The sequence below is a fragment of the Nyctereutes procyonoides genome, unplaced genomic scaffold (assembly GCF_905146905.1).
Source record: "Nyctereutes procyonoides isolate TBG_1078 unplaced genomic scaffold, NYPRO_anot_genome, whole genome shotgun sequence".
NCBI classification, from domain to species: Eukaryota; Metazoa; Chordata; class Mammalia; order Carnivora; family Canidae; genus Nyctereutes; species Nyctereutes procyonoides.
Window position 1 is genome coordinate 43,657,046 of NW_026575139.1, and position 144,179 is coordinate 43,801,224.

The 144,179-nt window shown below is 36.9% G+C and overlaps 5 protein-coding genes across 9 annotated transcripts in view; 3 read left to right on the forward strand and 2 right to left on the reverse strand.

Moving 5' to 3' along the window:
* The first annotated feature begins 1,255 nt into the window (after positions 1–1,255).
* Positions 1,256–14,348, forward strand: GNPNAT1 (glucosamine-phosphate N-acetyltransferase 1). 3 transcript variants are annotated; one of them, XM_055303962.1, is made up of 6 exons: positions 1,256–1,405; positions 6,945–7,112; positions 8,504–8,566; positions 10,198–10,325; positions 11,471–11,532; positions 13,156–14,348. In XM_055303962.1, the coding sequence occupies exons 2-6, from the start codon at positions 6,959–6,961 to the stop codon at positions 13,301–13,303; spliced, it is 555 nt and encodes a 184-aa protein (XP_055159937.1). In that variant the 5' UTR covers positions 1,256–1,405; positions 6,945–6,958; the 3' UTR covers positions 13,304–14,348. The 3 variants fall into 3 exon arrangements, with proteins under 3 accessions (XP_055159937.1, XP_055159938.1, XP_055159936.1); XM_055303963.1 differs by having other exon boundaries at positions 1,275–1,560; XM_055303961.1 differs by having other exon boundaries at positions 1,276–1,460.
* Positions 14,349–15,836: 1,488 nt separating this feature from the next.
* STYX (serine/threonine/tyrosine interacting protein) lies at positions 15,837–55,576 on the reverse strand. 2 transcript variants are annotated; one of them, XM_055303958.1, is made up of 11 exons: positions 55,195–55,576; positions 40,832–40,864; positions 39,276–39,329; positions 35,227–35,324; positions 30,784–30,844; positions 30,525–30,561; positions 30,096–30,135; positions 29,951–30,001; positions 27,988–28,060; positions 21,319–21,412; positions 15,837–19,507 (listed from the first exon to the last, which is right to left on the reverse strand). In XM_055303958.1, exons 1-11 carry the CDS (start codon positions 55,249–55,251, stop codon positions 19,434–19,436), a joined length of 672 nt encoding a protein of 223 aa, XP_055159933.1. In that variant the 5' UTR covers positions 55,252–55,576; the 3' UTR covers positions 15,837–19,433. The 2 variants fall into 2 exon arrangements, with proteins under 2 accessions (XP_055159933.1, XP_055159935.1); XM_055303960.1 differs by lacking the exon at positions 29,951–30,001.
* Positions 55,577–57,456: 1,880 nt separating this feature from the next.
* Positions 57,457–78,017, reverse strand: PSMC6 (proteasome 26S subunit, ATPase 6). Its single transcript, XM_055304204.1, has 14 exons — positions 77,882–78,017; positions 76,793–76,872; positions 76,657–76,696; positions 76,338–76,390; positions 74,322–74,389; positions 73,972–74,086; positions 71,826–71,913; positions 69,524–69,585; positions 69,313–69,436; positions 68,877–68,938; positions 67,198–67,318; positions 66,978–67,058; positions 62,846–62,917; positions 57,457–57,958 (listed from the first exon to the last, which is right to left on the reverse strand). Exons 1-14 carry the CDS (start codon positions 78,006–78,008, stop codon positions 57,840–57,842), a joined length of 1,212 nt encoding a protein of 403 aa, XP_055160179.1. The 5' UTR covers positions 78,009–78,017; the 3' UTR covers positions 57,457–57,839.
* A 10,781-nt stretch (positions 78,018–88,798) lies between these two features.
* The window catches only part of ERO1A (endoplasmic reticulum oxidoreductase 1 alpha), a 58,963-nt gene continuing 3,582 nt past the window's right edge, over positions 88,799–144,179 (forward strand). Inside the window, exons 1-15 of one of the 2 annotated variants that reach the window (XM_055304288.1) lie at positions 88,799–88,978; positions 98,580–98,699; positions 99,643–99,726; positions 104,366–104,404; positions 114,153–114,229; positions 114,315–114,388; positions 119,693–119,813; positions 121,855–121,901; positions 124,604–124,615; positions 129,077–129,103; positions 129,248–129,340; positions 130,084–130,330; positions 131,006–131,075; positions 136,091–136,177; positions 136,266–136,399. In XM_055304288.1, the coding sequence (XP_055160263.1) occupies positions 88,865–88,978; positions 98,580–98,699; positions 99,643–99,726; positions 104,366–104,404; positions 114,153–114,229; positions 114,315–114,388; positions 119,693–119,813; positions 121,855–121,901; positions 124,604–124,615; positions 129,077–129,103; positions 129,248–129,340; positions 130,084–130,330; positions 131,006–131,075; positions 136,091–136,177; positions 136,266–136,399 (1,346 nt within the window). In that variant the 5' untranslated portion in view covers positions 88,799–88,864. The remainder of the gene's footprint in view (positions 88,979–98,579; positions 98,700–99,642; positions 99,727–104,365; positions 104,405–114,152; positions 114,230–114,314; positions 114,389–119,692; positions 119,814–121,854; positions 121,902–124,603; positions 124,616–129,076; positions 129,104–129,247; positions 129,341–130,083; positions 130,331–131,005; positions 131,076–136,090; positions 136,178–136,265; positions 136,400–144,179) is intronic. The other variant, XM_055304289.1, reaches the window with a different exon arrangement.
* Positions 116,382–116,831, forward strand: LOC129496225 (oligosaccharyltransferase complex subunit OSTC-like). The gene has a single exon (XM_055304290.1). It carries the CDS (start codon positions 116,382–116,384, stop codon positions 116,769–116,771), a length of 390 nt encoding a protein of 129 aa, XP_055160265.1. The 3' UTR covers positions 116,772–116,831.

Sequence of the window (144,179 nt, forward strand, 5' to 3'; positions counted from 1 at the left end):
TTGGCGGTACCTCTTAGAACTGTGCTCTGTGATACATTTTATAACTGCTTCATTTTTTGCCAAATTACAACATTTACAGGATTCTGTTACTCCGAGAAAACTCACTGAAAACGTAGGGCCAGAGTGTGATAAGGAAACAAGGCTATATGTTTCTTAATATTTGTGGCGTTTCTTTCTTTTTTATGTCTTATACATTCTTTCCTATGCAAAAGGCTAAAAAGAAGAACGGACACAGAAAACTGGATGCCATCAGCCTCACTGATGTTTGAAGGTGGTGAGAATGCTTGAACCTGTAAAAGTGTTAACCGGAATTTAAGTTTCACAAAGAAGCAGAAAATAAAACTCCCGGCAAGACTATATATGGTGTTCATTGAACAGTATTGTTTAAGAATAAGACACTTTGCAATTTCAGAAAGTTGAAATTTATGGTATCCCCCAGCGAATGGGAGCTACTAGCTAGCTGTGTGACGTTGGTAAATTACTTTAACATCTCTGAACTCCGGTGTCCTAATCTGTAAAATGAGGACATACGTTTTGGAAACGGGAGCTGGGAGAAAAAGTCTTTTTTTTTTTTTTTTTTCGTGTCCTAACCCCCCACCCCCACCCCCGGTGTTTCTCCGTCTCAGCAGAACTGACATTTCACCCCGGGTTGGAAGGTCGTCGTGGGGCCCTGTCCTGTGTACTTGGAGACGTTGAACAGCATACCTGGTCTCTACCCACCTGCACCCTCTGTCATCTGGAGAGATGCTAGTGACACGTCTCCCACAGACAGGAGGCTGAAAAAGCTCCCGACATTGCCAATGGTCTTCTGGGAGGCAAAACCGCCACAGCTGAGAACCAGTGTCTCAACCCTACGGTTCATCCAAAAAGGATCTGAAAGGAGCGTAACGGCCCCACTTCATGAGGTGACTCAGCTGCCAGCCAGTCGCCGAAGTCCTAATTAAATGGACTATTAAAGGAAGGGGCCCCAAAGAGGGCAAGAAGCCGCACCGCCGGCTTCCGAAAATGAAAGAGGCCCACGCGGTGACCACTTACAGAGCGTGGCTGACGGCTGGGCAGAGCGCCTTCCCCCGAGGCCGAGAGCCGCACGCCGCCCCGAGGGCCGCGCGCGGGGAGCCAGCCGGGGCGCGACCCCCGCGCCGCCGGGAGGCGGAGCCCCGGGAGGCCGTCCTCGCCGCGCCACGTGCCAAGCCGCCGCAGGCCCCGCCCCCCGAGCGCCCCTGCGTCAGCGGCCGGGCGGAGGCGGAGGCGGAGGCTGAGGCGGAGGCGGAGGCGTTGGCGCTGCCACGTCCCGGTCGCGGCTCGCGCAGCGGCGGCCGCACGGCCACCGTGGCTCGGGAGGTGGAGGGAGGAGGAGGTGGGGCTGGCGCTGAAGCCGGATCCGGATCCGGTACCGTGTCGCCGGGTGGGTGAGAGTCCGACGGGCCTGGAGAGGAGCGCGGACCGCGAGGCCCCCACGGGTGAGGGAGGCTGAGGGCCGGGGAGCGAGAGCGGGGCCGCGCCGGGTGACCTGGGGGCCGTGGGGGCCGTGGGGGCCCTGCCTTCACGGTTATCGAACAGGTGTGACTGGGACCGCTGCCCGGGCGGGGCGAGGCGAGGTGGGCCCGGTGGGAGGTGTGCGTTTCGGGAGCCGCGCGTTTAGCTTGGCCAGGTGGGTGCGCTCGTGGTTGTGGAGCGCGGTTGGGAGCAAGTTGAGCGGACGCGCGCCTGGAGCCGAGCGCCGTTAGGGATGAGGGCCGGGGGTCCAGCCGTGCGGGGCTGGCCCTGGCAGGCCGGAGCGGGGCCGGGAGTCGAACTCTCGGCTCGGCAGGCTCTAGCCCGGGGGATCGAGACGCTTGCCCACAGTCTCTCTGCCGCCATCGGTTTTGAACGGGCACGAGTGCCCCGACCCCCCCCACCCCCCTTCACCCGTCCCTTTCCGAGCTGCACCCCACAGCGGTCGGGAGCCGCTTGAGGACACGCTCCTGCTCGGAGGAGCACACCCTGCCCTGACTGATTGGGGCTTTCCGTGCGGGGAGGAGGGCCATCCTTTGTCTCTTTTCCCGGGGCTTGTACCCCTGGACGCACTGGGCGCTAGGATTTCCCCTTACAAGAGGTGCTGATGTTTACGTAAACCGAAGTCTTAACATTTCCTACAACGTTGAAACGGGGGGATTATGGGATTAGTTTTGTTAGGTTATATACAGTGGTGAGCAAATCTTAGAATGGATCTCAAGAAATCATTGAGATCAGTCCTATTTAGGCAGAATTCGCTGACTTTTGTTTTTTTTTTTGTTTGTTTGTTTTTCAAGATGAGACTTCTTAACCTGTCTGGTGCGATGATGTAAAGATTGGCGTGTATTGAGTATGGTATTTTAGGGCTCAGGGTAGGAAAACAAGATAGGATTCTAGGCTCAGTTCACTCATTTGCAGTGTTACCTTGGGGCTCCACATGCTCCAGTTTCCTAATCGGTAGTCTGGGAATAATGCCAGATTATAGGGGGTCAAATTAACGATCAGAAAATACTTTGTAAAATTCTCAAGTGAAGTATAAATTGCACGGTTTCATAAAAAATGGCCAGGCCTGCTAAAATCATCAGCGAATAAAGAGTGTTTGGTCTTCAGATAAAAAATGTAGCCAAATTATTATTGAAGTTGTTATGAAATGCGTATAGACAAGACCTAAAGTCTCAAACAGAGGACCTTTCCCCGTTCACCATGTACTGAAGTAACATAGCGATGGCCTTGAGGTATGTAAAGCAGTTTACATTGGGCCTTGGATTATGCTTTTAAAATTTTTGTATCGACTTTAAAATTTTTCATTCCCAGTGTCCAACTTGTTGCTCCTAGTGAGTTACTTGCTTCCAGCAGCACCTCGTCCCTATTTGTATTTTTGTGTGCTGTAGAAACTGGGAAACCAGATTGTAGAAATTGTGTCCAGAGAGTCGTCAAATGAATGAAAACCTGATGATCCTAGTAAAAATGAGTTTGGTGGATGATTTTTGTCATATCACTTGTGGCAATTTGGGAATCCTTCTTTTGAGTTTTTTTGAAATGTGACCTTCAAGTAAGTCTCTTGCCATTTGCTATTCATTCACCAGGCATTTATTGGGTTGTTAGGCATATATGGGCCTTGTAAATGCACACAAACTTGGCAGTTAAATTGGAAAAGTTCTGGAGAAATATTTAGGGAGGTTAAGGGCTTACTTTTTAAAATCGGTCACCCCAGTGATAATGATGAGATTCCCCCTCAAACCACTGCAGTTCTATTTACTGAAATTTCCTAGTTTTGCAGTACCTTGGGGTATCTTAAGATGCTAAATTATTATTTCTTTTTTTAAAATATTTATTTATTCATGAGAGACAGAGAGAGAGAGAGAGAGAGGCAGAGACACAGGCAGAGGAAGAAGCAGGCTGCACGCAGGGAGCCTGACACGGGACTAGATCCGGGTCTCCAGGATCATGCCCTGGCCTGAAAGCAGGCGCCAAACCGCTGAGCCATCCAGGGATCCCCTAAAATATTTCTTTTGTAAACCAAATTTATCTATTTCATTCCTTTCTAAAATCTTTCAAAATTTGGTGTCAAATCACATCCTATTTTAACTTTCCCAGCATATTAATTGGGCACCAGCAGAATTTTACTAAGTGGGGGTGGAGTAAGATAAAGGAAGGAAACTTTAAGTATAGCTTTGTTTTATAAAATAGCTATACTTAAAATAACATTTTGTTATTTCTGATGACCTGAGTAATGGATTCTTATTTCTATTTAGAATGCTTTATTGTATTTTGACATGTCTGATACTCTTATTTTTCAAATACAGTTTATAAGTGTTGCGTTTGATTAAATTTTTATCTTATACAATGAAGTAGGGAATTCATCTTCACTAGTTCATCTTCAGTACAAAGAGTACAGAATCTGGAGTCCTGCAGGAATGGCAGCATAATCTGTGGTAACCTGTGCAGAATTTCAAGACAGTGGCAACATAGACTAGAACCAAGTGTGGGGCCCTGGGCAGCTGCACAGGTCCAGTGCCCTTGAAGCTGGCTCTGTTGTCTGGTTTTAATCCTAACTTTGTTCCTTATTGGCTCTGTTATCTTGAGCAAGTTACCTTGCCTGCTTCCTGGTCTGTAAAATGGGGGTAATAGTGATATTTCATTTTATTCTTATGAGTTAACAAATACAAAGCACTCCATAAATTTTAGCCAGTATTATTTATTTTTATGATCATTCATGGAATAGGACCATTAGGCTAAAGAAAAGCACAGGAAAACATTAGTATTTACTGTTTTAAAATTCATTCGTTAAATGCTTCGTAATCCTAGTTCTCCTGTCTCCCCTTTCTCTTCAAAATTATTAACTGTATTTTGCGTGTTTTCTAGGCTATATTTTATTGTGAACTCAGGCAGCTTCTTGGAAAAAGTAATCTAGTTAACTTTAAATTATTGTAATGTTCATCTAAATTCCCTTTTCGCTTTCTTTAAACTTCGTGGTTATACCTACATGATAAATAAAATGATCATCAGACTGTTTAAGTAGTGTGCCACCCTGAGGTACCTAAGTTTTTTAAACACTTTCTGGTTTCTGAAATTAATATACGTTTTACCTTGTTAATAAATAAATAGCCTGTTTATTTGTATACCTGAAAAACAATGTTGTTACCCATCTTTCAGATGGGTATACCTAAAAACTTCAGGGATCAGTTATCAGGGACAGATGGCAAAATGCATGCATTAAAGTTAACTTATAAAAAAATGTTTCAAGTGGACTGTAAGCTTGTTAAATTTGATTGCTGATCATCACAATTTATTTCCTTATTAGTCTTAGAACCAGGTATAGAGTTTATAGCATAACATATTTGAGTCCTTTTGGGCGGGGGGGGGGAGGGGGAAGCCCCTTGGATTCTACATAATAAACTATGATTTTTTTTTTTTTATTCTTTCTTTCCTAAGAATGTTTCAGTTTAACATAACATAAACAGGGACGCCTGGGTGGCTCAGGGCGTGATCCTGGGATTGGGGATCTGAGTCCCATATCGGGCTCCTTGCAGGGAACCTGCTTCTCCCTCTGCCTGTGTCTGCCTCTCTCTCTCTGTCTCTCTCATGAATAAACAAATAAAATCCTTTAAAAAAAAAATAGCTAACCTGTCATCCTTTTTGTAGCCCCTGCTACAGTGCCTGATTCTTGAATAATGTAAAGATGAAAAATATCAAAAATTTACAAACATGAATTTGTAATTAGTTGCTAACTAAAATATGTCTTGTTGAGCATTTGCAGTATGCCCGGCACTATTAACTGCTGTATATAATAATTCATTTTGTCCTAATAATTTCATCTTCATTTTACAAATGAAACATTATCAGAGCTGACATTAGTCATAATCAAATTTGACATTTGAACAGTAGTGTGACTCCAGAGCTCATGCTCTTTTCCATCTTAGATTTAAATTCTAGCTCCACTTTGTGATCTTGGGCAGGTTACTTTACATGTCCTGCCTGCATTTCCTCAACTGTTAAAATGGAGAATAATCACCCTCATCCTGTAAGATTGTTAAAGTAAATGAATTAGTAATGTGTAAAGTCCTTTGAACAATGTCTGATTCATCAGAAGTGCTGAACAATGTTAACTTCTAATTCACTTCTTAATTACATCACACTACCTTCCCAAAGCCTCTACTACAGTTGCAGCATTACTTGTATGGTTATGTTGAGTTCCACAGGCAGGAGTTTAATCAACCTTTAAGAAAAAGTTAATAACAATTGCCCTTAAGCATAATGTGACTTAGGAAATAGGGAATATAATGGGAGTAGGGTTATTGGAAAAATCGTTAAATGGACTTTAATTTTTCCTGTTTCCTTGTTTGGTGGTAGTTATAGATAGGTATCTTAAATTCTTTGTTTCTAGAAGCAAGTATCAAATAGTTTCTTTAACTGAGTAAAGGGATAGAAATAAGAGGTTGCTTTACAGTCTCCTAATAGTTGTTAAGAAGACCCCATTCTAGTGGCTCTGTGTTCCACAGACATTCCGCTGCCCTCATTGTTATTCTTTATATAAGTTGTTTTTCCTTCTATTCTTATATCTGTTATTTAGTCTTTCTTATTAGACTACAGGCAGTAAGAATCTTCCCATTTCTAAATGTTCAAAAAAGACAATACTATAATTGATCCTTTTATAATCACATGAAAGACTGGCAATTCTTAAGCTGCCTAAGTGCTGCTGAGAAATTTACATTACAGATTTTTGGAAAATCTGGTGTGAAAACAAAATCCAACAGATACCTTTTATATGAATGTCATAGCTGAAACCAAATATTACAATTAATGTAGAGAGTATTTTAAGCCAGTTCATCAATTATCTTTTCATGGTCCATATAAAAAAACAAGTTAACATGCACAGTAATAAGTCTTAGTGGTAAGACTGCCAACAAATAATTTCTTAGCCAAATAATAAAATCCAATAATGAAAAAATGTAAAAGTTCATGGGAAGTCAGCTATTCACAGAGCTATGCTAGTACCAACCCATAGGAAAAATGTGTTATTTTTTTAAGAATTTTTTATTCTAGAGTGCACATGTGTGAGCTTGGAGAAGGTCAGAGAGAGGAGAGAATCTTCAGCAGACACCATCCATGCTTAGTGCGGAGCCAACACTGGCTGGATCTCACAACCCTGAGATCATGACCTGAGCAGAAACCAAGTCAGCTGCTAAACTACTGAGCCATGTAGGCACCCCAGGAAAAATGTTTTAAAACACTTGGTAGAAAATGGGGTTTTAAAGTTTAAAACTTAGAAATTTAGTCACTTGTTTTCTGATGATCACCATGAGTTTTCTATTTATCTGTGGTTGTGGCATTTATGTTAGATTCAGGATAGAATAAAATATCTTGCATATGTGTTAATTTTTATTAAGTAATCTCATCAATCCTAATTCCCTATTAAAAATGCCTTACCATTTAAAATTGTATTTTAGACCTTACTGCAAAGATGAAACCTGATGAAACTCCTATGTTTGACCCAAGTCTACTCAAAGAAGTGGACTGGAGCCAGAATACAGCTACATTTTCTCCAGCCATTTCCCCAACATACCCTGGAGAAGGCTTGGTTTTGAGGCCCCTTTGTACTGCTGACTTAAATAGAGGTAGGGACTCAGTTTACAAATCCTGGTTAGAATTATACAGTTGGCCCTTGAACAACATGGTGGTTAGGGGCACTGACCCCTGTGCATTTGAAAATCTGTTTATAAATTTTGATTCACCAAACACTTAACTTACTAATAGCCTACTATTGACTGAAAGCCTTATCAATAACAGAAGTGGTTGACTAACACATATCTTATAAGTGTTAAATATTGTATTTTTAAAGTAAGCTAGAGAAAAGAAAATGTCATTAAGGAAATCATAAGGAAGATAAAATTTATGGTACTGTAATGTACTTATTAAAAAAAATCTGTAAGTGGACCTGCACAGTTCAAACCTGTGTTATTCAAGGGTCAGCTGTAATTAGCATTCTATTTTCTCTAGAAACATATGTTGTTTAAAAAATATTTGCATTTTGAATTATTTTTATACTTAATTTTTTTAAAGATTTTATTTTGAAGTTAACTCTCCACACAGTGTGGGGCTCAAATTCACCACCTCAGAATCAAGAGTTGCACGCTCATTTATAAAGCGACTGAGACACTCAACTCCCAATATGTATATATCATGGCTAAGTCCAAGTATTACTCTGAAATATTTCACATGGCTTAAATACAGCACTAATTAAGAATCCCAAAAGACTTTTCTTCATGAAGGTGAAATTATCATCTATAATGACACATAAGGAAGAATCTTCTCTAAGAAGCTGAATAGGGAATGAGAGTGGAGATAATTTGCCTTGGATACATTGCAAAGGTTTTGTTTACATATATTTTTAATGTCTAAGTTCTCCAAAATTATTTTTTAAAATTTTATAATAAAAAAAAATGAACTTTTTCATTTCCTTTTTGGTAGGGAATCTAAAGAAACTAATTTTGGTAAACTAAATATTGAGTGTGTAGAAATTAAGATTCTCAAAGTTTTAAAATGTTCACATTAACAATAATGAAATCGGGAATCTTGTCTCAACAATATTACTTTTATTTTAAAAATAGTATACTTGGGCATAATGACAGTCTTGTTGCACTTTTAAGTAAAATCAAAGCACGTATTTGGGAAAATTTGGCATTTCCTGCACCAAATTTAATGCAAATTACACATTGAAAAATATACCTGCTGGTTTTTAAATATTGAATCATTAAGGTTGGCGCTATTCCAAAAATGTCATACAGGCAAAAACATTGGTAGAACCTATTATTCTTTGTTTTATGTAATGATTATAGAAGGAATAATGGGTTTCAGCTTAATCTTTAATAAAATGATTAATTTTAAAATGATTACAGAAAGTTGTGAAAACACAAATGCCCACAATCCTACCAGCTTCACACATTCATTCCTTCTTTTAATCTTTTATATGGTCTTCTCATAATTTGAAATCTGTTTTTCACACTAGGTTTTTTTAAGGTATTAGGCCAACTGACAGAGACTGGAGTGGTCAACCCTGAACAATTTATGAGTAAGTACTACAGCCCCTTTTCCTGAATGAAAAATAAAGGGAAACAAGATTTTTTCATTTAGGGCTATGTTCAGTGTCTACTTGTGTTTTTCTTCAAATAGCTGGAAATTATTCATATAGCAATTAGCCATTTTCGTATTTAAATGTTTAATGTGGCTAACCTGTTCTAGGATCCAAGAGTAATAATTACCATGTTTTACAAAATACCTGACTTTTAAGATAATTACTGTAGCTAGTGACAGCTCTAGAGATTGTTCTGTACTGTAGTAGATTTCATGTGGTTAGGTTATTCATGGAAATTTCATCACCAAATATAGTGTAAGAGATTATGTTCTAAATTTAGTTTGTTTTTATTAAATTTTAAGATCCATAGGAATCAGAATGTATAGTTCAGCCCCTTTTTTTTAGTCCATACGAGAGAATGGAAACCAGAGAGGTCAAATGACTGAAGATCACAGGTAGTTATTGCTAAGGAAAGGACTAGAACTTTCCTGATTCCATCTAGTGCTCTAACACTGTCCTCCTGTTTGCTATAATATCTTCATTTCCTCCATTAGGTAATTTTGCTTTGTACTCTATTTGAGCCTCCTAAGATGAAGATCATCATTTTCTGATTCTCATTGTTTTTCTTCACTGAATTTATTTATTTAATTTATTTCTTCTTTCCACTCCAGAACCCTATCTAGAACAAGACTATGGAAATAAACTATATATGAGATTAGGCTTTTTTATGCATATCTGATTAGATGAGAAACCTATTATTTGGCAATATAATTGCTAAAAATCAATTTGAGAGTAAAGTATTCCATCTTTGCTATTTGTCATGTGACTTTGGAATGATTACCTAGAAATGAAGACAATTTTCAACCTACTTCACAAGGTGCTTTCAAAACAAGCAAAACTGAGGATTCTGTTTTTAAAAAAGCAAGTCATGGGATCCCTGGGTGGCGCAGCGGTTTGGCGCCTGCCTTTGGCCCAGGGCGCGATCCTGGAGACCCGGGATCGAATCCCATGTCGGGCTCCCGGTGCATGGAGCCTGCTTCTCCCTCTGCCTGTGTCTCTGCCTCTCTCTCTCTGTGTGACTATCATAAATTAAAAAAAAAAAAAAAAAAAGCAAGTCATGTAGTCATGAAACACTTCAGGTCACAAGAAAACTGAAAACTACTTGTCAAAATGTTTTGAAGCCAGAAGACTAAAAGTTACAGAATGGAGCCGTGTAAACATTCTTATTAAAATTTGCATTTTGTTCTACTCAAATACTGAGTGTAAAGGTTAAAGAAAGTAATGACTTAAAGTAATGAAGATATTAAGACAGTCTTCAATTCATTAGTCACAGAAGTGGCAACATCTACAATTTATTTGTATTATAAGTGCCATTCATCTGACATAGCTGTTAATAGTTGTACTTTGCTAACAGGTTTTTCAAAGGTACGGGCCATATTCCAAGTGATAATGATTGCTCATATTTTGGCCACTTGGACATTTCTGACATTTTCTTTAGAAACAAAGTGTAAATTACCACGATGAAGTAGCTTTTAAGTATTCAATAATGGTATTAGTTAATCCTAGCATTTTTATGGCACCTACTAAAGTTTAATGTCTACCACATAACACTTTTCCAATTTCCACAGAATCTTTTGAGCACATGAAGAAATCCGGGGACTATTATGTTACAGTTGTGGAAGATGTGACTTTAGGACAAATTGTTGCTACAGCAACTCTGATAATAGAACATAAATTCATCCATTCCTGTGCTAAGGTATGTGTTCACATTAATGCTTATGACTAAAATGAACAGGTGTTTTCTAGCAAAACTAACTTTGAGTTTCCCTTAGACCAATCTATTTTCTCACTGCATTTCATTATAAAATGAGCTGTACTGTCCTGAAAACTTACTAGAAATCACTTAGTAACATTTTCCCATTGTGTTCTGGAAGTTGGAAGAAAATGTATTAATAATCTGAATTGTTTGCTAAAAATTGTTTTGTAAGGTGTCAGATTTGGTAAAATCCTAGAGAAACCAAGTCAGCATCATGTATTTATTTGGCAGTAATGATTAGAATACCTGATGCTATTTTTCAAAAAACACACTACTGTATATATAGATTAACACAAATTTCCATCAGTTTCCAAGCAGTTAAAGGTTTCAGAATATTATATCATTAACCCTTGACCAACATGAGTTAAGGACACTGATACCTCCCCACCTATCTGCAATCAAAAATCTGCATGTTACTTGACTCCTGAAACTACTAATAGCCTACTGTTACTGGAAGTGTTACCAATAACATAAATAGCTCATTAACACATTTTGTGTGTTAAATATATTATGTATGGCATTTTTATAGTAAAGCCAAAGAAAATGTTACTAAATCATAATGAAAATATTTACAGAGTATTTATCCAAAAAAATCTGCATATAAGTGGCACACCTGTGCTGTTCAAACCCATGTTGTTCAAGGGTCAACTGTATTCTAATTTCTAGTGCCCGTTCACTCCTCATGACTCACATGAGAACCTAGGTAATTCAGTGAAAATAGATAGGAACACTTGGAATGTATTGTGAGGTATGAATTTTGGTGGGGTTTCTTTACTAGAAATTAATCAATTGTATTTAGATGTTTGAAAGAAAACTATTAAGCAAGGAGTTAAGATGTTGTAGTATAACATGACAAGATTACATTTTGGTGATGTGGATTCTGAAATCTTTAAAACAGTGGGGTGGGCAGATTTAAGACATGGACAAAACAAGATTAGGCCACAAGTTGATTCATTATAGTAAGTAAAAAAGGCATTTTGGTTTTTAAAGTTTGTTCATAAAACATCACTGAATTGTCACTTGCTGATTTAGCTAAAAACAAAACTACATGCCTAAGTCTTTTAAACATTGTTAAACATTTTCAGAGAGGAAGAGTAGAAGATGTTGTTGTTAGTGATGAATGCAGAGGAAAGCAGCTTGGCAAACTGTAAGTAGGCAGAAACAAGGTTAGATATTTTTTCTGTTGTAGTTAATATGTTCTTTCGTCAATGTTTTCCTGTTTGAAGTTCTTTTTAGATGTCATCAATTAGGCTCACTCAGCAGCTTAAGCTAAATTTAATGAACAAAGTACTTTTATGTTTTATCATTAAGTTTAGAAATTAGAAGTATACTGTTTCGTAGACCATAAAATTTTTTAAATTAACTTTTTAAAAAGATTTATTCATGAAAGACAGGGGGGGGTGGGGGCAGAGACATAGGCAGAGGGAGTGGGACTTGATCGGGGGGACTCCAGGATCAAGCCCTGAGCTGAAGGCAGATGCTTAATCGCTGAGCCACCCAGTCGTCCCTTTAAATTAACTTTTAATAATAGTATTCTACTAGTAGGAAAAAAACTTGTGGCCAGGTCAAGTGATTCACCCCAGTTCCCCAGTCATGTTTAAAAACAAAGGAGATGTTCTGTCTCCTAAGTTTTATTTATTTTTGTCTCATAAGTTTTAGAAACATACTGAAACAGGCTTTGTTAAAATCTGTGCATTTATCTAAATCTTTTAAAATAAATGTCTCATAGGTTTATTGCCTATCTTATAAGCTAGAACTTGCTTTAGTACCATCTCTTCTGAGTTTTAGGAATTCACTCAGTAAATTATTAGTACTTGCTATGTGCCAGATACTATTCTAGGTATTTGGGATATATCAATGAACAGACCAGACAAGCTTCTAGTATTCTAGTCCACTTAATTTTATTATACCTTTTATAATTTTGTAACTCCAGTCAAAATGTTCTCTCTTCAAAATGATACACAACTTTTCAGTCTATGCAAATATGAGAAACCCTTCTGGATACATTTTTGTAGATCTTTTCTGGTCTTTTTCTCCCTAAGGCAGTTAGAATCATATTCCATTTTTTTAAGATTTTATTTACTTATTTGAGAGCAGGGGGAAGGGCAGGAGGAGGAGACTCCCCACTGAATAGGGAACCCAGGGTGGAATGGAGGGGCACCCATCCCAGGACCCTGGTATCATGACCTGAGGTGAAGACAGACACTTAACCCCAGCCAGGAGGCCCTAAAATCACATTCTATTGGGTTTGGAAAATGTATACTTTTTTGCTGTATTTCATATTAATTAGAGCAATCCAGAGTTAATCTGATACATATTTTCACAAACGTTAGCTTTAAAATGATAACAAAAGCTATTTATTTCACGTGGGAAATGTTGACTGTTCCTGAGTAGTCTGAATAGATTTAGGGAAAAAAAATTAAATTGTGGCCATATTTTTAAAAAGATTGAGTCTTTAGTTGCTAACATTAATCTTAAAACTAGTATTAAGGAGGGTTTAGGGTGAATTTAGTATTGTTCTATTATATAGTGGGCTAGAGATTACTAGATAAAGTATATTTGAAACAGTAAAATGCTTGGGGTGAATTAAATGCTTATCCACTTACAATTTGAATATTTAAATAAATATAGTGAGAAAGGTCATGGTCTAAATCTCTAATATAAATTTGAAGTTATATTTATATAATCTTCATATTAAGTTATTACTCAAATGTACTTTTATTAACAAATGCTCTATGCTTTCCCTCCCTCTCCCATTTTTGAATTTCAGGTTATTATCAACTCTTACTTTGCTAAGCAAGAAACTGAACTGTTATAAGATTACCCTTGAATGTCTACCACAAAATGTTGGTTTCTATAAAAAGTTCGGATATACAGTATCTGAAGAAAACTACATGTGTCGGAGGTTTCTAAAGTAAAAAATCATTTAAGAAAGACATTTGTCAAAGGAGCTAATGCAACAAGGCAATACTCTCCCTAGAGTTAAAATACTTTGTTGCTGCAACTCAGTGACCTCCATAAATACTGGATCGAAAAAAAAAAATTGTAATACAACAAGTATAATGACATTTAGAAGATTACTTTGGGCTGGTGGGACATGCTGTGAGCTTAGATTACAAATGAGTATTATAAAGGGGATGATTTTTAACCAAAGGAATATATTTTTAACTTGAATTTTTTCTTGCATTGTATTTTTCTAAAGTTTGGCTTCATTTCTTTGTAGTTACAGTATAGGTAGTAAGAGTTATGTGTCTGCTATCTGTACTGCTCATTAAAAAAAAAAGCATACCATGAATAAGGCTGTTATCACATTCATAAAATGAGTATTTTTGTTTCAAAGAAATACCAAAAACCACTTGAGTGTATCATTTTTCCATATATTATATGAAATTGGATAAAACTAAATGTAATACAGTCCAGCATTTGTTGATCCTAATACTATATTGGTAAACAACCTGGTCAGCCTTTTAAAGTAGAAATGAAAATGATAAAATGTGACAAGATTCAAAGTAAAACAATTTAAGTGTACATCTAAAAGTTTATCATTCTTATGCAGATAAGGTACTACCTGTCTTATATGTGAAATATAATTATTGTTTAAAATGAGCAAATATAAGGTACTTTTTAACAGTGAATTAACAAATCTTGGCATATTATGTATTTCTAACCTGATTTCTCATCTTTTCATCAATTTCTGAAGCCTTCTGAGTAATGTTTTTATGAAAAATAAATTACAAAATTGAGTGGAATATTTAAATATGTATCACTGCATTTGTTACTCCTTAAAATGCGGATGGAAGCTTTTCTATTTACTGTGAGTGTCATGGTACTATTATTCTGGTCACTATCTTATTTTGATTTTATTTATTTTAATTATTTTTTTTAAGTTGAAGAATTGGATATTTTATTAATGGTTCTAATCTTTTGCATTCCATGTTACATTAAACCTGTTCATATGATGAAGTTTTAAAACTCTATGTGTTTTTCTTGAGTCTTAGGTCACATCCTGGTTCACAAGTGATTTCAGTTTTGTGTGATTTTTGTAAATTAAGTGGGAAGGTAAAGACAACCACTTTTTAATCCCTCTGACTCAAACCTAACTCAGCTGGATTTAAGATTTCTCCCCTTGGAGTACGCTAAAGTTGGCTGTCTAAAACAACAAAAACCCTTCACCAAGAGAGTTTACTACTTACCTGCTAATGACCTATGCATATGAATTGATGTCTCTAGTGAAAGCAACAAACCTGCTAGTTTTGCCTTTTCAGGAGTCCTACAACCTTAGCATGACAGACAGTAGCTTTATTAGGTACATTCTGGTAATTAAGATCCATATTAAAAAAAAAATAATCCCTAACAGAATGCAAAATTGAATGCTTTACCTTACTTCTGAACAATTTGAAGTAAAATTATCTACAAAGTTAGTATTTAAATAAATCACTTTAACCAGTGTCCTTAAGGTCTTAAGTTCTTCCCTATAGGAATAAGTTACAAAGTACATTACATAAAAATTGTGTCATTGAGCAAAATGGTGATCTATATTTAGCTTTAGTTAGCCAGAGTATGTTTAAAATTTTCTAAACCATATTGAGTAAACCTTGAGTACAGAAAACTGCATAAAACATTTCATGTAAACCATATATGCACATTTTAAAGCATTACTTTGCTTTTGAAAAGGTAGAATGAAGTGACAGTTGTGATTTTTATTATGCCTCATATTTTGTATATTTACATTTCCATAATTGTAGGATGCACATTTTTTACACTAGTATTTTGGAAATCTGGATCTCTCATTTCGGAAATCAAGATGCATTTTATTTATTTATTTAAAAGATTTTATTTATTTATTCATGAGAGAGACAGAGAGAGAGGCAGAGACAGGCAGAGGGAGAAGCAGGCTCCATGCAGGGAGCCCCAGTGTGTGAATGTGTGACTCAATCCAGGACCCTGGGAGCACACCCTCGGGGAAAGCAGCCACCCAGGAGTCCCTCAGGATGCATTTTATGATCAATGGCTTGTCCCATTTTATTCAATAATATTTTCCCTTTTAGTCATATCTAAAATTACAGAGATAGCATCTTAGATTTGATGAAGAATAGGTAGGCTAACAGAACGTGGTACTGTGAAAGCAAGTTTTTTTTTTTAATGGGCTAGAAGCTGCTCTGTGGATGACTTACATACCCTTTCCTTCAGACACGAATTCCCTCACTTTTAACTCCAAATCTGCTCAACTAATCCTGAGAAATATTCTTGAGCTAAAATTCAGGCCTTGCCTGGACTACTGACCATAATTTTTTTGTGTGTGACCACCGTGTTTTGGAAGATACTGTTAAGTGCTTCTCAAGGTCCAGTGTTCATTCATCCTTAATCTGAGGTAGTAAAACTGGGTTACTTATACCTAAAAGACAATAATCCAAAATTCTGAGGCATAAGGAGTACAAATGAGCATTTCAATCTTTTTGAGGTATAATGGCACAACAGTTTTAATACAACCACCAGTCTTCACAAAATAATTTTAATACTTTGTGCCTGGGCTAGCAGCATCTTGCACTGTGACATTCCTATACATACATAAGCATTTTATCCAAGTACAAATGTTAAAAGCAGAGTTAACTTAAGCAATTGCCTGTACAAAGGTAAATAGACACTGTAGATTATTTTTCTTGAATCATTTTTGCTGCATAGTAAATTGCAATTACATGTCAGTATAATGTTACTGATCTATAGAATACACTTTGAACTGTGAGGTATGGCAACTCCCTATGAGAGAGCTAACATGTAAACCTGAATATTTTGATTTTTTTTTTTTAGCTGCCATGGATGGGTAAGACAAAAAAATCCAGCATTCAAAGATCCTATAAACCTTCTAATCAATAAAAGTAAAATAAAACCTTTTAGTAATTCTCAGCTATTTCCTATCACTTCCATATGGGAATATTGTTGAATGGACAAAGAAAGTAAATACTGAAATGAAGCTGTTTGTTATGGAATTATGGATTAAACCAGTTATTAAAAAATAAAAATCCGCCAGGTAACTGCTCATTTACTTTACATCAAGTTGAGATCCTTATATATAAGTATATATATATATATATATATATGTGCACCCCAACTTTATAATTCAAGATTGCAGTTAAATATTTCTAATTCACTTGAATTACCATGGTAATAAGACAGAAACCTTATATTTTCTTAAAAAGGACATGCTTAACATTTTCTGACATTACTTCTAAACTCAGATGAAGCACAAAATCCCTCCCCCCCAAAACAAATATTCTGCTCTAAAAGTCAAACAGTTGAGAGTTGGTAGCAGAAGCTATCCCAGTTTAACATTTCCACCTTAGAGTAGATACAAATAAACGTAACTGCTGTTTAAACACCCAATGAGTATGAAATTAACACAAACGAATAAGGTAAGAATACTGCCATTCCAGTTTGAATATTTTCAATATTTGCTTCATACTTTTAAAGTGGACAGTAAAGCAGTTTTCCTGTTTTTGCTGCAATTTGTTTTAAATCCTTGCCCAGATTACATATTTAAAATTGGGTGCTACACTCATACATTATTCAAATATTGTAGAAAATAAATCATGATTGGTTAATTGTATTATAGGTAATTATCACAAAATATCCACAGAAATAACGGAATTCCAGAAATGGAACCAAATAGAAGACTAGAAGAGCTAGAACTAGTTGAACATTAGGTGTAAAAATGGATCCAGGGTAAAACAAACTTGGGGTGCTTACATGAAAGAATAAACTTCATGTTTTGTCCCCATTAGTACTGTACTCAAGAAGATGATAGTCCCTTTTCCTAGTGTTCAAGAGACAGTCTTTAATATACAGTGCTGGGCAGGCACTTTAGTGACAACATAAAAATTACAGTGGTTAGAAAAAGTGGAAAATTACCAGCTTTAAATTAATGACCAAATCTGTATTTTTGGCCCAAGTACTAGAGAGGATATGTCTCTTTAAGAAACTAATTTTAAAAATCTTAACTCCCTCATTTTAAAACCTAAATGTACTATAACGAAGATTCTTTTAAGCAGAGTTGCTGCTGAATAAAGGAGTATCATAGATTATTGGATTGCAAGAGAGATCTTTGCTGACCTATATAGTGATCTACATACAGGAAAGCTGTGTTATCTGGCACTTTGCCAAGTGGAATTTCTGAACACAATGCAAATCTTGACTGTACTAAACTACCACACCAAATGACCTAATCACACAACAGAATACAGGATCACAATGGGATTAATAATAGGCTGTTGTCAGGATAGTAAAATGGGGGAAAGGAAGGGAATCAGAAAAGGAATACCATCTGGGTCAACAGGAATTGACTCCATTTTAATTTCCACTTTCCTGCTATGCTGGATTGAAAAAAGCTCTTATGGTATTATATTACATTGTAGGGAGGAAAGCAAAGCAAGTAACTTGGTGTAATGGGTTACCTTGCATAGTACCTATTGGTACCAAGGGAATGTATGTAAATCATTCCCCTCAAAAAAGCACCTCAAGAGAGGACTGAGAAAAGTGAGATATAAAGGAGTTTTGTTTGTGCTACCCTAAATCAACTATAAAAAGTTAAAAACACTCCTCTCCTCCCTCATGGCATACTTAAAATAGAAAAAATGTTTTTCTTAGAACAATTGTTATATGTATAAATAAAAATATGGAGAATTAAGGATCCATAAAGTGACTTTGTTAATGCAAATTATGGGGGACATTTGGATTAACTCAATGTAAAGAATTAAAACACTAAATACAGTGAAGTTTCCCACAAACCACTTTCCCCAATAAATGCATCTTCAAAGAAAAGCTGCTGCCTGAGCCAGAACAACCTCATAGAATCATTAAAACAACATAAAATGAAGGAGTAAAATGTTCCATATTCCAAATAATTTACTGAGGTTTCTTTAAGCCTCAGACTCTGTCTTAACCAATTTATAGTTAAAAAAAGAAATTACAGAAAAATGTTTAAACTTTGTACTGTTCTACATACTAATTTAAAGGTCATGAAGATTTGTTTTTTTGTTGTTTTTATTTTCTTTATTGATGCAAGGCACTTTTCTTTTTTGGGCTTCATTTAGAAAAAAAAATAGTGCTACATTAGTTAATATATTCTACTTAGAACTATTTTGGACAAAGGAAAAATGGGCTAAACAACTCTAAAAAGGAACAAACAACATTTGGCTTTTAAGGAAAAAAGGAAGTCACTTGAAAGTCTAAAACTCCTTGTTTTTTGAGTATCTGGTATTACCAAGCAAAACATCGTCCTTTGTTCATTAAACTTTTTTTTCTATAGAATAAACAAATTAGGAAGATAAGACGAATGGAAGCAATACTTGGATGTTAAAGTAAGAAGAGTTAGCTAATGTCATGAATCAAAGATTAATAATGGATTAAGTTTAAAAAAATAAAAGGGTAATGAAGCTATTGAGTTATACTAAAACAAAAATGTGGCAGATTCCTGCATGTTAATGTTTCCATAAGAGGTTCCATCATAAAATTCAACTGTAAAATTATTTTTTAAATGTAATATATAGAACACAAAATGAATTTTTAGCAAACTTTAGGAAATTCTTGTTATAAATTACCCAGATTTTATAAACAAATCCCCCCTAAATTGCATTTTGTTTAAAGTAATAACTTTATATCATACAAATAAATTTCAAGTATGAAAAGTGCATTATTGCAATAATACCTCTTTGCAAGTCCAAAATTCTTGTTTATAATAAAACTGTAAAGTGAAAAAAGAAAGAAAGAAAGAAAGAAAGAAAGAAAGAAAGAAAGAAAGAAAGAAAGAAAGAAAGAAAAGAAAAAGGAAAGGAAAAGAAAAAAAGGAGTAAAACCAGTGCCATCTATTGCAGAAGTCCAACATCTTTTTAAAATGTTGCTCAACAAGTTGCAGAGAAACACACCTGGAAGCAACATGAAATTGGAAAAAAAAAAAAAAAAGACTTGTGTTTTTACCACTTTACATTATTATTGACTCTAGTATTTTCTCCTTCCCAAATAGAAATTCACATCCTCTATAATGTTGCTCTTGAGTCAGCCATTCTGTGCAGTCGCTACTTGCATGTTTCCAAAATCCTCTTCTTCTTCATGTGTTCTCTTCAAACTGCCTAAAAATTATTGCATGAATATAACAGGAACTCATTTGTGAGAATGTTAGAGCTAGTAAAATTTCATTTTCATAAAGTGTTACCATGTATATGCACTACGAGAATTCCAAGACTGAATTTTTAGGAAACGTCACCAAATCCTTTTGCTATAAATTACTAAGCAACTTTGTATCTTCATGACAGAATACATTTCCCCTCGTGAGAATTAATTATGTCTTAGGTATTACTATAATTATGTCTTAGTATTACTAATAATCATTTTTAAAATAGTTTGGAAAAATATATATATTTTAAAGATTATATAAAATGACAATATCAAATGACAGAGAGCAAGCAAGCCCACAAAGAGGGAGCGGCAGGGAAAGTGAGAAGCAGACTCCCTACAGAGCAAGGAGCCTAATGTGGGACTCCATCCCAGGACACTGGGATCATGACCTGAGCCAAAGGCAGACATTTAATCAATTGAGTCACCCAGGCACCCCTAAAATAGAATTTTAAAGGAAATAATGGTACTTAAATGTTTGGTTACATTTAAGCACCAGAGCCTATGACTTAGAACATAAAATATAAGAGATTAATTTTACATTGTACAATTTTATTTTGTAGATTATCTTTTTTGCTTTCATAGACAGTGCTGAAAATTTTTCCATTGAAAGCTGTGGTTTTATTACCAACAGGTCTAGAGCTGGGAGAAAGGATGGCTTGCAGCAGATAATACGGCTGCTATAGCTAAATTTCAGATACAGTGCTGTACTTGCATTCTAAAAGAGATAAGAGGCATAAATAATTAATGCAAAGTAGAAAGTGAGGAGGTATAAATAAAGCTCTATAGGAGTTCCGAATAACCAGGGATTGGAGGAAGATGAAGTTAATCATCATTTCTCTTGAGCAGATATAACATGAACTAAGTTTTAAAGGGTAGAAAGACTGAATGTGCATTCTAGGAGGAGAAAAGAGACAAAATGAAACCATCAAGTAGTCTGGCTTTCTGGAGTGCCTATATAAAGAGGAACACTGAGAGATACCAAGATCCAGAAGCACCTTACTTACTATTAACTCTAGGTTTTCTTCTGAAGGATTTAACCCAGTGAAGGCTTTTGTACAGGAAAAATACATCAGAACTATCTTTTGTAAAAATAAATCTGGCCACAATGTATAGAATAGACCAAGTGAGAGTTTGGATGGGAGGCCAATATTGACCTGAAATAGAATGAGACTGAGTAAAAAAGAGATAAACAAAGGTAGCAAGGTCTTAGAAAAGAAGACAGAAGTTAAAAGATTTTGAAAGCATGCTTGGATCATTAACTTTGAAAATAGGGGAAGGAGTGCTCTGACAAGCATAAGGAAGAAAAGGAGAAGGGATTGAAATACTAATTACAAGAGAAAAATTGGAGTAGCTCATAGTAGTCAACCTACTTAACCTGAAAAATCCTTTCATTTATTAATCACCTTTTATTTTTAATAAGATCACCTGAGTGTACTTAGAGCCCCTTCTCCAGATCCCTCTTATTATTTTAATCTTTATAGCAGTTATACTATTTAAAGACTTAAGTAGAAGTTTGATCTTCCAGCCAGCATATTCTATTAACCAGGTACAATGGTATACACACAGCAGAAACTCAATATAATACACATGGATACATTATAAAATTAAAATTTGCAATTATATTATGTGAATCCAATTAAGTCTCCCCAAAGTTTTCTAAACAATTTAGATTGTTCAGTATAACTTATAAAGAGCAAAAGATGCTTTCTACCCTTCATACCATCATCCTTCTCCCCAACCCTCTCTAAAATACAAAAATCCTTACCTGTAGGTCCAGAATGAACAGATAACGACCTTTCTATCTGCAGTGGTGACATCATCTGTATTGTTAATTTTGCTAGATAGATGGCTTCATATTCCTAAAAAAGATTTAATTAACTTGAATATACATTTAAATTCGTGGGTACCCAAAACAGTGATTAATGTGTACATTATTTGTATTCTTAGTTTATACTGAAAAATTTGGTGCCATACTGTTGAAAGAGTTTAGGGATGCCTGGGTGGCTCAGTATGTTAAGTGGCTGACTCTTGGTTTCAGATAAGGTCATGATCTCAGGGTTGTGGAATGGAGCCCCACGTCAGGCTCCACACACGTGCAGAATCTGCTTGTCCCACCCCCCAACACTCTTGCCATGCACTCTCTCTCTAATAAATACATATTTTATTTATTTAAAGACTTTATTCATGAGAAACTTATTTATTTATTTATTTATTTATTTATTTATTTATTTATTTATTTATTTATAGACTTTATTTATTCATGAGAAACAGAGAGAGAGAGCGAGAAAGAGAGACAGAGACACAGGCAGAGGGAGAAGCAGGCTCCATGCAAGGAGCCCCATGTGGGACTCGATCCCGGGTCTCCAGGATCACGACCAGGGCTGAGGGTGGGACTAAACCACTGAGCCACCGGGGCTGCCCAAATACATATTTTTAAAAGAGAAATAAATGCAAGTTTAAAATTCCTATCATAAAAAAATTAAAATAAAATTCCTATCTCATATTTTCACATTTACTGACAAAACTATAAATCAAGCCACATTAACAACTTGCACTAGGGTATCATACACTGAACTGCTAGTCAGGCAGTTATCTGTTTTCTGCCACTGGGTCTTAGCTATATGATCTCTAACTTCCTCTGTTAAAACACACACACACACACACACATCCCCCAAACCCAAAAAATGATAAAAATAAAATGAAGTTCAATAAAGATAAAATGTTATACAGTTGTAAAATATTTTAAAAATTAGAGTAATAAGCCACTTAATGGATTCAAATATATATTTGATTTTCTAATTCCTTAAATTTAATAGTCCTCTACTTCCAAAGATGGAAGAATAAAAGCACTTCTATCCCTCTCCCCTTCAAGAAAACAAGAAATAGAGATCTCCTTATTTGATCAAAGTAGGAAACATCCATAACCCTGAATATGAGAAGAATGAAAAATAAAGAACGGATTACCAAATAGGTCAGAATAGAGGTTACCTTTACAAAAGGAGAAAGAGTGTTAGTGGTTGGAAACGGGTTGTAATACAAGGGGTCCTGGTGTATGTTCAATTTCTTGACCTGATGGTATTTACATGGATGTTTATTTACATTTTATGCATTTTCTGTATGTGTATTATATTTCACAAAAAAAAACTTATTTTTTAAATGGAACCAGACCAAGCTAGGCACACAAGATGCCAGACTCCAGAAATCAGGCAGAATGGGTACACTTTAAAGTGCTCCCAAAAAAGGTGGTGGTTCTTTTTTTTTCTTTTTTAAGATTTTATTTATTTATTTATTCATAGAGACCCAGAGAGAGAGAGAGAGGCAGAGACACAGGCAGAGGGAGAAGCAGGCTCCTTGCAGGGAGCCCGACGTGGGACTCAAGGTCTCCAGGATCACACCCCAGGCTGCAGGCAGCGCCAAACCCCTGTACCACCAGGGCTGCCCAAAGGTGGTAGTTTTAAGATAAAACAAGCCCTTGTAGAGTATGATAGGAAATATGAGTGGGCTGTGGGGATGAGGTAGGGCATACTGAGGAAAATGTTAATGCCAACATTTCACGCCATTTTGCAAAAAGCAGGTATATGTATAGTAAGATGGAAGAGAAACTGAGTTGTATGTAGCCAAGTATCTGATCTTCGCTAAAAATAGACTAAAACAGTAATTCCCAAGCCTGGCTGTACCTGAGGATTACCTGAGAATTTTACAATACATATATGCTCAAATCCCACCCCCAAGTGATTCTCATTTAATTGTTTTAAGTTAGATTCCCCTGGAAGGCTTTAATGTGCATGCCATGTTTATCAATACAAACAAGAAAAACCCGTGACATAAGGGGCGCTCTGCTTCTTACTAAGTTAAACCACCAGAAAAAAGTGTTGGTGTCTTCCAAGACAAGTGAGAAAACTTAAGCTGTTTGCTTTCCCCAACCACTACCCAGGTTCCTCTCCCACAACTTTACTGTTGGGCAAATAGCTGTTCTAAGAATACTTCCAGTACAAAGATCACCAATAATCAAAAAGGAACCACTGCAGGTTTTAGCATAAAGATGGCACAAGGGGGAAAAAAACTATTTCAACATTATAGTGAAAAGTCCTATGAAGAGCATTGCATGAAAATCACACCATGAAGCAGATGAAAATGATTAATTCTCCATGAAATCAATGAGAATATGGCATTTCTGATGTGAGTTCAAAGAAGAAATAAAAGGACTCATGGAAGAAATATAACAATTAAAAAGATGATATCCCAACTATCAGAACTTGGGAGAAAAAAATAAAACCACAGAAATAATGAATATAACAGAATCAACGAGAACAGACCACACTATCCCATTCCAGCATAATAGTAATTTTCTCTTTTCTCCTGGATTGTTCCAAATAGCAAACATGCCATATTTCCTACCATTTTAGAAAACAAAATCCTCCTTAGTAACCCGTTTCCTCTTTAGCTACTGTCCTTTCCATTTTCCCCTTCAAAGTAGAATTCCTAGAATCATCTATTCTTGCTATTTACATTCCTCTCTTCCCATTTTCCCTTAAACTCTGAGCAATGTTTATCCTTCCCCTTCCACAAAACCTGTTTGTCAAGGACACCAAGGACTTCATGTTCCTAACCGAATGTCCATTCTCAGCCTGTATCTTATATATTATCAGCTTTTGAAATAGTGGTTCCCTCCCCACTTTTTTTTTTAAAGATTTGATATTTTAAAAAAAGATTGATATTTTATTTTGCTTATTTTATTTTAGGGGGGCAGGGGAGATAGAAAATCTCAAGCAGACTCCACTGAATGCAGAGCCTTACACAGGGCTCAATCTCATGACCTGTGAGATTATGAGATGACCAGAAATCAAGAGTCAGACGCTTAACCAACTGAGCCACCCAGGCACTCCCATTCCCTACTTCTTCAAACACTTTCTTCACTTGACTTCCCAAACAACAAGCGACCCTGATTTTTTCCTATCTCACTGGCCATTCTTTTTCATCTCTTCTATGAATTCCTCATCTCCCCACCCTCTATATGTTGGAGTGTGTTAGGATCTGTTTTGGAAATTCTTCTCTATCCACACTCCCCTAGTGATCTCACTCAGTTTCAGGGCTTTCAATAGCATCTACATACTGATATTCCTTAAATATATGGTTCTTCCCCATAAACTGTGAATTTATAAAACTGCCTACTGTCTAACAGCCCTCTAATCTGACCAAAACTGACCTTGATTTTACTCCCTGTAAACCTTCTCATGCAGTTTCTTCCACATCTTCCATAGAGGACTAGATTCATTCTAATCTCCTCTCTTCATATCCAATCCATCAGCAAATCCTGTCAGCTATACAGTCAAATCCAAAATGTGCCCTCTTCTCACCTCTTCCCCTACCATTTTGGTCCAAACTAGTATTTTCTTTTGACTTGTAGGGATTGAGGGGTAAGGGTAGAGGTGGGTATACCTGTTAGGAAGCTATTGCAGCAATACAGTCAAAAGAAAATTAAGGAAACAAGTCATGCAGATATTTGGAGAAACGCATTCTAGATGTGAAGAGATACAGGCAAGTGCCTTGAGATGAGAACATGCATAGTATTTTCAAGTAATTACAAGAAGGTCAGTGTGACCTGAGTATATATAGTATGAAATGGATAGGAGGAGATCAGAATAGAGAGGTAAGGGACTACATAACGTAGGGATGTATAAACCACTGTAAATAAGGCCTTTGTCTTTTAAGTAGAGGAATAACTTCTCATAATAAGATTCTGCCTACAGAGCTGAGTATATTCTGCTGAATACAGGATACTGTAAATTTCATAAGAAATAAATATGTTCTACACAAAGAAAACTTTAAAACACAAAAGGACACAGAAACTGATTTGAATAAATGGAATCTTGGAGAGGAAGACTAAAAATGTAAAGGTGTCAATTCTTTTTGAACTGTGAATATAGTAGCAATTTAAAAAATATAGGGCTCTTTCCAGTAAAGTTCACACCAAAAAATAAATGCTAAGAACTTGCCAGGAAAATTCTAGAAAGAACATTAATGAGGGAATCTTGAGCTATGCCATAAGTTAGTTCTATAATATCACAGTACTTAAAATGGTTGGATACAGTTGCAGCATTAAGCAGAGCAATGGAACAGAATTCAAAGTCCAGAAACAGACCCAAGTATAGATCAGAGTTTGGTATATAATAAAAATGACACTTCAAACCAGTTGGCTAAAGACATTCCTTAATATAGAAAGAGCTCTTATAAACCAATGAGAAAAACATAAAAATCTGATAGAAGAATGAACAAACCAAAGGAGTCACCACTTTCACCACCATGATGACAATGATCAGAAAATCTGTTAAAATACTTTTGGCTATTGGTACTGCATGGGAACTACTAGGAAAGAGATACTGTTTCCTGGGGGTCTTACACTATTTCAGCCTTTAGAAAGACTATTTGGTAACATCAATTTCAAATACCCCTTACCTTGCAATTCCACTTTACATATTTATCTTACAGGTGTATTTGCACATGTAAACAAAATGTACCTACTAGTTTATTTTCCCCAATATTGTTAAATCATTAAAGGCTAGAGACTATCTAAAAGGTTTATGTGGGATCCCTGGGTGGCTCAGTGGTTTAAGCGCCTGCCTTCGGCCCGAGGCATGACCCACATCAGGCTCCCTGCATGGAGCCTGCTTCTCCCTCTGCCTGTGTCTCTGCCTCTCTCTCTCTCTGTGTCTCTCATGAATAAAAAAATAAAATCTTTAAAAAAATAAATAAAGTAAAAGGTTTATGTATGAGGAATCAATATATGAAGTTGTGATGCATATATATGTATGCATATATACACATGCAATTAAGTATATTATGCAGTTAGACTTGTATATATACTGTATTTTTTAAATGTGTATATGTTACTTTTTCAAATACAAAAATCAATTTTAAAAGACAATGTTTTTAAACAACAGGGTTAAAAGGCAAAGAAACTTATAAATTCTAGTTTTACATAACACAATTAAAAAGGAACAAAAACATTTTATTACATAAACATGCTAAAGTCAGACATATCACTTTCTGTTTTAAATGAAGTAAAAACTAATAAAAACTAAAAACAAAACAAAACAAAAAATCCTGTAGTTTGGTAACTGAGACAATCCATTTCATTAATTTTTTTTAAGGGTTTTATTTATTTGAGAAAGTGAGCACAAGTAGGGAAGGGGGAGAGGGAGAGGGAGAAGTGGACTCCCCACTGATCAGGGAGCCCAATGTGGGGCTTGATCCCAGGACCCCAAGATCATGACCTGAGCCAAAGGTAGATACTTAACCAAATGAGCCACCCAGGTACCCCTAAGACAGTCCATTTTCTAATGCTCTTGATGTCTCTCAATGTGAGATTTATTCCTGCATAACTGGATAGAATCAGCCGGAGGACATTCTTCAATCTGATTTTCGTTCTTGGAAAAAATTAAATAAACTTAGTTTAAACAGATACTTCACAGGTATATCTTACTGTCTTTTTAGTGCATCTTCTAGGCGCCAATAGAATTTGAAACATGGAAAGGAAACACATATAAAATAGATTATAAACGCTGCTACATATAGTATACTTAGAGTCAATATTCTTATCTGTGTAATCAAAAAAGAAAAGACTGAAAAATTTCTAACATCAATTATTTTCTCTTACATTTAACGATATGCCTTTAACCCTTTTGTCACAGTAATGGCAGCTTTTAAGAAAAAGAAAGAAAATACCTTTAGCTGGAAATGTGAACTTGAATAAAAAAATCAAATTAGGGGTTGCCTGACTGGCTCAGTTGGAGAAGTATGAGACTCTTGATCTCAGGGTCATGAATCTGAGCTCCATATTGGGTGTGGAGATTACTTAAAAGGAAAAATAAATAAAATTTGACTATGGTCATTTTTTTAAAAGATTATTTCTTTATTTGAGAGAGAGAGAGAGAAAGAGAGCATGATTGGGAGGGACAGAGGGAGAGGGAGAGAGAATCTCAAGCAGACTCTACGCTGAGCATGGAGCCTGACATGGGGCTTGATCTCACGACCCCAAGATGACGACCTGAGCTGAAACCAAGAGTCAGATACTCAACCGGATGAGCCACCCAGGAGCCCCTGACTATGGTAATTTTTTAATATTTAAAGAAAACTCTAGGGACGCCTGAGTGGCTCAGTCAGTTAAGTGTCTGCCTTAGGCTCAGGTCATTATCTCAGGGTTCTGGGATCCAGCCTCGAGTGGGCTCCCTGCTCAGCAGAGAGCCTGCTTCTCCCTCTCCCCATCCCCTACTCATGCTCTCACTATCTCTCTCTTCTCAAATAAACAAACTCTTTAAAAAATAAATAAAATTTTAAAAATAAAAAAATAAATTCTACACTTAAATTACATGGACGTAAGATTTTAATTACACTACTTTCTGATTACTTTAAAGAGGAGAAAGAGAGAAGTTACCTGAAGTTGATGGACAAATCCAGCATTAGGATTAATACAAAATCTTCTTTCTTGAACATAAGCAAATGCATCTCTGAAAACAAAAAAAGAAAACTAAGGTGATGGTATTATTTCATGAATTAATCTCAATTTTCAGAATTTACCTAAAATAGGAACTTACCCAAAAATTTACCTAAGCAGGAAATCATAATCATAAAGCTTATACTACAGAGAGGTAGTGAGTTGTAGTAGAAAAATCAACAGCAAGGGCAGATGAAATATCACCATCCCTCTGTTTACCAGCTTGTATTCTAAGGGAAACTGCTGAACTTTCTAAGCTTTTTCTTATTTGTAAATTGAGGATTATAAAAATTCCTACCTTGGAGGGCTATTGTGAGATGCATGATAATAGGTTTACAGCACCTTATATGGCATCTATTACATAGTATGTGCTCAAAATATTATCATTGTTAGACAAGGAAAAGTATATCTACTTCCTTGTTTTGTTGTAAAACTTAAATGAGATAAAAGAGCTTAGAATAATACCTAGCACATAGCAAAGACCCGATATGTGGAAGCTATTTTCACTATTACTATCAAGACACCAAATAATAAAGAGAAAATATAAACATAGTCTACCGAGCACTAATCTTTTTCAATTAAATAAAGCATTTGTATTCAAATAATATTAACTGATACTTTTAAGCCAACCTTCCATCAAAATCTAAACTAAAAGGATACCAAACAAACTAAACAAACATTTGAGTGTATACTGTGTGCCAGGAATATTGATCCAATGCTGAATACAGCTCAAATGAGAGGAACAGGGAAAATGGTATAATGATGTAAAGGTTGATACAGGCACATCATGCAAAGTTTCACTGGCCATGATAAGATTAAGGATCAGAAACCTCTGAAAGCTTTTTGGGATAAGGTGATTATTTGATCAGATTTATCTTTTGAAAAGATCATTCTGACTGTAGCATGGGGGGAAAAAACACTGGAGAAGGAGAGAATACATGAAACCACTAAGAAGACTACCTTGTTAAAGCCCAAGAGAGACGTGACTGGAGCTTCGATTAGGGGATTAAATGATGATAAAGAGAGAGATAAGAGACAGATTCAAGGTATATTTTAGGATGCAAAAGAGGATTAGTAATGATAAATTTGGAAGATGGGGAGTGAAAGACAAGGAACTGCCAATGATTACAAGATTTCTAACTTGTACAAGACACACTTAAAAAAAAAGGAAACAATGTACAATGGTCAGGCATTTATTTCAGGGCTCTCTTTTTTATCTAGGCAATACGCTTGGAAAAGCTGATTTTGGTTAAGAAAGACTACATTGGGGATCCCTGGGTGGCGCAGCGGTTTGGCGCCTGCCTTTGGCCCAGGGCGCGATCCTGGAGACCCGGGATCAAATCCCACATCGGGCTCCCGGTGCATGGAGCCTGCTTCTCCCTCTGCCTGTGTCTCTGCCTCTCTCTCTCTCTCTGTGACTATCATAAATAAATAAAAAATTAAAAAAAAAAAAAAAAAAAAGAAAGACTACATTGAATTGTGAAAAAACCTGAAACAATTTCTAGGTAATTTTTTATCCAATTGCCATTAAAGGAAAACATAATAAATTAGCCTTTTAAGCAAGGGAAGAAATAATATCTGCATCTAAGTTTTAAACTAGGACTACACAATTCTCTAGCAGCAAACAATTTTCCATAATTATTTCCAAATATAACTACCTTGGCTTCTTAACAACAGTTAGCACTAACTCCCCAAAACCACAAAATGTTAGCCTAAGTAGATATATACAAGGTGGACAAGCTACAAAGGTTAAGAGGCTAATTAATCGTGGGATACAAGAGCCTGACTAATCAACATAAATAGATAACAAAATCAGGATATCAATTGCAAATTCCCAAACTTTCAATTAAGCTTCATTTTAATGAGAATTTAAACATGGCTATGTTTCAGAGTACTTTCTTACCTGTACTTCATTCCAAATGTTTCCATAATGTACGCAATAACAAAGGCAGCACTGAAGAGGGGGGAAAAATTTTTAGAAAAAAAAATAGAAAACAGAGCTCATTAATTAAATGCTAGAGAAAGAAAAATAATCTTTAACTTCATACCTCCTGGAGATCCCTGCATTTCCATGGACAAGAACTTTTCCTGAAAAATAAGAAATAGTTATTCTCACAAAAAAACATCTAACTCAGCAACTAAAATAATACTAATAAGATAAATAAGATAGTAAGATAAATTTTTCTTAAACATTTTATATCTTATACAAATCACTTGGATATTTATTTAACTTTCGAACTTTACAATTTAACTTTGAAATTCAAGGGATTCAAAGCTGACTCAAAAATTCGAAAATACTTATAGGGATATTTAAGAAAGCCTATCCAAATGAAACAAGGAGTTGGGAAAATACAAATTTGGGAATAGTATATTACATACAATTGCAACCTCCATATACTGCACTTAAGACAAATGTTAACTAAAAAATTAACTATGACACATAATCTAAAAATGAACACTAAGAAAATATTACTTACCTCCAGTTTGTAAGCTTCCATCAATAAATTCTTTAGTCTGAAGGCAAGACAGTGTGTTTTAAGAAAAAGTGGATTAGCATAAGCATAAAATACATAGAGTAAAACAAAATATATTGAAAAAATTTACTGATGACTCAAATTAATATTGCCTTAATTCAAGAATTTCCAAAAGGCTACAAATGCAACTATTACAAATTTTTAGAACCATAATTGAGACAAATCATAAATTATAAGTGATAATAAAATATTTGATACTTACCATGGGAAAATAACGTATTATATTTTCAACTGGATTATCTGCAATGTCCAAGACTAAATATCTGAAAATAGAATATTCTGTGATAAGCACACTTTCAGACAAAACTCTACACACAAAAAACTTCAAAATTTGTTGACAACCATGAAAATAATGTGAAACAACTTTCAAAGCATCATATTCCCAAGACCTTGGTCATAGTTTGTATACTGCTTAAACGCATAGCATTTAAAGCCTTAAATAAGTTAACATTTCTGATATTTTTACATAAAAAAAATCTATCTGGTTAAAATTGAAAAATGACAGGGAGAAAACTTTCCTCTAGATCAGAGTGGACCTGGAATAAAAAGACAAAAACTGTTTGTATTCTTTATTGTTACTCTATTTCTACTAACTTCCCCATAGACTAGAAGATTCTTCTTTGAGTAGCCCTGTGACCCCTCCTCACAATGCCACTGAGGACAATTCCGAGGAAGCACAACCCCTTTCTCTGAAAGAGAAGAAGGTAAGTAAAATAGAAGTCTAAGGGAGCCATGAGTCAAACATCCATTGCTTGAACTAACCTTCAGTAGAGCAAAGCCCACTAAAAAACCACTTGTCCTACAATTTTGTAGTTTTTTGGAAAACACCAATAAGAAGACATCATTAATATGCTAGGCTTATTTTATTTTGTGAAAAACTTCCCTAACTTACCTAGACCACCAGTTTAGTAATACAACTATAATATTTAACTAAGTTTCAAAATTAATTCTTAAAGTCAATATTGCCTTAAAAATTACAGTTCTTTAGTGATCATTTAAGTACTAAAGCAATCATTTAGGTTGTCACAACTTCAATAAATTCAGAGCTTATCACAGAGAAGCTGAAACTCAGTATCCAAGGACAATCCAATGTAAAACCCAAAAGGATTCTGACAATGACTGTTTCCTAAAGTGATTATGTAGGCTAAATTACAGGAAAAAAAAGTTAATTCAGAGTCATTCTTAAAATATTCTACTACATGTCATGTTGAATATTAAAAACTGTTAGCAGTTGGAAAGCCTGGGTGGCTTAGTCAGTCAAGCATCCAACTCTTAATCTCAGCTCAGATCTTTTTTTTTAAGATTTTTTTTAAACATTTTATTTATTTATTTATTTATTTATTTATTTATTTATTTATTTATTTATTTATTTATTTATGAGACACAGAGAGAGAGAGGCAGAAACACAGGCAGATGAAGAAGCAGGCTCCCCACAAGGAGCCCAATGTGGGGCTCGATCCAGCATCCCGGGATCATGCCCTGAGCCAAAGGCAGACGCCCAACTACTGAGCCACCCAGGTGTCCCTTTTTTAAAAATCTTATTTTTATTTATTCATGAGACACACAGAGAGAGGCAGAGACATAGGCAGAGGGAGAAGCAGGCTCCCTGCAGGAAGCCCGATAAGGGACTCAATCCCTGGACCCCAGGATCACAACCTGAGCCAAAGGCAGACACTCAACCACTGAGCCACCCAGGCATCCCTCAGCTCAGATCTTGATCTCAGGGTTGTGAGTTTGAGCTCGACGTTGGGTATACAAATTACTTAAAAATAAAATCTTTTCGGGCTCTTTGCCTGGAGCCTGCTTCTCCCTCTGCTTATGTCTCTGCCTTCTATGTCTCTCCTGAATAAATAAAATATTTATAAAAAGATAAAATAATATCTTTTAAAAAACAAAAACAAAACTATTAGGAAAATTATCAGTCTATAATTCAATATTCTGAACCTAAGGACAAAGGGTTTTTCCACTAGGATAAAAAAGCTGTGGGATGCCTGGGTGGCTAAGCAGTTAAGCATCTGCCTTCAGCTTAAGGCTTGATCCTGGGATCTGGGATTGAGTCCTGCTTCAGGCTCCCTGTGAGGAACCTGCTTCTCCCTCTGCCTATGTCTCTGCCTCTCTCTCTGTCTCTCATGAATAAATAGATTTTTAAAAAGGAAAAAAAAAAAAAAAGCTGTACCTAGGACATTTTGATACTAAAAACAAAAACTATATAAATTAGAAATGTCTAGTATAGCCATTTAAAATATGGCATTATTTTTAATATATGTTCAGTCTATATGAGTGTAGATATAATACACATGTATAATAGGGTTAAGATTTAAAACGAATATGCCAAAATGTTAACTAAAGTGTTTCCTCTTGGTTGTGGAATGATTTTATATTTTTCTTGGCATCAATCTGTATTTTCTAAAATATCTATAAAGAATATGGAGGTCTTTTATAATTAGAAAAAAATTAAATCTAATTTTAGAATGCAGACATTCCTTGTTTGTTTTAAATATTTTATTTAAGAGTGAGCAAGCAAGAGACAGTACACAAGTGGAGGAGGGGGGCAGAGGGAGAAGCAGACTGCTGAGCAGAGAGCCCAATATGGGGCTCTATCCTGGGACTCCAGGATTATGACCTGAGCTGAAGGCAGATACTTAATCCACGTGCCCCTGGATATTCTTTTTTTTTTTTTTTTAAAGATTTTATTTATTTATTTATGAGAGACACACAGAGAGAAAGAGGCACAGCAGGCCCCATGCAGGGAGCCCGACTTGGGACTCCAGGGATCAGGCCCTGGGCTGAAGGTGGCGCTAAACTGCTGAGCCACCAGGGCTGCCCTAGATACTCCTTTTTTAAAGTAAGTTTCTATTAACTGAAAAATGTATACACATGGTAAAAAATTCTAGCAGTATAAAAATATTTGCAGTAAAAAATATGCCCCTCTAGCATCCCAGACCCTGAATTTTCCTTCTCAGAAGCAATCACCAGATTTCTGGTCTTTTAGACTAGAAATTTTCTACACATAAACAAGAATATATGCCTAACATATTGTATATATTTTTAAACACAGAGTATACACTGGGTTGTACACCTTGTTTTTTTAATTGAATAAATCTTAGTGATTATTCCAAATCAACATACATAGAAATATTTCATTCTTTTTCAGGGTTACAGTCTTCTATTATACATTTACACAAAATATTTTAGAGTATGTTGTACTGATGAACACTCAGGTTGCTTTCATTTTTACAAATTTTAATAAAGCAGCACTTTAAACACACAGAATATCTCTATGATGATATTTTAAGGGTTAACAATAGCTACCTCCCAGGAGGGAAGCCAGATGGCTGGGTTTAGAGGAGGGAAGAGACTTACTTTATTTATACACCTTTTTTTCACCTTTTCTTTTTTTTGTATCGTGTAATACATATGCTTTATTTTTAAAATAGAATTAAAATAGCATTAAAAACCATTAAATGCTCAACCACACTCATTATAATGAGAAACGCAAATCAGAACTACATGAGACATCACTTTTACCTTAGAAAATTGGGAAAAATTAAAAATGCTTAATAATTCTGTCTTGGAGAGATACCAAGGAAAGTCTCTCTCATCTACTTTAGAGTGGGAATGTAAACTGATAGAACTCACTGGAGGGCAATCTACAACATCAATTAAAATTTTAGATGCTCATATTCTTTGTTCCAGCAATTCCACTTCTACAAATTTATCCAACTGATATATTCACACATGAATTAAATGACATGTAGATGAATACCCAATATATTAGCAAAGACTGGAAACAATCTAAATGCCCAACAGAAGACAGGCTGAATAAATTTTAGTATAGCTATATAATGGATTATAATGCAAGTTAATTTTTTTTAAAGATTTTATTTATTTATTCATGAGAGACACAGGCAGAGGGAGAAGCAGGCTCCCTTAAGGGAGCCTGATGTGGGACTTGACCCCGGGTCCCAGGATCATAGCCTGAGCCGAAGGCAGATGCTCAACTGCTAAACCATTCAGGCATCCCCCATGCAAGTTTAAAAAAACAATACAGCTAAGTAATGATATGAAGTGATCTCTAAAATATATTTTAAAAACTTTTTAAAGCAAGGGTGAAAAAATAAAAGTTTATCTACAGAAATATGCTTGTATATATATAATATAACCCTGGGTGCCACTCAAAAATAAGAGTGGATCCCTCTAGAGAGAGGAACTGAGTATATAAGGGACAGAAATAGGGAAATTTTTCGGTATATTATACATGCTTTTTAATCTTTAAAATTCTGCATTATATGTATTACTTGCTTAAAATTTTAAAGGAAACTTTTTTTTTTTAAGATTTTATTTATTTATTCATGAGAGACACAGAGAGAGAGGCGAAGACACAGGCCGAGGGAGAAGCAGGCTCTATGCAGGGAGCCTGACGTGGGACCCAACCCCGGGTCTCCAGGATCATGCACCCTGGGCTGAAGGTGGTGCCAAACCGCTGAGCCACCAGGGCTGCCCAGGAAACTTATTTTTTAAATGATACATGACCATCCTTATAAGACAGAGAAGTTTGCCGTAATAAAATCAACTTGAAATAAAAACTACATTACATGTTTGCTGCCCATACATTTTATTAATAAATCACAGCAATAATTCTTACCTAAATAATTGTTGAAAGTTTGGTTTAACAAAGTTTGCTTCAATATTTTGTCTTATGCATATTATATGGGTTATTCCATATTTCTGTAGTATAGGTAGCTATAAAAAAAGAGGGACAGGGAGAGAAACAGTTTAAAATATAAAACATCATCTTATTTTACCATAGATGTTTGAAAATATGCACAACTGAACATTAGAATTAATACAGCCACATATGAACCTTAACTAAGTACAGGGGATTAAAGCTAATTTTATAATAATATATCTGAAATGATCAGCAAGATATTTCAATGATTCAAGATTAATATATATCACGTATCCTCAATAGGATTATTTTATACAATTTTTTAAAAATTTTATTTATTTAAAAGACTTTTATTTATTTATTCATGAGAGACAGAGAGAGGCAGAGACATGGGCAGAGAGGGAAGCAGGTTCTATGCAGGGAGCCTAATGTGGGACTGGATCCCAGAAGTCCAGGATCACACCCTGGGCTGAAGGAAGGCGCTTAACCACTGAACCACCCAGATGTCCCTATTTTACATGATTTTAGAGCTTGTTGAGACCTTAAAGACAATTTATTTGGGAAACACTACTACTACACAGTGGTTAAAGCCATGGGCTTTGGAGTCTTGAGAGCCCAAGCTCTATATTCCAGCTCTGCTAATGACCTGAGCACTCTGTGGCTCAGTCTTCCCATGTGAAAATGGGGGAAAATATTAACCTTTTCATTGAGTGGTCGGATGGATGAATTATATATCAGATGTCTGGCACAATGCCTGGGATGTATGGCAGGAGTTCAGGAAATAGTTGTCATGTATATTGACTACCATTATTTATTCTATAGAAGGGACTACAAACACATAAACAGTTACTGAACATCACCGACATAGTTAATATCAGCACCAGAGCCCAGATCTCTAGATTATACCTTGCTTCTCCCAGTAAACTTTTTCTATTACAAGCCAGAATTAATTTATACAGTTCACAGACTACTAACATTTTAGTTTAAAGTTCTTCTAAAGTTAAAACTGGTAACTCCAAATGATACTATATTCTGTGGGACATTTTTGGCTCTACATTTAAAACAATTTAATATGACAATCCTCGATATATCAAGTTTTTATTTGCAACTGATCACAGGTTTCAGTGAATACAGTAACATGTTAGATAATGTATATGTTATATATGTCATATATACTATATATCATAATGACATATTTTAGTAGTTAGAATGTAAATTCCTAAGAACAAGGATTTTGTTCACTGATTCATATTAAGTATGTGTAAGAGTACCTTGAACATATTAACTATTTAATAATTATCTGTTCAATAAATGAACAAAATCATCCTGGCAAGAGGAATCAGAATTCAGAATCCTGAGTTTTCTATAATTTCAGCTTATATTCCTATATATTTAATTCCTACTTTCTGCATTAAATCCAGAACAATAATACCAATAACCTATGTTAGAAAACAAAGAATAATTCATATTTGTTATGGACTGAGTATTTTTGTCTCTGTCAAAATTTGTACATTGAAGCCCTAACCCCCAAGGTGATGATAGTATTAGATGGGCCTTTGGGAGGTAATTAGATTTAGATGAGGTCATTATGGTGAAGCCCCATCATGGAATTAGTGCTCTGGTAATAGAAGAGACCCGAGAGCTTGAATCTTTCTGCCATGGAAAGATAAAGCAAGAACGCAGCCATCTCCACGCCAGCAAGAGGACCCTCACCAAAACCTAACTATGCTGGCACCCTGATCTCAGATGTCTTAGCCTCTACAATTGTGAGAAATAAATGCCTGTTGTTGAAGCCACTGGTCTATGGTATTTTATTATAGCATCCTGAGCTAAGAAAATGAGGTTTTCAAAAGTTTTAAATGTTAATTTTTGCAGCAAATTTTCCTGTCTGTATTTCCTGAGTGCATCCTGAGTTAGAAGAAAGGAGGTAAGCATTCAGTAGGATTAAGATTTAATCTATGTTCCATATTCACATTTATTAAACCTCCAAAATGTATTCAATATCTTTTTTTTTTTTAAAGATTTTATTTATTCATTCATGAGAGACACAGAGAGAGGCAGAGACATAGGTAGAGGGAGAGACAGGCTTCCTGTGGGGAGCCTGATGCAGGACTCGATCTCAGGACCCCGGAATCACAACCACTGAGCCACCCTGGTGCCCCTCAACATCTATTCTTTTGTTCTTATAGATCTGTAATATATAAAGAAGTTTTCATATCTACGTTATTAGTGCAAGAAACCATGGAAGATACACATAACTCTGGATAAAAACCTGGTTTAACAAGCACTGAAGGCATGTATATGAGACTATTACTAGTAAAAACAAACCTTTACAAAATGCAACTCAAATGTAATAGCATACAGAATATTTTCTACTTTTCAACGGGTTTTCATTTATATAAAGCAAATTATAACCTTATCTCATACCTACAAATCACAGAAAAATTATACACGAAGAAACAGTTCAAATGTATCTGAATGCAATAAAAGGTAGGCTTAACTAAATGAGTATTAGAAAAGGGTTTAGGTTTCTTGGTCTCTATTATCATTTGTTGTTACATATTTTCTGGATGATGGTATAAAAAAGGGATATAAACTGTAGTATGGTGATTCAGAATGGGAAATAATCAAATTTTGCCATAGAAACTTTTCCTCAGTCTAACAATTAAAGCATGGTGAAACTGAGGGGGAAGAGGTTTTGAGGCGATCTGTAAACACTTATAATTTAATGTGACAAATACTATAATAAGTATATTTATAAAATGCTGTAGGTATACAAAAAGCAAGTAATCTAAAACTATCTTGAAGGCCAATATTTTGTGAATACTACATTATCTGGCTTTTGTTTATCTTAAGTAACTCACAGTTAAGTCTGTAAGTTATCTATCTTTTCCTTAGTACTTTTTTTTACCAACACCCTACCCTTTCCAACCTAGCTGTAAGCCATCAAAACTAGGTTTACTCTTACATATGCCAACAGTGACAAAGCCTTCCAGTTTCAAAGAAATGACTCTAAATTTAAAAAACTCCCTATTGGGAAGCCCCGGTGGCGCAGCAGTTTGGCGCTGCCTGCAGCCTGGGGTGTGGTCCTTGAGACCCGGGATCGAGTCCCACATCGGGCTCCCTGCATGGAGCCTGCTTCTCCCTCTGCCTGAGTCTCTGCCCCTCTCTCTCTGTGTCTATGAATAAATAAATAAAGTCTTTAAAACTCCCTATTCATCTAAAATTCATAAATACATTAAATTAAATCATTAAAGTTAAAAATTCTAGTTTTGTTTTTGTTTTGATTTTTTAAAAAACCTACTGTAGATAGATATCATACAAAATACTGACTTCTAAATAGAGTATTGGGGAAAGCACGCAATACAGTATTTCACATTATAATTCAAAATGAATTAGTAGCATTGTCATAATTCATAGGACTGAATCTTCTAGGAAGTAACAACATTGCTGCATATAGTAAAATGAGATCTACCCTGTTAACTGTGTAATGAATGAAATCCATTTCAGTTTGACTATACAGGAGACAGATATATATGATATAATACTCTATGGCCTGGAGCATAGGTCTCTGAAGCAAAAACAGAAGTAAGATTTTATCAATTAAGATACATGTGCATACACATGTACACACCCCCCCCACACACACACATTTACACTTGATAAGGAAAGATTAACTAAAATGTCAAATATACTTGTTTTAGGATTTAATTCTATTTCATCATTCAGAGGATACGATTAGCAATGATAGATATCTAATATTTTAGAGGATAGAAAGTCAATTATTTAGTAAATCTTTCAAATACATGGATTTCACAAGAAAAATAATACATAAAAAAGCTCATTTGTGATTTGTTGTGAAACACCTGACAATGACTGGTCCAGTAAAATTTAAAGAGGTCGGTACTCCAGGGTGACATGCAGTATTTGTGGATCTTACCTCAAATAAAATGCCTACTACTAAAAAATTTATTTCAAAAAAGCTAGTTAATAGTCTTTTGATGAACCTAACCTAAAGTTCATACCTTGCTTTTCATAGCAGAAGAATATGGTCCTAGAAACAGTCCAGGTAAAATTTCCTAGGAAAAATAAAATAGAGATATTGACCATTAAAAATTTAAATCTATACAAACTATATACCATATGAGTGGATTTGTGGAGTATTTCCATAGTTGTTATAGTAATTTTTTTTTAGCAAAACAGCTTGTTATTTAAGGAACATTTCCTAGCCACACTGAGCCAATGATTGGGAAAAGAAATGCAGATGTGCTTTATATATCAAGTGAAACATTTAAAGTTTAAATCTGGTTTTGAAAAGTCAGATAATGTGAACTTCCACAGTGCCTTTTTATTTTTATTTTTTTCCACAGTGCCTTTTTAAAAGCAGTTTGGGTAAAATAAGCATATTGTAAGACTATCCTTTTTTTTTTTTTTTTTTTTTAAAGACCGAGGGTGTGGGCGGCCCTGGTGGCTCAGCGGTTTAGTGCCGCCTTTGGCCCAGGGCCTGATCCTGGAGTCCCAGGATCGAGTCCCGTGTCAGGCTCCCTACATGGAGCCTGCTTCTCCCTCTGCCTGTGTCTCTGCCTCTCTCTCTTTCTCTGTGTCTCTCATGAATAAATAAAATATTAAAAAAAAAATAAAGACAGAGGGTATGAGGAAAGGGAGAAAGAGAATTTTAAGCAGGCTCCATGCCCAGCACAGAGACCAAGGCAAGGCTCAATCTCATGATAATGAGATCATGACCTGAGCCAAAACCAAGAATCCAACACTTATCTGAGCCAAAGAGGTGCCCCTATATGATTGTCTTTTAGACTTATTAATAAAACATCTCTAATTTTATTTATATTCTCTCTCATACAGGCTAGAAATAAAATAGGCATAAAGAAAATCACCCCTTTGGAATTACACAAAACCTTATTTAGCCAAATCAAAAGCAGCTCAAGACACAAGGTTAGAACTGTTGTTATCTTTAGTTAATAAAAGTATTGCAAAGTTTAAAAAAGACCAATACCAAATGTCTGCCTACTGACCGAGTTTCAACAATTTTAAATTGTTTACTTTCCAAATGCTAGATTAAAATTTATTCTATGTGAGTTCAACATAAAAAGATTTCAGTTGGACTATATCATATCCTAGATACTAATACAGTATAATTTTGTAGTTCAGTTCTATGAAAAACTGTAATTATTTGACTACAGGTCTGATTTCTCCTACCAGCTTCTTGTGGCAGAAATTACACTTTACTCATCTGTGTATTCCCCAAAGCACCAAATAAAATGCCTCACAGATACTAAGCTACTTTTAAAAAGAGAGTTTTCACTAAAGAAATGAAACATTTTCGGGATCCCTGGGTGGCGCAGCGGTTTGGCGCCTGCCTTTGGCCCAGGGCGCGATCCTGGAGACCCGGGATCGAGTCCCACGTCGGGCTCCCGGTGCATGGAGCCTGCTTCTCCCTCTGCCTGTGTCTCTGCCTCTCTGTGACTATCATAAGTAAATAAAAAAATAAAAAATAAAAAAAATAAAAAAAAATAATGGTACTAGTAATATGGGTTGGCTTGAATAAACAAAAAGGTTACCTTACCTGCATCTCTCGTCTCATAGGGTAGGTCCATTCCTTGAAGATGGAAAGAAAACACGAGAATAAAAGTAAATGACATATAAAAAATGTTACCCATTTAAAAGTTAAAGATGTGACATATGAATGTATGGAAATTTAAAGAATACATTGTACTTTAAGAATATTCTATAAATAAATTAAAACTGGCTTCACAAACACCTGAAATTTTAAGTGACAAGAAACAATGATTAAGGTATTCTTTAGGTAATTGTACTTCCATAATTACAATGATGTTATTTCATATAATGGATGGACCCGTTCATTAATTAAAAGAACACAAACTCTAGAAGTTTCTCAAAACTGATCCTCCAAAACAGAAATGTCAAATAGCTATTTTGTGATTCATGTCAACTCTAACCAACTAGGTAGATAGCTAAGTGTGAGGGATTCAAGAAGAGTACTGTGATTAGTGAGCAGTACACCTAATGGATGAAAGAATGTTAAGTGACAGGTATTTGCCATCCCTGATCTAATAAACCTCTAAATGCTTATCAAACAGCCCTTTTCATATCTTACTTGAGCTTAAGATCCTGTCTTTTAGTTTGATTCCCTTTAAAGATACATTTCACAAAAGTATAGAATTCATTCTGTCTTTGGAATGCAGACCAAAACAAACAAGTTGGAAAATAAGGCAAAATGCCAACGGCAGAAGACAGAAAACATTTTAAAAGTTGGGAAAGGGGGCACCAGGGTGGCACAATTGGTTAAGCACCTGACTCTTGGTTTCCGTTCACATGATCTTGTGGTTGTAAGATTCTCTGCCCCCCACCCCCCCCTTGCATGCACCTGCCTCCATCCACATTGAGCAGGAGTCTGCTTGTGATTTTCTCTCCCTTTGCCCCTCCCTCTTGTGTTCTCGCTCTCCAAAATGAATGAATGTTTAAAAAAAAAAAAAAAAAGGAAGAAGTTGGGAAAAGAGGGGCACCTGGGTGGTTCAGTCGGTTAAGCACCTGACTCTTGATTTCAGCTCAGGTCATGGTCTCAGGATCATTTGGATCAAGCCCTGTGTCAGACTCCTCCATATGGAGGGAGTTTGCTGGAGATTCTCTCCCTCTCCTTTTGCCCCTCCATCCCCAAAATAAATGTCTTTAAAAAAATAGAAAAATCAGGAAAAGAAAAAAGCAGTTACAGTGAATTGATATGAAGAATCAAACATGGTGCAAATAGTCCTCATTTATAAATGGACTACATTCCAAAAGTTTCTAACTTAGTTGCTTAAAACTCAGAATTATAAAGAGAAATGAGTTTTCTAAAGTTAAAACTTGAAAAGCTTTTTAAAAAATCTTTTATTTTCAGATGAAAGGGATTAAGGGGTACAAACTTCCAGTTATAAAATAAGTGACAAGGATTAAAAGTACAGCATCATCAGGAATATAGACAATAATTTGGAATAACTTTGTATGATGACAGAACTTATCTACACTTAATGGAGAGCGCTGAGCTGTGTACAGAACTGTCCAATTAGTATATAATATATCTGAAACTAATGTAACATTGTATGTCAATTAGAAATACCCTACCCAGCAATTACACTACTAGGTATTTATCCAAAGGATACAAAAACAGAGATTTGAAGGGGCACATGCATCCCAATGTTTATAACTGAAATGTCCACAATAGTCAAAATATGGAAATAGCCCAGATGTCCACTGACAGATGAATGGATAATGATGTGGTATGTATACACAATGGAGTATCATTCAGGCATCAAAAAGAATGAAATCTTTTTGGATCATTTGCAATGATGTGGATGGAACTAGAGAGTATTCTGCTAAGCTAAGTCAGAGAAGACAAATATCAAATGGTTTTCACTCATATGTGAAATTTAAGAAACAAAATAGATGAACATAGAGGAAGGGAAGGAAAAATAAAGTAATGGAGAGGGAGGCAAACCATAAGAGACTCTTAACTACAAGGAATAAACTGAGGATTGCTGGGGGAATTGGGTAATCAGGTAATGGGCATTAAGCAGGGCACTTGATGTAATCAGCACTGGGTGCTATATGCAACTGATGAATCACTAAATTCTACTCCTGAAACTAATAATACATTTTAGGTTAACTAAATTTATTTTTTTAACCCAAAATGTTATTTTAACTGCTCTGTGATTGAAACAATTTGCAGAAAATATGTGCCTTGCTAAGCTAATATCCAGTGAATGCTTCTTGCAATTTCTACAACTCTACATAGAGACATAGAAGTACATTTGTGTATTTGTTCTCCAGTCTAAATTCTATTTTTTTTAAGATTTTATTTATTTATTATGAGAGACACAGAGAGAGAGATAGAGACACAGGCAGAGAGAGAAGCAGGCTCCATACAGGGAGCACAAAGTGGAACTCAATTCTGGGACTCCTGAATCACGCCCTGGGCCAAAGGCAGCCGCTCAACCACTGAGCCACCCAGGTGCCCCTAAACTGAATTTAAATAAAAAAATAAAACAAACAAACAAACAAGGGGTGCCAGGGAAGCTCAGTCAGTTAAGTGTCAGACTCTTGATTTCTGCTCTGGTCACGATCTCAGGGTCATGAGACAGAGCCCTGAATCAGGCTCTGCACTTGGCGGAGTCTGCTTCTATCTCCCTTCGTCCCTCCCCTTGTACCCTCTTACTCAAATAAGTAAATCTATATATAAAAAAAATATATCTCCCTCTACTTTGCTACCCCTCCTCTCAAAAAAAAAAAAAACCTACTTTCACTTTTAAATAATCTTAGAATTACAGAAAAGTTAAATATAGTGCTAGGAAATTTCCTTTACTCTTTACCTAGATTTTCCAAGTTAAAAAATATTTCTAACACATAAGGTAGAAATGTTAAAGCCAGGAAAGAATTTGTCTGTTTTGCAGAACAAGAAGCTATGGCTAGGTGTTCCATCAAATACCCTCCTCCATGAGCCAGTTTGGAGCTGAGGACCTGCATAGAAGCCCTCTGAGTTGCCCTAAAGTTACCTTTAGTTCATTATAAAATTAAGATCTCCCATGGGCAAGGTTTTACAACCATTTTTTGAACATACAATGTATACACTAGCATGTTCACATACTAAGATGAGCAGCTGAAACCAAGTGCCTAGGTAATAAAATGTGTAAATTCCTTAATGTATCAAGCTCCCTGGCCTTATTCCCTAGCACACTGAATAAAAGTTTCATCCATGAACCCCAAAGGGGAAACAGTACTTTGAGAACCATTTCCCTGTCTCCTTGTGACAAATTAATAAAAAAACTCTTCGCTTTCTTTTCCTTTCTTCTTAAGAGAGCAAGCAAGCAGAGGGAGAGGAGAGAGTATCTTAAACAGGTTCCACAACCCTGAGATTACAACCTAAGCCAAAATCAAGTCAGACACTTAACCAACTGAGCCACCCAGGTGCCCCAAAATTCTGTTTTCAATACTTCCTTGGGCTGTGTTCAGTTTAATGCACCTCAAGTAGCAAACCTCTTGAGTTTGGCTACAGAAAAGAGACAGCAATTTTTTTTAATGAACAGAAAGTATTTTTTGTCTTTAATGTTGAAAATGGATCTTGGCAATGTGGTATTAGTAGACTATAAACTCTAAGAAGCCATCTCCTGAGAGGATCTGATTTCTCATGGCCTTATATTTTTTCTGTTCTTTTAAAACGGAGGTATCAAAGAACACACAATGAAGTGTTTAAACACCCAAATCTGAATGTAAAGCTCAATGAATTTTCACAGGCAATAAATACATCCATGTAATTACCACCCACGTTGAGATTTTCGTCATCTCAGAAAGTTCCCTCCTTCTCTTCTCAGGCAATATCCTCTTTACAGAAGTAAGCGCTAACTTCTATCACTATAGTTTTGCCTGTTCTTGAACTTAATATAAATGGAATCGCATCACTACTATTTTATGTCTGGCTTCTTTCACTCAACCTAATGTCTATGAAATTCATACACGCTGTCCAGTCCTTTTTATTGCTGTGCAATATACTACTGTATGAATATTCCAAAATGTACTCACTGTCCTGTTGCAGGAGATTTAAGGAGCTTCCAAGTTTGGGCAAATATGAATAAAAATGCTGTGAAAATTATCTTCTATGTCCTTTGATGCACTTACACATTTATTCCTCTTGGCTATAAAAGCAGTAATGGAGGGGTGTGTGTCTGGCTCAGTTGGAAGAGGATGCAACTCTTGATCTCAGGGTTAGGAGTGTGAGCTCCACATTGGATATAGAGATTACTTTAAAAAATAAAATCTTTAAAAAAAAGTAGCAATGGAATTAGAATTACTAAGTCACAGGGTAGGCCTATATTTGTTTGTTTGTTTGTTTTTTTAAAGATTTCATTTATTTATTCATGAGACAGAGAGAGAGGCAGAGACACAGGCAGAGGAAGAAGTAGGCTCCCTGTAGGGAGCCCAATGCGGGACTCAATCCCAGGACCCTGGGGTTACGACCTGAGCCAAAGGCAGGTGCTCAACCACTGAGCCACCCGGGTGCCCCACTATATTTGGTTTTATTAGATACTGCCAAAAGTTTTCCAAAACCAATTTATACTTCCACTAGCAATGTATGGGAGTTGCAGCTGTTCCACATCCTCATCATGCCCTTATTTTATATCCTGTACATATGAGACATAAGACAGTGCCTGGGACCTGATCAAAGATGAAAGTCAGAAGAAAAAAGAAAAGAAAAGAAAAGAAAAGAAAAGAAAAGAAAAGAAAAGAAAAGAAAAGAAAAGAAAAAGAAAAGAAAAGATCAGCACTAGAAAGCTGAGATCCCAATAGGCAACAGTCTCAGTGAATGATAAACTGGGGAGATAGAGGAGGGAAGGAAACTCCCCTCATCCCCATAGAAATGAATACTCCTGCCTTTCTTAGCTTTGAAACTGAGTAGAATGTGGTAGTAGTGGTGGAATGGGGTCTTCCTAACCACAATCTGGCCTTCACTCAACTTTGGTATTACAATTCAGTGATTTTTGTGAGGCCAAGTGAAAATTCAATGTCAAATGATCCTGGGTAGATGGTGTCCATGGATTCTTGGGAGAAGCAAATGCACCTTCTGCAGAGAAGCATATCCTTTTTTTAAATTTTTTAAATTTTTTTATTTTTATTTTTTTTGAGAAGCATATCCTAATCTAGACCAGAAATAATTCACAGAGATGAGTTTCAATGAGCTCACAAATAAATGTGAATTTTTAAAGAAAGAGGAGGAAATGGACCACCATAAAAACCAGATACAACTGAATCACATTCACAAAGGCTGCAGGTATTAGGACAATGAAAAATATAATACATTTAATATAAAAAGAAACGAGAGAAAAAAAAGAAAGAAAGAAAGAAAGAAAGAAAGAAAGAAAGAAAGAAAGAAAGAAAGAAAGAAAGAAAGAAAGAAATGAGAGGGACTCCTGGGTGGCTCAGCAGTTGAGCATCTACCTTCGGCTCAGGGCGTGATCCTGGGGTTCTGGGATCGAGTCCCACATCGGGCTCCCTGCGAGGAGCCTGCTTCTCCCTCTCCCTATGTCTCTGCCTTGTCTGTGTCTCTCATGAATAAATAAATAAAATCTTTAAAAAAAAAAAAAAAAGAAATGAGAGCACCAAAATTATGACCAAGGATTAAGAAATTTTTTTTAAGAAAACTGAAAGGAATATGTAGAAACGAAAAAATACAATTGAAATTAAAAATCAGTGGATAGGCTAAAGAGAAAAAAGGATGTAGATAAAGAGAAATTTTATGAACTGGAAAATAGAATTGAATAAATGACCTAAATTCAGAGTTGGAAAATAGAATCAGTTAATAGACATATAAAATAGAATTTAAAAGTCTAACATCCATGAAGTCTAAGTTCCAAAAGGAGAAGAAAGAAAATAAAGGAGAGATAATGTTACACAGATAGTAATAAAAATTTTCCAAAACTGGTTAAAGACAGTACATCTCTGAAATAAGCAGCCCAGTAAATAAATCCCAAGCAAGAAAAGGGGAAAGAAATACACAGGTAAATAGTATACCAAACATGAACAGAATTCCTTTTTGTAGACTAAAAGCAAACAGGAATGGATTAGAGTCCAAAAGACCTTCACATATGCAGCTAATTAATTTTCCTAAAAAGACAACAAGGCAATTCAACGGAGAAAGAAGTCTTTCAATGACTGGTGCTGGAACAATAGATAAATGTTTGGAAAATAAAATCAATTCTGATCTTGACTCCTCCTCACACACAAACATCTTAACCTGTCTTCACTGCTGCATTCTACTTCCAACACTTGGTGACAGTGCCTGGCACATAATAGGCATTTAATACATACTTGATGAATGTATGTATTAACACAAAGGCAAAAATGATAAAACTTCTAAAAGAAAACAAAATATCTTTACAACCTTGGAAAAAAGCAAAGATATCTTAAAGAGGGCACAAAAGACTTAAAAAAATTTTTTTTAATTTATTTAAGAGAGGGGATCCTTGGGTGGCTCAGCGGTTTGGCGCCTGCCTTTGGCCTGGGGCATGGTTCTGGAGTTCCGGGATCAAGTTCCACGCTCTCTCTCTCTATCACGAATAAATAAATAAATCTTTAAAAAAAATTATTTAAGAGAGAGCACGTGAACACATGAGCAGGGGGAAGGGCAGAGGGAATGAGACAGAATCCTCAAGCAGACTCCTTGCTGAGCAAGTAATCCCACACAGGGCTCTATCCTAGGACCCCAAGATCATGACAATGATCATACAATGAAATAGTACTCAGCAATAAAAAAGAATCTGCTACTACTTACAAGCACAATATAGGTGAGTTTCACAGATATTATGTTAAATGAAAAAAAGCCATAAATAGGGGCACCTGGGTGGCTTACTCAGTTAAGCATCTAACTCTTGGTTTTGGCTCAGGTTGTAGTCTCACAGGTGAGATGGAGCCCCAAGTTGGGCTCTATGCTCAATGGGGAGTCTGCTTGAAGATTCTTTCCCTCTGCCCCTCCCCCATCCGTACACATGCTCTAAAATAAATAATATTTTATTTTCTAAAGATTTTATTTATTTATTCATGACAGACACAGAGAGAGAGGCAGAGACACAGGCAGAGGGAGAAGCAGGCTCCATGCAGGGAGCCTGACCTGGGACTTGATCCTGGGTCTCCAGGATCACACCCTGGGCTGAAGGTGGCGTTAAACTGCTGGGCCACCAGGGCTGCCCCAAAATAAATAATCTTTTAAAAACAGTCATAAACAATAGGGCTCCTTTTACATGATTCCTTTTATATGAACTTCAAGAAGATAAAACTAAACTATGGTTATAAAAATCATTATTCATTGCCTATCTGGAATAGGGTAGAGGTTGCCTGGAAATGTATGTGATATAACTTTTTACATTGATGTTCTATATCTTGATAAGAGTAATATACTGGTCTGTATATTTATCAAAATTTGGGGCACCTGAGTGGCTCAGTCAGTTGAATGATTGCCTTTGGCTTCAGTTGTGATATCAGGGTCCCAGGATCAAGCCCCACATCAGGCTCCCTATTCAGGAGGGAGTCTGTTTCCCTCTCCCCCTCTGCCCCTCCCTACTGCTGTGTGCATGCTCGCTCTCCCTCTCTCTCTCAAATAAATAAAATCTTAAAAAAAAACCTCACTGAATTGCACATTTAATATCTATGCATTATACTCTGTAAATTTTACTCCTCCTTAAAAAAAGGGAACATGCGGGGACACCTGGGTGGCTCAGGGGTTGAGTGCCTGCCTTCAGCCTAGGGCGGATCCTGGAGTCCCAGGGTCGAGTCCCACATCGGGCTCCCTGCAAGGAGACTGCTTCTCTCTCTGCCTATGTCTCTGCCTCTCTCTCTCTCTCTCTGTTTCTCATGAATAAATAAATATTTTTTTTAAAAAAAAAGGGGGAACATGCAGATAAGAACAAGAGATTAAAGACTCCCCTTGACTTCTCAACTGAAAGAATAAAAGCCAGAAGACTGAAGAATACATAGAAAGTGGTGAAATAATCATGAATCTAGAATATATGCTCAGAAAATCATCTTTGAGAACAGAGTGAAATAAAAGATTAATCTCATACAAACAAAAACAGAGTTTACTACCAGTAGACTCTTACTAAAGGAATTTCCAAAAGATGTTTTTGAAAAGGTAGTGCCTGGGTGGTGCAGTTGGTTGGTTAAACGTCCCCAAATCTTTAATTTCAACTCAGGTCATGATGTCAGGATCAAGCCCTACCTCAGGATCCATGCTGGATATGGAGCTCTGGCTTAAGATCTTCCCGTTCTCTTTGCCCACCCCCCCAAAGAAAAGGTATTTTCTCTCTTACATTTCTACTTTAGCCACTGAGAGCCTAAGTAACTTTGAGTCTAAGCAGCCGACTTCAGAAACATTGACACTATATAGCCACTCAATGTAAGAAGGAACTATATGGCAGACATAATTGTATTTAAACAAATTCTGACTGCATAAAATGATGATAATTAACTTATAAAGTATATATATACATATATAAAAAAGAAATAATGTATATAATTTCCAAGGAATAAATGTAATCAATTTGTACAAAATGAATGTTTATGTATCTCTTATTTACTGATATGTTATAACCTTTTTATACTAAAAAGTTTTTAAAGTTTTTAAAGAACTTAAGCCAAAGACTCTGTCATTTTCATCATGGTATCCCTAACACTGAGCACAGGGCCTGTCACAGAATAAGCACACGATAGACATACATTGTGGAGATGTATGGTGCTAGATTTTTTCCTTTCCTTTTTCCTTTTCTTTCCTTCTTTCTATTCTTAATTCTTAGTCTAACCGTCTTATCTTCCAGAAGAAACTTACCAGTTGCGAGAGTAAAAAAGAATAGCAATTAAAGAAATGTGTACTTTTGAGTTACCTAAAATGAAATTTCTAAACTGTGCATGAAAAAAAAAAAAAAAGAGGATGTATATAGTGAAATGGTGTACATATATTCCAGGGAATATCTGGCAAGAAGGCAGTCAAAGACACAGGATAAATGTGTTTCCTTCTGGATTACCAATTTTACCAAAACATTTTTTTTTTTTTTGAGAAAAAGGGTTTTCACTGACCACTAATTTAAAACATTTTTATATTAAAATAAACATGACCAGGGCTGCCTGGGTGGCTCAGCGGTTTAGGGCCTGATCCTGGGGACCCGGGATCAAATCCCACGTTGGGCTCCCCGTGTGGAGCCTGCTTCTCCCTTTGCCTGTGTCTCTGCCTCTCTCTCTGTCTCATGAATAAATAAAATCTTAAAAAAAAAAGTTTGTTTTAAAAATAAATAAATTAAATTAAATAAACATGACCACATGGGATAGAATGCAAAATTTACCTAAGTTTTAAGTGAACTAAGAGGCTTCAAAGGAATTTTGAGCTTCCAAATGATTGTATACAATAGAACATATATGCTATATTTATACAAGGAAGATATTATAGGAATAAAAAGCAAGTTGTTTAGCAGGAGAGAATGAAAAATTATTCCTATTCACGAGATAGTAAACCATACAGCCTGTTTCTGTAAGCGTCAAATTTGCCATAATAGGCATGAAACCTTTGAAATCTAAAAGCTTTCTGTCACAGAAGATTTCATTAAACTATTCCTAGTGCTAGAATTAGATTTTGACCTCCAGAGTCTACCCTCTGTTTACCCAGCCCTGATAACTACCCTACAAAACAAATCTTAATCCTGTCTTTTCTACCAATTCTGCTAATACCTTTAGCATACTAAATCAAGATTTTAAGTCATTCATGCTCACACTCTTGCTCTACTAGATGTCCATCTGTCTGAACATATCTCTACCAACCAAGTCTTGCCTGTATCACACTCAACCTTAATCTCAGCCTGCCCACGTTGCTGCTAAAACTATCTGCTGCTAAACTACTATCAGTTTACAGATAGTAGTGGTAATGGGGCAGATTCCCAATGATCTATTGTGAGTTACTACTGTACTTAATTAGTAGAATCAGTTCCCCAAACTTAGATGATTAGCAACCAGTCCAACTATATTTTTTCAAACCAAAGCAAAGCAGCTAAAACAAAATACCCCTAATTGTGAAACACACTATGGTTCTGATGAAAATAAATTCAGTAATGAAAAATTCTTAAAAAAAAAAATTCTTCAATCATCAATCCTCAATTGATGATTGAAGAAGGTAGGACTTTCAGGTTTTCTCCTTCCTTCTCAAACAAATGCAGTTATGTGAGCTATAAAATTGCACTTAGGGGATAGAAAGATGTTATAAAAATGTTCAAAGATCAGTAAATAAATAAACACAGCAAAGGATATAGGCTATAACCATTAGACAAAATAAAAACTTAATCCTTATTATCAGATGGATCAGGCTGGATGAAACCTAACAACCTTTAGAAATACCAAAATAGATTATGAATTTTAGCTGATGGGAGGAGCGTTCAGAGAAAAAAAAAATCATTAGAATACTATACTAGAGCTGGGACATTCACAAAACAGAAAAAATAGTATTGCAGTTTCTCTCCTCCAAAAATGGTAGCCCTCTTCATAATAAGCCTTTTCCTTTAATTCTCATTCTTATTTCAAGTTTTGCTTCAACCAAAGGCAAAAGGAGTTTTTCACTCTAAAACCAAGAGGCAGAAGGGCATTAAAGTAAGATGCTTTGAAGTCAGTTACTCATAAATCTGGCTGCCATCAGAATTATCTGACTCCGTATCAGACCAGTTAAATCAGAATAGGGGATGGTGGGGTCTAGGAATGGTTATTTTTTAAAAAGCCCCCTGGGTGATTCTACTCTACAGTCAGATTTAAAAAGCATCATTCTAAATTTAAAGGCCCCTCAATCAGAAATATTAAGCAATTCCTATTTTTTATTCTGTACTATGGGAATCAAAAGAGAAAAAAAGTAACATTTCAGTTGCCAAACTGCAACTGAAATAAATTATATTACATTTTCTATCTGAAAACATTAATTTCTAATTATAAAACCAATAACCCTAACTATGCAACTAATTTATTTAAAAATGATAACGTAAGCTGTTCTTTTCTTCATACCTATAAAGAAACTACTGTAATCTTGTCACAAGATTCTACTATCAACACCAATCGAGATTCTTTTATTAATTCAACAAACATTTGTTAAGCTCATGGTATATAACTGGACACTGTGTTAAGTGCAAGAAAGAGTGGGCAATAAGACAGGAACATATTGGTGAAATATTCATGGAAATATCATGGCAAATAAGCAACCAAAACTACAAGTAGAATATCTGTTAAAAGGTAGGTGTAAAAGTATCAAGTGCTACAGAGACTTATAAACCTAGAGGATTAAACTATTCTGGGGAGTGGAAGGGTACAAAAGGGGAACAGAAGGAATTGGCAAAATCAGGGAACACCTTTCTCAAGAAAGGATACCTAAAGTGAGATCTAACCCAAGAGCAAACAGTTAATTAGGTGAGGGCAAGGGTGGTAGTGTTGGTGGCCACAGCAGGGGAAAATAGCAAATGCAAAAGTCCTGGGGAGGGGGGTGTATGGCAGGAACCAAAACATTCCAGGAACTGAGAGAAAATGAACATGGCTAGGGCAAACACAGAAGGGAGCAAGGGAAAGAGTAGCTCATAATGAGGTTACAAAGGCAGACAAATGCCAGATCTCACACAACCTTGCAAATAAGGTTAAGGGTTTGAACTTCATCCTGCAAACAATGGGAAATCACAGCAAAGTTTTAAACAGAGGAGTGACAATCTTTTTGCAAACTGATCTGAACACAGCTAAATTTTGGCTAGTACTGTCCTGAAAGAATGCCTTGACTGGTATTTCAGAAAACAAGGAACTGATACTCTTATACAGGTGATCGGATCATCAAACTGTCATAGACTGATCACATCAATCATTAAGAGAATGCATTAAAAATTTCTCTACTTCAATTCCATTTTTACTAAAACAAGATTTGGATTGTAATTTAGGTTTCCATGAAATGCTTCCTGGGTGGAAGAGCACTATTAATTGGCTGGTCACCATAACTATGTAAGACCATTTGACACTTTATATTATCTCATGGGAAATTAGAAAATTAACATTGTTTTATTAGTTTATCAGGAGTAACTATATGCCCTGTTTAATGGTTATTTATAGTTTTGTCTGCCAGAAAGCACCCTCCATCTAAAGCATCCTCCATCTTCTGTGGGAATGCTCCTATGGTTGTTGGTAGGGCTATCCATGATAAACTTCACCACCCCCCACCCCCCCGCCAACCTTGGCCACAGAAGTGAGTATATGACCCAGACTGGGCTCCTCATTGTATTCACAACTTTATGGCAATAGGGTCTGATCCAAAAGATGGGCACATGACCTAAGTTAAGTTAAGCCAATCCTCTAGATTTTAAATACTGAAGCTTAGAGAGATATTATTCCTCAATGTAATAAGCTCTGTAGGGATGTGACCTTGAAGCAGCTGGCAGTCAAACTCCTTATCTGTGGAGAAGCCAGAGTAAAAGCAGAAACCCTGAAAGTATAGACAAACACTGATGAGGCAGAGGCAGTTCTCATAAATTGAGACTGTCTAGTCAAGTCCCTGAGACCAGCTGCATCCCTACCTTTCTGGATTTAATTCTTCTCTTTTTGCTTAAGCTAGTCTGGGTTGGTTTTTTGTCAGTTGCAACCAAATGAAAACAAACATACAATGCTATAAAAAAAACAATAAATTGGCTTTCAGTAAATAATACTTGTGTCGTTATCTACTAGGCTTTAAGCATTACATCTGTCCTTGCACAGGAAAGACAGCTATGTTCCCAGTAAGATTTTATAATTTTTATAGGAATAAGACACATACACAATAAAAGATTAAATGCAAGTCTGGAAATATTTTAAACTAGAATTTTAAAGATCAGAGCAGGAAAGAAATTGAGGTATATTAAAAACAATGAATTAGGGGGATGCCTGGGTGGCTCAGAGGCTGAGCCTCTGCCTTCAGCTCAGGGCAGCGTGATCCTGGGGTTCTAGGATCGAGTCCCACATCCCGCTCCCTAGTGGGAGCCTGCTTCTCCCTCTGCCTGTGTCTCTGCCTTCTCTATGTGTCTCTCATGAATGAATAAATAAAATCTTTAAAAAAAAAAAAAAACAAACCCACAATGAATTAGGAATCAAGAGACCAAGGTCCTCAACTGTGTCTTACACTACTGTTACCTTGGCATATCACTTATTCTCAATAAGCTACAATTTCTTCACCTGAAAAAAGAGAATGTTCTATATTATTCCTTAAGGTTGCTTCCAGACTGAAATCACTAAATCACTTTAAGGACAAAAAGCATATTCCTCATTCACATTATTCCATATTAAACAAAGAAAAGTGTAAATTTATTTTTTAAACTAACCTAAATTCAATTTTTTTCCTATTTGTCTACTCTTAAAATATGAAATTCTCAAAAAATACTATCACAAGCAAAGGATCCCTCCAAATAAAAAATGAGAACCCCAAAAGAAGATACTCAAAAGAATATTTGGTATAAACTGAATGGTTTCTTAAAAATATAGCTTTCCAATTATTTTTAAGATATTTAGAACTAGAAATTTAATTTTTCTCTATCCTACTAGAGGATAATTGAGTATCCTTGTCTTTTGTTTTTTCCGAGTATCCCTGAATTTAGTCTTTAGAAATATTTTAGTAGTGTGCAACACCTAAAGTGTTTTAAACTAGCAATAGATGGGGAAAAAAACTCAATACAAACGTTAGACAAGGAAGAAGATGGAGTAAACAAAATCTCGAGTTAGAAATCAAGAGAAAGTAAAGGTTATAAAGAATTTCATTCTATCAACTCCCTTCCAAAGGGCAAGTTTCATGATTTAGTTTTTAGATTCAAATGTGCTAGCTTCATGACATTTTATTCTGTGGGTCACAGTTTTGCCTCAAAAAAAAAAAAAAAACAACCAAAAAAAAAAAAAAACCAAACTACCTTGGAAAACTTTTTGAAGGCACACTTCGAAAGTTGAGGCCCCAGATCTACTTCACGTGTGGGGGCCATGTGTCCCACAAGCAAATCGATGACACCAAATCTCTCTCAAATTGAGATTTAAAACATTACCTTCGTATTTCCTTAGCAATAAAAGGGGAACCTTACTCAAAGTAAGTCCTCGAAGCCGGGCCTGGGGTTGGGGCGGGGGGATACCTACTTTTCTCCTCCCCTTTTTTTTAAGTAGATGAGACCCGGCAGCCCCTCCGCCAGGGGGGAAAAGATACTCAGTGAATGAGGGTCCAGGTACACCGTCCCGGAGCTCCACCCGAGGTCCCAAGACGGCCTCAAGAGGCAACAGGGCTCCGGTGGAGCTGGAGACTTCGACGTTTGGGGCCTGGGGTCGCCCCGCGGTCAAGGAGCCACACAGTGAGGCCTGTGCGTGGCAGTCACGGGACAAACTCACCTCGGCGTCTTCTTTGCATTGAGGGAGTGAAGGAAACTCCAGCTTCACGTCCTCCATGGTCCCGGCCCTGGGGCTTGTGGGTGGGGTGGGAGTGGGAGTTATCCGGCCCGCCCGACCCTCGGGCTGCCAGCGGCAGAGAAAGGAAGGAGGGCGGGTGGACCGGAGGGCTGACGGGCGGGCAGCGGGCTTACAACTAACACGCGCAGACTAAAAGGTCCCAGCGACTCCGGCGGCGACGGCGGCGACAGCGGGGAAGAGGAGGGTTGGGCGGCTCATACCCGGCCGCCATGCTGCTGCCGTCTCCCTCCCCGAGTCTCCGCGCCCCTCAGGCCGCACGGGCTCGGGCACAAGCAAGAGCCCTACAACCGTCTCCCCTGCTTCCCTCCGCCCTCCCCGCGCTGCCCCAGCCAATCCCAGCCCACGCTTGCCTTTGGCCCGCCCCCCGCGGCCGCCAGGTGTCAGCGCGCCGCCGCCCCGCCCCTTCGCCAGAGCGCAGACGCGGAGGGGGCGGGGCCTCGGAGAAGCAACGGCCGAAGCTCACCGGGTGTGGAGGAGGTGGGGCCGCGGCAGGAGGGAGGGAACGACTGAAGGTCCTGGGAAAGGCGGTGGGACAAGCCAGACCAGCTCTGCCCTTTCCAGACAGGACGCAATTCCTTTTTGTATAAGAACGGGCAAAACATCATAGCCACTAGAAACTGGCATCTGAAAGGAAAACTGTAGTTTCTACCCTCAGAATTCTGCGCAATCTGTGGTAAGGTTATAACCAAAAGAGTAATAAATGAGGAGTTCATCTTAAAACTAGGTTATGCTACACAGAAAATGAACCCATCACTTTTAAGCAAACTGAAACGGACTTTTAAGAATACTTGGGAATATGACAACTAGAAAATCTCAAGAAACAATGGAAATAAAAATCCTAAGAAATAGAAACAACTTATGGGTTCACTCAGTAAATTACACATCATACTGAAGGAAGCTCTCTTTCATTCTAAGTTTATGTTGAAATATTAATATAATTATGTTAATAAACTATAGGGCTTTCAGTATCTTTTAAAGTTTGAGTCTGTTAATATATTGTAAATAGAAATAAGGTATAGGATACTTTCTCTGGGCTTAAGAAGATACTATTATCCTTTTTATTTTTAAACGGATGAGGAAAATTAAACTTAGAAGAAGAATCCACACTTAAACTTTCAAGATTTGTAAACCAAACTGATTCTTTAAAAAACAAAACACCACCACCTAAGTAGAAAGATAAGAAGTCAAACTAAATTGCAAATTACAATGAATAAAGTTAAAAGAATCACATGGATGTTTGACCTGGACCCCCTTGACAAACATCCTATTATTTTTATATTGTCACATTTATGAAACACACTGCCAAAATGTAGAAATAGAACTGGTCAATAACTTGAGTATTAAATGGCTAGCTTGAGTACTCCATTTTTCTACCACTATTTAAACTGTTCTCTACCTTTTAAAGTTATAATAAGACCCACAATACTCCACAAGTAAGTTTAAAGAGTGACTGTGTAACTACCCACATCAAATATGGTACATTCTTTAGTGTTTATGAAACTGAAGTCAAATTGGCTTTTTTGAAACAGCACCTTTAACAAAATCTCAATTGAAGTCAAATGATGACTTCCTATTTTAATTTGTTAAAGCTTTAATTCCACATGATATAGAAAGAATTGTGTGTAGGTAACAGAACTTTTGCTTTGAACATTTCTGACATCAACATCCCCTACATCAGACACTCTTAGCTTGGTATCCATAGATACCTACAGAGTCAATGGGTGAGCTTGAGAAATAATAAATCTCCTTTCACTTTAGTATATGCATAATTGTGTGTATGAATGTGTGACTTTTTTTGGGAAGAGGCTCCAGACCTTAACATTATAAAAAGGGAACAACCATCTCACATAAATCAAGAAAACCAAGTCACATTTGTTAGCAAATATTACTTTTAATCATAATCTAAAAAAAAAAAAAAGTTATGGATAAGCATGTACTTGTTCAATTCACTATCACACAGCCTAATCATAATAGGTGAAGAGTAAAGACCTTTCATTATCGATTTAGACACACATGTCTATGCTTTATGTAACAAGATGCTCTTAGGAACACTGAGTGTGGGTACAGTTTTAAAATTCAAAAGCCTGTGATCTGAATGCAACTCATTTTGGTTATTAAATAGTTTATGTACTAAAGAAACTAAAGAACCATAATAAATGTACTTTTAAAAAAGACAAAAATATGTGTAGGAGAACTGAATCAAACATTTTATTCAACTTTTTAGGATGAGGAAAACAAATGATATAAAATAAGTCATAAGAAATGCTCTCTTGTACTATTTCAAACTACTTTCAATGTTTTACAAAATGCTCACACAGCAAATACGAAAAGCTTCAACATACTCTTAAAACTTTTGCTGCAATAAATGCAACATTAACAAACATACAAATTTCTTTATCAATCTTAAAAGTAGAATTACTGAATTACTAATTTTTAATGTTATTCATACTTATTTTTATTAGTAAGTTTTTAATGAGATCATTACCAATACATACATTATTTTCCTTAACTTTAGTTTTACATTAAGCCAGTATCTGTCATGCAACCATCAAAAACCTCCCAGTAAATTACACAGGTTTGTAGTCCAATTTAGACTCTAGCTTCTTAGAATCAGCCACTTTTCTGACTGCTTTCATGAAGTCTTCCTGTACTACAAAATCATGATCAGCACGAATTGCAAACATACCTGTGAAGAATAAAACAACATCACTGCTGTATATAGTATGTGAATAATTTGTTTATTTGAAGAAAACTAAGGGGGGGGGGGTAGGCAAAATGGGTGAAGGTAGTCAAAAGGCACAAATTTCCAATTATAAAATAAGTCCTGGGGATGAAATATACAGCATGATGACTAGACTTAATAATACTGTATTGTATATTTGAAAATTGTTGAGAGTAGATCTTAAAAGTCCTCAACACAAGAGAAAAATATCGCTAACTACATGTGGTGATGGATGTTAACTAGATTAGTGGTCACTTCATAACAAAAACAAGTATCAAATAATTATGCTGTTCACCTGAAATCAACATAATCTTATTAGTCAATTAGATCTCAAAAAAAACGTTTTTTAGGAAAACTAAGTAATTCTATGGAGTAAATGTGAAGAAGCCTAAATGTACTACTTCTGAGCCAGTAGTTGCTGGTTTTTAAAAATTTTTATTTATTTATTTATTTATTTATTTACTTATTTATATTTGAGAGAGAGAATGAGAGCATGAGTGAGGTGAGGGGCAGAGGGAGAATCAGACTCCCTGCAGAGCAGCAAGCCCATTGTGGGGCTTGATTCCTGTGGGGCTCAATCCCAGGACTCCAGGACCTAAGCCAAAGACAAATGCTAAACTGACTGAGCCAGCCAGGCACCCCTGAGCCAGTAGTTCTAATTTGTTAAAAACAAGCATCATTGTTCACTTAATTTCTTAACTATAATAAGCATTATTTTCCAAACCAAAAGCTAAACCACAATGAGGCAACTATCTGGATATTTAAAATCTAGCTCGCTCAGTCCCTGTATCCAATGACATTCTGAAAAAAGCAAAACAAAAACTCAACTATCAACAAAACATATTTTAAGTAGTAGTTTCTTAACCCTAAGACAACAACTGCCTGGAAGGAGGGAACACATATATGGTTTAGGAACACAAAACACCTCCAGTAATTCTGATAGCCTTTCCTTGTTAATATTCAAAAGCTTAGATAATAGGAATAAAAGAAAGCCAACACTAGGCTTTTTATCAAAAAGCCAGTGCTAGGGATGCCTAGGTGGCTCAGTGGTTGAGCTTTAGCCTTCAGCTCAGGTTGTGATCATGGAGACCCCAAGATCAAGTCCCAAATCAGGCTGCCTGCATGGAGCCTGCTTCTCCCTCTGCCTATGTCTCTGCTCGCTCTGTATCTTTCACAAATAAATAAGAAAATCTTAAAAAAAAAAAAAAAAGCCAGTGCCATTATTCACATATTAAAATTTATGTTAATTATGTACAAATTGGGATTTTATGCAACTTTCATAGTCAAGCATCACAAACTTGAAAACTTTCAAGTTATCAACAAGTTACTTGACAAAACAATAACTTACGCATGTGCATGTTTTTAAACATTACATATATCATGGATATGGGGTCCAAGATTTTGAGACAATCCTAATTTCATTATAAGCTAAAACTAGTAAGTTATCAGTATCTGCTAATTAAATGAATCCTACTGATATTTTCGTTTGAAGATCTGCTTATATTAACTTTTCATGTACATGCATGCAATCAATGGAATAGAAGATTTCAAGGGTTACTTTTATCTTTCAAGATTTCTATATAGTCTTAGAAATAGTCACTCTATGTTATACTGAAAAATCAGATGAATGGAAATTTCTAGTTTTTTAATAATGAAGTTTTAAAACCTTGTTTTGAAAGCTACAACTAAAGTAGGTTATTTTTCCAAACTCTGTACATACAACTATTTCCAAATCATTGTTTAGTGGATGACTGAATCTGAGATACATTCTAATCCAAAAAGGATAATCATCTCAGGATTTGAATGGGAAAGATAACTATAACTGAATCAAGTTTATTTTAAATTACAGGAAGATGTTAGCAAAAAAGCTTGAAGTCTAATAAAAAGAAAACCAGAGAATTTCAGTGTCTCCAAATATGAGTGTCCCAGGCCATTTAAAAAGCTAAAATTGTGGGCAGCCCAGGTGGCACAGTGGTTTAGTGCTGCCTTTGACCTAGGGTGTGATCTTGGAGACCAGGGATCGAGTCCCATGTCGGGCTCCCTGCATGGAGCCTGCTTCTCCCTCTGCCTGTGTCTGTGCCTCTCTCTCTCTCTCTCTCTCTGTCTCTAAAATTGTAATCCACACAGACGTTACAGCTCTTTACTGGAAATGGCTAACAATAATTTTTTTTAAAGTAAGCTCTAGGGATCCCTGGGTGGCGCAGCGGTTTGGCGCCTGCCTTTGGCCCAGGGCGCGATCCTGGAGACCCGGGATCGAATCCCACGTCGGGCTCCCGGTGCATGGAGCCTGCTTCTCCCTCTGCCTGTGTCTTTGCCCCTCTTTCTCTCTCTCTGTGACTCTCATAAAAAAAAAAATAAAAAAAAAAAATAAAGTAAGCTCTACATCCAATGTGAGGCTTGAGCTCATGACCCAGAGATCAAGAGTTGTATGCTCTACTGACACAGCCAGCCAGGTACCCCAGCTAAAAATAATTTTCAAAAAATATGTGAGGTACAAACTTCTATTTATAAGATAAATATATACCAGGGATTTACAATATGATGACCATAGCTAATACTGCTATATGATATATAGGAAAGAGAGTAAATCCGAAGAGTTATTATCACAAGGAGAAACTATTTTTCCTTTTTTCTAATTGTATCTACATGAGAAGATAAATACTAGCCAAACTACTGTGATCATTTACACAATATATGTAAATCTAACCATCATACAGTAGCTACAGACTTATATGGTGATATGTATCAATTATTTCTCAAAAAAACTGAAAAATGTAAAAAAAAAAGTATCATAATTTGATGTTATCAACCTTTAGGATTATGACATTGCTTTTTTATTTTACCACAACAATATATATTTTTTTAAGATTTTATTTATTCATGAGAGAGAGAGAGAGAGAGAGTGAGGCAGAGACACATGCAGGGAGCCCGACACGGGACTCAATCCCGGGTCTCCAGGATCAGGCCCTGGGCTGCAGGCGGCACGAAACCGCTGAGCCACCCGGGCTGCCCCCACAACAATATTCTAATAGTAATTTGGTCCAGTGAAGATTTTGGAAAGAGAATGTTGTAAATTACTCCAAGTAGTTCAAGCCATATGCAAGTTTACCACTTAACATTTTTCGTATATTTGCCTTTGTGAGCATGATTTACTCTGATCTGTACTGAGTTTCTAGACCTGCAAATTTTTAATCCAGATATTGAGTCACAATAGATCCATGAAGATAATCCTATGAAGAAGTCATGTCTGAGCAACCCATGAAGACAATCCTATGAAGAAGTCATGTCTCAGCAACCTCTTTTAATACTGTTTAATTTACCAGAAATGTTAAAACAAAGCTACCGGTGATACGAAAACAAGAGGAAATCACATATTATAATACTTTAAAACTACTCACCTGCAACCTATGAAAGTCAGTAACTATAAAAACAGCAAAAAATAATTTAAATTTTTTTTTATTATTATAGTAAACTCAACCTTGAGATCAGGACCTGAGTTGAGATCAAGAATCAGACATTTATCTAAGTGACCCAGGCCCCCCTCATTTTTTTAATTTTAAGATTGTGTGGGGCATCCCCGGTGGCGCAGTGGTTTAGCGCCGCCTGTGGTCCGGGTGTGATCCTGGAGACCTGGGATCGAGTCCCACGTCAGGCTTCCTGTATGGAGCCTGCTTTTCCCTCTGCCTGTGTCTCTGCCTCTCTCTCTCTCTCTCTCTCTCTGTGTCTATGAATAAATAAAGTCTTTAAAAAAAAAAAAGATTGTGTGGAGGACAAAGACTAAATGACTCTAGCTATGGTTTTAAAGCTACTTGGTACCAGAAATAAAATAAAAAATAGGATTACACAATGCACAAAGAAAATTATATTAAAAGTGATTACATTTTACACAAGTTGCATGATCACAAAATTCATAAATCAATCTTGCAGGGTACCTGGGTGGCTCAGTTAAGTATCTGCCTTCAGCTCAGCTCCTACTCCTGGAATAGAGTCCCACATTAGGATCTCTGCTCAGTAGGGAGTCTAATTCTCCCTCTCCCTCTGCCCCTCCTCCTGCTTGTTCTCTCTCACAGACCCTCTCTCTCAAATAAATAAAATAAATAAATAAATAAAAATTGGGAGGGACGTCTTGGTGGCTTAGCGGCTGAGTGTCTGCCTTTGGCTCAGGGTGTGAACCCAGAGTCCTGGGATCAAGAACCACATCGGGCTTTCTGCATGGAGCCTGCTTCTCCTCCCTCTTCCTATGTCTCTGCCTCTCTCAGTCTCTCATGAATAAATAAATAAAATATTTTTTAAAAATTTTAAAAATTAATTAAAAAACATTTAAATCCATCTTGCAACACTCATTGTTAACAGACTAGAATCAGAAAAGATGTTTTCCATTTTGCAGCAGATTACTTCTGTTACTGGCCCAGTATGATTTCAGCCACAAATGTGGCAGATTTACTTCAGGGGGCGAGTATGCTATCACATGAATGTCTTTCCACATTCTGCCCTAAGGCATCCAGAAGTAAAAAGGAGTTAACATCTCCAAGGGCAAATTCTCATGGGGGATGAGAGCTGGGAAATAAATGCTCCAGTCTCCATATCAGCCAGGTAATCCTAGGAGGCATTCTGTATGTTTCTCTGAGGTCTCATCAAATCGAATCCCACGTCTATAGCATCTGCCTTAATGGTACACCCTTATAATAGCTTTGCTTCTTTCCAACTCACTTGCCTGTTCTCTCCTGCTTCTTAGAATCAATTCCCCAAAAAACCAAGCACCCAAAACTTTGCAAAGGCCAGGCTCTGCTTTTGGATAAACCCAAACATGTTTTTAGCAAATTAAACAAAATCAATAGTAAAAACTCATACCTGCTTCAGTACAAACATTTCTCAGGTCTGCTCCATTAAAGCCATCTGAAAGCTTCACAATTGCTTCATAATCTGTTTAGGAAAAAATACTGGAAATTAGGTTTTTTTTTTTTTTTTTGGAAATTAGTTTTAAAAAAATTTAGACTTTTTCTAACTTATGCCTATATGGAAAATTTAACTGCAGAGCTTGCTTTGAATATTAGGCATCATCTCTATTAACATTCCTCCACATTATTTAGCAAGTCCTCCACAATATTAACGACCAAAACTTATACTTCTGTTAAGTAAGCCAGCACTAAGTAGAAATACATATACTACTTAAACTCTAAAATCAAGAAATATCAAGATCTGAAAGCATCTTAACCTGTTTCTATGAAGCAAAACAGTTACATACATGTGAACTTGAGATATCTGTGAAACCATGTCTCTTATAAAAACTGTAACCAAATATTTAATTTAAATGGTCATCAGAAATCATTTTCATCATTTTTTTATCATATATTTTTAAACAACCATTTTTAAATGGCTACCTTTTCTGGTTCCAATGCAAGCTCCAGGTGATCTATGATAACAGTAATGGTTAAGTGACCTTTTTATCCACATCAGACTTGAAATGAGGAGCTGTTGGCTTGGAATAGCAGTTATGGACTTGATAGAGTAAGGATAAAAATAAGACACAGCATGGGCTACTACAGTGTAATTTTTTAAAAAAATTTATACATTAAAGACACACACACACACACACACACACACACAGAGGCAGAGACATAGGCAGAGAGCGAAGCAGGCTCCATGCAGGGAGCCTGATGTGGGACTCGATCCTGGGACTTCAGGATCATGCTCTGGGCCGAAGGCAGGCGCTCAACCGCTGAGCCATCTAGGTATCCCTACAGGGTAATTCTGATGAGATATACCCTTTGTCAGGCCACAGAGAATATGTCAATCTCTATTTGAAATCAGACAGATACTCATTAATTCTGATTCAGGTTCAAGTTCATGTAAGCTTCCCGAGAGCAGGGATTCCCACAGTTAGCACAGCATTTGGCACCTAGCAAGAGCACAGTATTAAAGAAACCTATAAATTGGCATCCCTAGTTTAGCTCAGTCTTTCCAGCTCAAAACTATTTTCACATAAACAATGAGAAAGTTAGTAGCAGGCAATAATCAACTATTTGTAATTTTTTTTTGGACCATTAACATTTAAGGGTTTGTAAAGCTGCCTGGCAATTATACTACAATAGTATAACAACCCCTCATCCAGGAGTCAGCAAATTTTCTGTAATGGGCCAGACAGTAAATATCTTAGGCTTTGTAGGCCATGTGGTCTCTGTCAAAACTATTCATTTCTGCTGTTGTAGTGGGAAACCAGTCACAGGCAATACATAAACAAATTGGAGTGGCCACGTTACAATAAAACTTTATTTACAAAAAGAGAAGGCAGATAGAATTTGACCCACAGCAATGGTTTGCTAACTATCTTAGAGTCCACTCTCTCACTTCTGAAGATAACTATTTTATAACTTCTCCCATCTTCAAATGTCTAACAGTACTTTCCCATCTCTCACTCTGAACTTGCTTCCTATTTCACTGAGAAAATAAACACATTCGGGAATGCCTGGGCGGCTCAGCAGTTGAGCATTTGCCTTTGGCTCAGGGCGTGATCCTGGAGTCCCAGGATAGAGTCCCACATCGGGCTTCCTGCATGGAGCCTGCTTCTCCTTCTCCCTCTGCCTGTGTCTCTGCCTGTCTCTCATGAATAAATAAATAAAATCTTTAAAAAAAATTAGTTGTAAAGGTGAGTTTTTGGTTATGTAAGATAAAATTTGGCTTGAATTTTGGGACTTTGGTATAATGGGCCAAACTCTCTTCAAGGAAAGTGCATTATCAAATTTCACTCTCTCATCCAGATCATTAGCATTAAAAAAGTGTTGTAAATTCTTTCATCTTAAAGAAAGCTCTTCCAAATCTTCATCTCCACCTCCACTGCAGCTACATTTCTTTTCTTCTCCCTTTGCTGCAGAACTCCTTGAAAGAAATGTCTGAACTCCATGCCTCTGCCACAATCTCCTGAAATCCATTTGAGGTAGGCTCTTTCAGCACTCCGAAAAATTGTTTTGATAAGGTCACCAATAACCTCCACATAGTAAATCTAAAGGTTCATTCTCAGATGTCTATCTGACACAGCATTTAACAGGGAATTACTCCCTCCTTGTAACAATTTCTTCATTTATCTTTTTTTTTTTTTTAAGATTTTATTTTTTTATTCATGAGAGACACAGAGAGAGAGAGAGGGGCAGAGACACAGGCAGAGGGAGAAGCAGGCTCCATGCAGGGAGCCCGACGTGGGACTCAATCCGGGTCTCCAGGATGGGGCCCTGGGCTGAAGGCGGCGCTAAACCGCTGAGCCACCCATGCTGCCCAATTTCTTCATTTATCTTCCAGGACATACGAGCTCCTGGTTTAATTCCCCTATGTGACTATAGCTTCTTAGTCTCCTTTGATGGTTCTTTCTCTCAACTTCTTAATATTGGAATTAGCTCAGTTTTTGAACCTCTTCTCTATCCATATTTACCTCTTCAGAAATCTCATCTAATCTCAAGACTTTAAAAATAATCTTATGCTATTATCCACAGTTATATCACCAGCATTAGACCACTGCAATAAACCATAGATGCATATAGAATTATCAATTAACATCTTCATTTAGTTTATCTAATTGGCATCTCAGCTTTAATATATTCAGAACCAAACTCCTTACTCTCCCTTTAAAACCTAATCTTTCCAGTCTTCTCCCATTTTAAATGATGACAACTCCATTTTTCCAGTTGCATGAGTCAAAAACCTAAGTCTTCCCTGGTTCTTCTCTTTAGCTCACACTCCACATCTGATTCATTAGCAAGCCCTGCAATCTCTATTTCCAAAATATGTCCAGAATCTCATCATTTTAAGATTCTCTTACCACCTTGGATCACACTACCATCTTTTATCTGATTATTGGAATATCCTCCTAACTTATCCTCTTGTTTCTATCCTTGTTCCTCTACATGCAACTAGAATGATCTTATTTAACATAAATCAATTTCAAAATATTTACGGATGAAATTATACAATGCCTGGGATTTGTTTCCTAAAAATCCAGAAGGAAGGTAAGTGGAAGAGATTACAGATGAAGCAAGATTGGCCAAAAATTAATAATTATTAAAGCTAGGTGGGGGATGGGTAACCTAAGTAAGGTTAGAAGTTCATTATACTCTTATCTCCACTTGTATTTCTAATTTTCTACACTACAAAGTTAAAAATAACAAAAGGTAAGATCATTTCATCCCTCTGTTCACAATCCTCCAAGGAAAATAAAATAAAATAAAATAAATAAAATAAAATAAAATAAAATAAAATAAAATAAAATAAAATAAAATAAAAAAATAAAATAAAATAAAATAAAATAAAATAAAAATAAAAATAAATAAAATAAAATAAAAGCCAGAGTTCTTACACAATGATCTAAATAAGGCTCCACACAATCTGATTCCCATCACTTCTATGATTTCATTTGCTACCATTGTCCTGCTTACTCTGCCACAGACACCTTGGCATCTTTGCTACTCCTGAAATGTTCCAACCATATATACACCTGCTTCAAGGTCTTTCTCTTGCTGTTCCCTTTGCATCATTTTCCCCAAATATCTATACCTACTTCCTTCACCTTTACAGGTCATTGCTTAAAAATCACCATATCACCTTCTTGGTAAGGCTTCCCTCTGCTTCCCCCACCTCACCTCCATTTAAAGATGTATATATTCATTCTGGCTCCTCGCATTACCTATCTCCCTTGCTTTATTTTTCTCCATAGCACATATCATAATCTAATGTACTATAAATTTTCTGACTTTGTCTGTCTTGCCTGACAAGAATGTAAGTTCTGTAAGGCAGGAATTTGTCTGTTTTGTTCATTGCTATGTTTCCAGCACTTAGAACAGTTCCTAACAAAAAATGTTCAATAAATATTAGTTGAATTTAAGATCTCCATGTTTGCCGAATTTAAAACCAGATTTGGTAGACTATCAGCAATATCTAATAGCATTTTGCTTCATTTACCAAATGTAAATATACATAAAATAAGTTATTTCCTTACCTATTTCACCATGCTTTGTAATGGGACCTGCATGGATTTTCAATATATCTAATCTTGCTTGTTCGTTTGGCAAATCAATATCTGAAAATGAAAAATCATAAGAAATTCTTTTGCAGTCAGGTTTTTTGTTTTTTAAATAAAGTAGGGGGTGAGTAGAGATATGGAAAGAAAATGGACATAGACAAAGAGAATACACAGCAGATAAAGAACTTTAACTCACGTATTTTTCTATCTAATCTTCCTGGACGAAGCAAAGCAGGATCCAGTGTATCTGGTCTGTTTGTAGCCATGATCATTTTAACTCTATGTAGAGTATCAAACCCATCCATTTGATTCAGTAACTAATATATTTGTAAATAAAAATCATTGATATTTACAAAACATTTCAATCATTAAAAAATATAAAGTACACAATTCTATATGCTAATATTATAAAATACATTGTCTACAAATACTGTGCAAACTTCAATGGACTTTTTTTTCTTATATAAAGGGATAGATCCCAGCCTTGAAGTTCTAAGATAATTTAACTATGTACCTTCTTATTGCTACCAAAAAGTTTTAATAAATCTGAAGGCTTCCATTTAGTCAAGTATTATAAAATGAAACTATGTGGATCTGATTTCCAACATTCAAATTTTTTTGTATTTTCAAAAACATTATTAAAAAAGTCTAATATATACAGTATTATGGTATGTCAGACATAAAATTTACATTCCACAAATTTGATGACATTTCCACATATTTGATAATTAATCTATTAAATATCTTTTCAAATAATTGCACTATACAAAGAAATACCAAAACATTAAACATATTTCCTTCAATTCCAAGTGTTCTTGAATAAATATTGAAAAATCTAACAGCATTCAACAAATCTTTTAAAATATAGCTAGCTTAACAATGTGTATTTCTTTTCCAAAATATCTGATAGCTAGTTAACATATTATGATAACATAATATGTTACGTGAATAAGACTAGTATCTATGTTCTTTCAAAACACCTCAATTTAAGGTTTCCAGGAGGTATAGCTAATTTGAAAATACTATATATATATATTCTGAACAGATTGTAATTTATGAAAAATCCCTTTCAAATACCCCTACTAAGATACAATTTGACATTGTGTTACCTATACTACTTAGCTTCACTCTGTAGAAGGCTCCTCAAGGGGAGCCTGATCTTGGACTCAGGATCATGCCCTGAGTCAAAGGCAGATGCCTAACCGCTGAACTGTTCAGGTGCCCCGAATATACAATTTAAATATCTGAATGGCTGGTCTGCTCAAAACACATGGAGTAGTAGAGCTGTACATCATATAGAATTTTGTAATATTCCTATTACTTTCCAGGAGACATTTTCTTACTAGAGATTGTGGTAGTGAAATGTGTTTATTCCTGACATTTTCAAATTTTATATTTAGGTGTATTTTTTTTAAGATTTATTCATTTATTTCGGACAGAGCCTGTGAGCACGGGGAGGGGCGGAGGGAAAGAATCTCAAGCCAACTCCCCACTGAGTGTGGAGTCCAACTCAGAGGATTGATCCCATAATCCTGAGATCATGAACAGAGTGGAAATCAAGAGTTGGATGCTCAACTGACTGAGCAACCCAGTGCCCCTTAAGTGTGTTCTTCATTTAAACCATTGCACAGGGGCACCTGAGTGGCTCAGGTCATAATCCCAGGGATCTAGCCCTGCATTGGGATCCCTGCTCAGCAAGGAGTCTGCTTCTCCCTCTCCATCATCCTGATGTTCTCCCTGCTTATGTTCTCTCTCAAATAAATAAAAGCTTAAAAAAGCCCAACAAACCATCGTACACATTTTGACTTTCAAATATCCAATGTTTTCATTTAATACACACTGACTTCTTTTTAAACCTCCTTTACCAAATATTACCTCCATTAAAGTTCTCTGAATCTCTCTATCAGCTGAAGTACCCTCAGAAAACCGACGACCACCTAAAATAATGATATGGAAAAAATGATATGGAAACTCTTCCCTCTACAACCATCATTTAAGAAGACAAAATAATAGTGTCAGCAGTTAAAAACATTAAGATAAAAAATGAATAGTAAGACATATACTGACAAACTTAGAATTGATTTTGTTATGACATTACTCAATTTTGTCAATATCAAACTAAAATTGGTTAAGCTTTCTTAAGAATTTTTTCAAAGTAACGTTCAAAAAAAAGAAAAATAAAGTAACATCCATTTTGTTACTTCCACACAGACTGCTATTAGAAGGGGAGAAGAACTCCTTCAGAATTTTAAAAATTTCCTAAGACTTTTTTAAAAAGTTCAAAATAAATTTTAAAAGGTGTTATTCTTACCAATAGCATCTATTTCATCCATAAAAATAATGCATGGTTGGTGATCCCTGGCATAATTAAACATTTCTCTGATCAAACGAGCACTTTCACCAATGTACTTGTCTACAATAGAACTAGATACAACCTGATTAAAGGAAAAACATTTAGGTAAACATAAGACAATTCAAATAAAATTTAATTTCAACAGTTACAAAAAGAACCTTCCCTTTACCTTTAAGAAATTGCAGTCTAGCTGGCTAGCAACAGCTCGAGCCAAGAGTGTTTTTCCTGTACCTAAAATAACAAAAGAAGTCCTAAGTAGATGGAAACTAAACAAACTCTCAAAAGCCTTTTACTTCTCTGGATAGTAAATTTTGCAAATGAAAGCTAAATCGTAAAGAGAATTTCCATTTAAAATTTGAAAACCCGGGGATCCCTGGGTGGCGCAGCGGTTTGGCGCCTGCCTTTGGCCCAGGGCGCGATCCTGGAGACCCGGGATCGAATCCCACGTCGGGCTCCCGGTGCATGGAGCCTGCTTCTCCCTCTGCCTGTGTCTCTGCCTCTCTCTCTCTCTCTCTCTCTCTCATAAATAAATAAAAAAAATTTAAAAAAAAAAAATAAAAATAAAATTTGAAAACCCTTCTACTTACAATATTAAAATCTTAAATTTTATTCAAAATATCCCTTTTAGAGACACGTAGGTGGCTCAGTGGTTGAGTGTCTGCCTTTGGCTCAGGGCTCTGCCTTCAGCTCAGAGCATGATCCCAGAGTTCTGGGATCGAGTCCCGCATCGGGTTCCCCGCAGGGAACCTGCTTCTCTCCCTGCCCAAGTCTCTGCCTCTCTCTGTTTTCTCATGAAAAAATAAAATCTTAAAAAAAAAAATCCCTTCTAATACTGAATACTTACTTCAAAAATATATCAACCCCTATTTACAGACCCTACAAGAGAAGCCTGTTACACAATAATCCATTGGTCTATCCTGCATAATGAATATGTCTTTTACCTATGCATGATATTGTAACAACAACTATTGGTTATTTGGAAGCTACTGGTTCATGAGTCATGAAAATCTTCGAGCTGGCATTTTTCATTATACAATATGTAAAGGTCACATTTATTAATATCACCAATCTCATCTCCTTTTTTAAGTATTAACATCAGAAAATCCCAGATGGGGGTGCCTGGGTGGCTCAGTTGGTTAAGTGTCCATCAAGTGTCCTCTTGATTTCAGCTCAGGTCATGATCCCAGGGTCATGAACTGGAGGTGTCAGGTTCCATGCTGAAGCATGGAGCCTGTTTAAAATTCTCTCCCTCTCCATCTGCCTGCCCTTCCAACTCCTCCCCACGTGTGTTTTTTTTCTTAAAAAAGGAAAAACAACAAAAAAAAACCCCTGTCAGATATAAGTTTTGAAAACCTAATTTTCACTTGAAAGCTTAAATTCTACCATTGGCTACAGATGGTGTCAGTTATTTTAACATAGTAGGCTAACTTCATTTTTTTTAAAGATTTACTTATTTATTTTAGAGAAAGAGTGTGTGTGATTGCATGAGTAGGAGGGACAGAGGGAGAGAGAACTCAAGCCGACTCAACACTGAGAATGGAGCCTGACGTGGGACTTTCAAACCCAGGACTCCGAGATCACAACCGAAGCCAAAATGAAGAGTTAGATACCTAACTAACAAAGCCACTCAGGTGCCCCTCATTCATTTTTGAAAAATTTGCCAGATAAGCAATATCCGAATAATCAAAAACCAGTCTGACAACGACAGAATGTCCATAAATTATGTTTTCAAGTAAAAATGATATTCCATGAAAAGCAGCTAATTCAGCTGGCAACTCAAATAACATACCAGTGCTTTTCCCAGTGATAACTATACTATTCAGTATGTAACAGAAGCACTTACATATATTTTCCATTTCAATACATAGAATTTAAGACATTATTCAAAGATCAGGATTTCATAAAAACAATTTTTAATGCTTCATCAAGGACACCTAAAAGTTAAACTCATATATATTTTTTTAATATTGCAAATATGAGCAGTCAATAACACAATGACTACTTGTGCCATTTCATGCCACTGACCTGACTAATGCTATGGCAGGAACAGTTTTACCCATGCTGCTTTTGCACCATCAGCATAGAAGTCAACACAGTGAAAATGGCAACTAACATCTTAGTATTTCAAATTAAGGTTTAACCTTGCAGATTCCCTGAAAACATTTCAGGGACAGCCAGAGGTTGGTGAACCACACAGGACCAACACTAGAATCATACAACATCTTAATATGAACATTCTATAAGGCATAAGAGGACTAAGCATACCTGAGAGAATAGTAGACACACATGTCCTATTCTTCCCTTACTTTGAATAAAGTGGAGGCTGGAAGACCCTACATTAAATTTTCACTTTTTTATTCCTTAATTTATTCACTTTTCACTTTTTTTATTCCTTAATTTATTCACTTTTCACCTTTTTTATTCCTTAATTTATTCATTTATTAGTAGGTCAGATATAATTCAACACTAACCTGGTGGTCCATATAACAAACAGCCTTTTGGAGGTATTATTCCTACACGCTGGAATAATTCTGGGTTTGTAAGAGGTAATTCTATCACCTAGAAAAGAAGTTGAATGTTTCTTAAAAAGTCAGTAAATATTCTGATAAACTTAAAAATACTTTAAGTAAAGTATCAGCATAGTTAGGTATATATGCACAGATGTAATTCACGTAAAGCCATTTATATTAGAGGTCATTCTTTAGGTAGATTTAATAAATTTTCTTTAATTATGTAAAAATTAATTTAAGTCTGTAATTATTTTAACATACTATACACTTCACAAGTGATTGCTACACAGGCATATGATTTGTCAAAACACATTTGAATTGTACACTTAAGGAACGCTTGGGTGGCTCAGCGGTTGAGCATCTGCCTTTTGACTTAGGGCATGATCCCGGTCCCAGGATCAAGTCCCACATCCGGCTATTTGCAGGAAGCCTGCTTCTCCCTCTGCCTGTCTCTCTGCCTCTCTCTGTGTCTCTCATGAATAAATAAATAAAATTTTTAAAAAGTGAACTGTACAATTAAAATCTATGCACTTTACTGAATGTAAATTATGTCTCAATGAAAAAAAATCACACTACAAAAAAATCAGGTAAGCAAAAAAGAAAAACAAAACAAAAAAATTCTTAATTATTTTGCATTTGGGACTGTAACACAAAATAATAAAATGGGAAAATTTAGTAAAGTTAAAATCGCCATTAGGAGAAAAGGCTTAAAAAAATAAAAATAATTAAAATAATTAAAAAAGGAGAAAAGGCATATAAAATCTTCTTATGTTGGCATTTTGTCATAGTAGACTTAGAAGAACCATACATTCAGAGTACCTGACTGGCTCAGTTGGGAAAGCAGATGACTCTTAATCTTGGGGTTGTGAGTTTGAGCCCCACGATGGGTGTAGAGATTATGAAAAAAAAAAAAAAAAAAAACTAAAAAAAAAAAAAAAGAACCATATACTCACTCTTAATGTCCTACTAAGATTGATTCGAGAATAGAAAAATTGAGGGTTTGACTGCCCACATTAAACTCTTTATAGACAAGTAACTTGAGAAATAAGCTTCTATTGAATACTTGTATCCACCAGGTGTGATTAAATAAACAAAAAGTATAAGAAGTCAATATTCTTAGTGTCTCCAGATGGAAAAGGTTATTACATGTACATATGTTTTGTGGAGTGTGTGTGTGTGTGTGTGTGTGTGTGTGAAAGAGAGAGAGAGAGAGAGAGAGAAACTTTCTGCTTCTATGGCTGATGCAGCAAATCACCGTAAAAGACAAGATTTCAGTTCCATGAAGCATTTGTTGTTCCTCTGTTGCCCTTTCTTTAACTACAAAGTAAGAATAGACTTTTATTTGTAATTACACGAGTGCTTCCTCAAGAATGACCAAAAACCATTTGGTTTCATAATCACCTGGAATGTTTGTTTCAATGCTAATTCCTATGTCCCATTCCCCAATCTCCTTCATGGAAATCATGCAGAGGGCCTATGAATCTCTATTTTTAATAGGAGTTCCAGAAAACTTAATATGCTATGTGAACTGTATGAGAACTACTGGCTACGGCTTAAATCAGATGAGGTAAGCCATACCAACTATCCTCATTCATTCCTAAACATTTCCATCCTAAATTAGGATGAAATAAATAGGGCGATATAATTTGCTTCAAAGAGAATTGTTAAGAAGCCATCTGTGTTACGAGGTGAAGAAATCTTGATTTGACTCTTCACCTAAGTGTTTAAAAGGTTTAAGCCCCCCTAAAGCCAATAGTTTTCTTGAATGGCAGCAAACAGCTTTATCAAAATAAAATATTTAAGGTACAGGGGCGCCTGGCTAGCTCAGTCGGTGAAGCATGCAACTCTTTCTTGGTCTCGGGGTTCTGAATTCAAGCCCCACTGGATGTGGAGATTACTCAAAAAAATTTAAAAATCTTAAAAAAAAAAATTAAAGGTACAGATAACTTACTTTCATAGCTAGAAATTGTTCTATTTTTCTCTTCTCAGCAAGAATATTAAATATATAATACTTTGTAACCATTATTTGGACAAATCTTATATTCTCTTTCTCTCTTTGGGTGTCTTAAAATCAGTACTATCAGAGAACAAAGCATATACTACCAACCTCTCTTAATTCCCGAATCTGTTCTGATAGTCCTCCAATCTCAGAATAAGAAACATTCCCAGGGTCCTCATGAGACATGTTGTAGACCAATGGATCCACTTCTCTTGGCAAATATCTATAATGATAAGGTACGTATTTTCTTTTACAAGATATATTTTCTCTCAGCCTACAGAGAGAGTATAAATTGACTTGCTTATGCAAGAACCTGTAAATGATCTTATAAAAATGTATATACATTAGTTAGAAATTAGTAAAAGGGAAAAAGTGGCATGATATTCATTGATCTCAAGAAGCATACATTTTAGCTAAAATCTTCCCTCTGTGAAAATAAAATAGAATAAGAAACCCACCTCATGATAGTTAGTGTAGTCATATCCAAAGCAACTCTTGTTCCTGGCTTCAGCTTACTTTTGTCAAGCTAATTTTATAAAACAAAAAGTGTTACATAACACATAAAAGGGAAAATAATACTCTAACAAGAGCACAGTATTTAGAAACCAAATAATCACTTTTACCCTTCAGAGAGAACACTAATATCAGATTAAAATACAATGCCAACAGAAGGGCTTATAAAATTAGTAATTCAAAGTTCTTTCCCTTAAACGAGTACCTGTTATGCAATCTAATTGTGAAATGTGAAATCACTAATATACAAAGTCTGTGGTGGAAAAGATCTTATTTTTAAAGAAAGAAATGGGTATTAATTTTACTTCCAAAGGCTTACTATTTTATACAGTTTTGCTCATTATTTTGATTCAGGCACTATGGCAATTGATACTAAATATTTATACAGAAATATCTAAGTGAATATTTTGGGGAAAGGAAAGGAAAGCACTTTACAGGTATGCCCTATATATTTTTTTCTTTTAAAGTCTATTTTTATTTATTTTTTATTAAATGAATTTGGCATATAACATTGTGTCAGTTTAAGGTGTAGAGTGTTACTCTGGTAATATGTCCTTTAGATTTATTTTAAAGCCGATAGCTTTGAGGAAGAACATATTACTTGACTACAGGAATTAAGGGAGAAATGCACTCATTCTTTATCCTCTTAGAGGTTTTTATTAAAATGCTAAAACCAAAACCAAAAAAATCCCAGCAATCGAATCATTCATGCTTTTGCTACATGTCGGATATTATGATAAATACATCATAGATTAGGTTGAATCATACTAACAACTTACTGGCATATTTGGGCAGGGTAACTTATTAGACTATAGATAGAATCTATCCAAGAGATTCACCTCATACTCAGGATATTACTTTTCCAAAATTAAGTTACTTTTTGATAGTTTAAAAAACTACTTGCCAATACAATTTCAGAATCATACAAATTACTGCTTTTCACAGGATTCTGCAAAGTACTGTAAGTTTACAATTTAATGCCAATTAAAATGAAGGGGAGATAGGCAAAAATTCTAGGTTTAATATAATGGATTAAACTTTAAATAAAATTGCTGGTAAGTGAGGTACTTGAAAAGAGCTCAACAAAAATCAGTACAAAGTTATTTCAACATTTACATCTATAAAGAATATATACTCTGGCTTTTCTTATTTTCCAGCTTCAAATACTCTCTTGCCCCCCATACAACCATGAAATATCTTGGAAATACCAACTCTTGGAATCCAGAGGGCCTTGTAAGGGAGATAAAACTCCTTTGTCAGGCTAGCCATTTAATATTTTGATTTAGGAAATGTTTTCCCACTTATATGCTAGGTGAAATGCTGGGATATGATTTAGTCCCTGGGTTAAATTCTACTCTACAGTCTTGCTGTATCAACGTTTTCAAACATGAACCTGATAGGACACTCAGAAAAAGCTCTTTCAATCAATTTTTTAAAAAAGTTCTAACGATGCTCCTAAAGAATAGGATAGTACATAAACTGGCTTCAGAGGCTACTAAATTATTTAAAGCCATTTGTTGCCATTTTTTATGACGGTAAAATGAAATCTGCAGTTATTTTAATTTGCCTATTCTAATCTAAATGAACTCATACAAAATCAACTTAGGCTACAGAAAAGTCTTTGAGTATCATTTTTAAATGTTTAAATATAAAACATCAGTAATTGATAAGGTGTAAGTCTCCTCAAAAAAGACCTTAAAATAAAATGATCTGAGATATTTACCAGTTCTAAAATTCTTAGATTTCTAAATATGTAGAGCAACTGAGGCAATGTGATATGAGTAGAAAATAGAGAATACCAGGTCATTGTCCATGGTTTGAGTTCAAGTTTTGCTAGTTATTCTGAACAAATCACCTTTAGGAGTTATGGGCATGTCTGACCTACTCACCTCAAAAATCAAATAACGTATATGAAAGCACTTTTATCAATTATAAAGCACTGTACAAATGTAAACTGTTACCTGTCGACGACAACCCACAACATATCTTGGTCCATTTGTAGCTTTAACAATGACTAGAGAAAGAAAATGAAAGGATAAACTGAAAAATAGAAAGTGAAAAATAAATATATAAAAAATATATATATACATCCACATTGATGGCAGGTTGAGTTTTATTTCTGTTCTCCAAGAAAACAATAGTTGAAAGAAAACTTAAATCTATGCAAGAATATCATCTACTTTCATTATTATCAGTAAAACAATGAACATTTCCAAAGTTCATGATGGAAAGAAGGAGTCCACTCTTTTTCTTTTTAAATTAACAATCCAATCCACTTACATTTTTCTTCAGTTAGTTGCTTAAGTACTTCACCCACAATCTGGAAAATTAAAAAAAAAAAAAAAAGCATTACTTTTGGCCAATAATCAAAAAACAAATTGTCATCATTCCCTACACCCCGAACTTGATTACCTACCTGCCCAACACTTTGTAGGGCCTTCAGATCATTTTCAGACTTTTCATACTGCTTGGTAAGTTCTTTTAATTGTTCCCTTACTGAAATAATACAATTTGAACATTTTTAATTAAACAATAATCTTAGTGAATTTAAGTCACTAAGTATCACTTTACTTAAGTTTATCTCAGTCTATTTTACTTTAGTATATTTTATAGCCACTTTATGAAACCATGAAAGAAATAATGCCGTTTGTAGAGGACAGGTTTAAAAATGAAATGTTACAGAAAAAGCACCATTTTTTATTCTCCTGATTGGCCATACTTGTTCAAGCACATTCATAACATTGTTACATTCTTAACAGATATTGACAACCACACTTCTGGGTTTGAGACTACAAATAACGAATGATAAGAGACTTTCCCTCATCTCTTCGGCTACCCGCACGGATTACTTACTACTCTATACTTTTCGGCCCTAAATAGGTCAACAGGTGCAGTGATCTACAGAATTATATGGTTATAGTCTTTCTCCATTTAATCAAACCACTCGGGCTTTTCAGTGAAGGCGCACTACGAAAAAATGTAAGCGCCCTTTTAGTTCAGGAGGTTAAGAGAAACCTGTGTGCCTGACAGAGTCAAATCCAAATAACAGGAAAGACAAGGGAGGTTATTATCACCCATCGATGGACCCCTCTCTTAAGCTCCGCTCTGGCTTTCCACCCCAATAACAAGCCAGCACCTCGAGTCTCCTCTCTTGCTTGAGCTTCCTTGACTCCAGTCTCCTCTCCTCTCCTCTCTGGGTCCCGGACTCACCTACAGCGCAGCGCCCTCCTTGCACTCAACCTGGCAGACATCCGTGGCCCACTTCTTTCCACTCCTCTAGTGAACTGGGGATGTTCTCCCTGTCACCTGGACCAGACTGGGCCGTTTCTACGCCCGAAGAGGCTGTGCTTTCCAAGCTCAGGGCCGGATGACAAAGCGCCTTGTCCCTGGACCGAGGCCTTCCTATCCCTGGAGCTCGGATGCCGGGCTCGGCTAAGGGCCTCTGCTTTGTCAGAGACAGACCAGGTCCAGGCATAGGATTATGTGGAAGGAAAGGCGCACTCACACTCCTTGAGACGACCGTCGATCTCCTTGTGCTCCAGCAGCTTCTTGCGGTAGTCCTGAAGCGCCTTATCTCTTGGGTCCGCCATGATGAGAAGCCGTCGCTCATAGGGGATGCCGGGAATGGCCATGGCCGCCCGGGCGGGGGAAGGGGCGGGGCGAGGGAGGAAAGCCTCCCGGGGGGCGCGGATTCGTGGACAACCCCGCCCCTTCCGGCTGGCTCCGCCTCTCTACTCCACTCCTCCCACTTCTGCGTCTCGGTTCACCGACGGCGCAGCCGCGCACAGAAGGAGGCCTCCACCCACACCGCCCCCTGCAGGTCGAAGTAGGTAGAGCAAGGAGCTGCTGTCCTGGTTGTCCCCTGAGACATCTAGACAGTGCTAAACCACTGTTGCCGTGGAACCACAGAACACTTTCTGAGAAACTGAGAAGACAGTGAAGTAGGCAATGTGCAGTCCTGCTAAATAGTTCCAGTGGACTATCGGGGATAACGTAGATAGCCTATTAGTCTAACACAATATTAACAGGGACCTTCAGGAACAGAAGGGGTAGGCTATTTTTTTTACTTATTCATTCAGTGAATGAGGTACTAAGGATGCGACCCGGTGGGGAGATTAAAAAATAGTTTGAGTGTAACTAGTACTACAATGTTATAGTTATAGAGTAAGGCAAGGAGAACTAATTTAGAAGAACATCTGACATAAGGACCAAGCCATGCAACACAGTGGAGAAGAACCTACCTGACAGAGGAAACAGCAGTGCAAAGATCTTGAGGTGAAAGAGAGGTTGGCTCATTTCTAGGAATAGAAAGGAGGCCAATGAGACCGGAAGAGGGTGGGTTATAGAAATATGGGGCAGAAGATAAAGACGATGAGGTAGGTTGAGTCAGGAACTTGAAGTCTAACAGAACTTTCAGATTTCTGTCCTTTGGACAAAATATTTAATCTCACAAAATCTCTGTAAAATGAGCATAATAATTGTACTTATCTCATAGAGATATCATGAGTATTAAATAAGCTATGTGCCTATAGCTATTAGCACAATGTCTGACACAAAGTAAGCACTCAATAGTGTTTTAAATAGCGATTTTATTTATTTTAAGGGTAGTAATAACCTCGATTTTTGCAGAACAGGCCCCCATTGCTGTACCTCTTACCAGAATTGTTCCTGGAGATAACTTATTGTTGTTCCAATAGACTCAGTCACTAAGTCTCCAGATAGATTCCATTTGATCTTATCTTACACAGTGGCCCTAGATATTTGAGTTTATTTTTTTTTAAGATTTTATTTTATTTAATCATGAGAGATACAGAGCAGGAGAGAGAGAGGCAGAGACACAGGCAGAGGGAGAAGCAGGCTCCATGCAGGAAGCCTGATGTGGGACTCGATCCCAGATCTCCAGGATCACGCCCTGGGCTGCAGGCGGCGCTAAACCGCTGCGCCACCCGGGCTGCCCGATATTTGAGTTTAAATAGGGTATGTTCTACATATACATATAAAGTGCAAATTTATGTGAATTAAATTACCAAAAGTTGCATAAAGGTTTTTAAATTTCTTAGGAAAACATGGGTATTGCATGACTATTACATTCTGTTTTTCTTAATATAATTGAAAATTGCAGTAGCTGATAAACAAGGAAGATGGGTTGAGCAGGGACAGTCCCTTCTGCTCAGCTGCAACTATTCTGGTCAAACTAGTCCGTCAATACCAAAATATATCACCTTTGACATTAAGAAGTAGAGAAGAGAGGATGAGACAGAGAAAAAAGGCAGCTCAATTTGGTTCAATTCAATAAATATTTATGAGCACCTACTGTTGTGTTATTTCAACATAACACACCAATATTTTGAACTCTGTTGACCCTTGTTCTTTTTCTTTCACCCATCTGGCAAAAATCCAAATTCAGATGAACCTCCTATCTATTTTGCACATGGCTTCTCCAGAACAGCTCTGTTTCTTTTTTTTTTTTTTCCACTCTTAAGATGTATTTATTTATTTGAGAGAGAGAGAGCATGCGGGCAAGTGGGGGAAGGTGCAGAGGGAAAGAACTTCCAAGCACACTCGCACTGAGTGCACAGCCCGAGACTGGGCTTGATCCTATGACCCATGAGATCCTGACCTGAGCCCAAAACCAAGAGTTGGATTCTTAACCTACTCAACCACCCAGGCACTCCCTATTTCCTTTTAATATGCACCCATGAGACTGTATTCAGAAACTGAGGCTTACTGCCAGCAGCGGCTTGAGTGAGCTGTCTTGGAAGCAGAGCCTTCAGCCCTAAGGAAGCCTTCAGATGACTGAATCCCTAGTCTTGATTGCGACACAGTGAGAGATTGAGTCATACACCCAGCTCAACTGCTCCTGAATTGCTGGTCCGAGGAAAATTGTGAAGTGATCGGTATTCACTGTATTAAGCTATTAAGTTTTGTGGCAATCTGTTACACAGTGATAGATAACTAATAGGAACCAATTTTTTTCCAGAGAGAAATTGGGAAACGGTACTAGATAAGCAAGTAGCAACTATTTTTGCTTGCACATCAGCCGGAACATTCGAGATTTTGGAAGTTTGTCATCCCAAATATCTACCCCAAATGCCTACCAGAGTGCATGTAATTGAATGTATCCATGGCTAAGTGGTAAGATGTTGAGGTAGGAGTAGAAGTTAGAATTCCTATGCTTCTGGGAAATAGTCTTCTTTAATAAAGTAATACATAAAGATTTTTTTTCTTTAAAGTCCTACAGCACTTAGATTGAAAAAGAGGAGTCCACTGCCCCATCCTATTCTACCCCTTGGTGGCATTCCCCAACTCTTTAACATGTTTTTCTGTATTTTCTTTCTAAATAATATGCTTATGCTGCTATTTCCTGACAGATTAATTTTAGGTTTTGTCTTTGGACTTGCTAATAAGGAAGATAAAGATTTAGCACCTTTATATCACTCCAGATCCCCCCTTTCCCTACCTCTGTCCTCCATACGTATAATTTATACAAGTTTGGTTAATTCAACATCCAATATTTGTCTTATTGTGGAGCTATGTAAATCAAGCAATATACAATGATTATGTTTTATTATAAAACTGTCTGAACTTCCTAGAATTAAAAGCTGCCTCATTTTTTTAAAAGCTGTTTTGTTTTGATGGCTTCTCCCCAACTTTACAATATAGTTATTAACTTGCTCCGAATAGTGTTTTCCATAAAGTCAGTCATATCAGATATCCCTCCAGTTCACCTAGTGACACTTCTCGTGAAGCTTCCCTGCTGTCTCTAATCTGGGCTCTGGGCTGTTGTTGCATGGCTATCTTCTTAGAACTTCTCTAACTCCTCTCTTGGGTGCTATCTTTTCTTTCAAGATACCCTTATCTCCTTATTCCCGGTTACTTCTTTGGTTAGATCATATCCTCCCATAAAGTTTCTGAGAAAGGATTTAAAGATGTACATTATTCTTCATATATAACAATATCTTCATTCTATTCTCGGACTTAATTAGTAGATTGGCTGGCTAAAGAATTCTCAGAATTTTGAGGGTCTTGCTCCATTGTCCTGGAGCTTCCAGTGCTCTTCTGATTCTTAATTCTTTGTAGGGGACCAGGAGTTTTGTTTCTCTTTCTGCACATTTTATCTCTGTTAGGGGCATTCTCCATCCAGTGGACTGGGAACTCTGTGTGCCCTATCAATCTGGATAGCCATCCTTCAATTTTAGCTATTTTCTTGAATGACCTCTAATAATCATCTGTTTCCAATGTTCTCTTTTACTGGTACTCTTATAAGTCAGATTCCATTCTCCTTGAATTAGCCCTCTATTTTTTCCATCTCTTCTCATTTATTCTACCTCTTTTTTTTTAATTTATTGCCATCTAAGAGATTTCCTCAATGTTTCCTCTAATGTTTCAGTCAAAATTTTTTATTTTGGCAATCATATATTTAGTTTCAAAGATCTCTTTCTTGTTCTTTTGATAGACTCCTTATGTATTTGATGATATTGATTATAGCTTTTTGTTTTTCTTCCTTTCTTCCCTCTTTGTTTCCTCAAAGTTCCTATTTTCTTATTTGTTTTGACCTACTTCGTGTTGGAAGGTTTCCTTAACAATCTTGTGAGCCTTGGTATTCTGATCATAGACTGAGACATTAAATAAAAAGGCAGTAGAATTCTGAGTGTGTGAGTGGGGGGACGCCACTAACGGTTCTGTTGTTTTGGTTTGTGTGTGTGTGTGTGTGTGTTTTAAAGATTTTATTTATTTATTTGACACAGAGCACAAGCAGTACAAGCAGCAGAGGGAGAGGGAGAAGCAGACTCCCTGCTGAGCAGGGACTCTGATGCTGGGCTTGATCACAGGACTCTGGAATCATGACCTGGGCCAAAGGCAGACACTCAACCAACTGAGCCACTCATATGTCCCTGTTCTGTTGTTTTTGATGCTGTTGTTTATTCTTGGAAGAATTCTCACTCTCCTTTTAGAATGGGAAAGAAGGGGATCAGGCATGAGGCAGTGAATGGAAACCAGGTCTGTATTAGGTCTGCATTTTTTGGGCTGAGTGCTATAGGTGGTCTGCTGGAGGTAAGGGAGATGTTTTAACATTCAGCAGGGAGGGGCTTCACTTAATCCACCCTTTTTGGGGGCAGCCCAGGTGGTTCAGTGGTTTAGCACCGCCTTCAGCCCAGGACCTGATCCTGGAGACCCGGATTGAGTCTCACGTCAGGCTCCCTGCATAGAACCTGCTTCTCCCTCTGCCTCTCTGTTTCTGTGTCTCTCACGGATAAATAAAAATAAAATCTTAAAAAAAAAAAATCCACCCTTTTTCATTTTGGAAGTCTCTCCCCTCTCTCTGTAAATGTAGAGTCTAGAGTCCCTGAGTTTGTAGCCACTCTTGTTTCTTGACTGAACAATCTTGATCTTGAAATGTGTTCTAAATAAATTTTATTTTAGTTTATATTATTTAAGATTTTATTTATTTACTTGAGAGAGTGAGAGACAAAGAGATCACGAGCAAGAGGGAAGGGCAGAGGGAGAAGCAAACTCCCCGCTGAGCAGGGAGCCTGTCACAGGCTCCATCTTAGCACCCTGGAATCATGACCTGAGCTGAAGGTAGAGGCTTAACTGACTGAGCCACCCAGGTGCCCCCTAAATTAATTTTAGATAAGTTTTTTTTTTTTTTTTTTCCTCATCCATCAATTGGTAGTAGAGCTCCTACTTTGTCATCAATTTTCCAAAAAAAAAAAGAAATAAAAATTTTCCCACATCCATACTTTTTGTAAATTTTCTCTTGCCAGTTCTAATTCTCTGTGTCCTCTGTCCAATCCAAATTTACTTATGTTCAAAATGATTGCTTTGCCTCTAAGTTTCTAAAGTTTGTTTGAAACATAATCACATGTTGCCCTGTGACATACTGTTATCTTTTCAAGTTCACTAATTTATGTATACATTCATTAATTCATTCAGAAGTCGTCTTCTGAAACTCAAATACATGCTAAGTGCTGGGGAAGCTGAGACTACCAAGGTGAGTTCTCTACCCTTCTGTTGAATGGGGAGAATGTCTGCATAAATACATACTTGATTCCATGTACTGAGCAGAATTGTATGAGCTTATGGAACCAAAAAGGAGAAACCTAATCCAACCACAGAGGAGTTAGAGAAGACTTCATACAGGTAGCAGTCACCTGAGCTTAATCTTAAAGTAGTTAGCGAGGTAAAGTGAGGATGATTGATGTGGGGCAGGGTAGAAAACATTTCAGGAGTGAAAACAGAATGAGTAAAGACACGGAGAGTGGAAACAAGGTCTATATGAAAAAATTGTTTTTTGTTCGTTTGTTTTTAAATATTTTATTTATTTGACAGAGTAAGAGAGAAAGCACAAGCAGGAAGAGCAGCAGCCAGAGGGAGAGGGAGAAGCAGGGAGCCCCACGTGGGGCTCTATCTCAGGACTTTGGGATCATGATCTGAGCCAAGGGCAGAGGCTTAATTGACTGAGCTACCAAGGTACCCCCTGTATGGGGAATTGTTAATAGTTCAGTTACTATGAGACAGAGAGATATTGGAGATATAACTGGAAAAATAGGTGAGGCCAGATCATGGGGACCTTAAATGCCATGCTGAGAATCTTGAATTTGATATCTCAGATAGTTGGGAGCATTGGAGATTATAAACAGAGTTGTGATGTAGGTCAGACTTATATTTTTGAGAAATCAGGCTAGCACTGAGGCTGTGTTTTGATAGGTGAGAGTGGGTGATCATTTAAGAAAATGTGACAATAAATCAGGTGAGTGACAATAAGGGCTGAAACTAAGTCCTTAATCATAAAGAAGGAGAGGAGGGACTAAACTGAAGAAAGAACTGGCAGGACTTGACTAATAGATCAACCAATCTTTGGTGAAAAAGAAGGAGAAACTGAGGGTGGCTTCCTGCTTTCTATGTGTCTAGATATGGATGGTGGTATGACCAAACAGTTCTGAGGGAAGCAGCTGGTTGTGTCCAATAGGCAGTTGGAATTTGAAGGTCGAGGGAGAGACCTGAATTGGAAAAATAGATTTGGGAATCATCAGCAGGGAGGAGTATTTAAAATCATGAGACTGGGCAAGTTTCTTTAGGGGCAAGTATAGAAGAAGAACACTGGACAGCAGATAGTATCCTGGGGGAACACTCACATCATAGAGGTAGGCTGGGGGAAAGAGAAGACAGTTATATAATATTTGAGAAGTGTAAGGAGAATCTGAAGTGTTTGGTGCATAGGAAATTGAAGGAGGGTGGAATCAGCATTGTCAAAATGCAGCAGAGATTTCATTATCTCATGAAAATGGTAATTAGATTTGACCATAAGAAGGCGAGGTATAGAGGAATAGGAGGTAGAGTTAGAAACCAGACTGCGCAGTGGGGTTAGGTGTAAATGGGAAGTTAATAAGTCTGTTACTACTATATGTAGCTTGTTCTTCCAGGAATATGAGGGAAAAGAGGTAAAGATAGAGCTGAGGTGGCATTTCTCCCCCAATTCAAATAATCTCAAGCATCTTGAGAGAAACTTCTAGCAATGTTTTATCTGCACATTTATATTCAATGGATACTAGTATTAATCAACTATCAACACCAAACCTTTAGATTTTGACTTAGCCTTTCTTCCTCTTGTCATGATATTCCTTTTCCTTGAGCAAATTTTTTCCTTTTAAATTATTTCCTTTCAGCCTATTCTCTGCCAGAAAATGTTTAGGTACTGAGAAGCTTCCTACAGAAATCGCCATGTCTCATTTTCAGAAATTGGGCTCAAGCTATTTCCTGCTTTGGTCATTAAAAAAAATAATAATAGCTGTTGTTTGCACAGGTAATCAGAATTCCATCAAGAAATGCTGTGTACACTAAATTTATGTTATTGTTATAATCACTAGTATTAGAATAACAAGGTTGTGACCTTGTTCATCTCTAAAAAATGTAATGCTGTTTAGCTAAGGTGTAATAGGTGGGAGGCTGGGCTTTTGGAAAGCAAAGGTTGAACTATGTGCCCTGTGGGTGCTCCTTAATAGTTACTGAATGACTAACCAGTTATTTCATAGGCTGTAACACAGGTGAGATGATTGCCAAAGCAGGCAGAGTAGGAAAAGTAAACTCACACAAAGGACCAACTTGAAGGATTCTCAGGGAAATAAATATCACTGGTAGTTATGCCATGTGTATAAAACTGTATTTTACACATTCTAAAGTCCCTTACAAAGCCCAAAGGAGACATCGTAATTATCAAGAAAATAAAGTAAGATGTAGCAATCCCACTTCTAAGTGTATATGAAACTATTCTCTCAAAGAGATTATCTGCACTCCCATGTTCATTACATCATATTCCCAATTGCCTAAGTATGGAAACAACCTAAGTGTGCAGCAGTGGTTAAATGGATAAAGGGGATGTGGTATACATATATACAATGGACTATTATTCAGCTGTGAGAAAGAAGGAAATCCTGCCACATGTGTTTGCTACCCATGGATAGGCCTGGAGGGCATTATGCTAAGTGAAATAAGCCAGACAGAGAAAGACAAATACATTGCATGGTATTACTTACATGTGAAATTAAAAAAAAAAAAAGTCAAAGTGAAAGTCATAGAAACAAGAGAGTAGAAAAGTGGTTGGCAGGGGCTAGTGGGGGGGAGAAATAGGGAAACAGGCAAAAGGGCACAAAGTTTCAAACATAAAGTGAATAAGCTCTGAGGATCTAATGTATAATATGGTGACTATAGTTGGTAACATTGTTTGTATAATTGAAATTTACTAAGAGAGTTAAACTTAAATGTTCTCACCAAGGAAGAAGAAAGAGTAAATAGGTGAGATGATAGATGTGTTAATGAACCCAGCAGGAGAATCATTTGACAATGATCTAGTCAAATCATCATGACATATACTTTAAATATCTTACAATTTTATTAGTCAATTAAACTTTCTTAAAGCTGAAAAAGCAATAAAGTATAAATTAAATCGTCTTAATATGGTGATTGTTTCTGATTACAAGTTTGCTGGCATCAGTTCAAATCTTCAGAATGGAGCTTTCATCCTGAGAACATTCTTATTTTTAAACTCTCCCAAATTACAGGCCTATTGCATCAGGGTGAAATACAGAGCAGATTCATGATCACATTGCTTCCTTCTGCAATTTTAGGCTTTATTCATTTAGTTTCTCCATTTTCATAGTCTTTTATTTTTGATAGTATAATCTTCAGATATTAATACTGTATATGAAAAAATATTCCTTCATTGTACAAACACATGCAAAGAGAAGCTTTGTTAAGATACTGAGTGAGAGTCACAGTATGTTTGAGACATAATCCCTGCTTAAAGAGTTTAAATAGATTACAATCCAGTGGTAGAAACATCATAAAGGATCACGTGCTAAATTCTGTGGGGGTATCCCTCCACATGCAGGGACTGGGCCTTTCATCTCTCTAATGTCAGGCTCAGTCTGGCATAGAGTAAGTTTGTTGAATTAAAATTCATTTAGAGACTGGAAATGCGTGAAGAAGAAACAAGGAAGACCATGTGGAAGAGGGAATGAATGAGCTGGGTCTGGCCCTGGAGAGACAGATCGGATCAGTACAGGTATAATGAAAAAGAACTTCCTAGGCAAAGAGGGGAGATTGGATTAATAAGAAAATGTCAAATATTGTGGATATTAGACTCAGAGCTTCTCAGGCCCACCAGAATCTGAGATGGTTGATGACATTTTACTATGTGTCAGTTCACTTGGCAAATGATGGGCAGAGCATAGGTTATGGGCATTGAAGTTAAGAAATGTCTGAGTTTGTGGGACCGTCTGGGTGGCTCAGTCAGTTAAGTATCTGCTTCAGCTCAGGTCATGATCCAAGGGTTCTGGAATCAAACCTGGTATGAGGCTCCCTGCTTCTTGGAAAACTTGCTTCTCCCTCTCCCTGCCACACCCCCTGCTTGTGTTCTTGCTCTCTGTCAAATAAAAATAAAATCTTAGAAAAAGAAATATCTGAGTTTGGGTTTCACCTCTAGTGTACCATGTAACTTTGAATAACATATTCCTATGAGTAACATATATAAGCTTGCTATGCTTATTTTTCCCAGCTGGAAAACAGAGGTAATACCTATTTGGGGCCTACCATATCTTTTTTTTTTTTTTTTGGGGGGGGGGCTACCATATCTTAAAGCTACTTCATTAAATGATTTTTTTTAATATGACATACCAAACAAAAAGATAATTTGAAATATTTATTTTTTTTAATTTGAAATATTTTAATGTGTAAGATAAGATGTTGGGATCTTTCCAGTTTCACTATGAAAATTTCTCCTTAAAAAAAAAAAAAAAAAAAAAAAAAAAAGCTTTTAGGCTAGACCCATGGCTGGGAATCAGAGGACCAGCTCATCCCTTGCTCAAGTCATCCCTCCACCCTGGGCCTGTTTCCTCCTATGAGATGAGAGGGTAGCCTCCACCTGTGCTGACGGACACAGCCGCCACTCGCTACATTTGACTATGGAATACGGCTAGTTTGCATAAGATGCACACCAGATTTCAAAGATTTAAAAAATATGTAAAATATTTTATGAATAACCTAATATTGAGTATATTTCGAAATGTTTTGCACATAGTGGGTTAAATAAAATATATTAATGGCAGCCCCGGTGGCTCAGCGGTTTAGCGCTGCCTTCGGCCCAGGTCGTGATCCTGGAGACCCGGGATGGAGTCCCACGTCGGGCTCCCTGCGTGGAGCCTGCTTCTCCCTCTGCCTGTGTCTCTCATGAATAAATAAAATCTTTAAAATATATATATTATATATAATAATATTTAAATATATAATACATTATATATAATATATATTATATTAAATGTATAATATATAAAATACATAATGTATAATAATCTTTAATACATGTGTTATATATATTAAAAGTAAGTAACTTCACCTGCTTCTCTTTGCCCTTTCGACCTAACTCCTGGAAACTCTGATCTACCCGTGCAGCCTTGTGTCCCTTTCAGCTCTAAGGCAGGCGGGGGCACTGTGGACGCGCAATTCGTGCGGTTTGCCTCGTGGGGGTGGGGTGGGCGGGGGCGGGGCCCGGGGCCCGGGGCCCGGGGCCCTGCGGGGACACTCGGACCCCTCCCGCTTCGCCCTCGCCCTCGCCCTCGCCCTCGCCCTCGCCCTCGCCCTCGCAGCGGGAAGGACCCCGGTTCGCGCGCGGGGCCGGGGCGGCCGCACCCGAGGGGCGGAGCCGCGCCGGGAAGCGGGCTCGTGCGTCAGCCTCACGCGGGGAAAGGAAGCCGCCCCGAGGCCCCGGGCTGGCCGCGCGGGCGCCGAGGCACGTCCGCAGGCTCTGCCGGGAGGCGGCGGCCGCGGACGCGCGGGCGAGCCGGGCGGGCCGGGGGCGGGCCGGGGGCGGGCCCGGGAGGCGGCCGGGGGGTGGGGCGCCGCCGGGGGCCGGCCCGCGCGGGCTTCTTCTGCGGACGCGCGGCCTGCGCCCGAGAGCCGGGGCCGGGAGGTGCGGCGGGCCGGAGCGGCTATGGGCCGCGGCTGGGGCTTCCTGATCGGCCTCGTGGGGGCCGTGTGGCTGCTCGGCCCGAGTCACGGCGAGCAGCGGCCCCCCGAGACGGCGGCGCAGCGGTGCTTCTGCCAGGTGAGGGCTGTGCGCGGCCGCGCGGCGGCTCCCGGGGCTGCCCGCTCCGCCCTGCGCTGGGTGCCGCGCGCCGGCAGGTGACCCCGGGAGAGCCCCCGCGACTCCGCCCTCCCGGGCGACCCCCGGCGCCTGTGCTCCGGAGCTCGCCGGGCGCGGTGTGGGCCGGGGTGGCCGCGCGCCGTTAGGTCGTCACCGAGTTGGTTTCTGCATCGTCGTTGGTCTTCCCTGCCCGGGAAGGGCGTGCACACTGTGCACACTGTGCACGCGCACTTAATATTGGCCGTTTTAGCAGAACCTGGGTCTTCCTGGCTTCCAGTTTGACGCGGAACGGTGTTGGGTGTGCAGGGCGCAGGGTCTCAGATCTCAGGGCTTCGTGTGGCTTTTCTGTGTCCAAGCCCAGCTGCGCTGTGTCCTGAGGGCCGCCGCTTGCCCCCTGGCTCCTCGCCCTCTGGGTCCTTTCTTTTTCCAAAATGTGATGAGATTCCCTTAACGTGACACCCGTTTGGCTGGTCTGAATTGGGAGGATGAGCCTTATTCCTCAGTGCACAAGTTTAAGTACAAGCTTATTATGATCTCCCCCCCCCCCTTTTTAGAGAGGGAGGTTCCTTGAGAAAAAATTCAAAGAAATTTAGAGGTTTTTGGATATGCAGTGTCCTGTATTTTAATATCATTAAAGTCACGTTTTGGTTGGCCTCTGTTGGTAAAAAATTACATTTTATACAAATTTGAGGGTAGGCATCCAAGTTTTTTCCTTTTAAGGGGATTTTACGATTAATGATCAGAAATAACATTTTATGTGTAGGGGCAATGCTACTATTTCACAGAGTCAAGAAACAGCTTTAAATATTATGGGAGGAAGAAATAAACCAATATTATGAGGGGAAGAACTATCTCTTTCACTGCTTCGTATTCTTGCGTTTTGTTGCTTTGCTGAGTGATTTGAGAGTTGAGATGTTATCTAGCTACGAGTAGGAGAGTTGAAAGGAAATTGCTGCTTTACGACTAAGATTGAAAAGCTCCTTTACCTTCAGGGATTGCAGCTGCACGCCATCAAGTACTTATAAGGAAGAATACAACATAACACAAAGTACAAACATTTGCACATAAGAAAAGTTGAAGTAAAAGACTTAAATAAGTTAGTGTTGGAAGATGTCCAATATAACATTTTCAACTGTATTTTGGATTTTTAAATAATGAAATAATAGTACCTGTTGAGCTTTTCAACTTTTATCCCCCCTATAACTTTTTTAGATATTTGATTAAAATTGGGGAGTTTTAAATTTTTTTTAAATTTTTTCTTCTGATTAGTATTTAAGCCTCCCACTTCCCACCTCTTAAAATGTTTTCAAGATTCGAATATTTCCCCAACACAAAAATCTGTTAGGTCCCTTTCTTTTGCTTTCAGAACAGGACTGGCTGTTTTTCTTTTTGGAATCATCGTTAAAAAATTATATACTGAGGGTTGCATGAAAGATTTTATTTATTTATTTGTGAGAGACATAGAGAGAGGCAGAGACATAGGCAGAGGGAGAAGTAGGCTCCATACAGGGAGCCTGAGGTGGGACTCGATCCCAGGACCGCAGTATAACATCCTGAGCCAAAGGCAGATGCTCAACTGCTGAGCCACCCAGGTGTCCCAAGAAAAATTTTAAATGGTCTATTTAAATCAACTTAAGAACAGAAACCATCAGTCTCAATTCAGTAGATTGAAATAAAAATACGTTTTCCGTTATGGTCAATAATGGAAGAGATGGGGGTAAGGAGGAGAAAGGACAAGTGATGAATAGATATGACGAGAAAATTGGACAAGCATATAGACATAGATGTATACAGAAATGAGAGACACACAGAAATAAAGATGGAAGAAAAGATTAGGGGAGATGAATGGTGGAAATTCAGTAATTTCTGAAATTCAAATCTCTCATCCAGTAAATATTTATTTATTTATTTTAAAAAAGATTTTATTTATTTATTCATGAGAGACACAGGCAGAAGGAGAAGCAGGCTCCATGCGGGGAGCCCCACGTGGGACTCGATCCCAGGTCTCCAGGATCAGGCCCTAGGCTGAAGGCGGCGCTAAACCGCTGAGCCACCAGGGCTGCCCTCAGTAAACATTTATAAGCAATGTGTACATTGACCTGAATGTTTGTGATACAGAAATAATTGTGGTATGATCCCTGTCCTTAAGAACTTAACAATTTAGTGAATAATGTTCTTTGGAGCTTGAGATCCTAAGCATTTTAAAAAACTAGTAGGGGCACCTGGCTGGTTCAGGTGGTTGAGCATGCCACTTTTGATCTCAGGGTAGTAAGTTCGAGCCCCAAGTTGGGTATAGAGATTACTTAAAAAATAGAATCTTAAAAAAAAAGTTCATAAATATTGCTAGACAATAGTTAGTCAAAAGACTAACTTTTGACCTAGAGTTTAGAAATACAAATTAAAATCTCTCATTCTCTTTGCAGTACCCAAGTAGCAGGAAAGTTCTGTGGAGACCGTTTTGTTAATTGTCTTTCTCCCTTCCTGTTGCCAATCTCTCTTACCACTCCTGCCTTGAATTACCACATCAACACCCCTCATCACACTCTTTCATGGGTGCCCGGTAGTAGGGTTTCAGTTAACAGACTATCAACTCTAAATTGAGCCAAAGCAGCATGTGTACCTATTTGGCCTTAGAAAATTATTGAAGTAAAAGATACAAAGCTTTACTTTTTAAATCATCATTCTTTTTAAAATATATATATATATATTTTTTTAGATTTTATTTATTCATGAGTGACACACAGAGAGAGGCAGAAACATAGTCAGAAGGAGAAACAGGCTCCCACGGCGAGCCTGATGCGGGACTTGATCCCTGCACCCTGGGATCATGCCCTGAGCCACCCGGCGTCCCTAAAAATTTTTTTAATAGATTAAATTCAATAAGCATTTATTGTGGCCTATTGTGAATAAGTTTTGAGAGATCAAAAAATAAACTAAAAATTTAGTTCCATTTCTTGATACTACAGAGTACTGAGCCTGGTACATAATTGGTACTCAAGAAGTGTTAGGGAAATTATAATACAGGATTCTTTTTTTTTTTTAAGATTTTAAAATTTATTCATAAGAGAAACAGAGACAGAGACACAGGCAGAGGGAGAAGCAGGCTCCTTGCAGGTAGCCCAATGTAGGGTGCAATCCCGGGGCTCCAGGATCATGCCCTAGGCCAAAGGAAGACGTCCAACCACTGAGCCACCCAGGCATCCCGGAAATTACAATTCAGGATGTGTGCTAGCTGGAGTATATTCTTTCAATCATTCTGCTTAGCCATTTGCATGTTTTTCTGGAATTGATCTTTCAGATGGGTTGATGGCTCCAAATGAATCTTTAAGGTTAGTCCATTACTGCATATGCCTCTTGACATCAAATCCTACCAAAACCATTTTCACTGTATGTTGTAAGTTATTTTGATAACAATGCTTCAGTGTTAGTTGCTGCAAATAAGTGATAAATTGCCTGGGACTTATAACGCTTCCTTATATATAGTTCCCCACTTTTTTTTTTTTAAGATTTTTATTTATTTATTCATGAGACAGAGAGAGAGAGAGAGAGGGGCAGAGACACAGAGGGAGAAGCAGGCAGAGTTAGAAGCAGGCTCCATGCAGGGAGCCTGACGTGGGACTTGATTCTGGGTCTCCAGGATCACGCCCTGGGCTGAAGGCAGGCGCTAAACTGCTGAGCCACCTGGGCTGCCCTCCCCACTTTTTTAAAATCATCATTCTTTTTAAAATAATTTTTTTTTTTTTTTAGATTTTATTTATTCATGAGTGACTCACAGAGAGAGGCAGAAACATAGTCAGGAGGAGAAACAGGCTCCCACGGGGAGCCTGATGCGGGACTTGATCCCTGGACCCTGGGATCATGCCCTGAGCCAAAGGCAGAGGCTCAACCACTGAGCCACCCGGCATCCCTAAAAATTTTTTTTTTTTGCACAGAAATTGGTCTTTTTTACCTTTTGGGGTGTGCAAGTCTATGTAATTTTTATAAAGATCATGACCCACCCTGTCTTTAAACCAAAATAATAATTGTAATATTTGTTGAAATAAATGGAGACTCTTCAGACTTTCTTGTTTTCCTTTTTTTATTTGTTTTTTTTGTTTTGTTTTGTTTTGCTTTTGACAGAGTTTTGTATTTCCTTTTACCCATTATGTAGCATTAGGATGAATGTAACAGAACTTTAATCCCTGTTCATGGAATCCCAAGATGCATTTTAAAGAAATAACCTCAGAAGAAATATTGAAGCCCAGATATGGAGGCAGTATGGACATGTTTTTCACTTAAATTAATTAGAAATAAGTCTATAAACTCCCATGTCATCAAAATGTTTTATTAATCTTAATATGGCTAGTGCTAATAACACTCAGATCAACTTATCTGAGTGGTGTAAATTTCTATCAGGCTAATGAAAGGGAAGTAACTCAGATAATCCAAAATGGCTATTTCAAAATCAATTATTTTCTTTTGTAGTGCATTGTAGATACACTCTGCTTACATGATTTTTAGCAGATTTACTTGTCTAGTGTCTTGTGGAGGTCAATTTAAAAAATAGTTTTTATTTGTTAGTCAGAGTAGCCAGACCATGGAAGAAGAAACACTTGATAATATGTTGTGTGGGAGGTGGAACTAAGCCTGGATTAAAATTTAGTCAGAGGAATCTTGGAAACAGGTTATACTGGAGAGATGTCCATTGACTCTGAGCACTTAATACATTCCAGGCCCTTTTGAACAAAGAGTGTGGAACAAAGCATATTTTACATTGGTTACTACACTTTGGGTCACAACAATAATTTAAAGTTCTAAAGACTAAAGGTTTAAAGCAGAAATAGCTTGTAGCTCTCCATGTCACTTAGAGTGGTGTCAACTACCCAGTATAGAATCTTCAGTGTTTCCATGCTCTCCTTAACAGAGGTCTCAGTCAGCTCCTTCAATGAGTACTTTTCATGTTCTTTTTCACAGTCACAAACCACTATAAAATTAAACATAGCTAAAGGTCTTTGCAAAAAAAAGAACAGTTTGAGCACTTTTAAAAGATATTTCAGGTAGGAGGAATATATTCTCACAGTGCGTTGGGAAAAAATGATAGTCTGTGGTAGGACTGGAAGTTTTTGGCATGTAAGAAAACTAGAAAGTGGGTTTTTGTTTTGTTTTTGTTTTTGTCTTTCATTGTAAATAGTACCTGTAACCAGAAAATAGTAAACAAGCAGGCCTATGTTATTTTCTTTTCTTGCCTTTTATATTTTGGTAATTAGTCCAAACCAGTCAGAGTCCGTGGAGAAAGTGTTTGAGACTACTTCTGCATCTGACTGTTGGCTCTCCAATTCTATGTTCCACTGAGGCTACAGATGTAAAATTTTTGAAAAATTTTAGTTGCAAACTGGGCCTTTTTTTTCCTTTGTAAACAAAACAAAACATAGGGGCACCTGGGTGGCTCAGTTGGTTAAGCATCTGACTCGATTTCAGCTCATATCATGATCTCAGGGTTGTGAGATTGAGCCTTGAGTCAGAGGTAGAGCCTGCTTAAGATTCTCTCTCCCTCTGCCTCTCCACCCCCCCCTACTTGAGAGAGTGATTTTCTCTCTCTCTCTCTCAAATAAAATGTTGTGGGTTGCTTTGGGACTAGTAAGATTCCTTTCACTAGAAACATTTAAGTAGTGGTATGTTAATGATACTGATTAACATTTACTGGCCATTTATTCTGTGCCATTTCATTTTGATATCAACTCTTAAAGATGGGAACTATTAGTATTGCCATTTTGTGTTCAGATAGGAAACTGAGGCTTAGAGGGGCTAAAAAATACTTGGGTAAGACCAATAACTAATAAGTAGAAGAGATGGGATTCAACCCCAAGAAGGCCTGACCCCAGGGCCTGCATGCTAACCACCGTTACACACTGCATCCTTCTTGAGAGTGCATAGGAGGGCATTGCTGTGTGCTTGGGAGGCTGCAGTAGAATGCCTTCAAAGGCTTTTCAGCTCTTTAGAGACTTGGACTTTAAACTGGGAGATGTCTGTCAGGCCTTCCCTGGTCCTTCTATCTACCATCCCTCAGCAAGGGCCTTCTGTTTGCCACCTATTAGTTTGGCCTCCTACCAAATTAGTTTGACTGATTGTTGCCTGGAGCAGCGAGCTTCAAGTTTTAGCATGCATCAATCGCTTTGTATATGTGTGTGGTGGGGCTGGAGGGGGGGGGGCGCATTAAATAGAATTGGTATTCCTATGGGAGGGTCAGAATTCTGTTTCAGTTTAGGAGATGATGTGGCAATGATTAAAGCAGCCTTAGCACATCCCAAAGCTGCAGCAGTAGCAAGTCATTCTTGTTCCAGATCAGTACCCATCGTTTGGTCTTAGAGACTAGGCTTTGCTTTGTTTGCAAGATTTTGCTCTGGGCCTGTTAACTGGATTTCTTCTTTTTGCCTTCTCCAGAGACTCTGTTCTGGTAACATGCTGGTTCTCTAGTTTCTAGAACTAGGTCTGGCATCTGTACCTGCTAGACTTCTCTTCAGGGATTAGGTTGGCAAGCTTATCTGAACAGTCACATGTCTTGGGTTTCTGGGTGTATTCATGTCTCTCCTTTGCTGGGCCCTCTGCATCTATTGAAACTCCTCTACCCCTGCTCTACCTACTTAGCTGCCCTGCTACACTTTGTTGTTGGTGGAAGTACCTCCTACTCAATTTCTAAGGTAAATGTCTGAGGATTTTTAAGCCTACTATTGTCGTGTGTTCTCTCTTTGAGGTCTCTGGGCTATCAGCTATTTCTGCTTTGAATGCATCTTGCATTCCTTTATGGTCTGGAGCCTCCTCTAGCTTCCTTTGTAGTTAAGGTATATAGATTGGTAAAAAATTGGACACAATGGGTTATTTACCTCTGCTGCTTGCTTTCCTTGTTCTGAGTGCATTTCTGCCACTTGGGCTCGTGTGGTCTGGAGCACTGAGCACCGAGCACCATAGGTGACATGGTAGTTCATAGTCATAATTAGACTGTGATGCTGGTCTCCAGTGAATGAGCGTGACCGTGGACAGCATTCATCGAAACATTTGTTCATATATCCGTTCTACAAATAAATACTGAGCATCTACTATGTACTTTCTAGAAGTACAGTGCTAAGGACTAAGAATACAAAATGAATGAACATGATTTTGCTCTCAAGGATTTTAAACTCTAGAGGGAGGAATTGAAATAGATAAATCCAATATAGTGAGGTAATTTGTATATAAGAGTATGTGGAGTGTCATGGGAGCACATAGGAGGGACAGTTAAGCCAGCAGGAGTTGAGTGGTACTCCAGGGATAGAGGAGTATGCCTGAACTTGAATTTTCCAAAAGAGGTGATGCCTGAACTTGAATTTTATTTTATTTTAATTTTTAATTTTTTAAAAAGATTTTATGTATTTATTCATGAGAGACAGAGAAAGAGTGAGAGAGAGAGAGAGAGAGAGGCAGAGACACAGGCAGAGGGAGAAGCAGGCTCCATGCAAGGAGCCCGACGTGGGACTCCATCCTGGGTCTCCAGGATCACGCCCTGGACTGAAGGCGACACTAAACCGCTGAGCCACCCAGGCTGCCCCCGAACTTGAATTTTAAAGATAGATTTTTTACCTTAAAATGAAATACGTAAGGGGGAAAAAATAATTGCTTCAAATCCTTTCTCTTTTTTTTTTTTTTGTTTGTGTGTGCTTGTTTCTCCTTATGACCTAATGTCTCTATTTGGCATATATCCCTTTGGCCTTGGCATTCTTTGTGTCTCTTATTTCTTTGTATAATGATTTGTATCCAAGGGGAAAAACAGTAGCTAGTTTACGTCCTTAGAAGTTCTGTTTTTAATGCTTGAAAAAAAGGGGTGTGAAAAAATCAAATCAGCTAGGTTCTTTAGAAGCACGTTTGTTTTGTTAGTACCTCAAATTAGGAACTAAAGATTATTGTATACTCAGAATTTTTAGCAGGAAATAAGGACAAATTTGCATATGGAATGAAAGTAGATATTACAGTAACAAAATATGTAGATCAGATTTCTGGAACCTGAATTAGTCCAAAACAAGTAAGACTAGGCAAATCGGTACAGAATCTTAGCTGTTAGATATTGCTGTCATCATCCAAAGTATTATCTCTCATCATCCAAAACTATTCACTCTTAGGTGAAAAATTTACATTACTGTTTTGTAATATTTCAAAATTAAAAGGTACTGAAGGTATTCCAGAGGGAAATCACCTACATTCGGTATTTCAATGAAGTATTACTTGCTTACTTACCAGTAGATTTGAAAAAAAATTTTTTGACAAGCCTCCCTAAAATGTAATCCAAAGTAGTTTATATTGCAAATATTCAGACCAAAGTATAAGGACCTCTTTTCTATAGCATGCCCTATATACATATTTTTAAAAAATCTAGTTACTATTCTTAAATCATGACATATTTGTTACTTGCAGCATTACCATGTTAGCAATATATAATTAATTTTGTAGGTATTTGCCTAGCCCCAAATAAACATCTGAGACTTTTAGTTTCACTTCTGATAACGTTGTCTGATTGTAATTATTTTTAAGCATTTGAAGATCAGAATTGGTTTTGTGGTCAATTTGCTATCTGTGCTGCTAATGATAAGTGATTTCTAAGCACCAATTCTAACCTAGACAAATTTTCATGGTCTAATATTTGGGAGTAGTTAGATCGTTTTGGTTAATTATTGTTTCTCTTATAAATACCGTATTTTTTTTGTACCTTCACTAAACTTGTCTCCTGACTATACATCTTGTAGGAGACTAAAAGGGAAGACTGACAATTGAATTGTAGGAATATGGAGTCTTAGGAGAGCCAAGAATGGGAATGCAACTGGGGCTTCAAGAAAGATGGGGAGAAGTAGGAGCGGGAAAACCGAATCCATCTCCTGTCTCTGCTTCACTGTGTATCTTAAAATCTTGCTGACTGGCTCATGTGTTCCTCAGTTCACATGCTAGCATATGGTCTGTGTTTAGTTATTTAGGAAGAGCCATCTCTTCTTATTCTCAATTCCAGATTCCTGGAGCAGGGACCATGACCTGGTTTGGATTAGATGCCTACACCTAGTCAGGCCTGGGGGGAGTTACAGAGTAGCTGCAGGGTATCAACTCACTACATATATGTGTGGGCACATGTGTGATGATGAGCTCAGTACACCCTACAAAAAACAGCCACTGCATTCCTCCAGGTATATAGTAAGAGCAGTAGCATTATTAGATTACTGTAATACCCCATCTCTGAAAATTTTTTTTTAATTTTTAATTTTTAAAAGATTTTATTTATTTATTCATGAGACAGGGAGAGAGAGAGAGAGAGGCAGAGGCACAGGCAGAGGGAGAAGCAGGCTCCATGCAGGGAGCCTGACGTGGGACTCGATCCCAGGACCCCAGGATCACGCCCTGGGCCGAAGGCAGGTGCTAAACCACTGTGCCACCCAGGGATCCCCCCATTTCCAAAAATTATGAGGAGAGGAGAGAGGATAAGAGTTGGCTGAGTCATAACCTTGTAAGGAAAAAGAACCCTGTTGTACCTAAGATATTTTGATGTGTTCTTTCATTTTCTTTGTAACAGGTTAGTGGTTACTTGGATGATTGTACCTGTGATGTTGAAACCATCGATAGATTTAATAACTACAGGCTTTTCCCAAGACTACAAAAACTTCTTGAAAGTGACTACTTCAGATATTACAAGGTATTTTTATTTTAAATTTTTTTTTGCACAAGAATACTTAAAGTTTAAATGGATAATTACATTTTCTTAGGAATTGTTGAGCTTCAAAACTGTGGCCATTATTTAAAATTCAGTTTACAAGAGTGAAGAATATAGGTCTGAAACCATCCATTGGATACTTTCAGTTTCAACAAATCAGTTTTGCACTGTGGAGTTGGAAACTTGTTGTTTAAATTGAAGTCAGAACAGAAGTTATTATATTGTTATCAAAATTGCTAGTTCATACTTCTCTAAAATATTAGATTGACTCCTGTTAACTAAAATAATTAAGTTTTTTGAAAAGCATGACTTTATTCTGACCTGTATTATTTTAACTGGTCACTTGTGATATTTTATCTTGAGATAACTACAGAAGGAGTTTAGAAAAATGTAATTACTGGAATATGTAATTATCATCTAAGTTCACAATTGTCTGCTACTTGCTAAAAAAGAATATCATTTCAGCAGTGGTGATATCAGCTACTTTGTCTCCTAGTTGCCCTCTGTTTGGAGTCTGTTTAGTAGCAGTCTGTGTCTTTTTTTTTTTTTTTTAAGATTTTATTTATTCATGAGAGACACAGAGAGAAAGAGAGACAGAGACACAGGCAGAGAGAGAAGCAGGCTTCATGCAGAGAGCCCAGTGTGGGACTTGATCCCGGGACCCCAGGATCACTCCCTGGGTCGAAGGCAGATGCTCAACCGCTGAGCCACTCTGGCATCCCAGTCTGTGTCTTTCTAACCAAGTCTACCAATTTACTTATATAAGGTACACATAGATACAATCACTGGAACTTGGCAGCTGGGAAATGGAAGAAAAAGAAAAACTGCAGCTAATAGCATGACCAGGTTATAACATTGTAATTGAACACTTGTCAATAATAATCTCAAGATTCTTACTTTTATAACCTTTTCTGTTATCCTATAGGTAAACCTGAAGAGACCATGTCCTTTCTGGAATGATATTAGCCAGTGTGGGCGAAGAGACTGTGCTGTGAAGCCTTGTCAATCGGTAAGAACCACGTATACATTTAAGATCTGTTATATCTTTTTTCAAATAATTGCACTTTTTAAAAAAGGGGTAACACAACTAAAATAACATTTCAGTCCTTAGGTTAAATATAATGTTGTTTAATATTTACAGATTAAAAGCCTAAACTTGGGGTGTCTGGGTGGTTCAGTTGGTTAAGCATCCAGCTCTTGATTTGGCTCAGGTCACAATCTTGTGGTCCTTGGATTGAGCCCTGAGTCGGGCTCCACACTCATTAGGGAGTCTGCTAGAGATTCTTTCTCTCCTTTTCCCTTCCCCTACTCTCTCTCAAATCTTTAAAAAACAAACAAAAAAAAAAAAACAAAAACAAAACCTAAACTTACTAACGTAAAACCTGTTTTGAATTATTCTGCCTTCATAATAAAAGAATTTAAATTTTGTGATAAATACAATCTTACTTGTGAGATTTACTTGTGAGATTAACAGTTCTTTTGGCTTGATGTTTTTCTTCCTACTTCTTACTCAAAGTTGTGTTTATAGTAGAACGAAATGAAATTAATGGAAGTGTAAGCAAAATCTCTCCTTTATCCACAGGTATATTGTTTTTCTTGGATGAGAAGGGGTTGGACTAAACACCTGTTTTTTTTTTTTTTTTTTAAGATTTTATTTATTTATTCATGAGAGACACAGAGAGAGAGACAGGCAGAGACACAGGCAGAGGGAGAAGATGGCTCCATGCAGGGAGCCTGACGTGGGACTCGATCTCGGGTCTCCAGGATCATACCCTGGGCCGAAGGCGGTGCTAAACTGCTGAGCCACTGGGCTGCCCTGTTTGTTTGTTTGTTTGTTTGTTTTTATTTATTTATTTAAGATAGAGAGCAAGAGAGAGAGCATGAATGAGAGGCAGAGAAAAAGGGAGAAGCATACTCCCCGCTGAGCAGGAAGCCTGATGTGGGGCTTTATACTAGGATCCCAGGATCCTGACCTGAGTTGAAGGTAGATGCTTAACCATCTAAGCCACCTAGGTGCTCCTAAACACCTGGTTTTACTTAAGAATCCTCAGACATTAAAATTTGAAGCATTTTACTCTGAAACCTGAATTTCACACTTTTAATGAAGCCTTTTTTTTCCATTTAAAAGCATATATTTCTATTTTACTTTTTTATTGTGATAAAATACATATAACAAGATTTACCATTTTAACCATTTTTAAGTGTACAGTTTGTTGGCATTAAGTATAGTCACATTGTTGTGCAACCATCAGCACCATCCTGTTGCAGAATTTTTTTCCTGATCACAAACTGAAACTGCATGTTCGTTAAACAATAACTCCCCATTCACCCATCCCTCTTGCCCTTGGCAACCACTATTCTATTTTCTTTCTCTATGAATTTGATTATTCTAGGTAGCTCATATAAGGAGGATTATTACAACATTTGTCCTTTTGTGTCTGGCTTGTTTACCTTAACAGCATTTTCATGGTTTATCCATAGTAGCATGTATTTGTTTTTTTTTAATAAATTAATTTTTTATTGGTGTTCAATTTACCAACATACAGAATAACACCCAGTGCTCATCCCGTCAAGTGTCCCCCTCACTGCCCTTCACCCACTCATCCCCACCCCCCGCCCTCCTCCCCTTCCACCACCACCCCCAGTTCGTTTCCCAGAGTTAGGAGTCTTTTTTTTTTTTTTAATTTTTATCTATTTATGATAGGCACACAGTGAGAGAGAGAGAGGCAGAGACACAGGCAGAGGGAGAAGCAGGCTCCATGCACCAGGAGCCCGACGTGGGATTCGATCCCGGGTCTCCAGGATCGCGCCCTGGGCCAAAGGCAGGCGCTAAACCGCTGCGCCACCCAGGGATCCCCCAGAGTTAGGAGTCTTTATGTTCTGTCTCCCTTTCTGATATTTCCCACACATTTCTTTTCCCTTCCCTTATATTCCCTTTCACTATTATTCATATTCCCCAAATGAATGAGAACATATAATGTTTGTCCTTCTCCGATTGACTTACTTCACTCAGCATAATACCCTCCAGTTCCATCCACGTTGAAGCAAATGGTGGGTATTTGTCGTTTCTAATGACTGAGTAATATTCCATTGTATACATAGACCACATCTTCTTTATCCACTCATCTTTCGATGGACACCGAGGCTCCTTCCACAGTTTGGCTATTGTGGACATTTCTGCTAGAAACATCGGGGTGCAGGTGTCTCGGCGTTTCATTGCATCTGAATCTTTGGGGTAAATCCCCAACAGTGCAATTGCTGGGTCGTAGGGCACGTCCATTTTTAACTCTTTGAGGAACCTCCACACAGTTTTCCAGAGTGGCTGCACCAGTTCACATTCCCACCAACAGTGTAAGAGGGTTCCCTTTTCTCCGCATCCTCTCCAACATTTGTGGTTTCCTGCCTTGTTAATTTTCCCCATTCTCACTGGTGTGAGGTGGTATCTCATTGTGGTTTTGATTTGTATTTCCCTGATGGCAAGTGATGCAGAGCATTTTCTCATGTGCATGTTGGCCATGTCTATGTCTTCCTCTGTGAGATTTCTCTTCATGTCTTTAGTAGCATGTATTTGAATTATATTCCTTTTTAAGGCTGAATAATGCTGCATTTTATGTGTATCTGCATTTCATTTATTCCTTCTCCTATGGATTGGCTTTTGGGTTATTCCCATCTTTTGGCCATTGTGTATAATGCTGCTCTGGATACGGGTGCACAAGTATCTGTTTGTGTTCCTAATTTCAGTTCTTTTGGGTATACACCTAGAATTAGAATTACTGGATTATATGGTTGTTCTGTGTTTAATTTTTTGAGGAAATCATACTGTCTTCACAGTACCTGCACCATTTTATATTCCCACCAGCAATGCCTATTAAACATATCCTCATAGACAAAGCTTTTTGAAAATTCAAGAATTAACTTGTGAAACAACCTGTTATGATAATATCATTAAAATGATATCATCATTTTAAAAGTTTCATTTTATTTCCTAAGTTCTAGCATTTATATTTAGTAGTATATAGTAGTTGGGGAAATTCAAGTTTACCAATAACTTACTTATGACTTATTAAGCATGCTAAATATATGGTAGATAATAAAGGCATTTAATTGCACTTATACATTAAATGGGCCATTATTATTGGTCAGAACTAAGCAAGTGGTTTTGCAATTATTAAAAATTTGAATTTCATCATTATTTTAAGAAATTTTTAAAAAATATTTCTATTTTTGGGGGCTTGAGCTCATGACCCTGAAATTTAAGACCTCAGCTGAGATGAAGAGTCAGATGCTTAACTAAGAAATAAGAAACTCAGGCATCCCTAAACATTTAATTTTTAAGTAGTCTCTACACACCCAACGTGGGGCTTTAACTCGCAGCCTGGACTCTATAAACTGAGAGGCCAATTATTTATTACCTTTATGATGGGTTGAAACAATGTTTTTTCCCCTCTATTATTAATTGACCAATGTGAAAACAAATAACAATATCCACTGTTAGTTTGTGAATAAGAAATGCATACTCTGGTGGTTAAATCCTTTTGGAGATCAGTTCAGCAAATGTATCAACAAAATTTAAAAGGTCCACATTTTTTGGTCTAGTAATTCCACCAGGATTTAAACAAAATTTTTATTTAAATTCAGTTTGCCAGCATATAATACCCTATGCTCATCTTGTCATGTGTCCTCCTAAATCCCATCTGCTGGTCCACCAGGATTTTCACTTACTAAAATAATTGGACAGATGTTCAAAGATGACTGTAAAGCAGTAATAAATATTGTAAAGGTGTCAATTCTGCTGAAATTAGTTTATAAATTTGGCATGATATGAAAAAATTAGAAACCCTCTAAATATCTGGTCTTAGAAAAAGAATTCTGGAAAGTTACACAATAAAGTGTTTATCTCTGTGTGGATCATTCCCTTTGGGCAGGTAGGATCTATTTCAGAAATACACTTAGCACTGGAATAGGGTCCTGCAATTTATAGAGTACATACATCATTGTGTCTATTCACAGCATCACTTTGAGGATATACAGATAGGTCCTATAGTTGGTTAGTGGCCAACACTGACTAAAACCAGTACCATTTTCCTCTGAAAAGAACTAGGGCTCCTTAAAAAACAGTCAACTCCAGGACTGGAACAAGAAATATACACGGTGAGCCTGGAGTATCTTGTCATAAAAGAATATGGAAAATGCTGCTAAAGATTACTGAGGTCATATCAATAGGAGACAGGTGCAGATAACAAGTCAGCACTTTATGGGTCCCCTAGTGGCCAGTGTGGGACAATTTGAACATCAAAAGGAGTAACTATTTTTACATTTCTGTGATATTATGAGGTATTCTCTAGGTTGCTGTTCATATATTTTAATAATTTGTTGGGTTTTTGTTTACTTTTAAGAAATAGTATAAAAACTGACTATTTCAGTTTAAAAGTAATCTCATAGGGGCGCCGGGCTGACTCAGTTTGGAAGATCATGTGACTCTTAATCTTGGGGTCATGAGTTAGAGCACCACACTGGGTATAGAGATTACTTAAATAAATAAAATAAACTTAAAAAAATAAAAATAATCTCATAAATCATAGAAACTTAAAAGTTTTTTTCAGAACATAGAAAAAATATCTGATAAAAACATTTTTTTTCTTTTTTAGGATGAAGTTCCTGATGGAATTAAATCTGCAAGCTACAAGGTATATACACATACTTACTAATGTGTCTATTATCTTAACAAAAAAATTCATAAAATTCATTTCCCTTGCCAGGTATGACTCCACTCCCCTCCTTTCCTTATTTTCTGGCACTGCTTGTGTATTTCTGTCTCTCTCTCTCTCTCTCTTTTTTTTAAGGTTTAATTTATTTATTCATGAGAGACAGAGAGAGAGGCAGAGACACAAGCAGAGGGAGAAGCAGGCTCCTTGCAGGGAGCCTGATGCGGGACTCAATCCTGGGAATCCAGGATCACTCCCTGGGCCAAAGGCAGGTGCTCAACCGCTGAGCCACCCAGGCGTCCCTCTGTCTTTTAAAAAAGAATTTATTTATTCATTTGAGAGAGAGACAGAGATAGAGTATAAGCAGGAGAGAGGAGAAGCAGACTCCACCTGGAGCAGGGAGCATGATGTGGGGATCAATCCTAGGACCCTAGGATCATTACCTGAGCTGAAGGCAGATGCTTAACCTTAACTGGCTGAGCCACCTAGGCTCCACTTAACTCTTTAACCTATGTCCATTCCCTCTTCTTTTTTCTTTCTTTGCAAACTTATCTGTTGAAGGAAATGAGTCCTTATCCTAGAGAACTTTCCACTGATTGTATCCCTGTCACATCATCATTCAACACATTGTATTCTGTAAACTGGTGGTTATATATTATAGCTTTTCAGATTCATTTTCGGATATATATTGATTAGTGTTGCTGTATACTTACTCTTACATCATATCAAAAGACACATAATGTCTGGCTTTCTTTTTTCTCATGAAATTAAGATTGGTCATTAGGTTCACTATACAGTTCCCTACTCGTTTTTTCCCTGAAAATTTTAGCAGCTTTGATGATCATTACCTATTGCATTCTTTCAGTTTTGAAAATGCTGATATTCTAATTATATCATTCTTTCTCTACTTATTATCTGTTGTATTTCTATAAAGACCTTTTCTTGTCAACTATCTGGATGCCTTGAAATACAGATTATACAGGATGGACAAGATAAATGCTTCATTCTTTTCCTTTGTTTACCAGTTTTCAGATTAATTATGAGTTTGGAGTCCTGGCACCTCCAAAGATGCCCAATAAGGTTTCGGTTATATTGATTGATTGAATGAAAGAGAGCCAGCATGAGCAGAGGGAGAGGTAGAGGGAGAAGCAGACTCCTTGCTAAGCAGGGAGCCTGATATGGGCCTGGATCCCATGACCCTGGAATCATGACCTGAGTTGAAGGCAGATGCCTCAAAGTTTTTATTTTTTTATTTTTAAAATCTTTTTCTTTTTTAATTTTTTAATTTAAATTCAGTTTGCCAACATATAGTGTAACACCCAGTGCTTATCCCATCAAGTGTCCTCTTTAGTCAAGAGTTTTTATTTTTTATTTTTATTTTATTTTATTTTTTAAAGATTTTATTTATTTATTCATGATAGACATAGAGAGGCAGAGACACAGGCAGAGGGAGAAGCAGGCTCCATGCAGGGAGCCCGACATGGGACTCGATCCCAGGACTCCAAGATCGCGCCCTCGGCCAAAGGCAGGTGCCAACCCACTCAGCCACCCAGGGATCCCCAAGAGTTTTCATTTTTAAGTGTTATTAAAAAAGTCAAAACTCATAAATTCATAATGTGTTAGACTCTATTGTAGTCATTTTTTTATTCCTTTTGATGCTTGAGTTGTTCCGCCTTTGGCCACTAGGAGCTCCTTCTTTTTAAAAATTTTTTTTAGATTTTTAAATTTTTAAAATTAATTAATTAATTTTTTAATTATTGGAGTTCAGTTTGCCAACATTTAGCATAACACCCAGTGCTCATCCTGCCAAATGCCCCCCTCAGTGCCCATCACCCAGTCACCCCAAACCCCTGCCCACCTCCCTTTCCACTACCCCTTGTTCGTTTCCCAAAGTTAGGTGTCTCTCATGTTTTGTCACCCTCACTGATATTTTCACTCATTTTCTCTCCTTTCCCTTTATTCCCTTTCACTAATTTTTATATTCCCCAAATGAATGAGACCATATAATGTTTGTCCTTTTCCGATTGACTTATTTCACTCAGCGTAATAACCCTCCAGTTCCATCCATGTCGAAACAAATGGTGGGTATTTGTCGTTTCTAATGGCTGAGTAATATTCCATTGTATACATTAGGAGCTCCTTTAAGTTAGTGACTGTGGCCTTTTGAGATGATCCCAGTAATTTTTTTTTAAGAATTTATTTATTCAATCATGAGAGAGAGAGAGAGAGAGAGAGAGAGAGAGACAGAGAGAGAGAGAGGCACAGGCACAGGCAGAGGGAGAAGCAGGCTCCATGCAGGGAGCCAGACGTGGGATTTGATTCTGGGTCTCCAGTGTCACGCCCTGGGCTGAAGGTGGCACTAAACCACTGAGCCTCCAGGGCTGCCCAGATCCCAGTAGTCTTAGTAGACTTTTTGGTTTCTTATAAAAAGATCTTCTAGGCTAATTTTGTACCTTTCTTTCTAATTTCTTGAAAATAACCTTTTTTTCCAAGAAGTCCTACTTCTTTTAGCATGAAATGTTGTTTCAAAATTATAATCTGGGCTTTAGGGGATGCTAATTGTTAGGGGATTGTTAATTGTTTCAAGGCCTTTTTTGGTAGGCCAAATTCGATTTGTGATTACAGAGTTTTAAAATATACCCAGAATCTTAATCTTTAAAGCTATAATCAGTTTTTGCCTGGATTATTGTGGTAGCCTCTTAAATGGGCTGCCTACTTCTGCCCTTGCCTCTCTATTTTCTCTCTCTCTCTTTTTTTTTTTTTTTTAAAGATTTTATTTATCTATTCATGAGAGACACACAGAGAGAGAGGCAGAGACACAGGCAGAGGGAGAAGCAGGCTCCATGCAGGGAGCCCGATGTGGAACTCAATCCCAGGACCCCTGGATCATGACCTGAGCCAAAGGCAGATGCTCAACCACTGAGCCATCCAGGCATCCCTATTGTCTCTTCTTTTTTTTTTTTTAATTTTTTTATTTATTTATGATAGTCACACAGAGAGAGAGAGAGGCAGAGACACAGGCAGAGGGAGAAACAGACTCCATGCACTGGGAGCCCGACGTGGGATTCGATCCTGGGTCTCCAGGATCGCGCCCTGGGCCAAAGGCAGGCGCCAAACCGCTGCGCCACCCAGGAATCCCCTCCTATTGTCTCTTCTAAAGACAGCAGCCAGAGTGATTTTTTTTTTTTTTTTAAGAAATCAGATTGTATCTTTCTTTTGTTGAAAATCTTATGAGTTCCATCTCTCTTGGAGTAAAATCCAAAACATTTAGAGAGTAACAAGAGTACATCAAGAGACCATATGCCAAGGCTTACCTGAGGCAGAACTGGTTTTTGCCTGTTTTTCTGGCATCCTGAATGATTTATCATTTGTCCTGAGTTTATCATTGTCTGAATTTTTTAAATAGAATATTAATAGTTGCATTAAAGTAAGTTGAGATGGATTTGATTGACCAAATACTTTGTATTTCTAGCTTCCTCTTATCGTCTCCTCTATTTAAGATATATGTACACTAACGAGTTCTTACCTTAACACTAAGATGACCAATAATAACTTGCACTTCTTTTTCTGACCTTTTCTAAATAAATGATTTTTCAAAGAAAATATAATGGGCGATAAAATACTTGCTGATAAAATAATTGCCGGCAGACACAATATCTGGGGACTGCTGACTCCTTACAGTCTTGGGAAGTAGGGGGAACATCATTGGACATTCTTCCCTGCTGGTCTTTTAGAGTTAGCAGCCAACTGTGCTGTGGCCTGTGTCATACCTGTGAATGTCCTAAGCTTCCAGGCTGCCATTTGACTGGTCAGTGTTAAACTTGGCAAATTATGGGTCAGGTTTATGAAAAATATATATATGGGAAATAAATGGTTAGCGATCCTGCATATAAAACTTATTTTGGTTTTATACTTTTTTGTATAGCATAAATCAACAACTTATTTTACTATTTAGTAACTTAAAACGTTTTTTTAAAAATATTTTATTTCTATATTTGACACAGAGAAAGAAAGAGCGAGCATAAGCAGGGGCAGTGGCAGGCAGAGGGAGAAGGAGAAGCAGGCTTCCCGCTGAGCGGGGAACCCGATGGGCTCAATCCCAGGACCCTGGGATCATGACCTGAGATGAAGGTAGATGTTTAACCCACTGAGCCACCCAGGCAAGCCAGTAATTAAAAATATTTTTACAGTGAATCCTATCGGCCAAGATAACTAAGAAAGAAAAAAAGAAGTATATGCTTAATGAAAAAAGTATTACATTTAGAAATCTCATGACAAGCAGTTATTGGTGATATGTAACCTTCACAAAAGGTCATCATTTACCATCCACAAGGGCCATAGAACTATCTGACTGTATGAACACCAGAACACCCAAATCTACTGATAAAGCCTAAGCATCTATTTCATAAATTAGTGGTTAAGAAAACTAAAAATGATAACTTGGGGCACTTGGGTGGCACAATTGGTTAAGCATCTAGCTCTTGGTTTTGGCTTTGTCATGATCCCAAGGTGGTAAGATCCAGCACCTCGGGCTCTACGCTCAGCAGGGAATCTGAGGTTCTCTCTCTCCCTCACTCCCTACTCCCTTTGGTGGACTCTCTCTCTCTCTCTCTTCCTCTCAAATAAATAAATAAAATCTTTTTTTGGAAAAACTAAACATGTATAGCTGCAGTGGTGTACTTACATATCATTCTGGCATATGTGATTTTTCATTTAGACTAAACTCTTCTGAATTAAAATTTTCTGGTGTTACTATGAAGATTTTCATATATACAGCAAAGTTGAAGGACTTTTCCTGTGAACATGCATAACCATCAGGTGGATTCTACTGTTAACATTTTTGTAAACTTACATTATCATATATGTATCTGTCCATCTTTCTAGTTATACAGTAAAAAGATTATTTTCTGGATGTATTTCAAAGTAAATTGCAAGCATCAGTACACATTGCCCTAAATGTGTCATCAACTATATACACACACACACACACACACACACACACACACACACACACAAACATACACACACAACTAGAAGTATATCATTAAGTAGAGTCCAGTATTACTTATAATGTATTTTTATAAAATTAACATACAATGAGATGCACAAAATCTTTTTTATTTTTAAGATTTTAGTTATTTATTCATGAGAAACAGAGAGAGAGAGAGAGAGAGAGAGAGAGAGAGAGAGAGGGGCAGAGATACAGGCAGAAGGAGAAGCAGGCTCCATGCAGGGAGCCCGATGCAGGGCTTGATCCCAGGACCCAGCTATTATGCCCTGAGCCACAGGCAGATGCTCAACCGCTGAGCCACCCAGGCATCCCAAGATGCACAAATCTTAAGTGTGCATTTGCTAAATGTATATCCCTGTGTAATCTATACTTCTGTTACAATAGAGAGAACATTACCATTACCCTGGAAAGTCACTTGATATCCTATCCCAATCAATTTCTACTTTTTCCCCTTGGGGCAACCACTATTCACTTTTTCCACTATAGGTCTAAAATAATTTGCTCATTTTGATTCCATGTTTTCTTGTTTGCATACAAAGAATGAAGTCATAGCTATTAATGTATTGGCTTCAGTGGCAGAACTTTGCACATAGTTCAGTGATGCCATTATTGGCTGTTTTAAGTAGAAAGTCATTTAATTCCAAAATTTGTTAGATTTTTAAAATTAATTTGATGGACTCAAAACTTTTGGAATTTCATTCTATTGAGGGAAAACATTTGTCCCTATTGCCGATGCAATTATAAATTCATTTAAAGCTCAAAATTGAAGACAAAATATTTGTTTTGTGGTGATAATATACAAATTTTGGTAAAAACAATTCTGATTAAATCAAGAAATCTGTGGAGCAGAAATGAATGTAGTTGGCTAATATATACATAATTCAAGGGCACCTGGCTGGTTCAGATAGTAGAGCATGTGACTCTTAATCTCGTGATTGTGTGTTCAAGCCCCACATTGGTATAGAGATCATCTAAAAATAAAATCTTAAAAAAAGATATACGTATAATTCATAATTGTGTCCAAACATGCTGTGATATTTTACCAAATAAGATAGAAGTGGTGGGGCTCCTGGGTGGCTCATTTGGTTGGGTGTCTGCCTTTGGCTTGTGTCATCCCATTCGATTCTGGGATCGAGTCCCACATCAGGCTCCCTAATTAATGGGAGCTGCTTCTCCTTCTCCCTCTGCTGCTCCCCTGCTTGTGCTCTCTCTCAAATAAATAAATAAATAAATAAATAAATAAATAAATACATACATACATACATACATACATACATACATCTTAAAAAGAAGTGGTAATTGTTGGGGCAGCCCTGATGGCCTAGCGGTTTAGTGCCGCCTTCAGTCTGAGGTGTGATCCTGGAGACCTGGGATCTAGTCCCATGTCAGGCTCCATGCATGGAGTCTGCTTCTCCCTCTGCCTGTGTCTCTGCCTCTCTCTTTCTCTCTCTCTTTCTCTCTCTCTGTCATGAATAAATAAAATCTTAAAAAAAGTGGTAATTGTCAAAATATACAGGTTTTTATATTTAGATAGACACTTAATAACCATAAAATTTTTGAGGTGAAACTAATCCTGGAATAAATATTACTTTGGCATAGACAGGAAGCATAGACTTTCTTTGCTGTGCATCATCAATCAGATTTTATAAGTATTTGAGCCTTTGGAAACCACCCAAGAGTCCTTCAGTGGTATTAACCAATTTTTAATATGTGAGATCTCGAAATGTCAATTGCAATATGTTTAAAATCAGTGGAAAGTCATTATTCAAAGTATCGATGAATGGAATGCTTAAAGAAAAAAGTTCTTAGCTTTTGAAGGGTTAGCAAATTGCAGTTATTATAACAAAGCTTTTAAACAAAGATGTCGAAATTTATTCCTACAAAAGCTAGGGTGGGATTGAACACATTAAGTGGGGAAAGTTCAAATAATATTTAAGCTTTACTTGTGGAATTTTATAATTGTGTTTTTGGAGTATCTCCTCTTGTAGGAAGAGTCTCTTTAAAAAAAAAAGATTATTTATTTATTTTTATTTATTATTATTTATTTATTTATTTATTTATTTATTTATTTATGAGAGACGGAGACACAGGCAGAGGGAGAAGCAGGCTCCATGCAGGGAGCCCGATGTGGGGCTCCATCCCAGGACTCCAGCACACGCCCTGAGCCAAAGGCAGACGCTTAACCACTGAGCCACCCAGGCATCCCAGTCTCTTCTTGATGAAACTCTTGTTTTTAATTGGATAAATTTAAATTCTCATCTGAAATGGAATGAAATAAGGCTTACAATTTTGTAGCATCTATATTTGCAAAACATTTAAAATAACAAAAAAGAGAAACATTATTTGATGAGTTTTGTCTTAAAATGTTTAGTGAAGAAACATACTTTGAAGGCAAAAGAATAGACCTTGTGAAAATACTTGATTTAAAATATTTTCACATATTTATACCTGTAGAGAGAATATTTTTCTCAATTAAAAATTGTATCTACAGAGAAGAGTTAATCTAGGGTAATGATTTCAAGTTGACTAGCCATAAAAATTAACTTTGAAGATTATGGGCAGTTTTATGAAAAAATTAAAAATGATAAATTAGAAAAATTTTTTTTTTCTCAGGAAAATGCCAGTGATTTAAAATCAAGACATCTGGGGCACCTGGGTGGCTAAATGGTTGAGCCTTCAGGTCAGGTTGTGATCCTGGGGCCGTGGGATCCAGTCCTGTATCAGGGTCCCTGGGTGGAGCCTGCTTCTCCCTCTGCCTATGTCTCTGCCTCTGTGTCGCTCATGAATGAATAAATTAAAAAAAAATCTTTAAATCAAGACATTTGTGACTTAACAAAACTGATTAAATTGTTAGAAACTAAGAATAGTAAAAAAAAATATGGTTAACTTGTTTTATTTAATTAATTTATTTTTAAGATTTTATTTATTTATTCATGAGAGACACAGAGAGAGGGGCAGAGACATAGGCAGAAGGAGAAGCAGGCTCCATGCAAGGAGCCTGATGTGGGACTCGATCCCAGGACCCTGGGATCACACCCTGAGGCAAAGGCAGTTGCTCAACCACTGAGCCACTCGGATGTCCCAACTTCTGTTTTAATATTTAGATAATTCTGATAAGGATTTTAATTTTTTTTAACATACATAGATATGTTGCTTTTTGAGCAAATTTTGTTCATTTTTTGATGTGTATTTTAACTTTTTATTTTGAGCTAATTAACAGTTTATAGAAAAGTTGCAAGATTAATATAAACACCTCTTGTGTACTCTACAATTCACTAGTTTTTAATATTTTGCCTCATTTGTGTTATCATCCTATATCTATGTATATATTATTTTCAGAACCATTTGAGAGTAGATTGAATATATCATATCCCCTTTTACCCCTTAATAATTATGTAGAAAGAATTTTATTTTTGAAAATAGTGTTCAAATTGAGCTGCCTTATAGGTCAACCAATGTAATGAAACAAAGTTGTTATTCAATAAACATTTCAAAAAATTGTCTCAGTTCAGGGTTTTTAGTGTTCTCTTTTATCCTCAGAAGTGTCATAGGCTGGGCAGTCGTTAGTGTGGTCATCAGAACAATAAGCGCACTCAATAAATATTTGTTGAGTGATTGAATCTGTGCCTTCTGCTTCTGATGTTATCTTTTAGCCCTTTGGTGGTGATGACTAATGTGTTGTGAAATCTTAGGATCTGCATTTACTTCCCCTGTGCCAGATACATGCCTAGCAGAATAGTGTGTGTGTGTGTGTGTGGTGTGTGTGTGTGTGTCTTAGACATTGAGAAGAAAGGTGATTGCTAAAGAACATATTTTAAACACTTAAAGATATTGGAATACTTTTTTATAAGACTTGATGAGTTCCAGAGCATATATAGAATCATGGCATATAGAGTTGAGATAGAGCTGGGCACACATCATCTGGTCCAACCACTTACTTATGGAAAAGAAGACTGACTGATGCTTACAATTAGGCCATTAGAAAAGTGGAACATTGGGGTGCCTTGGTGGCTCAGTTAGTTAAGCGTCTCTTGATCTCAGCTCAGGTCATGATCTCAGGGTTGTGAATTTAAGCCCCATGTTGTGCTCCACACTGGGCATGGAAAAAAAAAAAAGTGGGACATTACCTCATGATGCCTAGGATTCCTTAGACCTTTGATTTTCTTGGTGAACAGCTTGGTAATGAGTTATCAGAAGTACATTCTTTATTTTGTGACCATGTGGCAAATGTGTTCACCAACAAAAACGAGCAAAGCCTTTTATGTTTGTTTTGTTTTAGCTTCAGGGGAGATATTTAGTGATGTTGATTTTTTTTTTTTTTTAAGTTTTGAAGCTAAGGAAATAGTATAGATATAAAAGAACTTTTTTATTTTTAAAGATTTTATTCATTTTTTTGAGAGACAGAGTGAGTGAGAGAGAACAAGAGCAGGGTGAGGGAAAGTGGGAGAAGCAGACTCCCTGCTGAGCAGAGAGCCCAGTATGGGGCTTTATCCAGGAGTTCTGGGGTCACGACCTGAGCCAAAGGCAGATGCTTAACCGACTGAGCCACCCAGGTGCCCCTTAAAAGAACTTTGAATAATTTTGAAATTCTTTTTTTTTAATAAATTAATTTTTTATTGGTGTTCAATTTACCAACATACAGAATAACACCCTGAAATTCTTTTAAAAAGTTTTAAAAATGCACTAAATTGTAATCTGCTTATTCTCCTTTCCTTTTAGTATTCTGAGGTAGCCAATAACCTCATTGAAGAATGTGAACAAGCTGAACGACTTGGAGCTGTGGATGAATCTCTAAGGTTAATTAATTTTTTTGCAGTAGTATTTGTTTTTTTCTTGTGAAATGTTTACTTAAAAAAGGGTACCTTTTTTCGTTATTTGAAGTGAGGAAACACAGAAGGCTGTTCTTCAGTGGACCAAGCATGATGATTCCTCAGACAACTTCTGTGAAGCTGATGGTAATAACATTTTTTATTGTGGGCATTTTGTTTAAAATTGGGTCTAAGAAAAAAAATATTTTAAAAACAGTTTCTGGAACTCCGTTTCTAAAGTTCCTAAAAAGTTAAAGACAAAATTACCATGTTACCTAACAATTCAACTCCTAAATATGTGCCAAAAAAGATTGAAGGTGGGGGAACAGATACATACTTGTATACCCATATTCATGGTGGCATCATTCATAATAGCTGAAAGGTAGAAATGACCCAAATATCCATCAACAAATGAATGGATAAACAGAGTGTAATAAATACATACACGGGAACATTATTTAGCCATAAAAAGAAACAGAGTTTTGATATATCCTGCAACATGGATAAATCTTGAAAATACTATGCTAAGTGAAATAAGCCAGGGGGTGCCTGGGTAGCTCAGTTAGTTAAATGTCTGCCTTCTGCTCAGGTCATAATCCCAGCGTCTCCCCAGATCAAGCCCCACATTGGGCTCCCTGCTTAGCAGGCATCTGCTTCTCCCTCTTCCTCTTTTTCAGGTTGTGCAGGTTCTCTCTCTCTCTCTCTCTCTCTCTCTCTATCAAATAAATAAATACAATCTTTAAAAAAAAAAAGAAAGAAATCAGACACAAAAGGACAACCATTGTATGATTCCATTTACATAAAATATCTGGAATAGGCAAGGTGATAGAGACAGAGTAACCAGAGGTTAGGAGAAGGGGAGAATGGGGTGTTAATTTTTAATGGTTACAGAGTTTCAGTTTGAGGACATAGAAAAGTTTGGAAACAGTTAGTGGTGATGGTTGCACAATGTCCTGAATATAATTAATGTCACTGAATTGTATTCTTAAACCTGGTTAAAATGGTAAGTTTTACGTTATATACGTTTTACCGCAGTTAAAAAAAAAAAAAAAACCAAACCCTCAGTTTCTGGAAAAAATTGACCCCCTGTGTATCTTAGTAGTGTGTGTGTGTATATATATATATATATATATACACACACATACATATATATACACATACATATATATACACACACACATATACATTTATACACATATAAACACGTAAACAGATACATATATACATATTTATAAACATATACATATATATAAACATATATACATATATAAAATTTTGTAAAATATACACAGGCATTTTGCATAAAGAGTTCAAATGTAGATATTTAGATTGCAAAAGCTTGCTTTTGTTGTACTGGCCTTGGATTGTTACATATCCAAATTAAAGGACCTATTAGAACCCTTTAATCAGATTTATAGATTCTCCCATTCTTCCTTTTTCTAAGTTGAATTGTTAGCCTTTTAATTGGCTAAACAAACCCAAATCAAATTGAGTTTTGGTATCCTTCAGTGGCTCTTTTGAAGCAGATTAATGATCTTTAAAAAAAATTAGCAAAAAGAATGATACAGATCATTTTAATTGCAAGCAAGAGACAAATCCTGCAATTCCCCCTGAAAAGAGGAAGGCTAAGGGAAAGTACTTATTTTTAACTCTGTGGTTTCATTTTGGAAAAAAAAAAAAAAAAGAAACATGCTTTCCTTAGTGTAAAACATGATTATGCCTTGGCAAATAATATTTATAATCCTTTATTTCTAATTCTAAAATCTGAAAATGAATATTTTCTCAAGTCTAGCACAGACTCATTTAGTATGAGTATGCACATGTTTCACTACAGAAGTATTTTTGGTATTATGATTAAGAGTTGCTGCCCCAGTCCCTCTTGGAGTAATATTCAGTACATGTTGCATATGTTATAGTACTTTTCTGAATTCTGAAAAGTTCTGAATTCCAAAACACATTTGACCCCAGGGATGTTGGATAAGGAGTTGTGGACTTACACTAAGGTTTAGACTAGGAAAGGGGGGAGGATAAAATGATCTCCCAACCTCTAAACCTTACTGTCTTGTCCACAAAGATTCTTTGGCCTAAACATTACTATTGAAATAAAATTAAGGAGAGAGAAACCCCTGCCACCACCAACATGGAGACCTTGTACCGTGTCCCGTTCTTAGTGCTCGAATGCCCCAACCTGAAGCTGAAGAAGCTGCCCTGGGTACACATACCGTCGGCCATGACGGTGTACGCTCTGGTGGTGGTGTCTTACTTCCTCATCACTGGAGGAATAATTTATGATGTTATTGTTGAACCTCCAAGTGTTGGTTCTATGACTGATGAACATGGACATCAGAGACCTGTAGCTTTCTTGGCCTACAGAGTAAATGGACAATATGTTATGGAAGGACTTGCATCCATCTTCCTGTTTACAATGGGAGGTTTAGGTTTCATAATCCTGGACCAATCGAATGCACCAAACATCCAAAACTCAATAGATTTCTTCTTCTATTCATTGGATTCGTCTGTGTCCTGTTGAGTTTTTTCATGGCTAGAGTATTCATGAGAATGAAACTGCCAGGCTACCTGATGGGTTAAAAAATGCCTTTTGACAAGAAATCTGTGGATATTGGATTTGCTCCTGTTAATGAAGTTTTAAAGGCTGTAACCAATCCTCTGATATGAAATATGGAAAAAGAGTGAAGCAGCAGAAAAGAAGCATCTCGTGAGAAATAGGAATCATATTAAAGCTTGAACTAGAATGTCTTCTTGGTATCAAAGAGACAAACTTCTCACAGTATTTCTCCTGCTGACCTGTACTGACACACCAGTGATGTTTAGTGGCATTTTCTTCTTAGTTTTTCATTTCTTAAAGAAAGTATACTCCCATTTCCACAACTATAATATTGAATAAAGTGATTATTTCTTACAGCCCCCTTAACATTTTGTGGAGATGACATTTCTGACTTTCAAAAATTAATGTAAAATCAGGAAGCGAGATCCCATAAGCTGAGAACTCTGATCAGCTTTACCTATGGTGCTTTGCCTGTAAACAGTGTGACAGTATATTATTCAGATATGTGTGAGACTGTTTCTGCACAATAAGATGTATGAAAGGAGCAGAAATAAATAATTTTTCTAATTAAAAGGGAAATAAAATTAAATTTAAAACATGCGTTTTTCTTTCTTAGATCTGCAGTGTTAAGAACAGTAATGCTTTAACTTCATTTAGCAAAGTATGCTTTTGAAACTATCTGCTTATGTTTGTGTAGCAAGGAGTGAAAATCAATAATTGTTATCTGATGGAATTCTGTTATCTTGGATGAATCACTTATCCATTCATATTTGTTTCTTCTGCTACAGGAGGATGAAAAAGAAAGGATAGCTTTATAAAAAAGATATAATGTGTATAAATGGTAGGTAGAAGACAAGATATTTTATAAATTTTAATTTAGAAATTTGAGCTTTTGTCATCTGGCAAAATATTGTTATATTAATTATTTTTTATTAAAAATTTGAGGTGAGATTAAGTATTTGTTATAAGTAAAATTATGAGTCAACTAATTTATGTCTAATTAGACATAATATAAAAACTTTAGACATTTCTTGGTAGTTTTCTGTCTTAAAAGTACTAGATGCTGAGCATTACTCATGTTTTTAAAATGAGGGTTATTTTTATGAATGTATCATAATTTGCTGTTCTTTGGCAATACTTTTAGTATTAGTTGAGATGAACAGAAGTATCTCTGTTCTTGAACCAGAGGATTCCAGGTAAATTTGTTTTAATTTTTTTTTTCTTTAAATAATCTCTACACCCAACGTGGGGCTTAAACTAACAACCCCAAGATTGGGAGTCACATGTTCTACTGACTGAACCAGCTATGTGTCCCTTTTCTAAGTTTTTATTTCTACTTTTTCTAATTATTTTAATTGCCGCTTCTGCATGGACTCTCAGTTATTTCTAGATGCTGTCACTGTGCTACTTTTAGAAGCAAAAATTCCCAAAAAGTCTCTAATGTACTGTCAATTGGGATAAAAATAACCAAGCTTGTTTATATTTTTTTATTGTGTTTTTAATAAGAAGTAGGTACTGTTGAGAGCTTGATGGGCCTTCTTATAAGCACCTGTGTGCTCAGATTTTTGTCATCTACTTTGGTTGCTTTGAGGCCATTTTTGCCCACTTTTTCATTTTTTTGTTCATGTTGTTAGGCTTTATACATGAGTAATTACTCATTAAATAATTTATAGTATTACTGTATATTAAATAATTTCCCAAAGCCCCTGGGGAATGAGGGGCCATTTTTTTTTGTTTCAAAGTTACAATACATTACACAAATTTATAGAACATATGAGAAAGTAATGTCTCACCAATTTTTGTTGTTTTTCATTTCTATCTGTAATTGACTTTTCTGTAATGCTTATTTTTTCATTTTATTAGATAGCCTTTGTACTTAGCAGTTTTGTTGATTGTAAAATGGTCTGTTAAGATATATCACAACATCACTAGCTAATATGTATCATACTCTTAGCATTGTTCTAAGTACTTTGCACGTATAAACTTAAGTCTCACAGTAACACCAAGTATTATCTCCATTTTATAAATGACAGCACCAATGCATAAAGAACATATATAATTTGCCTTGGGTTTGACACTGAATGAGTAGTAGGGCTTGGATTGTAACCAGGCACTTTGGCTCCAGAGCCTGTGTTCTGCTCTATTGGATGGTTGGGTTGCTTCTGATTTTCTCTTTAATAAATAATGCTGATGTAAGGATCTTCCTACTTATACCTTTTTGCATGTCTAGGATTATACTTTTGGGACAGCTTTGTAGTGGATCTTCATGGTGGTCATGTAAGAAGGAAGTTTTTGATAATATTTGGTAGTAACACATCTTCATTTACCTTAGTTATTGATGAACCGCTTGTGGTTAATGTGGAGGGAGATATAGAGTATATTTTTCATCTGGATAGCTTATGAAAATTTAATTACCATGTTTTTTCAATTCTAAAATTCATGTATTCCTATTTTTTACCATTTTTAAAGGCAGGATGCTTTGTAACCAGTGAGTACATTTAATGTGACTGTTTGTGTTTTCCTCTTTTTTCTCTTTTCTTTCTTGTGAAAGTTTTTTTTTTTTTAAGATTTTATTTGAGAGCAAGAGAGAGAGAAAGAGAGGGAGACTGCACAGCAGATAGGAGGGAGGAAAGGGAGAAGCAGGCTCCCCACTGAGCAAGGATCCCCATGTGGGGCTCTATCCCAGGACTGCAGGATCATGACCTGAGCTAAAGGCAGCTATCCAACCAACTGAGCTTACCCCTGACACCCCAAAAGGTTGTTTTTTAAAAAAATTTGGATACACTGTGACATTTATGGTGCCTTAGGATCGTGGAATTTAGTTTATTATACTAGTTTTTCAAGGTAATTGCAGAAAATATTTAATGAAACATTTTATTTTATAGACATACAGTCTCCTGATGCTGAATATGTAGATTTACTCCTTAATCCTGAGCGCTACACAGGTTACAAGGGACCAGATGCTTGGAAGATTTGGAATGTCATCTATGAAGAAAACTGTTTTAAGTATGTGTCATTTTCATTTAAAAAATCCTGATGGATATAGTGATTTTTCTTTATAAACAAATAAACAAATTATAATGACTTTAAACTGCAAATCACATTCACATTGTTAAAAGATGTATTTGGACATGGAAACATACTTATTCATTAATCCAGTTCTCCTCTGGAGAAACATGTGGACGTGTGTTTCAACAAATATTTTTTTTTCTTCTTTAAAAGACAGAATAGTATAAGACTATTACAGGAGTATTGTTGGACATTTCACAAATGTTCCTTAAGTGGATTATAGAATCTCATTTTATAGATGAAGTAACCAAGAGCCAGCCAGGTTTACTTCATTTTCCAAGGTCATCCTAATTGTTTTTGGTGCTTTGTATTCATCTTTTTGTGGCTATAATTATTTTATCTGCTTTCAAACTCAAGTTAAATTAATTTCAGAGAATAATTATAATAGGTAACACTTGAACACTCACAGTGTGCCAGACTAGTGCTAAGCATATATGTACATTTTCTCTTTTAATCCCTGCAATAGCTCTATGTTGTAGTCACACTGTTTACGGATGGGGAAACTGAGACTTGGAAAAGGTAAATGATTTTTCAAGTCTCAAAAATCTAGTAAGTGGAAGAACCCACTTTGTACTCTTAACCACTACAAAGGAAAGAGTCATTTTAATCACTATGCCACTGGGACATGCTTCAAGTTTACCCACTTGTAAGCTAGTGACCTCTAAACAATGTGCTTACTGATTTTTGGAAAGAATTTGTGTGTGTGTTTGCTTTATACTATCTCAGAGATGGGGGAATTCTGGGAAAATCTTTTGAATTCCTAGATATGGTAATAATACATTTCACTTTGTATAAGTCAAATATAAGAGATTAGCCCATATCCTTATACCAATAAAATGTCAGTCTGTTTCTTTTTATAACTTAAAGAATTTCTTCAGTTTTGAAGTGGAGAATTTTCAGTATTTACTAATTTTGCCATGTGTTTCATTTAAATTCCCTTGTTTATTATTAGGAATGTTTGATTTAATTGGCTCACTTTAAAGGTTTTGTTTTGTTTTAGATTTTATTTTTAATTAATCTCAACACCCAACTTGGGGCTCTAACTTGCAGCCCTGAGATCTATAGTTGCATGCTTTACTGACTGAGCCAGCCAGATGCCCCCAAAGTTTTTTTTTGTTTTTTTTGTTTTTTAACTAAAATAGAGTTAGGAAGCATTTGTTAGATTTTTATATTTGTATTGTGGTTATTTCTTAACTAATTTATAACATGATTCCCAGTATAAATATTTCTAAAATACAAACAATACATGCACTAAATTGAGAATGTTAAAATATAGCTTACATATTCTCTTCTCAAAATGTCTCAATTTGTGTGAGTTTGTAAAATTTAAATTGCAGATAAAGCAATCCCTCCACTTTACTAATGATACTAATGAATATTCATTCTGAGATTTAAAAGCACTTTAATGACATTTTAACTTGTATGATATTTTTTTTTGTATGATAAAAATACCTTTTATTGAAATCATAACAAACTTGGTGGCTGCAGGGCTTTTGATGTACCTAAGATTAACTAAGTGGAAAATAATCTACCCACAGTGTTTTTTCCCCTTTATATTTTAATGCTTGCGTTCAGTATTTATATTTTTTGTTTGTCTTTCAGTCAGGAATGTACTTTGTGCCACACACAAACATATATGTATACACTTGTGTAGGCACACATATATGTATGTAATATATGTAAAAACATTAGTGACTCTAGAAGAGCTTAACTGGTATTTTCTTCCTTTGTTTGAAGAAGTGATTAGGAAATGGCTTTCTGGTTGCTAAATGGGAAAAAAGCAGAAACAATTGCTAAAATAACTAATGACCACCGTCCCTTAAAGCAATTAGAGAAAACTAAATATTTTATAGCTCAATAAAACAGTTTGATTTTGGATGTAGTCATTAAGCAACTCTCTGAGATAATTTCGCTTTTACTTAGATAATTATAACATGATAGGTAATGTAATTATATTTTACAATTCTTTTGTTTCTAGGCCACAGACAATTAAAAGACCTTTAAATCCTTTGGCTTCTGGTCAAGGTGAGTTATTTATTTGCACTGTTATATTATTTATAGTCAGTGAACATTGGTTAGAAGAAGGAGGAAGGCCAGATAAGGGTTGGCAAGAACAGTTGAGATCACATATTCCTGTTTCCATAGAAGTTATGCCTCACCCTTACAGAGAACTTGGTGTTTAAAATATTTATACCTCAGTAAGGAGTATTTGTGTAATGAAGTTCATGGTATTAGGTTGTCATAAGTGGAGATTTGGTAAATATTTATTCTTCTGAGCATTTTTACATAATATCTGTGTTTAGTTTATTTTTTTTTACTATTTTAAATCATTTTCTAGCTAAATGAATATCCAAAAAAACTTTTGCCTCAAATCTTTCTCAGATCCTAAGATGATTATACATATTGAGAGTCTGACTTCAAATTCACATGTCTTTATGTTTTATTAACATTTTTCATTTTCTCCTCACACTTGAGGGATTGCCCCAGATGCTGCCTTTTTCACCTTCCCTGACTCTCCTAACTGGAAGTAACCCCTCTCTTCTTATAAAGTGATCTTATGTCATATTTTGTTTCTCTTACCACCTTTCCACTGTCTGGCGTTATTTTACTATGATATATTGATCTACCCTATTAGTTTGGGCATATGGAGAGTGTTTGTTTGTTTCATTTCTTAATAGAGAGCCTGACATAACAGATGGAGTAGTTTGTTAAATGAAAGATTGATGAAAACTGCTCTCCTCATTTAATGGTCTTGTCTACAATTGTAAAGATCACTTGTTCCTTCAACAGATGATTACCTTCCATTTCCTATGTGCTAGGCACTGTGTAGTTGCAGAGGAGATGTGAAATTGGAACTCAGAAACCTTGCCTGGTCTGTAATAGGCAGAGTAGTTTGTTGAATAAACCATTTCAGTATATGATTTCAAACTTTTTGCTTAGGAAATATACATTCCTGTTCCCATAATATGTGCTTAATGATGAAATCTTTGATGTGCTTTTAGGAAATGTGTAAGTTTTTCATTTTTAAAATTTATTTGAAAAGCTGCTGATCTCATGTAGTCAATAAACATAAATTTCCTCCTGGAAAGCATTGAGATTGCATCATTCCCTTAATGTTGGCAGACGAGTCTTTCTTAGATTAGAAATAAAAGAACATCTTTAAACAAGGACTTGGGTTTATATGAGTCACATATGGTAACTCATTGGAAGCCATTTAATATCAGATGAATGTCAGTTCCAAACAGAGGGGTGATCCTCTGTATGGATGCACATTTTGATCTGATTAATTAACCACTCTCACTTATCATAAAGATAAATGGGAATAATTTAAATGTTTATCATTAAGGAACTGGTGAAATGATTTATGGTGTATTCATGTAATAGAATACAACCATCAGAAATACTGCTGAAAACTTATTCATTTAGGTCAGGAATGACCAATAGCACATTGAAGAAGGGAAACAGGTCTCAAACAGTATGTACAATATATTTTTATAAAAACATACATAATATAATATCTAAATATCTATATGCAAAGAAAAAGGACATTTACCAAAATGTAAATGGTATTTATTATTTGGGCAGAGGGAGTTATGGATGACATTTTTAATTTTGTCTGTGTCCTCTTTTTTTTCAAAATGTATTTGCAATGAGCATATGTTATTTTATTTTTTTATTTTTATTTTTTTTAATTTTTATTTATTTGTGATAGTCACACACAGAGAGAGAGAGAGGCAGAGACACAGGCAGAGGGAGAAGCAGGCTCCGTGCACCGGGAGCCCGACGTGGGACTCGATCCCAGGTCTCCAGGATCACGCCCTGGGCCAAAGGCAGGCGCCAAACCGCTGCGCCACCCAGGGATCCCAGCATATGTTATTTTAATAAACAATGATGGCATTAAATAAGTGTGGGCAAAATGAAGACAGTTTTTTTTTAATAGTAAATGAGCAGCTGCTTACTAATTGCTGAACTGTGCATAATTTGAATCTTAACAAATAGTCTCTAAAAATATTCCTGAATCAGGTAAAATTCCTGAATCAAGTAAAATTTTACAGTGTCCGTCTGGAGTTTTCAAAGCAAGAACACAAATCTTTAGCAGAAACGGTGTTATAAATTTAGGGTAAATAAATGTGGAAAAAGGCTCTGCCAGCCAAATAACTGTAAGTCCTTAAGATACTTGAGAGTATTCTCAGATGATAGATTAGATTTTTCTCCCCTGTCAGCCCATATTAAATCTTGTACAAGCTGAAACCACTCCTTTTTTTTTTTTAGCTTTTTTTTTTAATTTTTTAATTTTTTTTATTTATGATAGTCACACACACACACACACACACAGAGAGAGAGAGAGAGAGAGAGAGAGAGAGAGAGGCAGAGGGAGAAGCAGGCTCCATGCACCGGGAGCCTGACGTGGGATTCGATCCCGGGTCTCCAGGATCGCGCCCTGGGCCAAAGGCAGGCGCCAAACCGCTGCACCACTCAGGGATCCCCTGAAACCACTCCTTATCCACGCTCTTGGAGATGATGCCCTTAAAGCGAATCAGGCATAATTCCTACTGCCACTAGATAGAGTTGTGTCATGAGTACCTCTCTCAGATTTTGCTTATGTGAGTGAACTGAGCAATTAAAACTAACCAGTTAGTCAAAATCTTATTTTTATGCAATTATAGCATTTTAAAGTGACATCTGGAAGGACATTATAATAATAAATATTTTTTTTTGTTTTTCAGGGAAAAGTGAAGGTAAATATAATTTCTTTATCATATATTATATATATGAATTTGCTGATACATTCAGAATTGTATTTGGCAAACTTTTCTTCCTACTTCTGAGAGCTCATATTTATTGAAAATTCAGGAGGTGAAAGCATAGGTTTAAGGGAAAATGACTCTGCCTGGGCTTAGGCAGTAGTGACAACCTGCCTCAGCCTCCGATAATTCACTCTTGCATTTTACCCACTGCTCGCCAAAGCTAGGCATTTCCCTCCAGCTTCTGTCAGGGAAAACTCACTCTCCTTTACTCCCAGACAGACCTCTGGGATCTGTTGGGTCCCTATAGGAAGTTTCTAGGCATGGTCACAGTGTTGCTCTACTGGCTTCCAAGGCTTATGCTAGCTCTTAGGGGTAGTTATTGCCAACTCTTTTAGTTGTGAGGCTTAAAATGTTGAACGTATTAGGTTTACTCTGTCTTTGTGAGAATCTTTTTGCCTTGTGAATGAAATTGAAATGATTTTTCTTATTCTTTTTTTTTTAAAGATTTATTTATTTATTCATGACAGAGAGAGAGAGAGAGGCAGAGATACAGGCAGAGGGAGAAGCAGGCTCCATGCAGGGAGTCTGACGTGGGACGCAATCCCGGGTCTCCAGGATCATGCCCTGGGCTGAAGGTGGCGCAAAACCCTGGGCCACTGGGGCTGCCTGATTTTTCTTATTCTTAAGGCCACGTGTTTAAGGATATGAAAAGACAAAGCAGTACTTAGCTTTAGTCCAGCTAGATGAAATTGCTAAAATGTGAAGTATCAATTTCCTCTCCTTCAGAATTCGGTTTTCTGAACATTAGTTTTACAAATTGCTTTTGTATTCTGCCTAAATAATAGAATACCAATGTCTTATAATATTGCTCTCTTTTTTATTGTATTTTATATTATAGTAACAATAACAGCTAAATAAATCAGAACTGTATCTGAATCAGAACTGTACTATTTGGAAGAGAAATTCTTTAGCATAAGATTATTCTTCCAGGGGCACCTGGATGGCTTACCTTGAGCATCTGCCTTTGGCTCAGGTCGTAATCCTGGGGTCCTGGGATGGAGTCCTGCAGTAGGTTCCCTGTGGGGAGCCTGCTTCTCCCTCTGCCTATGTCTCTGCCTCTGTGTGTCTCTCATGAATAAATAAATGAAATCTTAATAAAAAAACATTGTTCTTCCAAAGATACCTCATATTACTGTTAGTAGTGATCCTATAATTTTCAGGGGTTTTATTTTTTTTTCCCCTCCTCCCTATAATTTTCATTTTTTGAGAGATTTTATTCTACCTTGGGTATTCCTAGTTATGTTAGAGGCTGTTATTTCAGTTTTTAAATACTATTTAAAAACATCCTGTCTCAGAGAAGAGATTGTTAACTTCTAGAGGTATCCTTAGAGAAACTATCTTGTTTATGAGTATATTTATAGGTTTTCTTTGAGTAAAATTTAAGAGTTATCCCTGACAGCTGTCATATTAGGTGATTATCTAATTGGATCATAACCATGTCAAGTTGAGCATAGCTACTTCAGGAACAGAACTAAAAATTTCATTGGAAATCTAGGTCCCAAGTAATATTATACTCCCATTCCCTGTAATTCATGGTCCTAAACTTGAAAAAAAAAACAAAACAGCCAAACACCTTTGAAGATTTATTTATTTGAGAGAGAGAGGAAGAGAGAGAGAGAGTTTGTATGTGTAGCAGGGAGGGGCAGAGAGAGAGGGAGAAAGATTCTTAAAAGAGCAGACTCTGCACTGAATGTGTAGCCTGAATCTGTGCTCAATCTCATGACCCTGACATCAAACCTGAGCTGAAACCAAGAGTTGAACACTTAGTTGACTGCACCACCCAACTCTGAAGGTTTTTATAAGGAAAGAAATCATTTGTAATCCCACAACCCCAAAATAATTGATAATGGCAATGGCTAAGACTACATGCCAGTACTCTTTTAAGCAGTTTACAAATAGGATTTCGTTTAATTCTTCCGACATTCTTAGGAGGTATTACATTTATCTCCATTTTATAGACAAGAAAGTGAGTGCCAGAGGGTTTAGCAACTCAGCTAAATCATGTATGACTTCTAACAAGCACAGCTACAATTGAAATTATTCAGTTTGGCTCCAGGGTCCATGCTCTTGGGATACCTGAGTGGCTCAGTCGGTTAAACGTCTATTTTCTGTTCAGGTAATGAGCCCAAGGTCTGGAATTGAGCCTCACATCAGGCTCCCCACTGAACAGGGAGCCTGCCTGCTTTTTGCTTTCCCTCTTCCTTTGCCCCTCTCCTTCCACTCATGTTCTCTCTTTCTCTCTGTCTTGAATAAACAAAATCTAAAACTCTTAAAAAAAAAAAAAAGTCCGTGCTCTTGGTTACTCAGACTGCTTCTCTGTTGACATTTTGATAATTATTTATTTACATATATTTTTATACTGGATATATTTATATCTTTGTGTATTATTATTATTCCCATGTCTGCTTGCTTCCTTAGCCTATGTCTTAGCTCAGGCTGCTCTAACAACATACCAAAGACTGGGTGACTTGAATAAGATGTTTATTTTCTCACAGTTCTAGAGGCTGGGAAGTCTGAGATCAAGGTTGCCAGCAGATTTGATTCTTCATAAGGGCTCTCTTCCTGGCTTGCAGGTAGCCAGCTTTTTTACTGTGTCCTCAGCGGCTGAGAACGAGCTCTGGTATCTTCTTCTGCCTATAAAGGACACTAATCCCATCATGACACCCCTACCCTCATGACCTCATCTAAACCTAATCATCTCTCAAAAGTCTCACCTCCAAATACTATTTCTTGGGGAGATAGAGCTTCAACATATGAATTTTATCCATTATAGCCTCGATTTCTAGAAATGGATTTGCTGGATCAAAGGTTACGGACATTTTAGGCTCCTGATACATATGACCAGATTGCATTTTGTCATTGAAAGCATGTGCTAATTTATATCCCTTCCAGTCAGTGTGCCTGACCAATAGTTTTACCTGACCCTTGTCAGCATTAATAAGTATTGTCATATTTTTATCTTTACTTTTAAAAGTGGTATCTCTATTGTAATTTGGATTTTTTATTACTAGTGAAACAATGATTTTTATGTTCTTACCATTTGTAGTTTTTCCTTTTGAATTCTCTATTTCTATATTATTTGCCCATTTTAAATGGGTACTTTAGCACTTTCATTCAGTTTATGAGCTTTTTATATATTTAGAATATTATCCCTTTGGGGCTCCTGGCTGGCTCCATTGGTTAAGCAGCTGCCTTTGGCTTAGGTCAGGATCTCAGGGTCCTGGGATTGAGCCCTTAGGCTCTGTGCTCAGTGGGGACTCTGTTTCTCCTCCTGCCCCTCCCTCTCCCTCAAATAAAATCTTTTAAAGAAAAAGAATGTTATCCCTTTGTTGTTTTTGTGACGTACATTCAACCTACTTGGTTGTTTACCTTTTACTTTCACTTGTGAGGTTTTCTGACAGGTGTTTTAAGTTTTTAGATAGTCTGATTTACTGTGTATTCTCTTTGCCATTCCTTTTATTACTTTTATGCTTGTTTAATTAATTGTTAATATTATTATAAACAACTTTAGTCAAAAGAACTGTATAATTTTTGCCGTCTCTTGTAAATGCATACATAGAATTTTTACCTAGGTATGAAAACTTTCTATGCCTTTTTATACGTTATCTCAAATAAACATTTTCATGTATTGTCATGTTCCACATTTTTTATTTTAAATAGTTTTATATTATTCTACCGTGTTACCTAGTTATATAGTATCGTATTGTGTTAACTTAGGCATTTATTGTACATTTTTATTATTTCAGGTTTTAATAATTATATATAACCATCATTGTACACATTATTGACTCCTTCACCATTTGAATTATTTCTTTAGAACATAATTCTAAAAGCAGAGTTATCAGGTCTAAACTTATGAAAAGTGATCTTTTTGGGTCATAGAATATAAGTGGTATTTAGTTTTGTAACATTTCCTTGGTATTGCTCCTTTGAAATATTGACTGGCATGAAATAGTATGAGCTATGTGCAAATAATATACCATCAACTCTATTTTATAATTTTTATTTACTTTCACAAGTTAGAAAAGCATAATAATGAGTCCTTAATTTTCATAGCTAAGTCTTTAATTTTCAAGGCTAAGTAGTTTTCCTTGCATTGATTTATTATTTAAATTCTGTGTTCTGACCTCATATGAAACATTTTATCTACAAAGTTATGAGACTGAAGCTACCAAAGGCAGTGCTGAAGCTTTCTAGAGACTGAGCAAGAGAATGGTACTTAATTGAATCTACACCAAGAAATTCTCTCTTTCCTTTGGATAAATTGCAGATAAAATTTGGACCTTTCATTAATTTTTAAATTGCCGTTTGGCACAAATTGGTATTATATATTGAAAAACTTACATTTTGGCATTTTTACAACTTTGTGACTTATGTTTCTTTTAATTTCAGAGAACACCTTTTACAGTTGGCTAGAAGGTAATTGGAAGCTTTTTTTTTTGGAAGCTTTTAAACAAATTTAAATGTTAAACATTTTTCTCATCTATAAAACCTATGAAATTAATTTTGTAATGGTACAAGTTTCACATATAAAATTTCTATTACCAAATTGCTTTTTTTTAGGCCTGTGTGTAGAAAAAAGAGCATTCTACAGACTTATATCTGGCCTGCATGCAAGCATTAATGTGCATTTGAGTGCGCGGTATCTTCTACAAGGTATGTGACATTTACTTTTATTTATTTCACCATACTTATTTTCAGAAATTCTTAAAATTTTTTGGCATTTACCTTAGTGGGATAAGGTTGACTGTCTTGAATATTAGGCAGTAAAAATTCATTCTTAAATAGTAGTAATCAGGAATGTGGGAACTATAGATTTTATAAGGACACAGCATGATCTTAACTCTGTTTACCTTCTTTTAAGAAGCTGCTCAAAATTGTGCACATCATTTTGGAAATATCCTCTTGTTTTGTTGGAGTTAAAATAGCTCCTAATAGTACAGTTTGTTATTCATCAGATACTACTGTATTAAAACCCTTTTATTTGTGTGCCAGCTTCAGGCCTGGAGTTTAATGGGTAAAAGCACTTTCTGCTGCTCTTAATGCTTTAAAAATGCTGTTGCAAAACAAGACCATGGTTAATTTTCATCAGTAACCTATTTCTTCTGGAATTTAAAATATCTCTATGCCTCAGGAACAAAACACACTAACTTCAAACTTATCAGTAATTCAGACAGTCATTTTTAAATTGTGTATCTTGGTTTTATAAAGATGTTTATATTCAGAAATTTGATTTTTGTGAAATTATATATCTCAGTAAAATGGTGAATTATTTTCCTTCTAAGGGTGGGTTCTAGAAGATAAAACTAACTTCTGTAGGCATAAATAACCCAATGTAAGTAAAATGAAACTTAATTTTAAAATTCAGATTTTAATATATAATTCTTCTTACTTCTTAGAAACTTGGTTGGAAAAGAAATGGGGACACAACATTACAGAATTTCAGCAGCGATTTGATGGCATTTTGACTGAGGGAGAAGGTCCAAGACGGCTCAAGAACTTGTATTTTCTCTACTTAATAGAATTAAGGGCTTTATCTAAAGTGGTACCATTCTTCGAACGCCCAGATTTTCAACTCTTCACTGGAAATAAAGTTCACGACGCAGAAAACAAAATGCTACTTCTGGAAATACTTCATGAAATCAAGTAAATTACATATTACAACTTATACAACTTAGACATTAATAGAAGAGTGACAAGTGGTATCCAAAGTTCAATTCTTAAATGTTCAATTTAGAGAAAGGAAAAAACATTTTTTTTTGAGATTTTATTTATTTATATGAGCGAGAGAGAGAGCACAAGTGGGGGAAGAGACAGAGGAAGAGGGAGAAGCAGATTCCCCACTGAGCAGGGAGCCAATGCAGGGCTCAATCCTGGGACCCTGAGATCATGACCTGAACTGAAGTCAAGCACTGAACTGACTGAATCACCCAGGTGCCCCGAGAAAAGAAAATTATTAAAAAATAAATAGTTACAAGCTAATTTTGCTTGTAGGTCTTTTAGAATTGAGTTTTGTTTTTGTTTAAACTTCAGTACTAAATGGCACAAGTTTTTAGTCTTAAGAGTCATTCTTGTAGTACTTGATACCTGCATTATTTTCATACATGGTTGAATACATTGGATTTGCGGCCAAGCTTCTACTATTTTATGCAGTTGTTTTAGATTTAAGGATAAGACTTTGTTTTGGGGCAACAGAGTGTTGATTTTACTATATTTTCCACTCTTTCTATTATATTATTCATCACCAACCAGCAAAATGTTAGCGGGACTTCTAATATTTTATAATACCTGAAAATGAATCTTCTCTGTTTTAACATGTAGGTCATTTCCTTTGCATTTTGATGAGAATTCCTTTTTTGCTGGGGATAAAAAGGAAGCAAACAAACTGAAGGTAAATATTTCATACTTTTACTTAAGTTTTAGATTCAAACTCTTTTGCAGGTATGAATATAAACCCATGTTTTTATGGTTAACAATATATCTTATTATATATTAGGAAATTAAAAGCCAGAGTCATAAACTTTCTTTTCCTCCAAAAAAGGAAGCCCAAAAGCAGGCCAACTTAAGATCTAGTTTATGTTCTCAAAGTAATGACTGAATTCTGTCACTGCACACCTAATGATGGCTTTCACATTGATGGTCTCATAAAAAATAGGTGTTATAAATGAAAGGAAACGGATATAGAGCATGAATGGCAGTATCTGTCTTTTGTTGAGGAGAATTCTGAAAATGGTTTTGGATAAATTAAAGGATCCTCTTTAGAGGGAGAGGGTACAGTGTTTGTCATTCATCTTATTCAGTGGGATGGGAAGCCAGCAAAAGAAAACACACAATGCCCTACAAAATGGGGATTGGTATTTATCTTGTCTCTTAGTAGAGGTATAAGCTCATACAAGACCATCTTTGTGTATATTTGCATCAAAATCCTACAAATATAATAATAGAAAGACTCTTTAAATACTCAATATGAGCAAAACAGAATTCTTGTCATTAAAGGAAGAGACAGCTCCTACCCTCAGTAGATTTCTAGTTTATTTGGGGACTCAAAATTATATTACTATTCTGTTACAAAGCTAAAGGTAAGTAAAGGCAGGGAGCTCTCAGGAGCACTGGGTTTGATCTGATTTCTTCAGAATATTTATCACAATATTCCTCTGTTTTATATTCTTAGTTTCTTTCTATAAGGAAAGAACCTGATTTTATGCAGTTTGTAAACAATGTTTCTTGGACTCATTTTCATTTTTTTTTTTTGCTGTTAAATAATAGTTATTTTTAATCTCCTATTTCCCTTCTACTGAAAGCATTTTTGCTAGAAATACATACTTCAGTGCTTATATAACCTTCCAGGCAGCTTCCAGGAACTTGGAAGTGAGGGGGAAGATACTGTAATAAGACTTGTTTTTTTCTACTATTTTCACTCTTTCCGTTATTTTTAGTACACTTGCTGGATTATTGGAAAGTGTTTTGGCATTAAAACTTTTTATATCATGCAGATTAGAAATATTTCCCGTAATGTTTTAATTTTATCAAAACTCTGAAACACTCAGCTTTGATGTCCTATGGAGTTTAACAGATAATTTTTCTGAATTCTTTTATAATAAAGAAGTAAAAAAAAAAAGAAAACTTGTTAATATCAGAGATTTACTTTCTTTAAAAAAAGGTAGTTTATGGTGAACATTATGGTTTTTAGTTTTATTTATTTTTAAACTTTTACAAATTTTATTTTTATTTAATCACTATACACAATGTGGGGCTCAAACTCATAACCCTGAGATCAAGAGTTACGCGCTTTTCAGACTGAGCCAGCCAGGCTCCCCAAGTTTTATTTTTTTTATTATTATTATTTTTATTTATTTATTTTTTTTCCAAGTTTTATTTTTTTATAATTAACATAGATTGTTACACCAGTTTCAGGTGTATCTGAAAAAAATCTTGTTTTGTCTGCTTTATATACTATCAATGTACGGTTAGAAATAGACAGTATGAAAGAACTATTTAGTGTTCAAGATAGAGTAGGACCTCACTTGAAGGCTTCTAAAACATACAAGTAGTGGGTGAGAATTGTCAATTGGTGTCACTGAATGGAACTTACAGTATATAACCACAGCATGTTTGATCATTCTACCCACTGACTGTAACTTTAAGTGTTGACTTAAAAGCTGCATACAGGGGATCCCTGGGTGGCGCAGCCGTTTGGCGCCTGCCTTTGGCCCAGGGCGCAATCCTGGAGACCCGGGATCGAATCCCACGTCGGGCTCCCGGTGCATGGAGCCTGCTTCTCCCTCTGCCTGTGTCTCTGCCTCTCTCTCCATATATATATATGATATATATGACTATCATAAGTAAATAAATAAATAAAGTTTTAAAAAAAGCTGCATACATAAAACAAGGAGAATTTATAAGTGACTTAGGTTCAGGTTATTTTAGGGTTCATAAATTTTTCTAATCTAGGATAACTTAGGGATATATTTTGGTTATTGGACATTGATTATCTATGGAGGTCATAAATATTTTCTCCTGTTCTGATCTAGTAAATTACTAGCTTATTTTTGGGGTCTCAAATATTAAATTAACCTACACACAAGTACTTGGTTTAAATTTTGCAGTGTTATTTTGGCTATCGTAAGCAACCATGCTTACTCTCTTTGATTGCCAGACAAAGATTTACTCAAGACTTGCCACATTCAAGGATTTGAATTAACAAACAGATCCAAATACTGAATTTAGACAATGTCTGCAAAAGCAAGCACAATCTTTTAAAACAGAGGTCTCCAGCTATTACATGAATGAGAGTCTGAAAGTCAAAAACTTTCAAGGCCTCTTCCTATGATACAGTATTTTTAGTATCTATTGATTGTGAAAATATAATTGCCAAAAGGCCACTATGCATTTAGTAATTCTTTTTAAGTAAAAGTTGTGTTTTATTGACCATAACATTTATATTCATTTGGAAATTTATAGTGCATACATGTGACTTATTTATTCTGTCTGTATGTAATGCTTGTCTACATATGGATTTTTTAGGCCCTTAATAATAACTATTAAATATTCCAAAGGTCAGCACCTCATAGGATGGGAACATCTACTTTAGAGTGATTTTACTAGGCTGTTATTGTTAAAACTGTGGTTTTCCTTTGTTTAAAATTTAACAATTTTTTTTTTTTTTTTTTATTTACGATAGTCATAGAGAGAGAGAGGCAGAGACACAGGCAGAGGGAGAAGCAGGCTCCATGCACCGGGAGCCCGACGTGGGATTTGATCCCAGGTCTCCAGGATCGCGCCCTGGGCCAAAGGCAGGCGCCAAACGGCTGCGCCACCCAGGGATCCCCCCTTTTTTTAAAATTTAATTCCAGGTCGAAACACAAGTTTATTTATTTTTTTAATTTTTTTTTTAAAAAATATTTTATTTATTTTTTCATAAGAGACACAGAAAGGCAGACAGAGATATAGACAGAGGGAGAAGCAGGCTCCTTGCAGGGAGCCTGATGCAGGACTCAATCCCCAGACTTGGACCATGCCCTGAGCCAAAGGCAGATGCTCAACCGTGAGCCACCCAGGCATCCCTTGAAACACAAGTTTAAAAGAATCCTTAAATCACCAAAATTTGCTTAGAGTAATATTACTGGATAAATATTTTTTAAAACTTGGTTTAAAATTCAAATTACCTCTTACTGAACTCAGTCCAAAAGATACAGAAACACAAGATGTATTGTTAACATATAATTAGTATTAATAATTTGGGCTTTATATTAAATTAATACAAAATTTATATTAAAGATACAAAATCTGGGATCCTATTTAATTTATTTTTGGGGGGATCCTATTTAAAATCTTTTACATAATACACCTGTTTCAGAGTCTTAAGCTGAATAAAGCATCTGGGAAGAACAATACCCAAAAGGAATTGAGGTCTACTTTAAATAGTGGGTACCAATCTTTGCTGGTTTATTCCCATTTTTTTTTTTTTAGATCTTTGGTCCTGTTCTCTTATGATTGAGCCCAGTATGTGGTTTATCACATTAGAGAGAGAGAGAGAGAGAGAGAGAGCGCACGAGAGAGAAAGAAGAGAGAGAAATGCTACATGTTGCTCAAATTGTAGGCTGATTAGTATAATGGATTTTCATTCAGAAGTGTATGTCAGGGGCTACCCGGGTGGTTCAGTCAGATGTCCGACTTTTGACTGTTATGGTTTTGGCTCAGGTCATGACTTCAGGGTCATGGGATGGAGCCTGCATGGGGCTTCACTGTCAGTGCAGAGTCTGTTTGATATTCTCTCCCTTTCCCTTCTGCTCCTCCCCCTTCTGCTCTCTTCCTGCCCCTGCTTGCATGCTCTCTCTCAAATGAATGCCTGATTGAATGTCAAATTTCCTGCTTAGAATACTATACTGTGAGCTTGGGATTCCAATATAAGTCCAGGACAGAGGGAGTAACTTAAAGGATCAATTAATAATTTCCATTGGAGTAAAAGAAGGATGTGTTCTTGACTTCTTTCTCTTTTACTTGTCCTTTAGGACATATACTACTTTTGGATGAGTTGGATTCATTTTGTCCAATTATAAACAACACAGTACCTTAGTGTTCATACATATATACGTATGTATTAAAAGTATAAAAAGAACAATAAATACCAACTTCAGAATAATTATAGAGGGTAGGATATAGGACTTTGGAGAGATACATAGAGGGCTTCCATGGTACTTATAATGCTTTCTTTCTAAAGATTGGTAAAGTGTACATGGATGTTCACTATATTCTGCATATATGTATGTGATAACATTAATTATGCATATATTTAAAATGAAAATATTATAATAAAATATTAATAGCCATAAGATATCTAATTGTTTTACCTAATTAATACCAGAAAGCAAGACTTTTACTCTTATGAAGGTCTATTTTGAAATTTCTCCCTTCTCTCCCTCTTTCTCTTTTTTCTTTTTTCTTCTTTTTTGGTAAATGATGCTATCCTACCGCAGACCCCCTTCCTCTGATATTCACATGTAGTTAATGATCACATAAAACAGAACACCTCAGCTCAGTTACTTTTGTGTATCTTTGCAGATAGTTCAGTTTTTGAGTCAGGCAGGTCCAGGGTCTAAGTTTGCTGTTTACTACATATGGGAATTTAGGCAACCTAACCTCTCTGAACCTTGTGTTTTTAATTCATTCAGTGTAAATTATAATAACATCTACTTTTGGATTTGTGGTGAAGATGAAATGAAATTGTATATGTAGATTCTGGTGTGCAGGAAGTGCTCAATGAATGTGGACTTTAATTCTCTTCCTTTTTTTCCATACGCTCTAAGATCCCTTGCACAGTGCTAGGCACATAGAAGGCGCTCACTAAATATTTAGTGTTTGACTATATGGTACATCTTAATAAAAATCTCATTAAATTATTTTTAGGAGGACTTTCGACTGCATTTTAGAAATATTTCTAGAATCATGGATTGTGTTGGTTGTTTTAAATGTCGACTATGGGGAAAGCTTCAGGTAAGCAAATCTAGTTTGGTCTAATTTTTCATTTATTCTCTGTGCAAAGAATTTTCTTACTTTTCTTTTTTTCTTATTTCTGTTACAGATTCAGGGTTTGGGTACTGCTCTGAAGATTTTGTTTTCTGAGAAACTGATAGCAAATATGCCAGAGAGTGGGCCCAGCTATGAATTCCATCTAACCCGACAAGAAATAGTATCATTATTTAATGCATTTGGAAGGTTAGTTTGAATGTACTGAAATTGTTTTTGTTAGCCAAGTAAGTCTAATGCAAGTCATATATTCTCAGAAAAAACTGGGTAAGGAATATCCTATTTAGTGAAATTATCTCACTACAGAATTCTGTGATTTTATGAAATACTTTAAGTATGTATACACCCACAATCATTAGGTGTTATTCTTTACTTTCATCTATTGATTTTTATAATTATGACTAATTACTGATTGGACTTCAATATTCATCTTACTGAATTTGTATATTTTTTCTAATTATTTATTTTTTTTTTCTTTTTTTTTTTTTATAAATTAATTTTTATTGGTGTTCAATTTACCAACATACAGAATAACACCCAGTGCTCATCCCGTCAAGTGTCCCCCTCCGTGCCCGTCACCCATTCACCCCCACCCCCCGCCCTCCTCCCCTTCCACCACCCCTAGTTCATTTCCCAGAGTTAGAAGTCTTTATGTTCTGTGTCCCTTTCTGATATCTCCCACACATTTCTTCTCCCTTCCCTTATATTCCCCTTCACTATTATTCATATTCCCCAAATAAGTGAGAACATACACTGTTTGTCCTTCTCCGATTGACTTACTTCACTCAGCATAATACCCTCCAGCTCCATCCACGTTGAAGCAAATGGTGGGTATTTGTTGTTTCTAATGGCTGAGTAATATTCCATTGTATACATAAACCACATCTTCTTTATCCATTCATCTTTCGATGGGCACCGAGGCTCCTTCCACAGTTTGGCTATTGTGGACATGGCTGCTAGAAACATCGGGGTGCAGGTGCCCCGGCGTTTCATTGCATCTGAATCTTCGGGGTAAATCCCTAACAGTGCAATTGCTGGGTCGTAGGGCAGGTCTATTTTTAATTCTTTGAGGAACCTCCACACAGTTTTCCAGAGTGGCTGCACCAGTTCACATTCCCACCAACAGTGTAAGAGGGTTCCCTTTTCTCCGCATCCTCTCCAACATTTGTTGTTTCCTGCCTTGTTAATTTTCCCCATTCTCACTGGTGTGAGGTGGTATCTCATTGTGGTTTTGATTTGTATTTCCCTGATGGCAAGTGATGCAGAGCATTTTCTCATGTGCATGTTGGCCATGTCTATGTCTTCCTCTGTGAGATTTCTCTTCATGTCTTTTGCCCATTTCATGATTGGATTGTTTGTTTCTTTGGTGTTGAGTTTAATAAGTTCTTTATAGATTTTGGAAACTAGCCCTTTATCTGATATGTTATTTGCAAATATCTTCTCCCATTCTGTAGGTTGTCTTTGAGTTTTGTTGACTGTATCCTTTGCTGTGCAAAAGCTTCTTATCTTGATGAAGTCCCAATAGTTCATTTTTGCTTTTGTTTCTTTTGTTTTCGTGGATGTATCTTGCAAGAAGTTACTGTGGCCAAGTTCAAAAAGGGTGTTGCCTGTGTTCTCCTCTAGGATTTTGATGGAGTCTTGTCTCACATTTAAATCTTTCATCCATTTTGAGTTTATCTTTGTGTATGGTGCAAGAGAGTGGTCTAGTTTCATTCTTCTGCATGTGGATGACCAATTTTCCCAGCACCATTTATTGAAGAGACTGTCTTTCTTCCAGTGGATCGTCTTTCCTCCTTTGTCGAATATTAGTTGACCATAAAGTTCAGGGTCCATTTCTGGATTCTCTATTCTGTTCCATTGGTCTATGTGTCTGTTTTTGTGCCAGTACCACACTGTCTTGATGACCACAGCTTTGTAGTACAACCTGAAATCTGGCATTGTGATGCCCCCAGCTATGGTTTTCTTTTTTAAAATTCCCCTGGCTATTCGGGGTCTTTTCTGATTCCACACAAATCTTAAAATAATTTGTTCTAAGTCTCTGAAAAAAGTCCATGGTATTTTGATAGGGATTGCATTGAACGTGTAAATTGCCCTGGGTAGCATTGACATTTTCACAATATTAATTCTGCCAATCCATGAGCATGGAATATTTTTCCATCTCTTTGTGTCTTCCTCAATTTCTTTCAGAAGTGTTCTATAGTTTTTAGGGTATAGATCCTTTACCTCTTTGGTTAGGTTTATTCCTAGGTATCTTATGCTTTTGGGTGCAATTGTAAATGGGATTGACTCCTTAATTTCTCTTTCTTCAGTCTCATTGTTAGTGTATAGGAATGCCATTGATTTCTGGGCATTGATTTTGTATCCTGCCACGCTACCAAATTGCTGTATGAGTTCTAGCAATCTTGGGGTGGAGGCTTTTGGGTTTTCTATGTAGAGTATCATGTCATCGGCGAAGAGGGAGAGTTTGACTTCTTCTTTGCCAATTTGAATGCCTTTAATGTCTTTTTGTTGTCTGATTGCTGAGGCTAGGACTTCCAATACTATGTTGAATAGCAGTGGTGAGAGTGGACATCCCTGTCTGGTTCCTGATCTTAGGGGAAAGGCTCCCAGTGCTTCCCCATTGAGAATGATATTTGCTGTGGGCTTTTCGTAGATGGCTTTTAAGATATCGAGGAAAGTTCCCTCTATCCCTACACTCTGAAGAGTTTTAATCAGGAATGGATGCTGTATTTTGTCAAATGCTTTCTCTGCATCTAATGAGAGGATCATATGGTTCTTGGTTTTTCTCTTGCTGATATGATGAATCACATTGATTGTTTTACGAGTGTTGAACCAGCCTTGCATCCCGGGGATAAATCCTACTTGGTCATGGTGAATAATTTTCTTAATGTGTTGTTGGATCCTATTGGCTAGTATCTTGTTGAGAATTTTTGCATCCATGTTCATCAGGGATATTGGTCTGTAATTCTCCTTTTTGGTGGGGTCTTTGTCTGGTTTTGGAATTAAGGTGATGCTGGCCTCATAGAATGAGTTTGGAAGTACTCCATCTCTTTCTATCTTTCCAAACAGCTTTAGTAGAATAGGTATGATTTCTTCTTTAAACGTTTGATAGAATTCCCCTGGGAAGCCATCTGGCCCTGGACTCTTGTGTCTTGGGAGGTTTTTGATGACTGCTTCAATTTCCTCCCTGGTTATTGGCCTGTTCAGGTTTTCTATTTCTTCCTGCTCCAGTTTTGGTAGTTTGTGGCTTTCCAGGAATGCGTCCATTTCTTCTAGATTGCCTAATTTATTGGCGTAGAGCTGTTCATAATATGTTTTTAAAATCGTTTGTATTTCCTTGGTGTTGGTAGTGATCTCTCCTTTCTCATTCATGATTTTATTAATTTGAGTCTTCTCTCTCTTCTTTTTAATAAGGTTGGCTAATGGTTTATCTATCTTATTAATTCTTTCAAAGAACCAACTCCTGGTTCTATTGATCTGTTCCACAGTTCTTCTGGTCTCAATTTCGTTGAGTTCTGCTCGAATTTTAATTAACTCTCTTCTTCTGCTGGGCGTCGGGTCGATTTGCTGCTTCTTCTCTAGCTCCTTTATGTGTAAGGTTAGCTTTTGTATTTGAGTTCTTTCCAGTTTTTGAATGGATGCTTGTATTGCGATGTATTTCCCCCTCAGGACTGCTTTTGCTGCATCCCAAAGATTTTGAACAGTTGTATCTTCATTCTCATTAGTTTCCATGAATCTTTTTAATTCTTCCTTAATTTCCTGGTTGACCCTTTTATCTTTTAGCAGGATGGTCCTTAACCTCCACGTGTTTGAGGTCCTTCCAAACTTCTTCTTGTGATTGAGTTCTAATTTCAAGGCGTTATGGTCTGAGAATATGCAGGGGACGATCCCAATCTTTTGGTATCGGTTCAGACCCGATTTGTGACCCAGTATGTGGTCTATTCTGGAAAAAGTTCCATGTGCACTTGAGAAGAATGTGTATTCAGTTGAGTTTGGATGTAAAGTTCTGTAGATATCTGTGAAATCTATCTGGTCCAGTGTATCATTTAAAGCTCTCGTTTCTTTGGAGATGTTGTGTTTAGAAGACCTATCAAGGGTAGAGAGAGCTAGATTGAAGTCACCAAGTATAAGTGTATTATTATCTAAGTATTTCTTTACTTTGGTTAATAATTCGTTTAAGTATTTGGCAGCTCCCACATTCGGGGCATATATATTGAGGATTGTTAAGTCCTCTTGTTGGATAGATCCTTTAAGTATGATATAGTGTCCCTCTTCGTCTCTCACTACTGTCTTCGGAGTGAATTTTAGTTTATCTGATATAAGGATGGCTACCCCTGCTTTCTTTTGAGAACCATTTGAATGGTAAATGGTTCTCCAACCTTTTATTTTCAGGTTGTAGGTGTCCTTCTGTCTAAAATGAGTCTCTTGTAGACAGCAAATAGATGGGTCCTGCTTTTTTATCCAGTCTGAAACCCTGCGCCTTTTGATGGGGTCATTAAGCCCATTCACGTTCAGAGTTACTATTGACAGATATGAGTTTAGTGTCATCATGATATCTATTTAGTCCTTGTTTTTGTGGATTGTTCCACTGAACTTCTTCTTAAAGGGGAATTTTAAGAGTCCCCCTTAAAATTTCTTGCAGAGCTGGTTTGGAGGTCACATATTCTTTCAGTTCCTGCCTGTCTTGGAAGCTCTTTATCTCTCCTTCCATTTTGAATGAGAGCCTTGCTGGATAAAGTATTCTTGGTTGCATGTTCTTCTCATTTAGGACCCTGAATATATCCTGCCAGCCCTTTCTGGCCTGCCAGGTCTCTGTGGAGAGGTCTGCTGTTACCCTAATATTCCTCCCCATGAAAGTCAGGGACTTCTTGTCTCTTGCTGCTTTAAGGATCTTCTCTTTATCTTTGGAATTTGCAAGCTTCACTATTAGATGTCGAGGTGTTGAACGGTTTTTATTGATTTTAGGGGGGGATCTCTCTATTTCCTGGATCTGAATGCCTGTTTCCCTTCCCAGATTGGGAAAGTTTTCAGCTAGGATTTGTTCAAATACATATTCTGGCCCTCTGTCCCTTTCGGCGCCCTCGGGAACCCCAATTAAACGTAGATTTTTCTTCCTTAGAGTGTCATTTATTTCCCTTAATCTGTCTTCATGGTTCTTTAATTGTTTATCTCTTTTTTCCTCAGTTTCCCTCTTTGCCATTAACTTGTCTTCTATGTCACTCACTCGTTCTTCCACCTCGTTAACCCTCGTCGTTAGGACTTCTAGTTTGGATTGCATCTCATTCAGTTGATTTTTAATTTCTGCCTGATTGGATCTAAATTCTGCAGTCATGAAGTCTCGTGAGTCCTTAATGCTTTTTTCTAGAGCCACCAGTAGCTGTATAATAGTGCTTCTGAATTGGCTTTCTGACATTGAATTGTAATCCAGATTTTGTAGCTCTGTGGGAGAGAGGGCTGTTTCTGATTCTTTCTTTTGAGGTGAGGTTTTCCTTCTAGTCATTTTGCTCAGTGCGGAGTGGCCAAAAACAAGTTGTATTGGGAGAATGAGAGAAAGAGAGAGAAGGAAAGAAAAGAGAAAAAGAAAAAAGAAAAAGAAAAGAAAAAGGAAAGAAGAGAAGAAAAAGGGAAAGAAAAAGAAAGAAAGGTGAAAAAAAAAGGGGGGTGGGGGAAGCAATCAGAAATCAAAAAGAAAAGAAAAAAGAAAAGAAAAAAAAAAACACGGGGGAGTATTTCTGTAGAGTTTAAGTCCCTTGACTTCCCCTGGAACTGGTCCGTCCAGCTGGTCTTCTGGGGGAGGGGCCTGTTGCGCTGATTTTCAGGTGTTAGCACTTGGGGGAGCTGCTCTGCCCCTGCCTGCTGCAGGGCTCAGCGGGGGTTGTTTACCCCGTGAGGTCTCAGGAGGATCAGCGGCAGTTGCTATGGCAACTCTGGAAGCCTGGATTCAGTCTCCGCAGGAACTACGGGGCTCGGGGCTCTCGGCTCTCCGTCCGCAGGGCCTGGAGGCTCCGGGGCGGGGCCGCTGATCTGCTCAGCTCGGGGCAGGAGCGTCCTTGCTGTCCTGGGCCCTCCCGGCCTCTGCCTGTCCCGGGGGGAGGCCGGATCCTGGGCTGTGTCCCGGCGCCCTGTGCTCCGGGCCTGTGTTGTTGGATTCGCGCTCCCGCCCCGCAGCTCCCTCCCTGGAGCCGCTCCCGAGCCCCTCCGAACTGCTCCGGTGCGTGCTGCAGCCCTTAGGGAGCTCGGTGCACTCTCCTGCGCTTGCAGGTGCCTGTTAGTGTCCCCGGGAGCCCGAGGGCATCCCCGCCCTCCTGGGTCCTGCTCCAACTCCCTGCGAGCCCCTTTCCGCCCGCCCGGGAAGGTTGGTGCAGCTCCTGCTCCTCCGGGACGGGGCTTTCCTGTCCTGGGGACACTCGCCCCGGCCTCAGCCCGGCTCCTCCGGGGCCCCTCCCCCTCGGAGGCCTTTTGTTCCTTTATTTCTTTTTCCCCGTCTTCCTACCTTGATAGAAGCGCGAACTCTTCTCACTGTAGCGTTCCAGCTCTTTTCTAATTATTTAAAAGTAGTTTTTTGTGCTGCCCACATATTTTTTGAAGGTCCTGGAAAAATCATGTTGTTTAATATAAGCATACATATAAAATTCTTTTGCAAATTCACCGTTATGTAAAAAAGGTTAATAATACTTTAAAAATAATGAATTTTTGAGGTGCCTGGGTGGCTCAGTTGTTTAGATGTCTGCCTTTGGCTCAGGTCATGATCCCAGGTTCCTGAGATCTAGCCCCTCATGGGGCTTCCTGCTCAGCGAGGGAGGGAGGGCCCACTTCTCCCTCTGCCCTTTCCCCTGCTTGTGTGCGCACACACTCTCTCCCCCCCCCTCAAATAAGTAAATAAAATCTTTAAAAAATCTAATTTTTTTCATAAAAATGATTGGAAGATAAACTTGAAATAAGGAACTTACATTACAGAATTTAAGTGTAGATATATTTCTTTCTTGCCTACCATGTAAATAATGCAGAGATTTATACAAAGTAACATTTTCTAAGGACTACATTTCTTTGCTTTAAAAAAATTATGATATAATATTTTGGGTGTAAAATAATTGACCTTTAAAATTATTCTCTGGCACACAGAAACTTGACAGATAAAGTTGATTGAGAATTCTGCTACTTTTTCATGGTGGAGAGTAGAACTAAAATACACTTAAAATAATGACAAACTTTTTATAAAAAGTAATAAAAATAATTTGGTCACACATTTACTATTTTTACTCTTTATAGTCCAAAAGCTTTTATTTTTTGTGTATTTACTAAATGTGGAATATTGATTAGTTTTCAATATTTGTATAGTTATACGTACTTAAAGAGTTTGCTTATTTATGTATTTTAGAGTGAGAGCCTGCATGAGCAGGGGGAGGGGCAAAAGGAGAGGGAGAAAGAGTCTCAGGCAGACTCTGTGCTAAGTAGGAGCCCTACTCAGGGCTCATGACCTGAACCAAAATCAAGAAGCATATGCTTATCTGCCTGAGCCACCAAGGTGCTTCAACTTATGCATATTTAAAGTACATATTTTAATGCCTATGTGGTTTATATTTGTGTACTTTAAGCATGTGACTATAATTGTGAAACCTTTAAATACCTATTATTTTGAGGCACCTGGGTAGCTCAGTCATTTAAGTGTTTGACTCTTGATTTCAGCTCAGATCTTGATCCTAAGTTCATGATTTTAAGCCCTGTGTTGGACTCCACACTGGGTGTGGAGCCTACTTAAAGAAAGAAAAAAAAATGACCTAAGTATTTTAATTAAGTATTGAAGTAGATTTATATATATTTAGTATATATAAATTGAGTATTTATATATACTAAAGTATATATACTAAGTATTGAATAGATATATATTTATGTAATTTCTAATTCTGCATTTTAGAATTTTTTTAAAAAGAGATTTATTTATTTGAAAGAGTGAGGGGGGGAGAGCATG

Coding starts and splice junctions, on each gene's coding strand:
- GNPNAT1 (XM_055303962.1), top strand. CDS start 6,959: ATGAAACCTGATGAAACTCCTATGTTTGACCCAAGTCTACTCAAAGAA. Junction 7,113..8,503: donor TACTGCTGACTTAAATAGAG/GTAGGGACTCAG, acceptor TTTTCACACTAG/GTTTTTTTAAGGTATTAGGC. Junction 10,326..11,470: donor TCATCCATTCCTGTGCTAAG/GTATGTGTTCAC, acceptor AAACATTTTCAG/AGAGGAAGAGTAGAAGATGT.
- STYX (XM_055303958.1), bottom strand. CDS start 55,251: ATGGAGGACGTGAAGCTGGAGTTTCCTTCACTCCCTCAATGCAAAGAA. Junction 30,002..30,095: donor AATGCAGGGATCTCCAGGAG/GTATGAAGTTAA, acceptor CCCCCTCTTCAG/TGCTGCCTTTGTTATTGCGT. Junction 21,413..27,987: donor GATTTGTCCATCAACTTCAG/GTAACTTCTCTC, acceptor AATCTTTTTTAG/GAATATGAAGCCATCTATCT.
- PSMC6 (XM_055304204.1), bottom strand. CDS start 78,008: ATGGCCATTCCCGGCATCCCCTATGAGCGACGGCTTCTCATCATGGCG. Junction 68,939..69,312: donor GGATGAAATAGATGCTATTG/GTAAGAATAACA, acceptor TCATTATTTTAG/GTGGTCGTCGGTTTTCTGAG. Junction 57,959..62,845: donor AAATGTTTGTACTGAAGCAG/GTATGAGTTTTT, acceptor TATTCTTCACAG/GTATGTTTGCAATTCGTGCT.
- LOC129496225 (XM_055304290.1), top strand. CDS start 116,382: ATGGAGACCTTGTACCGTGTCCCGTTCTTAGTGCTCGAATGCCCCAAC.